Below are 120,252 nucleotides of genomic sequence, written 5' to 3'. Positions count from 1 at the left end.
AATAATGATGAGGGTAGGGGCTGAGGATCAGGAATTGGGGCAAAACATCGGTCTCTTTAGCTGCTTCCTGCTGGCAGGGAGCATTGCATGGGCAGGATCCTCAGGCTCCTTTGTCCTGGTGGGGGCCCTCATAGCAGTCCTCTGGATAGTTTTGGAGCGGTTGATATTCCTGGAGGTACAACTGGTTAAACTTTTGATTAGCAATGGCAGACATGTAGTATGATACAAGGGAGGAAGCTTAAGAGTAGGAGAGCAAGAAACAGGCATTAGGATGGGCATTGGCCAGGAGAACCACTGTGAAATGTTCCCTAAACAATTTCAAGAGTCCTCCATTTCCCTTTTCCATTTTTCTAACTGTTCCTTGAGAAGTGCCACCATTGGGGGATCCCATTGAGCTTGACAGCAGTGGGTGTCATGAGAATTACCAGATGAGGGCTGGTCCACTGAAGTCCCAATGGAGAGGGTAGAAGATCCTTTAAGGAGAACAAGATCTCCTGGTTTAACAGAAATTGTTATAGGGTGGGGCAGGATCTGGTCTGCATGCTGTCTGAGAAGTTCCCTGAGAAGGTTAAGGTAAGGCAGGTAGTCAGCCAGAGGAGCAGAGTCTGTTGGAGGCAAGTTTTCTAAGAGAAAGGGGTGGCCATACATTATTTAAGACCCAAATAGGAATAGGAGGAGCATAAAAAGGTGTCTGCTAAGGGACTGCATATCTAGGGAATCTAAATTCTTCAAAATCCTATAACTCCCAAGCTTGCTGTAAGCTGTCTTATGGTATGGGGGGAGGAAAATGGAAGATTGGGTTGATGCACTTATGACTCAGGGAGTGAGTCTGTCCCTCCCTGTGGGAGACAGGGGCTGTCAGGATTTAAATGTAACACTCTTTGATAAAAGAGAGATTTAGCTCATTTTATATGAATTGACACTTTTAACTTTGTAAATGTTTGTACCATATTTAGATAAAGTATAGCTACAACACTGTTACAAGGTGGTCATTTAAGATACATAAGTAAATATGTAAATGAACTCTGATTTAGTAGTACTTAAAGCTTGACAAGATCAGCAGAAAACACAAATAATTTCTTTGATAAAATCTCTGTAACGGTTTTTTTGTAGATGTTAGAGCAGAACAATATTAAGATAAACTTGTTATTTTATAATTTGATTTTAGTTTGCCATGACCCTAAAAATCTTTTAAGCAACTCTTATACTCAAATTTAACTTTATTACCCATTGAAGCTTTTTATTATACACTTTTAAAACTTATTCAGACCTTTATATAACATACTAAACCCTTTGATGGCTTGTCTTTATCCCTCCTATTTGAAACACTCTTTAGGACAAATCCTTTTTCACAAAATCCTTTCTCATTCAAAAACATTTCTTTTTCCTTTAACTTCTCAAAAAATACATTTACTACCTACCTATATCCTTTTTAGTTGTTTACTTTGTAACTTGTATTTTAAAATTAACTTTTATAAGAATTTTGAATTTATTATATGGACTGGAGTAACTAATTAGTAGCCCTTGTTTTTCAAGGAATTTAATGATAGGCATAAGACCTTATTATTCCTCAGAGGGGCTTGAGGGGATATTGTTTTGGGTGTGGAAACTGTGAGGAATTTGAGTTTTATTTGAATAGGGAGGCCATCCAGTCTCACCCTACACTCATCTCATCAGTCCACACTGTGGAACCTATTTGTTCCTGAAGGAAGGGGCAGCAGAAATAGCTGCCTGGGGGGAGGAGAATTTGAGTTTTTAGTTTAGATAGTAAATCTTGTCCCAGCAGGGACATTGGAGTTTTAGGTACTATGAGGAAAGAGTGACAGAAGAGGAGGTCTCCCCAAGAGCAGGCCAGAGGCTGGGTAAACTAGCACTCTAGGGGCTAGCCAGATTTGCCCCAAACGATAACTTTTGTCATTGGACCAGGGACCTGGAGAGAAAGGTAAAACAGAGAAATGAGCTCCACTGTCTAGCTGGAAAATGATCCTTTGTTTTTCTGCCATCACTGGCTACTCCGAAGCTCCTCAACATCGATGCCAAGAAGTGGAGCATGGACAGGGGGCCAGGACCCATCAATCCATAGGAGGTAGCACCTCACCTTCCATCTGGAGACGGGCACTTAGACCTCCAGTGGTTACCTTTGCAGAGAGGGCAGGGTCCTGGTTGGGGGGGCGGGGCTTTTCTCCCAGGCTGTCCCCCCTTAAGCATTCTCTGCAGAAGTGCCCCTCCTGTCCACCATGGTAGCAAGTTCAGGATGCAGGCCCCAGTCGAGTGGGGACAGCAATGAGGTCATGTCTCTTATCTTTCTGTTAGTAATGTCCCAATTATAATATACAGACATGGCTAGTTGTATTAGTTGATCCAATGACTTTTCTCCTTCAGCCATAGACTGAGGTTTCTACAAATAGCAGTGGCTGACTGTTAGAAATTTATCTTTGAGAAGAACCTCTCTCACCTGTGACTCTGGGTCCACCCTGGTATGCTCTCTGATAGCATCTTTAAGATGTTGTAGAACAGTAAGGGGATTTTCTTTAGGACTGGCTGTAAAGTAAAGTTATTTTACATTGACACCTGACACTCTGGAGAGCAGGTCTCTGAACTGTTCTGGGCCTCAGTTTCCTCATGTGAAGAATGAAGGATCTGGTCTAGGTTAAACTACTTTCTTTCACTATGAGATGGCTGAAGTGTCATTAATGCCACTTATCCTCCTCACCATTTTTTTTTTTTTTTTTTTTGGTTTACTAATGTTAGGAAATTGAACCCAGGGCTTTGTACATGCTGGGCAGACATTTTTTCACTGAGCTACATTCTCATCCCTGAATATCTTATGTCTTTGGCTGTATTGGATTTGAATTTAGGGTTTTATGTCTGTAAAGTGGCACTCTATTGCTTGAGCCATATCACCAGCCCCTTTTGGTGTGGATCTGTTAAGGGAACTGTCTGTGCCCCTGTAAGTAGGCACATTTATTCACTCATTTTTAGGTGCTACTAGTATTGGGGCTCATTGTAAATGGTAATCATTTCCAACCTGAGCGGCCTGGGCCAGAACCCATTGCTTTTCTAATGAGAAAAGAATCTGGTCTAGTAGAAGCATAATATCCTTTCATGTCAATTGAAAGGTTTGGATCACAGAGATAAAGGCTTGAATGTATTTGTCTGGGCATCAGTACAGCTGTTTAGATGTTTTTAAATATCCCTTAGATCTGATAACTGGAAGGGGACATAAGACTTCCCCTCTTCCTACCATTGCCTGTTGAACCTCAGTTTACTTTTTTTACTTTTATAGAAAAGTTCTAATTGGAGTATGGTATTATAATTTAAGGAACCCTGTGAAGGCCACTTCTCTTGGTCACCCAAGGCATATTGAGGCCAGACCTCAGTACAAAGCTTTTAACATCTACAAGCCAGAAGACTGGAAGGTGCAGATCCCATCTAGAAAGAACAAAACATTAGGATTCTGTCTTTTAGCTAACAGCAGGCAGCCTCTTTAATAAAGGCTACTTTTTTAACAAAGGAATAAATCTTCTGTACAGTTAGAGAAGGGCATTCAGAGGGCACCCCAGGCCAATAACAGTACCATACTGTCCATTTTGAGATTTTGGAGACTGTAACCTTGAGCTAACAATTGGCTTACAAGGGCTGGGTCTGATGCCCCAAGGTGTGAGGTAGGGCTAGGAGCAGGGCTTGTGCAAGGTGCCACTCCCTCCACACACACCCGGGACAAGTAAGCCTATCTGCCTAGGCCTGATCCTGCGGCCTGTCGCCCCTCCCCCCTTCCTATGTACTCTGCTCGTTTACTCTAGGGGAAGTGGCGGCAGACTGCAGCCATCGCCACGTGTGGCTGGCAGCCCAGGATGTGCTGGGTCCTCTCTATGGATTTTCTTAGCTATAGCAGGTGTTTTTGCTGTGTCCAGGAGCCAGGATCCCTGTGCATAAGCATGCCTGTCTGCTTTCCCTCCTCCCCTTGTGGGGGCAGAGTTAGGGTGTGAGTGTGGCAGCCGAAGTTTTTTGTAAGCGCTTTTTGTAAAGCAGCTGATTTAAAGTTACTTTAGACTGAGAGGCCTGGCAAACTAGTTGGAATAACTTAAGTCATAAGGTACCAAGGTACCATGTTCATGGGAGGCAGGGTCCCAGTAAGCCCAGGGAGGGGAAGGCAGACAGAGACAAAGGACATGTGGTGAGACCATGGAGGAAGCAGTAAAAGTGAGCTGACATCTTAGGTTGGGGGTTGAAGGCAGAGCCTGGAGGCATGACACACACCTGAGGGATTAGCCATCACCTGTGCCTCTAGGTCACTCCCACTGACTGGTACTGGAACACTTTCAGCAAAACCAAACCTTCACTCTCCGGTCACTGTCTCAGGAAAAAGGGACATTAGTAGCATGAGGCATACCAGAATAAATCCTGGGCTTGGTCTCAGCCCACAGGGAGGGAGCATGAGCTCCCCAAAGCCAAAATCGCCCTGAGGCCAGAGTTGGCAAGGAGTGGCTGATTAAACACCATGATGGAAAAGTCCTTCAGGAAGACAGGAAGAGACAGGCAGCCTGAGCAGCACAAGAAGTCTGCTTACATGGGGAAGGAGGAGGTTCAGGAAAGGATTTGGTTGATTCAGAAACTGGTTTAGAGACTAATAGAATCTGCACAGGGGAACAGAAAGTATAGAGGGAGGGTTTGGTGCAGAGATAGGGAAAGGATTAGACATAGGACAGTTCCTTCCATTTACCAGCACACTCACAGAGATTGTATAAATCCCTTAAAATATTGGGGTTGTAAGTGCCATTAAGTGACCATTTGGAGGCATTGTCTAATGGGTATTGGGGCCAGGCCTGATTACAGAGAAAAATGAGCTTTCGTGGCTTAAGATCAGGCATTAGGCAGAGGGGCCCAAGGTTGGCCAGGAGACATCCCACTGGGAAGTCTGAAGGAATTTGGGATGGTCCAACTCCCATGGTGAGGTCTGACCTGAGGAGAGATACGGTGGGCATCCAGGAGATATCAGGTCCTCAGAAGAGAGAGAGATGTGGAGCACCCAGAGGGAACATCTTCACCATGGGGGGGGCCCACAGTCCCTAGTGGGGAACCCAGTTCCCAGGGACAAGAGAGAGTGAGCTGAGACCTAGTACTAGGGTTTTGAGGGAATGAGAGAGAGAGAGCACAGCTCTGCGTGCAAGAAGGACACACCAAGGGAGAGAGGACCTTGAGGGAAGATTGGCCGGTGGTGGATAGCAGTTGAAGGCACACTGGGGCAGAAGAACTTCCCTGTGAGCTAATGAGGGAGTGGTATTTTTTAGGATCAGGGGTCCCGGTAAAGCAGCTCAGATCCTGGAGGAAGGGAATGGGAGTTGATAGAGAGAGAGGGATGGGATGGGGGAGGCCAGGAGAGCAAGGTCAGTGCCAGGAGCACAACCTGATCCGAGTCATGGTACCAAATGTTAGGAAAAACACCGCTCACAAAGAAAGCCCACGAGAAGAGTCTCACGTCCATAGAGCAAAGTTTAATGGCAGGCCCAAACTGCCAGACTGGCCAGGGAAAAGATGGCATAGCAGCAAATCTGGGCCAAGTGTGGCTTTTATACAAGAGGAAGGTTAAGGAAGTTAGTGCACGTGCAGTAGTCTCTGGTAGGGGTGGGGCTGTCTTAGAGAGCGGAAATTTCTGTTAAGGATGGGGCTGTCCTTGGGAGTTTCTCAAGTGAGGGTTGAGGATAAATGGCCGCAGATTTATAAATGGCGACATTATTGTTCTATCACCTATAACCAAGTTCCTACACTGAGATTAGCATTTTTTTCTCTTGTAAGCGGCTTAAGCCATTTTCTCTTCCTAGTTTAAAATTTTTCAATCATGTATCCTAAGAAGAGCCATGAAGATTGTTTTTACACACTCATAAACCACCAATTATCTTTCCTTACCACTGATCACTTTTCCCCAAACTTCAGATGCCCTGATTTTTCATCCTATAAATACTCCCAAACTCTATCCATGGGGTAACATATTTGAGTCCAGGGGCTTCCCTTCCTCATGGTTGCTTGTCATGGGATGAAGGGTGTGGATAGTCCCTCAACTTAGTTTTAACCTAGTCACAGGAACTTGAGATCCACACTTGAAAAGAATTTCAAGGCATCTTACAACAAGAAGAGTCTCACAAGGTGGAGATTTTAGAAAGAATTTATTTTAGCATAACAAGATAAAGTAGGAAGAAAAGGGAGAAACATTTCCTGCTTCCCACAAGGAAATGGGAGTAAAAACTCAAAATGGTGTTTTTTATCTGGGATCTTTATACTTTCCTGCTTGGGTCATGTCTAAACACCCTACTCATTAAGACAATGGTTTTGTGTAGCCAAGATGTGTGTTGTTTATTTTCTCAAATGTGGAGATGTGATCTAGGTCTACCCAAAACACAGGGACAAAATCAGTGAGTTTTAGAACTTCCCTTTCCAGACATACCTTCCAATTTTATGTCTCTACCTATTGAGAAGAGTTGTAGTTTAACATCTCAAAGGGGAAGGCAGATGTGGATAGCCCTTTGATGTCTCCCTATTACCTAACATCCAAGAGGAAGTGGTGTGCGGGGAGCTAACTGCTGGTTTTCAGTTTTTACTTCCTGGTTCTAATGTTTGAGTTCGGCTCTTTTAAAATTTGTCAATTTTAATTTCTGTTTCATCTATCCTGCTTCCTAGCTACCTCATTAATTAAACTCTCTTTTGCAAAACTCCAACCTAGTTTTTTATTTTGTGGTACTGGGATTTGACTCAGGGATTTGACTTCATGCTTGCTAGGCAGGCACTTACCTCTTGAGCCACTGTGCCAGCCCTTTTTGTGTTAGTTATTTTTGAGATAGGGTCTCAAGAACTATTTGCCCACGTTGGCTTACAGCTGCAATTCTCCTGATTTTTACCTCCTGAGTACCTAGAATTACAGGAGTAATTCCTTGCAGTGGAAAATGGTGTTACTATGCCTTTTTTCCTCCAAAGGGTACTGATAAGAATCATCAGTATGATGAATCAATTCTGCATGACTCAAGCAGAATGCTTGCCTAGCGAGTATAAGGCCATGGGTTCAAATCCTAAAGTTGCAGGAGGGCTCAGACAGAGAGACGGGTCACCAAAGTTCTTGGGAAGCAAGTTTATTAAGCAGGCCAGCCAGCAATTCAGTGGATTCGCATCCAAAGGCTGAACCCCAAGAACAAAGGGGGCCTTCCTTATATACTATTTAGAGCAGGTTACAGAAATGTGGGGTACAGCTTGTTCCATGCATGGTCACGTGGTATTTCATTGGCTATTTTAACCTCTGGGGCAAGGTGACCCTTCTCTGGTCTCACCCCAGGTGCTACATGACATTCCTCAAATCGTTTTTTGTTTGTTTCACGGTTGCACTCTATTTCTCATTACCTCTCTCATCTCCTTTCCTGCCACACTAGAACCATCAAAAAGGGTGGGGGGGGGCATTTATCAAAGTGTTTTTGTAATAGCCCTTTTTCTGTTTCTGGTAGACTCATGCAGTCTTTGACTAGAAGATTTTGGCCCTTGTGGTCTGGTGAGGAATCCAAGCAGAACACATGGATGTAGTGAGGGAAATAACAGAGTTTTATAGGAAAGGGAGAATGGGATTACAGGTGGAGTTTCTGCCTGGTGGAAGGGAGCACTGCATGCAGGAAATAAAGGAAGAATTTTTATTTTGTGTCATTTTTATATCATCCTTCATTTGGAGGTGGGAAGGACACTTGCATCACTTCCTGTCTTCAATGGGCCTGGGGAAGGATCTGGGCTGGCTCATGCATATTGTGCTAATTCTCAGGTACTCTAAGTCCATGTGGGAGGAAATTTCCACTCTGATTTAACAAAGGATTTGCAATTGACATGGAGGTATCTGGGCTCAGAAGAGATGTGTCTGGGAGGGTTAAGCAAAGTGTTCTAAGTTAGGATATAATGGTTTTTAAAAGAACTTTCCCTAACATCTAGTCTGCCTCAATAGCATTTTAATATTAAAATATTAGTCTATAAGAATAGACTTGGATATATATGAAGTAGAACTGTATTCATCCATCACATTTCTTTCTCATACTTGTGATATAATCATGACAAAAAAAGAGCAGGACTTTGTTTTGAAACATTTCCTCAAGGTGGTCTCCTGTGTGGATGAGTAGAAAAGTCTGATAAACCTTACCCAGCTAAGCTGAAACTAGCAGGTAAGAGCAGAAAGATGTTTTTTTTTTCTCTTTCTGGATTTTGCAACATTAGCACATATGATAGGGCCTGAATGAGGTCATTCTAATCGTCTGGCTTCTTCTAAGCTATCACATCCCACTGGGAAGCAAGGATTATATTCTGTCTCTTTTTACAACTGTGGTTGCAAGATATCTGTTCTTGCAAGCAAGACTACTCTAACTGGGGAGAGTGCTGACACTTTGTTCTGGGTTTTATTATTGTTATTTAAGCTTTCATTAACACTTATAATCAGTCTAGAAAATATGTAGAAAGGATGTGAAAAGGTGTTCTATGTTTATTTTACACTGCATTGGATTCTTAAAAAATGAAATCACATTTACATTATAGGCACAACTACAGACATCACAAATACAAGGCTTCTCCTAAATGTATCAGTTCTCTTTGACCATTCATAGAAGTCTAAGTGTGGCCACCAGGTTGATCTTGATGTTCCTAAAATGCTCATCTTGCATTCATAAGCCCCAAATAGTTGTTAAGGTTCTGAGAGCAATGTCTACTCTCTATTTGACAGCATGCTTGTTTAGGCTTTCCCCAGGACCTGGGAGCAGTTAAATCCTATTAATGGGAAGCTAGGATTAAATACAGTCACTCACCCTTGACCCGCTAGTATTGAAAAAACACAGCCTTTCCAGACCTGCCCCATACCTCCGTGTATCCCACACTTCTGTGTTCACAGCCTGCCGCAGATCGCTCCTTTCTCACTAGGTACAGATCTTGCTTCCTGCCTTTCCCTGCACCCAGAATAAGTCTTCCTAGAAGCTTTAAATTCTTTTTGTTCTGTCTTTGGTATTCTGCTATTGTACTACAATGTTTTTACATGCGAATCCATTTGTATTCATAGAGCTTTGGGTTTGTGCTTCTGGAATTTTAGGATTCATCTTTATCAACTATGAAAACTTCTCAGCCATCTTTTTGTTTTTCTTTATTCTCTCCTGGAATTCCTATTGGATAACCATTAGAGCTTTTCATTTTATCACTCATGATTCTTAATCCCTCTTATTTTCTCTTTATCTTTCTGTGCTGGTTTCTGGGTAAATTCTTGAAAGATGGTTATGGTTGAGTGCACAAACATCAGAGCTGCAGCCTCTGTTTCCTTGTGGAGAGAACATTGTGACATTCCCTTTTTGAGGCTCTTATGAAGCTTTTAGAGTAGTGTCTGACCTACAGGAAGCACTGCATACAGTTATAGATTATAATTCAGGTTACCAATTCCCTCTTCTGCTGTTTAAGAGGAGGGAATCTGATGTTTAATTTATTTTTTCACTTGAAACAGATTTGCACTATTGTAGCCTAGGCTGGCCTTGAACTTGTTACCCTCCTTCCTCAGCCTCTCAAATGCTGGAATTACAGATATGCACCAACATGCCTGGCTTAGTTTTATTTCTAAGAAAAATTTCTAGAAGGTCTGTTGATTCTTTTCCAAATTTGTCCTTTCCAGTCTTGATAGTTTCTTGGGCTTTAATTACTTCTCTTAATTCTTTGCAATATGCTGATTTTATATTCTTTTTCTTATTGTTCTGTTAAAAATTATTCTGTCTAAAAATTTTAGAGTAAAAGTCAAAGTATATATAATGATTTACAAGACACTATCAACTCTAATAGAACTTTTGCAACAGGGAAATATTCTCTTAGCTGCCCAACATGGTAGCCACTAGGCACATGTTGCTGTTAGACACTCAAATGTAGCTGCAGTGACAAGGGAATACTTTTCCCATTTTATTTCATCTTAATTTATTTAAATGTAAATATTCACATGTGTCTGGTAGCCAGTGTATTGGACAGGAGTAGTCTGAGATCCACTCCTCTCAAAAAGCCTTCACCTTCCTGACCTCCTCATTTCCCACTACCCCCACCTACTCACTTGCTCCAGCCACATGGGCCTCTGGCTGTTACTGAACATGTCTAGGACATGCCCACCTTGAAACCTTTGTCCTTGCTGTTCTCTCTGCCTGGAAACCTCTTCCCCTAAGAGCTGCTTGGCCTATTCTTTGGCCTCTTTCAAGTCTTCAAATACAACCTCCATGAAGTCGCAAACTTCTCCCCAATACATCCGTCTCCCTTCCTGCTTTATTCCTCTTAACTTTTATCACTGCCTAATAGTGTGTGTGTGTGTTTTCTTTTTTGTTTATTTCCTAATCTCTGCAGGACCTGCAACAGTGTTCAATATGTAGCTGTTAAAGGATTGGTTAGTTCTTAGAGCCAGAGTCTGTTTTATTATTTCATTGAGACTTTATCAGGATTTTTTTTTTTTTTGGTGGGACTGGGGTGTGAAGTCAAGGCCTCATGCTTGCAAAGCAGGTGCTCTACCACTTGAGCCACAGCTCTAGTCCATTTTGGTCTGGTTATTTTGGAGACGGTGTTTTGCTAACTGTTTCCCTGGGCTGGCCTCAAACCTCCATTCTCCCAGTCTCACTCTCCTAAATACTTAGTAATACAGGCATGAGCACTGGCACCCTGCTGGTTTTCTTCTTTTGTATTTAATTTGGTGGTGGTATGGGGTGGGGAGGATACTGGGGATTGAACTCAGGGTCTTGTTTGCATGCTAGACAAATACTCTTTTACTTGAGTGAGCCCTCTCCTCACCCCTCAATCCTTTTGCTTTTAGTTTACTTTCAGATAAGGTCTTATGCTTATATTGTCCTTTCATATGTCAGGTAGGTATACCAGGTATGCTTGACTGATACAGGACACTCAGTTAAGTTTGAATTTTTTGTGTGTGTATATTCCAAGCAATATTTGGAAGCTATTTATACTAAATATCATGTCCTGCATTTTTATTTGCTACATCTGGCAGCTCTAACAACATGAGCATTGGCAGCCTGCTTCTAATTTTTAATTTTTGGATTGGCAGTTATTAGACTATTCCTGTGAGGCACAAGCCCAGGGTTTTGATGTCTTAGGAGAGACTTCCTTTTCATCCAGGGCTCATTCATCCTTTGCTGTCTTATTAGATGGATTTTTTAGGTTCACTCTTTCACTGTTCCAACTCCCTGTCAGGCTCAGCCCAAGACCCTGCATCCTGTCTCTTCACAGAGATTAAATTCTCAACTCCTGCCTTCTGCTGAATAAAGACCACGCCACATGTAGAAAGGAAAGATTTATTAATCAAGACCTCAGGGCTGTCACTCTCGGGTTCAGAGTGAAGTGGCTTGGCTGAATTGGGTAGTGGGCTTTATAGGAGGGGCCAAGCCATGGGGGAGGGAGAGAGTCTCTGGTCTCTGATTATCTGTGATCACCAGATGGAACAGGTTGACATGCCTGGCTAGTTGAGTAACTGGAAGTTCCCGAGATATTTTGCAAGCTGAGAAACAATCAGGCAGGGAGAAACAAGAGGTCATAAATCAGGGGGTCTGGTTTCGGTGCTAGCCTCCCACCCACCCCAAGAATGCCAGGGACCTAACATTCCAGCCTTTTGTTGGTATTATGGGCACCAATCGATCTAGCTGCTTTGTGCTGAGTGAGGGCATAGTTAAAGGGGGTTCGGTTGGAATTTGTAAATTTGTGAGGTCCCCAGGAATGGAGGCTGATGGTTTTTCTCAGGCTTTATTTGCAGACAAGGCCAGTTGTTGGTAAGTTCACCTATGGCAAAAAATTGAGAGTCAGATGAGGACTGAAAACTTATGTAGGAGAGGAAGAGGGAGAGAGTTTGAGGGACAGGTGTAGCCACATAGGGCCCAGCGGTACACAAGAGTATTCATCCTTTGCTGATTTGGAAGAGTCTGAGGTTGGTGGGCAATGTTTTATCCTTGAAAGGTGTTGCCACTGGGGGATCCCATTGAGCTTGACAGTGGTGGGCATTATGAGGATGACCAGGTGGGGGCTGGTCCACCGAGGTCCCAGTGGAGAGGGTCGAAGATCCTTGAGGAGAACAATATCCCCCGGTTTAATAGAAGTTGTTATGGAGCCCTCTGTGGGGTGGGGTAGGATCTGGTCTGCATGCTGTCTGAGAAGTTCCATGAGAAGGTTAAGGTAAGGTAGATAGTCAGCCAAAGGAGCAGGGTTTGTTGGAGGCAAGTTTCCTAAGAGAAATGGGTAGCCATACAGTATTTCAAAGGGGCTCAAAAAGGAAGAGCTATGGGGGGTGGCTCTGATGCAGGCCAAAGCTAAGGGCAAGAGCTGAGTCCAGGGTAAGTGGAGCTCAATGGAGAGCTTTTTCAGATGGTTTTTATTATTCCATTTGTTCTCTCTACTTTTCCTGATGATTGAGGGTGGTAAGGGATATATAGGTTCCAGGCCACTCCCAGGGTAGAGACAATTTGGATCACCTTTGAGATGAAGGCTGGACCATTATCAGATTGTAAAGCCTGAGGCAATCCATAGTGGGGGGTAATGTCATTGATTAAATGGGTAGATTCTATGTATGCTGACTTGCCTGTAGTAGGAAAAGCCTCAACCCATCCACAAAAGGTGTCAACCAAGGTTAATAAATATTTAAGTTTTTTATGAGCTGGCATATGGGTAAAATCAATCTGCTAATCTTCCCCTGGTATGGAGCCCCGGAGCTGGTGAGCAGAGAAGGAAGGGGGTGTCTCAGGCCACTCTGGGGGAAACCTGGGCACAGGTGGGGCACTCTTGGGTAACTTTCTTATGAGAGAAGGGAAGGATGGAAGAGTAAAGGGTGAAGAGAGTGGAGAAGGGGCTTAGCACCAATATGACGGGTTCTGTGAATGGCCCTTAGAACCCCCTGTGCTTATGTGTTGGGGAGAACATGTTTTCCATTTAAAAGGAACCATCCTTGTGAACCTGGTGTGACTCTTAGATTTACAAGTCTATTTTGCTCTTCTGATGTATAAGTAGGGTTTATCTTAGGAGTGGTTATAAAAAGTGCCATGGGGGGAGTCTGAGCGCTAGCCATTTTTGCCTCTCTGTCAGCAAAGGCATTGCCCTGGGCAGTCTCTGTGGTTTCTGGTTAGTGTCCCTTGCAATGGGTTACTACTACTTTTGTGGGAAGATAAGAGGCCTTTAGCAGTTTAAGAATTAGAGACCCATTAGTGATGGGTGTGCCCTTTGTGGTGAAAAGCCCCTTTCCTCCCCGAGAGCGGCATGATGGTGTATAATGTGGTGAGCATATTTAGAGTCAGTAAAGATGTTGGCTGTCTTACCCTCAGCTAAGGTGAGGGCTCTAGTTAGAGCAATCTGTTCTACATTTTGAGAGGTGGTACCCCATGGGAAAGGAGTGGATTCAATAACCTCCGTGAGGGACACTATGGCATAGCCTGCTCATCTCCTGCCTATGGAATCCAGTGAGGAACAGCCATCTATAAACCAAGAAATGTCTGGGTTGGGCAGAGGTGAGCTTGACAGGTGGGGTTGACAGTAAGTTAGGGTCTCTATGGATTCCAGGCAAGAGTGTTCCGGGGTGTGACATTAGGAAGTAGGGTGGCAGGATTAAGGGGAGGGCAGGCCTGTAAAGTAACATCAGGGTTTTCTATAAAAGTGGGGTCGAAGAGTTGTAGTCTTGAGGGAGACAGGTTGGAAAGGCAGCAGTGAGACAAGAAGTCAGCCAGCCAGTGGGGGGACAGGACAGTGGTGGGCTTCCCAAAAGTGAGTTTGGAGGATTCCTGAGTTAATAGGGCTACCGCAGCCAAGGCATGCAGGCAAGGCTGCCAGCCCTTGACAACAGGGTCAAGCTGTTTGGATAAGTAGGCTACAGGGGCAAAGGTGGGACCCTTCATCTGTCCTAACACTCCCTCGTCCCTCAGTGACATATAGCTTGAAAGGTTCATCTAAGTTTGGAAGAGAGAGAGCAGGGGCCTGAAGGAGGGCCTGTTGAAGTTTAAGAAAGGGAGTTTTAATGGGTTTGGCTGGGTCAAGGGGTTCAGTTAGAGGGCCCCTTGCAGCCTCATAGAGAGGCTGGGCCAAGAGAGCAAAGTTGGGAATCCATGTCTTGAGGTCACCAGCCAGTCCCAGGAAGGAAAGTCCTTCCTTTAGTAGAGGGGACCATCGATGACCTGGTGTGGGCCTTCTGGTCTACTGTTATCTGTCTGGAGGTCGGTGTTAGAAGGACCCCCAGGTATTTAACCTGTGGTAGGGACAGTTGAGCCTTGGAAGGTGAAACTTGATAGCCGTTCTGTGCTAGAAAGTTGAATAGTAAGGCAGTGTGGTCCTGAGAGCAGGTAAGGGTGGGGCTATGGAGAAGGAGATCATCAACATATTGGAGCAGAGTACTGGGTTGAAGGTCACGTGAGGATAAGTCCGATGCCAGAGCCTGTCCAAAGAAGTGGGGGTTATCCTTCTCTGCTCACCAGCTCTGGGGTTCCATACCAGGGGAAGATTGGCAGATTGATTTTACCCATATGCCAGCTCATAAAAATCCCAGTACCACAAAATAAAAAAAATATAAAGTCTGAGGCAATCCATAGTGGGGGATAATGTCATTGATTAAGTGGGTAGATACTATGTCTGCTGACTTGCCTGTAGTAGGAAAAGCCTCAACCCATCCAGAAAAGGTGTCAAGCCCTAGGGAAGGACTGTCCAGGTGAGCTGTTGTGCTAGTCCTGAGGCTGGGTGCTCCCACGTGTATGCAAAGAGATTGTGACAATCAGGGTGAAGGAGGATAGTAAAGAAAGCATCCTTAAGATCAGGGACAGAAAAATAGGAGGTGTCTGAAGGCATACGAGATAATAGTGTATACGGATTGGGTACCACAGGATGGGTGGGAAGCACAGCCCAGTTAACAACTCTCAGGTCCTGAACCAGTCTGTATGAGCCATCAGATTTTAGGACAGGTAGAATGGGGGTGTCAATGGGGACTGGGTAGGTTTAAGAATCTTCTTGGCTAGGAGTTTGTCAATGAGGGGCTTTAGTTCCCACCTATGTTTTAGGGAGATAGGATATTGTGGTCTGTTTGGGTGAGATTTAGGGTCTTTAAGATATATTTTAATTGGTGAGTTGTGGGAAGCAACAGAAGGGGAGGAGATATCCCAGACTATTGGGTTTACTATATCAGGAGGCAGAGGGAGAGAGTTTGGAGCTGATGAGGGAGGGCAATTAGTAAGTACCATTAGGAAAAGGACATGGGACTGGTCTTGAGCAGTGAGTGGGGGTGTAAAGGAGAAGGTGAAATGAAGTTGGAAGAGGATATCCCTTCCCAACGGTGGAGTGAGGCAAGAGGGCAGGGTAAGGAATGAGTGTATAAAGGGGACACCTGATGAGTAGCAAGAAAGTAGCTGGTGGAGGACACCATCTACTCCCATCACAGAGATCTGTGAGGGGTAAAGTTTACCCAGAAAGTTGGGTAGCACCAAATTACTTGCCCCTGTCTCCAGCAGGAATGAGATTGACCTACCTGCTATTTGGACCGTTATCCTGGGCGCCTCCAAGGTGATCTTGAAGGGGGCCAAGATCCCAGGGCTGCATCAGTCTTCTGCCACCAGGCCCAAGAGGTCTGTGAGGCCTTCACTCTGTTGAGAGTGGGAATGGGAGACTGACCTACCTTGTAGAGACAAAGAGGGGCAGTCGTCCTTCCAGTGTCCATTTTGGCCACATCGTGGACAGGGTCCTGGTGGCGGGCGAGGTGAAGGGCAGGTTTTGCCCAGTGTCCCATCCGGTTGTGCTTGAAACAGGCCCTGGAGATGTGAGTTGTTGTCCAGCCTGTCTTGAAGTTGGAGGAGGTGGCTTAGGGCAGCCGCCAGGAGCTGGGCCTTTTGCTGGTTTCAGGCCTCATCTCGGCTATTAAATACCCTAAATGCCATTTTCACAAGATCTCCCTGGGGGGTTTGAGGGCCGTCCTCTGCCTGTTTAAGTTTTCTTCGAATATCAGGGAAGGATTGGGAAATAAAATGAGAGTTGAGAATAATTATTCCATCCTTGGAAGATGGGTCTAGCTTAGTATAGTGGGTTAAAGCTTCAGTAAGGTGCTCTAAGAAGTCAGTGGGGTTTTCAGTTGGATGTCGGATAATTTCTTAGTTTGTCAAAATTGACTGCCCTATAGGAAGCAGTCTGTAGCCCTGCAAGGAGGCAGGTGAGCATATAATTTTGGGTGGCTAGCATGGTGGGGTCCTGATAGTCCCATTGTGGGTTGTTACATGGCACAGCCGAAGATCCCACTGGGAGAGTGAGATCTGTGTGGCATATGCCTGGGCTGCCAACTAAACTCTTTCCTTTTCATCTGGAGTTAAAGTGGAGGAAAGAATAACATATATATCATGCCAAGCCATATCATATGCTTGGGTTAGGTATTTAAATTCTTTAATATAGCAGGCTGAGTCATTAGAGAAGGAGCCAAGCTTCTTTTCAATTTGGGAAAGGTCAGTCATGGAAAAAGGCACATGAACTCTGATAATGCTGTCAGCTCCTGCCACTTCCTGGAGTGGGTAGAGATGGGCTGGGCATGCTTGGGAGGAGGTATGGGATACAGGTGGGGAGGAGAAGGGTGAGGGTGTAGCAGGGGCTGAGGGCAAAGCTGGCAGTGTTGGTTCCTGAGGAGTCGATGGCTCAGGGTCAATAGTGACTACTGTAGAAGAATAGGGTAGCGGATGTTCGAGAGAGCCAGCAGGGGTGGAAGAAAGGGATGCAGTCATGGGAGGATGGGGTAGGAAAAGAGATTGAACTAGAGGACCGGTGGGAGGAGTTGGGAGGTGGGCAGATGGAGCCTGTGAGGTCACAAGTAAGAGAATAGTCTTCAGGAGAGGGGTTAGGAGGAGTTTTGGATTTTGAGGGGGGTTTGTTGCTTGCAAGGAGGATTTGAACAGCATTACAAGATTGGAGCAGAGAGGGTCGAGAGCAGAGAGAAAGAAAAGCTTGGACATATGGAATCTCGGACCACCTGCCACTGCGATGGCAGAAATTGTCAAGATCAAGAAGTGTGTGAAGATCAAAAGTACCATTTTCAGGCCATTGTGAATGATTGTCTAGCTTGTACTGAGGTCAAATGGTGTTGCAGAAATAGATCAGTCGCTTAGGTTTTATATCGTCTTGGAGACCAAGGTTCCCGAGGGAGAAGAGAAGGCTTCCCAGGGGCGTGGATGTGTCTAATTTAGAGTGTGTGGTCCCCATAATGTAGGAGGAGAAAGAGAGAGAGAGAGAGAGAGAGAGAGAGAGAGTGAGGCAGGCACCTTGGTGAGTTTACTCTTCAGGCCAATATAGATCTAGGTCAAGATCTAGCCTCCCATATGTGACTCAGGCAAGGAGAGCAGAATCGTCTGGTTGCCGTTTGCTCAAAGTAGGCTGGAGGGGCTGTAGAGCTCTCTCCCTAGGCAGAGGAAAGGGAAACAGGGAGAGAGAGATAGAGAGAGAGGAGAGAGAGAGAGAGAGAGAGAGAGAGAGAGAGAGAGAGAGAGAGAGAGAGAGAGAGGAGAGTTTGAGTGTCACCCGAACAGTTTCCTAAGGGCGGGCGTCCCCAAGCCTGGGTTGCCGTCCAACGAAAAATGTCCCAACCGGTTAGCCAGGCGTCCCCGTGCTAAGCGGTGGGCACCCCAGCGGGTGGAGAGAGGCGAACCTGGCGTAGTGCTACGACTTCCAGACCAGGCAGAGCAGGTAGTCCCTGCAGGAGGGTGACACCGAGGAGTAGGTCAGATGGAGAGCAGTGGATGGAAAAGCCAGCAAGGCAGTAAGGTCGGAAATCCACAGTCCGGAGGCGCGTGGGGTCAATTCAGCAGTCTGGGTTCGGGAGAGGGCAGGACACGAAAGCCAAGGGAGCAGCCCTGGCCCGAGCATGATAACCTCTCCCAGGTTTTGGCACCAGATGTAAGGTTCTGCCGAATAAAGACCATGCCATGTGTGGAAAAGAAAGGTTTATTAGTCCAGACCACAGGGCTGTCACTCTCCGGTTCAGAGTGAAGTGGCTTGGCTGAATTGGGTAGTGGGCTTTATAGGAGTGGCCAAGCCATGGGGGAGGGAGAGAGTCTCTGGTCTCTGATTATCTGCCATCACCAGATGGAACAGGTCAACATGGCTGGCTAGTTAAGTAACTGGAAGTTCCTGAGTTGTTTTGCAAGCTGAGAAACAATCAGGCAGGGAGAAACAAGTGGTCATAAATCAGGAGGTCTTTTTTCGGTGTTAGCCTCCCGTCTGCCTCAAGAATGCCAGGGACCTAACACTGCCCACCCTAGGATAGCTGAAGTGTTAGCTCAGGTGCCTATCACTCTGATTTTTGGTTTCTTCTTTGATTCTAATACTTTATTTCTTGTGAAATTAGGTGAATCCTTAAACAATTCTGATTTTGTCTAACATTTCTTAGAATTTACAAGCGGACAGGTTTTCATTTTATCTAGTCCACTATCTCACTGGAATAATGCCTCTCCAACAGGCAAAAGATAGTATTATTTATTGCAAGTAGCATAGATTGAAGCCTGAAAAATCATATAGAATTTGGGATTCAATCTTTATAACCATACAACTTCAAGCACATTAGTGGTAAATCTATTTCTTCATTCCCAGAGTGTAAATAAAAATAAAAGGACTATTATGGAAAATAATTTATATTATAGTGTCTTGCATGTAGTACATCAATAAATAGTTTCTGTGAATTCTGAACTATCATCCAAAACCATTTCTCATCAGGGTTTTTTTTTCTCAAGTAGGGGCTGTGGTAGGGGGGCAATGAACATCTTTGTCCTAGTTCCTCCTCCATTATTACTCATTCACTAATTCAAAGCTCTCTCCCTTTTCTTTTTCTCACTTAGCCCTACCAACTTTTTCTTCTTGCTGTGGCACTTAATAACTTCCATGTAGTTTCTTCATTCATAAGGATGTATATGTGGCTCAAGGTCCTCTCCATTCTTTCTTTGTAATCATGATAGAGAATTTAGTGTCCATCATGGTTACTTGTGTAGTTTCTTGACTTCTACTCTAGTGACTGCCACCCCATTTAAGCCATACCAGCCAGGTGTAGTGGTATATGTCTATAATCTCAGCACTGGGGAGACAGAGGCAGGAGGATTTTGAGTTCCTGCCCAGTTTTAGGAGCTCTTGCATTCTACAGTCACTCAATTACAGTACAACTACTTCTCATGAACATGTAAACCCATCACGATCAAACCTTGTACCACTTAAGAAAAAGAAAAATAATTAAAATGAAATAATTAAAGAGGACTTTGAAAAGCCTACAATCTCATCTTTAGCTCTCTTTCCTTCTTTGTGGCTTATTAAAGTAGAATTAAGGGAGAGATTTGAGCCTGACTGATACTTACCAGCTGAATGATCCTAAAAAATGGCTTCTACAGTCTTCAATTTATCCACAGAATAAGATTACTATGATCTTCAAAAAGCCTTGGAGCCCTATTGGTTAAATTAGTATCACTTTTGGAATCTGCTGCCCCCTGCTGGCACTTCACCAAATTGCAAATTCTATTTTTCCAAAACATAGAACCAAGCTCCGGTGTGTTTTACATTTATCTAACTTTCCTTGTTATAGACTGTTAATCTACTTTTCTACTTAGAAGCTAGAGCTCTTGCTTTTGCTAAAAAATACACTCTCAACTTGAATAGTTAAGCCTTTGCTGTTCAAATATTCCTTGATTTCTTTGAAACTTTACAAGCTCTGATGATAGATTTAAAAATTTTTTTGTAGTTCCATCAATTTTTGCTTTATGTACCTTGAGGCTATTTTAAACAGGTGTATACGAGAGTAAATTATTTTTCTTGGAGTGGTAGTACATGCCTGTAATCTTAGCTACTGGGGAGGTGGAGGAAGGAGCTACAGTGAAGTTAGCAAGACAAAAAACAAAGCAGCTGGGGGCATGGCCCAAGTAGTAAGTGCTTGCTTAGCGAGCACAAAGCTCCAGTACTAATGTGTGTGTATATCTATATACACACACATTAGCTTTGTAGTAAATGAATAGTAAGTTATCTCTACCTTTAATGATTTTTGTCCTAAAGCCTATTTTCTTATGTTAATATATCAACTTCTCTTTGAAAATGTACCCATTTTATCTTTTTTTCCCCTTTCTTCCAAATTTTCTGTTTCTTTGTATGTTCCTGGTAAACATTATCTTACTGGACTTCTTCCAGTTTGAACCAATTTTTTTCTCAATTCAAATTCTTTTTATTTTTTTGTGGTAGTGAGGTTTGAATTAGGACTTTGCACCTGCTACCATTTGAGCCACTCTGCCAATCCTTCTTTTTTTAATGAGCATAATCCTTGATCAAGCACTGTAAAAATTAAATCATAGGATTACTCCATTAGCTCTTGCCAGAATATGTTAGCTAATTCTAACATTTTTCATCTATCCTCTTTTTTTTTCATTATCGTGCCTGGTATGATAATAGGCTTTAGTCCTAAATTTGAGGCCAGAAGAGGTATGCCTTGGGGTTTGAGAGGGTGGTTGGTAGTGCTTTCTGTAACACCTTGTTTCATAGAAGGGTACTAGGTCTTATTAGGAAGGGTGGGCTACTTCTGCAACATCAAGGGATCCAGTAGTGACAGCAGTCAGCATCCTCAAGGGCATCCATACCAATGAACCCATGACATGTTTCAAGGTTCTAGATTTTCCCCACTAGGGCCCTGGCTTTTCCAAAATAGAAAGGCCCTGGTGGAACATCCAGTCTCTAAAACTCTGCCACTTTAACAACTAGATGTTTAGCCCAAAGTTCAGCTGATTTAATACTTCTATAGCAGGAGGTCAGGCTCCCTTGAAATCCCCTCCCACTGAGGACCTCTGGCTCTCATATTGAGGCATTAACAAGTTGGTCACAGCCCTCAGTCATTTTCTTTCTGTAGGTCATGAATATAACCTAGCAGTAACCAGCCAACTCTGCTTTTCTTCTAGACAATGTTCTCTCCACTTTTTAAAAAAAAAATTTTTTTTTTAAAGCAACACTAGGGTTTAAATTTAGGGCCTCACACTTCCTAGGCAGATGCTCTACCAGTTGAGCCACTTCGCCAGGTCAGCCTCACATGTCAAAGAATGCCTGCATCACCAAACCTCCAAGAGAATTATCCTTCATGGGGACATTTTTCTAAGTTACTCCCTGTGTCTGAGGTCTCCTAGACCTCAAGTTGACTGATTTCCTAGAAGGACCACAGGACTAAGCACAGTACCATACTCCTAAGACGATTTATTTCAGAGAAGAACACAAAGCAAAATCATGTGCAAAAAGGCACATGTGCAAAGTCCAGAGGAAACCAGGCACAAGAGTCTTCCTTCAAAGGAGTCAAACAGCATTGCTTAGTTCCTCCAGCAATGATGTGTAACAATAAAGTGTTGTTCATCAGGGAAGCTTACCTGATTGAGCCTAAGGGTCAGTATGTACCTTTTATCTTGGCATATACTAAAATTCCAGATGCCCAGAAGAAAAGCAAGTGTCCAACATATATCCTAGTGTTTGTATAAACATTTTGGGCAAGTAAACCATTCTTATCAGCTACAGAATGGTGGGCATATATATTCCTGAAATCCAAGTTGGTATATACCAACCTTACAAGCAGCCCTATCAAGAACAAGTTGTTGCCTGCTATGTTATCGTTTTTCTGAATACCATTTGTGAAATATTTAACAACTGAATCATGATCTTGCCCAGTACTATGGGTACTCCACTTACCAGCCCAGATGTCATCCTCTTTACCATTCTGATGGGAGATGAGTCAGCTTTTTTTTCTTTGGTGTGTGTAGTGGGGAGAGGCCAACCTGCTCTTAATCCCCAATTTACTCTCCCATTTCCTCAAATCTCTCTCTAGGTTAACTTGTATTAGTCAAGGTTCTCCTGGAGGCAGATATGAACACCAAAAAAGGGATCCACTACTGTACAATATTTATTAGGGGAAATGCTGATGAGTAAAAACAGGGAGCTTGGAGGCAACAAACCACAAGGCAGGTATGATTACAAGTAAAGGAAGAGGAAGAAAGGTTTTGTGAAAGCAACTTAGGCTATGATGCAGTCCAAAGGGAGTTTGGCAAGACCATCAGGGAGTCCTCCAGACAATGTCCTAAGTTCTAGGATCCTAGTCCTGATCAGTCACTGGCTGGTAGCATCCTAAAGAAGCGAAGACTCAGTGAGAACACAGGGACAATTTCAGAGAGTGTCAGTTAGGCCTTCAGACAGCTATGCTTCCCCTGCTGGAGAAAGAGATGCATTTTCATGGCTGCCACATGGTGGTTACAGCTCTCAAAATACACCTGAAAAAAAGATTTATTAGCAAACAAAATATTTAGCACCAAGAGCACATGGTAATTTCCAATACTTTTTAAGTTCTCTTTTTAAAGTTAATTATAAAACCCCTAAAACAGAACACTGATTTAGTAATGAAAACAAAAGTCATTATTTATGTCTCACAAAATGAACCATTTCTTATGAGGATGCATTTTTTTCCTAACTGGTAGCTCAAACCCACACAGAGAAAGCATATAAACATTAGAACTAAATCAATGTTATTCAAAAATAATGCAAAAGGCAAATATTTCTAAATGTTTATAAAGACACTGTCTAAAATGTATTTATATTTTCTAGAAATTACATACAATTTGAAAACTTCTAAATTATATATACTTAGATATTAAGAATAATATCCTCTTAAACACTAATAGGATTGGTTTTGTAATTTATTTTTTTCTTCTACTTCTGGGGTTTGAACTTGGCCTCATGTTTGCTAGTCAGATACTCTACCACTTGAGCCATTCCGCCAGCTCTGGTTTTTAAAATTTTGTTAATGTCATCCTTACAAATAACATCAGTTGCCAATATTTGTAACACAAAACTGACCAAGGAGATCAGGGATTTTGCCATCTGCTAAGTTTTAACAGGAAACTGATTCCATAGTAGTTCTTTTTAAACAACATTAAAAAAAATTAATTCAGGTTAAAGAGTTTTTAAGATTAAAAGGTTAATTTCACTTTTTACCCCTTCCCCATACTGTTCTACCACAGTAACTAGATTCAGCCTCTGCATGGAGTTCATGTCATGTTGGTACAAAAAAAACAGAAGCTACTTGAAATAAACCTTAATATTTAATGTGAAAGAAACATAAAACGTTTATTTTCTTAAAATGAGATCAGTACCATTTTATTGTAGAAGATGCTGTGTTTATTTACAGGCTAATAAAAAATGTTAAACTTAAGTAGATATAATACATTTGTCATAAATTCCAGACAGTTGGAGCCAAACCTAAGTGGAAGGCTGGTTGGGCTGTAACAGTAGATTACATAATGAGGATGTTAAATAATGTGCAACCTACATGTGAACCAATATATTTTTGTTTGGAAGTATGAAAACAAAAAAGGTCCATTGTGGGGAGAAAACCAGCACCATCAGCAAGTTGTGCTAACTTTTTGTAACTTTTTAGTTGTAATTACCAATACCCACAAGACTTTTCATCTTTTCTAAGTCTGTTTCAACAATGGTCCCACAACCCAAATGTTGCATTTCCATCATATTTGTAACTGTAGAAGTGTAAATATATATACAACCATTCTCACTCTATTGAACAATTTTCCTCAACTATTATTGTGTGTGCATGTATTTTTCTTTCACTTTTTCATTGTAACAGCTTTGCAACAGTTCCCTTCTTATCTGTTTGGCTTTGTTCTAAAAGCTTCAGTACTATTTGGGCTTTTTCCACCACAAATGTGAAACTACAAAAAATAGTTCGTGCATTGGGAACAAGTCTACATTCCTACTTCATTCCCAAAGATCATATATTCTAAAATGAACTTTTAACTAGGTATTTTCTGATACCTCCTAGGAAGTTCACAGAAGCATCTAAGCAACAGTTCTCTTATTATGCTTGCAAACCATGAAGGAGGAGGAATGTGAAGGAAACTGACCTGTCAATTTTACACTACCTGGAAAACTATTCATTCTATTTACCAGCCCTTGATAGGAATCTGTATTATAACCATTTCATACAATCCTTCAAATCACAAAAGTGCCAATTTATGGTTCTAAAAGCACCCTTTTTGTCAATATATTATGCAGGTCTTGACATATCAAAGAATTAGTTTACATTTCCCAAGGATTCAATCATAGTACATAAAGCAAATTCTCAGAGTAAAAAAAAAAAAAAAGCCATGGTCATTCCCTCCAGGCTATATTTTAAGGAAACAAAAATAACATGGTTTAATGTCACAGCAAAAAAGTTTTCAGATCTGCTACAATGGATTTCTTTTTTTTTTTTTTAACTAAATGAGTATACTGCCCCAAATCCAGTTTGCAGACCTCATGTCATGCATGGGGTATGTGTTTGGCATGGAAGGAATGCATGAGGGAAAAAAAAATCTTTCTTTTAAGAGGCTTAGCCTGTCAGGAGCAAACACTAATATGTAACTTGCTTATTCATTTATGCAGTTAGACACTAACTTTTGCTCAGAGGCAATGCTATGCTACAAAGTATTTTAATATCAGCAACAATATACACTATGAAGTGCACTTCTAGTTACGAATTAACAGACTGATATACATAGGAATAAAACCACCAATAAACCATAAATGAGCAACAGTTAAAACATTAAATTCATAAATAGCAAAATCACAAAATAAAGTATATACATTTTATAGATTCAACATTAACAAATATATAGTGCATTTGGGAAAAAATAGGAATATGAGAAGTGAATATACTGATAATATTCTAAAAGCCTTGTAGGCTTTCTCCCACTTAATATTCCCTTAAATGTATAGCCTTTAAAACACTGACATTAGCAAAAATGATCGCCTCTTTAAATACAATGTTTTGATTTTGCCCAGTAGGGTACGATGGCCTACAGAACCCTAAAAAAGCAAGGAGGCACTCTGTGCTTAATTCTGGGACAAGACAACTAGCAAATTTAGAGCTTACATATGAAAAACACTTCAGTCAAAAACATATACTGATATAAAACCAAACCCAAACAATTACTGTATCAAAACATCTTCACTTTATCTTGTCAACTTTAGTCCCCAGCTTTTTAGATGATTGGCAAATCAGGTATTTAGAGAAAACTGCTGCATGAATACAATGTATTTCATGACATAGCAATAAATTTGAGCCTTTTCTGCTAGGACTTATCACAACAAGGAAAACTTTATGAACAACTCAAAATGTATAAAACTGTCTTTTGTGGATTCCAGAAAATAAACATTTCAGACAAAACAATTAATAGCACAATGCTCAAACAACATGCACACAGATCAACATAATTGAGAACAGTACACTCATCTGCACTTCTTTTGAAAATCTAAAGCAAAATGTCCAGTAACTTTTCAGAAGCCATTTCTACTGCAGCATTAATTGATAAAGGATTGCTTAAACAAAACTGTTTTGTACTGCACTGAATAAAGCTGGAAAGAGAACTCATAGCAAATGATCATGAAGAACTGATTTAGGTTGTTGTGCATCAAGATGCACAATTTTTTAAAACTAAAACCATTTAGTTAAACAAAAGCCAAACTACATTTCTGCGATTTACTGAGTTAAGTCTGTCTTTTGAAACTCCACAGCTAACATTATGGAATATATAATATGAATTCATTTACTCTCTTGTATTTAAAGGCTATTTCTTATAAAATTCCAGTTAGCACTGTCCTTTTATTAAATATTAAAAGAACCAAATAAAACAGTAGCACTTCATTCGGTACTTAAGAGTCTAGTAATATCCCTTTGGAAAACACATGCTTTGGTGCTTACAATTCCAGGAAAATCAAAATTGCTTTACATGCAACAGTTAATTGTGATATCCCACAGAAAACAGGGTTTTTTATGCACTTAGAATTGTTCACATGAAGCCCTGAGGTACCCGCCTTTCTTTAGGCAACAAACAGCCTCCCTTGATCTTGTATAGTCTTTGTCACCATATTCCCTAGTGCCCAAATTCAAAATAGTCTGATTAACGATCTTGTCTGAAGAGTCAATTTAATAAGATTTCTTATGATACAGATTGTGCAGATCATCTAACTTTGAAGCACTGTCATCTAGTGGAGTTTCACTTGACGTTCCCATGTCTCCATTTTCATGTGCTTCAGTTACTGCCTTCTTATTATATCCTAAAAGAAAGGAAAAGAAAATACTTTCTGGTCAAAAAATACACCTAGTTTTATCATTTTATTGAGCAAAAAACCCAAAGGAATTCTGTAACTAGCAGTACTGAGCCAGAATAACAGGGTTTTACTAAACAAATTAATAATTATTGTTTTGAGATAGGTAGGGTCTTGCTATGTAGCTCAGCTGGCCTCCAACTGTCAATCTTAAATTCCAGGATTATAGGCATGCAACACCACACCCAGCAAATTACTAATTCCTAACAAGTGAATTTTTCCTTCTTATAGTAGATATCAAGCACTGTATATATTTTAAAGTATTATCTATTGAACCTATCTAAAACTGTATAACATTTTCTATCAAGTTATCTATGAAACTTAGGGTTGACTGAATCATAAAATTCTGTCAACTATATTTACACATAATACCTATTGAATTATGAATATTTTATTTTACCTTTTTGCTTTCATTTTATGTAATTTCAATTCATTGCTAAAAATCTAGTTTGTTGTAAGATAATGTATAGCTAAAAATTAAAACTAATTTTGGTTAATCTATGAGATGTTAGACTTTTAAATCAAATCAATAAAATTTGACTACATCCCTTATTATGTGAGCTAAGAAGTAAGGACATGTGCTAAATAATAACTACTAGATCAACTTTTTGTGATTTGGGTCAGTTAATTGTGATATAGCACATGGCATACATTTTTGGTGGAGTCACTTTTTTTTTTATACTATCTAGTGTAGTCTGGAGTTTATTTTTTGGGTGGAGCTACAATTTGAACTCAGGGCCTCACACCTGCAGAGCAGGTGCTCTACCACTTGAGTCTCAGTTCCAATCCATTTTGCTCTGGTTATTTTGGAGATGGAATCTCACAAGGTATTTCCCTGGGCTGGCCTCAAACCACAATCCTCACAATCCTCCCAATCTCAGCCTCCCAAGTAGGTAGGATTACAGGTGTAAGCCCCTGGCACTTGGCTACTGGTGTCACATTTTAAGTACATGTACTTTGCAAAGGGACAGAGAAGCCTTCTAGCTTCATCTGCAGACAAAACAAAACAAAAAACAAAGAACAAAGAACAAAAAAACAAAACAAAGAAAGGAACAAGCCTAGCCCTGACAGAAGATAGCAGAAAGGGTGAAAGACAGACCTTGGGGAGAGTAGCTCAACATAATGCCACAAAAAGTTCTGACATAATGCCACAAAAGTTTTACTTAAGATGCATGGAGAGAAAATAATTGCTATTGGTGAATTTTGTACACAATAACACACAGGATTACCAAATGGCCAAGAGTTCACTATATAACTCTATGCCATGAGTTCTCCAACTGCTTGGTCTCAGGATGCCTTTACACTCTAAAAAGCACTAAGGTCTCCAAACAGCTTCTGTCTGTGTGGATTATAGTGACTGTTTCCCATATTAGCAATTAAAACTGAGAAATCTAAGATTATTGTGTTAAAAATGACAATCTAGTAAAGGTTAACATAAACAACATATTTGTTTAATGAAAACTCTTACTTTCCAAACAAAAAGAATTTTTAATCAGAAGACTAGCATTGCTTTCCAATTTTTAAGTCTCCTTAGTATCTGGCTTTTAGGAGACAGCTGAAGTCTCATCTGTACTTTTGGTCAATGCTTTATTAAGTGCATGCAAGAGTCAGCCTCACATAGATATATAGTTGGGAAAGGGAAGAATATTTTAATAGCCCTTCCAACACACTGTCAATGTTCTTTGATATTATACCAAAACCTGGCAATGTGGAATTTGAGACCTTATCAATGTTATATTAAAACCCATTTGCAAACTGGAAGTGTGGCTCAAGTGGCAGAGCACCTATCTAGCAAGCGTGAAGCCTGAGACTAAATCCCAGTACCATCAAAAAAAGAAAATGTATAATAAAATAAAATCCACTTGCCTATCTTGCATTTTGAATGCTTACTCATGCACAATTTTGTAACATCATACACCAGTCATCTGAAAAAAGTCTTTCCAGACTATGTAGCAATTCAAAACTTGACACAATCAATGTATCAAAAAATTACATTCATTAATATCACCATAAATTTCATTAAGAAAGTTCTTAAATGCTGGGAAGCTGCCCAGCTTACAGTGACTGATGCATGTTTTACAAAATTCTAATTTTTACTTGAAACTCACATTTGATTACAGGCCACAAATATTGTGAGCTGTCTTCGGTGAAGTGAGGGACTAACTGTTCATTTTTTAAATAATGCCTGAGAAACAGTCTGAATAACCATGATTTGTCGTTCTTTCAGGTAAAATATGTCTTCCATGAAAACAGCTACTCTGATAATAATCAGTTGAGTACTTTTCCTTGAGACAAGCAACTTTGTTCAGTATCCTGGATAAGTGCTTTATGTATATGTGCTTCTTACCACAAGGAATACTAAGAAGCAATACACTCCAGAGCTGGGCATGGTGGTGCATTGTGGAGGCTGACGCAGGAGGATTGGGAGTTCAAGGCCAGTCTGAGCTGCAGAGTGAGACCCTGTCTTAAAAAAACAACAAAATATAACAAAAATACAATGTACTCAGACAGCTAGCATTAGGGCTTAGGCAAGGAATGTTTAAAAGAAAAAGCAGTCTGGCATGGTGATGCATGGCTGTATTTCCAGCTACTTGGGAGGCAGAGGCAGGATGACTCCAAGTTCAAGGTCAGCCTGGATTCAAAGGTAGTGAGACCTCATCTCAAGGACAAAATGGCAGGCAGGAGGTATGGCTTAAGTGGTAGAGTACTCAAGGCCCTAAATTCAAACCACAGTTTGGGCTGAAGGGGAAGGCTGGGGGCATCACTCAAGGCTCAAGAAGTAGAGGGCTTGCCTCGCATGAGCGAAGCCTTGGGTTCAATCTCCAATAATACAAACAAATAAAAAAAGCAATACATTCAAGGATCAATAGTTTTTATAGTTCATCCCCCAACTGCAAATTTAATTTAAAAATAACGTTCTGTTTCACCAAAGACATGCTTAAATAAAACTAGCATTTTCTGTATTTTTTTTTTTCTTTTTACCATGAGTGGAATGCAAGGAAGAAAACAATGATCACTATCACTGTTGGGTGAAACTACTTTGACTGGTGGTAAGGAACGGGCATTTTACCCCAATTGCTTTTGTACCATCAGTGCAAATACCAAAAGATAAATGATGTCATAGCATTATGAAAAGCTCTGACTTATGGACCCCACCTCACAAGGTTTCAGGGACTCACAGACATTATGGACCATAATTTCAGAACCACTGCTCTATCTAAAAGAAAATGCTAGAATTTTTCATTAATGTGTGTACATGGTAACAATGGAACTATACCAAAGATCCTCAGGATCACATATCCTGATTCAAGTAATAATCATAAGACATCAGTTTAACCACTTATTCACACACACCCTATAAAACATTGTACAATCCATTGCAACGAGAGAAGAATGTATTAAGGCAGGCTACGTTAAGATTTATCTACTCTAGAAGGTGTTGTTGGTCTTTCAGAGTCTAGAAGGTCTGAATTTTATTTTTCAAGTATCTTAGTCCAAGATAAATGTAGGAAACATATGTATAAATAAAATTTCAGCATAGTATAAGCAAGGGAAAGCTACTCATTCTTTTAATTTTCTCATCATTAAAACAGTGTTACTATCTGGCACTGGTGGCTGCTCATGCTTGTAATCCTAGCTACTTTGGAGGCTAAGATCAGGAGGATGATGGTTCAAGGCCAGTCTGAGCAAACAGTTCATGAGACTCTTATCTCCAAAATAACCAGAGCAAAATGGACTGGGGATGTGGCACAAGAGATAAAGCACCTCCTTTGCAAGTGCAAAGCTGAGTTCAAACATGAGTCCCACCAAAAAAAAAAAAAAAAGCATTACTGAAGAATACCTGAGGCTTATGCATTTTAAAAATTTATTAATATATTCATAATAACTTTAGAGTGATTTTTTTACCTTGTAACACTTTGATTTCCCCACTTGCATCTTTGCAACTAGCACCAGGATTACCACTTCCTTCTAATTCATCAAGGTACAAACGGTAACGATGTCCACTCTCATCTTCATACTCTACATTTTCATCATCAGAATCTACTTCAGGAGCCACATAAACTACTTCAAATTCAATTTCTCCTCTCTAAAACAAGGAATGAAAATAAGGAAGTCAAGTTGCTGTAATTATAATCAAAACAGGGTTTCAAAAATGTTTGGGGACAGGCTCAGGGATAACGAGAATACAGACACTGTTCTTTTCCAGACAACATTTTTTTTTGATGGTACTGGTGTTTGAACTCAGGGCTTCACACTTGTGAGGTAAATGCTCTATCTCTTGAATCATACCTCCAGCCCAAAATTCTATAATCTTAAGAGAAGAAAGTGAAGAAGAGGCTATGATGTCCAGACCAACTCCATGAATCTTCTCTATAAGGAATTTCCTTTTGGTTTTACAGTAGTTCTTTCTACCAATCACGACACTTTGCAACCGGATCTAAAATCAGGATGCTTAACTATCAAATTTAAGAATTTTAGAAAATGCATTCAGTTTTTAAGTCATTTTTGCTATTTTGCACTTCACAGTGCAATTTAGCAAATCCATCCACCAAGTGAGGTAACAGTATCACACAAAATTCTTACTAGTTCAAGAAACCTCTACATAATGATTTATTGTTTCTTACTAAAGAACTTTTGTACCTTTTCTTAATTTTCACTGAATACCAGTCATAATTCTAATCAAAGTGTTCAGTCTAGTAATAATAGTAATTATTATCTTTATTGTGCAAAATTATGGCCTTCAATCCTTAGAATAATCCTATTGTAGTCTGTTTTGTATGAATGAGAAACCCCAGTGAGTACCGGAGAAAGCAGGTAACTTTCCCAATCTGATGAATGAGTACACAGAAAAATATAAATTTTACTCTGAAGTCTTTGTTCTTTCTCCTATGCTAGACTAAATGTATAATATTTTTACTTCTATCCTTTAATAACAACTTTACTTTCAAGTACAAAGTTTTTTATGTTAAAAAATATCAAGCTAATTTGTTGCCCTAAATGCAGAGAAACTTATGCAGATACTTTAAAGCGAAAGAGGCCAATAGGAGAAGGGAACCAGGAACTAGAGAAAAGGTTAGCTTGAGAAGAATTAATTTAGAAGGTAACACACATGCACAGGAAAGCAATTCAAGTCAACTCTCTGTATAGCTATCCTTATCTCAACTAGCAAAAACCCTTGGTCCTTCCTATTATTGCTTATACTCTCTCTTCAACAAAATTAGAGATAAGGGTAAAATAGTTTCTGCCTGGTAGCAAGGGGGTGGGAGGGAGAGGGAGGGGGCTGGGGGGTAAGGGTGGGGGCAGGGGGAAAGGGGGAGAAATGACCCAAACATTATATGCACATATGAATAAAAGAAAAAAAATATCAAGCTAAAATTGTCATTGAGTAAGAGACTACAATCACTATATACAAGTATGGGGTTTGCAACTCTCTGAAAATTAAGGCCTGCCTTTTCTCCAAAGAAAACATGCCATTTTTGACTGCCAACCACTAAGTTAGTTTCTTTGCTGCTCTTCTTTTCCAGCAGTTTAAGATTATACCTGAGAATTTTAATATGTGCTTAAAAATTTCCTAAGACTTATAACTGCTTGTCTGTAGCTCCTTTACCATAGCTGCAATTTTTCCCACTCTTGTGCTATTGGATAATAGTCATATTGGATTGAGAAAACACTAACTAAAGAGATTACAGTAGTATTCTTCTTAAATCTGTCTTATCAAAATGTTTTTAAAAAAAACATCTTGGGAGAGAGATAGATAATACAGTGGTTTTTAGTGAAATTCTGGATAATAAATAGAATTAGACCTGTGGGTAGTCACAGAATTTAATATAAGGATGACCTTTCTAAAACTCAGCAATGTACAATAATGAAATGGACTGCTTTATGATCAGACAATCTTCCCTTTAACACAACTGTTTAAGTAGTGATGTTGTAGAGAAGATTTATGCATCATTAAGAGATGAGCTAATGAGATATAAATTCACATTCAACTAAGATTCATTTCTATACCAGCATTTTGCATTGATGATCCCAGAAACATCTTGCTGTACTACCAACATCTCATTCCCTCATCCCTAGTTTCAAAGGAGGAAAAAAGTTTTTAAGTTCACTGAATAACAAATATGACTCTTTGACATAAGTTTCAATTCTATAGAATTGTAGGCATGTGCCACAATGCCTGCTGTGCACATACATTTCTTAGCAAAGAACATTCCTGCCCTGTTGGAATTCTCTTGGGAGAGACATAGCAATAATAAACTATTATTTAAAAAATCCAGTTCTATAATTTATTTGCATTGTAACCATGAACAAATCCTTTAATCTCTAAGAACTAGAGTTTATTAATTTTAAATAAGAAAGTTGGGCTAGGTGAGTTGTAAGGATCCTTTTCAGTTGAATTTTCTACGACTAAAACCAATCCATTTATAGTATTGTTCATTCTACAATACCTCCTATGAATGATGTTGCTTTTTAAGTGCCATATTCTGTTCTGAGTATTAGCACACTCCTTCAGCTTTATTTCAATCCTTATTGCATAGATGCAAAGACTGTGGCTCAGAGGACTTAAGCAATTTATTCAAAGTTATGTAGCCATGGAAAAGAGTAAACAAAGTGGTCCTTTTTCAGTAAATCTGGCCAAATGTCATCAATAATTCTAAATCAAAGGAAAAAAGTGTACCAAAACACTTTACTATTTGAAAAACTTCAGAGGGAAGTATTCATTAAGAACCAATTGGTAGATACAGTTTTAATTACAATGAAGGCAATTTACCTGCTGGGAAAGTATGGTGACAGCTTCTTTATGCTTTGTGTCCCTTAGATTAACTCCATTGACTGCCAAAATAGCATCCCCAACATGTAGCCCTCCACATCTATCAGCAGGTTGCCCTGGATGAATCTCAGAGATGAGGATTGGAACACCATGTTCTTTCCCACCCTGACAAGAAAAAGGCAGTAAATTAGTTTATGCTTTACAAACTGCAGTCTATCTTAGAGATAAAACATTTTCTTTAAAAAATATCTTTCAATAAATATCACACATATTTCAATAAACATCTATATAAAGTCTCTATAATCATTGGGTGAGATTTTATTTGTTACTTAGGTAATGGTAAAAAACTATCATGAAGATCAAAGAGTTACCCTTGGGTAGAATGATTAACAACATGTGCTTTTCTAAAAACACTACAGAGCCAAAAACACCAAAATGCCTCCCTCCAAAAGCCCCCCAAATCACTTACAAATATACTTATACACACACACATAAATTACAATAGCTTCAACTTAAAATTTATATACTTGAACGTCATAGCACTAGTTTATTAAATCTAAATTGCTATGTATGGTAAGATCAACTATTTTATTTACCACACAAAATAATTTTTAAGATTGCAAGATGAATCTCAACTTCAGAGATGTTAAGATGTGAAAGAACATGCAAAGTGAACTGAAGAAATACAGTAATTGCTACTCATTGCTTCCTAATTTGTATGCATGTGTATTATTTCTTATAGTAAAATTTATGCACTTTGTGGACAGTGGATCAAAAAGGGTAGATATTTAGGAGTGGGGCATTGCTCAAGTGGTAGAGTGCTTACCTAACAAGCACAAGGCCCTGAGTTCAATACCCAGTACTGCCAAAAAACAAACAAAACAAAGATGTCTCTCTGGAGGTGGGTGTATAACACCATGGTACAGCACTCACTTAGCATGTTTGAGGCCCTGGGTTCAACCCCCAACACCAAAACCAAAAAGAAACATTGCTGTATTAAGCACTACCAGAAAACAACTGAACTTACAAACGCCTGCAAAGCTACCTTATTCAGTAAAGCACTAACACTAAAACAAAATGACTCCCACTATATAATAGATTACTCTCAGGAATACTGTAAAAGATAACTGTCTGTAAAGGTATCAGATTAACAAAGATTAAGTGAAATCTCACAGCTAAGAATGACACATACAAGGGAAGAACAATACCATCTAGAGCTATTTAACAAAAAAGGAAACAGCCATACCTATTCCCAAAGGCTCCTAAAATCATCACAATACATAGTACAGAATTTTAAGTTAAGTCATGATGGAAAAAACTTTACTTGTTAAAGAAACGCTGAACAGTTGTTAGGAAGATTTAATACAATTATGTACAAAAAAATGTTTACACAAGTGTTGCCCAAGTGTTGGATAAACTTATATGACTTATAAAATATATCTAGAATATTTTTTCCCAAATGATGCCCAATAAAAGAGCATGGCTGTACTAGATAAATGTACAAAAGAAAACTAGAAGCACTACTTCTTACTGTAATTGAAATGCCAAGGCCTTCATGATCTTCCTTAAGGAGGAGAACTTTTCTAATTGGACCAACTCCTTGGCTTTTTTTTAAGGAGTCTTGATCCTTATTGGGGGAAAAAAGAAAAAAAAATTAGTCTTATTTAAATAACATACCAAATAGAATACAATTCAGGCTACATAACTTGCTTTAAGAAATCTTTATTGGAGTCTTTGCTCCCATTTTCTGCATGAGGGTAGGAAATGTTTCTCTTTTTCTCCACTCCCCCCCACCTATACTTTATCATGTTATACTAAAATAAATCCTTGCTAAAACTTAAAACAAAAAAAAGAAATTTTTATTAATTTCTTGTTATAGACATATAGCACAGCACTAAGAAAGTAATTAATAGATAAAATGGAAAAATGAAAATGTTATTCTGTTAATATGGTGAAATTTGTAGATTTTCTCATCTTTTGTCAATTTTTTAAAATTGTACATACATTTTTTAAAATTGTAGGTTATTATGAAAGATATTATCAAGAATTAATGAACAAGTATCTTTAAGAAATAAAGCAGGTGACTATCTTCACTGGAAAATATCTTAAAAGATTTACATCAATTTCAAGTGATTTATAGAACTGAAAAACAAATTTCCAGTTTGAGCCTTAATTACTTTTTCATTCCCTGTTGCACTAGAGCCTACCTCTTAAGTAAAAGACCTTGCTCCATTAATCATTCTTTCTCTGGTATTTTTTTTGTTTTGTTTTTGTTGTTTTTCGGTTCCAAGGATCTAACCCAGGCCCTTTTGCATGCTAGGAAAGTGCTCTACCACTGAGTCATAACCCTAGTCCTCTCTGGCATCTTTATTCTTTCATTCTCTACTAAACTCTTTTCTCACTCAGCAGATACTCAAGCTGTAAGAATTTTCCAGCTTTAAGATATTTTGTGCAATACAAAACAAAACCCTTCAACCCTCCAGTATCTTCTTAAGCATCTAATTTCCTCCCTCCTTCTTTAACCTCTACCTGAAGTTCATATTCATTGTATTTACTTCCTTGCTTCCCACAATCAGTACTCTGATCACAATAATTAAAGTTCTACCCCTAATCTGCTCCACTGGTATATTGCTACATCCAATTAACACTTTTTAGTCACAATCTTACTGGAACCCTGTAGAAAGTTGACACTGGTCACCATCCTGTATTGAACACTGCTCTTTTCCTCAGTTTCTATTACACTACTTTCCTAGATGGTTTATATCTGACAACTCAATGTCAGGCTTCTTCCTTTGATGATTGATTTTCTTCCTTCGCACCGTAAGATTACATCCTTGCCTCTTATGCTTTTTACTTTGTACATACTTTCCATGGTAACTTGTTCAATTCCATGGTTTTAATTATAATAGATGAATAGCTTCCCTAATATTTCCTCAACTCAAGACTTCTCTCAAGAATTCCAATCATATATCCAACTGGATGGACTTCTTAGATGTCAGTGGTACCTCAAATTCTACTAATTCCATCTTTCTCCCCAAAAGACTTCCTTTTCCTCTATTTTCTTGATCAATGAAAGGCAGATCACACTTGGATGGCCAAACCAAAGACCCAGATTCTTCCTTCTCACTCAGCTACTTAACAAGTAGTTGTCAAGGACTTCTCAAATGACACTTCCCCTGCTTTCCTCACTTTCTCCTTGGATTACCATAATGTCTTTCTGACTGAGTGAACGGGCACATTTCCACAGTATTATGCGCCTATTTTATTTAAAAGTCCCATGACCATCAGATTAAAGCTAAGACTCCTTTATTTGAAAGTAGTTTTGACAGCTGGCAACTGCCTAAGATTTCAGCCTCATATTTAGTTGCTTTCATGAAATCTATCTGGGTGAACTTTGATAACCCAGATGTGTCTGACACTAACTACTGTCTTCCTCCTAATTGCTCCACCTTCCAAATGTACTGGACCTAGAAGTTAATGGGGACCACCAGTGTCCTAGACAAGACAATGACATAAGTGTGCACTGAAATTCCCATTCCTCTTCCACCAATTCTACGTACACACATTTTTCTTACAATATTTTTTGTGGAGGCAACAAATTGTTTTATTGTTTAAGTCCATACTTTATCTGGAACTAAGATATGTGAGCCACTGGGTAAGAGGTAGAAAGGCTGCATATAGTAAGCATCTGTTGTAAAACTAGTTAATAAAGATTCATCCAGATAGAAAGGAATGCTCCTGAAAGTGGGGGCTATAGAAGCACACAACTGGGCAAAGATAACAAATTCTATCTTAATCCAAGACCAAACAAGTATAAATAAATATTAGTTTGGAATATACATATGGATTTAGTTACCAAAAATTCTCCAAAAGTTACCAATTTGTCAAAATGACCACACACTCTCAGCTAAGCTTAACATAAATTTAAGCATGTCCAATCATGATTCAGGAACATTTTGAAATATGAACTAGCAGTATGTTTTTGCTAGCAATGGCTCACTATCTGCAGAAATATCACTCTCAGGGCATCAGCAAGTCTGTGAAAAACTACCAAAACTGAATTACTGAAACTTTAAATATGTATCTGTTTAAAATGAGGTGAATTTCATTTTTACTATTTAAATATTACTAGAAGAAAAGAAACAATAGAAATTAAGTAGTAATTAAAGCAAGAAGAAGAGGGTGAGCAGGGAAGCAGCAGCAAAGGAACATACGTGGCCTGGGGGTGCTTGCATGGGTCGCTTCAAGTCATTCCGTCCTCTACAGGCTCTGATAACAGTTTTGTGACGATGCAAATGTATTTCAGCTTCTAACTGGTTCCAAAGCTTATCATGAGCAGGTCCTTTCATATCTCGTCCTAGTAACTGTATTTGTTGAACCCTTCATGGTGGGAAGAGAGTTAAGTTTTTTACTAAGCTGATTATAAAGAGAATTCAGAAGAATTACTGAACATAAGTAGCTTTTTTGCATAAATCTCAATTGTAATAAACTAAATAATTGTAATAAAACTAATATTCAGGAGCTGCCTGATGTCTTTCAGATTTATTAAGATCTGAAAAGGATAGATATCTTCAAGTGAAAAAACATTAAAATATTTTTTGGGGGGGCAGCACTAGGGTTCGAACTCATGGCCTGAACTATGATCCTCCTGATCTTAGCCTCCCAAGTAGCTAGGATTACAGGCTTAAGTCACCATACCTGACTGAATTTTTTTTTTTTAGAAATGAATGAGAACTCCTTTAGTGATGCGCTTAATTCAAATATATCTAAAAAACATTTTCAAGATTATAATGTCAACATATTTTACATCTTGTATAAATTGAGGTAACTGAATAAACTCAGACACGACACTATTAAATATTAGCTTTTGGATGCCATTGTACCAAAAACGTTTCTTCTACTGACAGTTGCTTTTTATAAAATGACTATTTTAAATGTGATAATCTTACTAGAAAATTTGTACTACAACATGATATAACTTTTTTCTTTGCTTCACATCAGCTCTCAATGTAACATTAAAACAATGACCATAAAATAATAAATGACCGTTAAATAATAAATCACCAAAGTTTGTGAACAACTGACTTAACAAAATTAATGCCAGCAGAACTCATTTTTTGTCACTTTTGTTAATTTAATTCCAACATGTTTTTTGAGGGGCAAGAAATCAGAAAGGTGCATGAGGCCCTGAGCTCAATCCCTAGTACCACAAAAAAAAAAAAAAAAAAAACAGAAAGAATTGCTCATTACGAGAACATCATCTATTAGAGTGTCAAGGCAGGAAATTACTGTTCTGCAGAGGTGTTAGCTTTTCACAATAAGTTACTATCAGTGTGTGGGTGTGTGTGGGTGTATGTGTGTGTGTGTGTGTGTATGTACAAACCACACTTATTTGGTATGGATAAATATGCAATATATAATGCTGTCAATAACAATTCAACAAGAATAAGCTATAACCAATTGTAAAATAGTTCTGAGGGCAAAAATTAATGGTTCATTTACAAGAGGTTAAGAATCAATCTCATCAAATATCTAATCTATCACCTATGAATACAAGCATACTCATTTTTTACAGACCTTCCCGCCAGTTCCTTATCCAAGTACTTGGCAGCCAGTCTTGCCCCATAAACTTCCGCCTGGAGAACAGCTATATGTCTACGAAGGGCCTCATTCTCTTTTCTCAACAATTTCACTTCAGCTTCAAGTTGAGCTTCTTTCACTTTTTCTTTTTTGTTTGCCTCAAGCTCTCTTTCCTATTGCAATTTGTTAATAAATATAATTTAACAAAATTCCTTTATGACTCTTTACCAGCTCATATTTCTTATTTCTTAAACTATACATAAGCACACAGTGTATTATACCAACAATAAGAGCATATGATAAAAAGTGCCACTTCATTTTTATAAAATGGAACATTAGGGTTTGAATCTGGCTCTTTGTTTTTGAGACAGGGTCTCACTACGTAGCCCAAGCTTGCCTCAGGCTCACTATGTAGCCCATTGTAGTCCAGAACTTGCAATTCCCCTACTACATCCTCCTGAGTGCTGGGATTACAGGCAGGTATCACCATGCAGCTGGATCTGGTTCTATTTAAATTAGAACCACATCTAGACAAGGTAATCGCATGCCATGATGCACCTTGACATTGAGAACAGTAAAAGAAGTAGTCTTCTGTAAATAGGTAATTGAATCTATTACTTACTTTTAAAAAATAAAGACTTAGGAAACTAGATTGATATCAATCTGATACCTATTTCCAAACAATTAACTTCAATGTAATCATCCATTCCATAAAGCAAGTCAAAATCATTCAGTTACACAGAGATTCATGTTAAAGCTAATTTATCTTAGAGGGCAACAAAAAACTTATAATGCCTAAATTAGGTGAATCAATCTAATTAAAAAAACTTTTTACAGTCATGGAAAACTGCTGGGAACAAATGAACTAAAACACTTATATAATTAAAAATTTCTGTAGATAAGTGTATCTACAGTGTAGATTATCTTTAAACTTTGGAATCTGACTCATCTGTTTGTATGATAAAGTGAGTGCAGAGCTGTTTTCTGGGGGAAAACATGGCCTCCCTTGGCCTCTATGCAGTAAAATGGTCACCCATTTTCAGTTCTCAGAAGAAACATAGAATGCCATCTTATGCTCCACTTGATAGTGAATCTGTAAGTATCAGGCAGAGGATATAGTCCCTTCAAGATCTTTGCCATCAAGTTTTTATCACAGGATCATATGTGAGAAGTAATGTTCAATTTATCTTACAAGTATAAAGTACAGTATATACACACAAACACACACACACACATATATATGTATATATACATACGTACATACATACACACACCTATAGATCAAGGGTTCTAAGTGTAAATACTTTCAGGACCCAAATACAAAACAGATTGGTAGCTTCAAGTCAAAGTAGAGCACAAAATGGAAGGTACAAAGTCCTGCCCAGAGACAGGGAAATTCCAAATCAAATATGCACACAAGGTGTGTGGTCAAACAAAACCCTTCTGAGAGTTCAGAACAATATGGGCTTGGATAGGTATTCAAACTGTTAATTTTGGATTAGAAAAACCACTCAAGCATTTCAAACTCGCATTTATTCTAAGTAGAACAGTAGAACATCTTTACAGAATCTACAAATCCTATAAAAACATAATTATATTTGCTCATGAGATGTGGAAGACATTGTTCACTACAATACTATGTCTCCTTTATGAGGGCTTTCCTTAGCACTGGGAAAACGTTCCCTTGAGGAAATGGCAAAAGATACTGTTCTATTATATGGGCACTGAATAAGCAATTATTTCCCTTTTATTCTAGATACTGAGAAGCTAACTAACAAATTTAAGCAAATCTGTAAGCAATTTATACATTTTGGTACTAATTTAATTGTTTTGGTCTACTGTTTTGAACATCAAAAAATGATATATTTGAATACAAGGCACTGTGTACCATAATCTTAAAAACTGTACATATATTTAATAAGTATATATACTTTAAGTTCACATCACACACAGAGAGACTAAAACTAATGAAAATGCTACCAAGTGCCATATGTATTAATCATTGTTTTGATTAAAAATATTTGTTATATAATAGGGCTTGGGCGGTATTGCTTAATTGTAGAGCACTTGCCTAGCAATCCCAAGGCCCTAGGTTTGATCTCCAGCACCACAAAGAAAAAAATTACTTAAAAAATACTTTTATATAAGTAACAAATGAAAGAAGATTAGCAGGCTTTCTTTTTAGCTTCTGTGAAAAAAGGTAACCCTAGAACATGACTTCCAGATATTGTTTTTAAAGGACTTGGAAAACTGATCACCTAGAATCCTCCTTTTATAACAACTTTAGAAGTATTAACCCCTTACCCCAACCAACCCTCTATAAGGCAGAGTCTCCTTATGTAGCCCAGGCTGGCTTTAAACTCCTACTCCTCTTGCCTTGGCCTCCACAGTGCTAGGATTACAGGCCTGCTCATGCCAGACTTCTCAATTTACTTCAGAATTTATTTCCTAAAAGGGCAGGTATAGTACCCATCCCCCCAAAAACCCAATTTCAACAGCATGAACAAAAATCCTACAACATTCCTAAGGTTGGTGCCATTTCAGAAAAAGCATTTCTAGAAGACCACCACATCTTTGGTGTAGAGTCTAAATAAACTTTACTTTAGTGGGCTCATTCATACTATAGTAATGAAATCTCAGACGCATATTAAGCCACCACTTTTTTAATGCTTCAGACCTCTTATGGAGTCTGACAAACTCTCAGGCCTGAAATTAACAGATATAAACAAGAATAGGAGTAAGGAAATTGAAGATAATTACTTCTAGATTCAAAGATAACTTTTGTTTGTTTTTTTAGTTAAACTTTTTGTTATTAGGTGGCAAATGAGACTTATTTCATATTTTTAGATATTCAAAAGAAGAAAAGTTGTAAGACAAATTGGAACCTTCCTAGGGTGGAGTAGTAGGGGAAAAAAACTAAGAATTTATATATTGCTACCTTCAAAAATAATTTTTGTAAAGAATTTTCAAAACCTAGTTGTTTTAAAGGTTACAAAATTATTCTCAAGCCTGTTGCAAAGTTCTAACACATGCAGTGGATGAAGAAGTAACCCATATGCATGTTCTTTTTTGGAGGAATAAATTCAAATAGAAATTTGAGGGAGTTAAAAACTAGGCCAGCTTGATATACTGCCAATACTTTCATGTGGGTGAACCAAATGCCTTTCTAAAGTAGAGGTCTGAGGAAGTTTTAAGGTTCAAAGTTGTCAAAAACTAATAAGAGTCTGAAAATAATGGCTATATAACACAAACCAAGTAACAACATGCAGCGAGAAAAGCACAGTGGGCCATTCACTGAGCTTTTCAGGTATTTGAACACTGATAAACTACCAACATTGCCATCACTTTCAGATATAAAGAGTGACAAATATATTACACAAATATTACAATATTTATTATGCAAATATAAAACAGAAGAACACTTCAGCAGCACGACATATTAGAGCAAAACACAAATGACATGCTTACCAGCTCCTCCACAGAGGGGACAGACTTAAGATATAAGAGAAAAGTTTTATAATTAGAAAACCATCAAACAAATGAATTTATCTAGTGTTATAATCATTATAAGGAAAATTTCCATGTTGAGTATCATTTGGGTAAAGTTCACTAAAACAAATATATTTTCAACTCTATAAATAATAGTAACTGTAGTATTAGATTCTAAAACTTTTATCAAATTAGTTAACACAATGGTTTCAGTATCCTTTCCTCTACAGTATTCTGTTTCAAATTAAATGTTAAAACATCAGGTAAATTATTTTCTAATGAAAATGTAGATTGTTTCTCCATGTTAATATCAAATATCTCAAAGAAGCAGTTATGATCTGACTTCTATTTCAGTTAAATAAAATACTACTTAGATTCATAGACGTTCAGAATTTAAGAGGACTTAAGGAGAATATAAATATTTACTCAAATACATTCTAATATCAGTACTAGAAATCAAACAAAATTAATTAAAACTAAGTAAACCATCAACACTATTTCATGTCCTGCTTCTTCAAAGCTATATATCTTATTTATTGATCCATATAGTTAACAAAATGTATGGCACATAGTATACAATCAATACATGATGTTAAATTGAAGTGAGACCTAAAAAATGTGCTTTTCTACTTAAAACACCTTATATTAATTAAGAAACTGATGGCTAATTATGGTATTCATATTATGAAACAATATATGGACGTTGCAAAGTGTTCAATGAAGAGAAAATGCTTATAATCTACCAAGACCGAAGGAAACTTGCTCGTACTCAATTTCACTTCCCTTCCCCTTCTTTTTTTTGGTGGGACTGGAGTTTGAACTCAGGACTCTGAGCTTGCAAAGCAGGTATTCTACCACTTGAGCCATACCTCCAGCCCCTTCCCCTTTTTCTTAACAGAACTCTAGTTTTACTGGAGGTGGTGATATGACCAACTAGGAGACTGACATGCAACTACAGACAGGCAATGAAATGATGGCAGAAATTATTAAGGAGGACAAAGTTCTTCAAGAAGGTTAACACAGCTGAGAAGAATGATTTTGTCTTCCCCTAGGTTGCTCCTTCTTCTGCCGGGAATACAAAGAAATTCTGAGGATGGCAACCATGAGCTAAAAATGGCAGAGCACAACAATATTTGTGCTCTATGGATCAACTGGATCCATAGTATCTGTGGAGTTGCCTTTATCGCTCTGGAATGCCTGCCTCAGGGTTCTCTGAGAAAAATAAATACTCTTTAAGAACAATCCCACTGTTACTTGGGTTCTGTTATATGCAACTGAATTTAATCCTAACTGATACAGTAGAACAAAAACTGTGTAGGTTATAGTCACAAATGCCTTAAACATATTTATACAAATACTTATAAATAGAAAAAATTTTCTTCTATCGGGTGGTTATTAATACCACTGATGATCTCTTGGTAATGAGACTGTGGATGAACATGATGACTTTATATTTTCTTAATTTCCCACAATGAGAACATTTAATGTTTTATAATTAAAAATTCATAAAAATTGTCCTCCGCACTCTCCAAAATTCATGCAAGTACATGTAAACTACTTACCAACTTTGCCTTAATGGTACCAGAGTCAACACTTTGACCAGTTTTAGCATGAAGCTGAAGCTGAATAGAGTGCAACTGTAAAAGCTGATCATGCACTTCTTTCTCCAATACAACTTTCTCTGCTTGGGTCTCTGTCAGTTCAGATCTCAGATCCACCAACTGGGCCTTATAAAGCAATAGAAAACATTAAGCATTTTTAATTTCCTTTATTTTGCTTCTAATAATTATTCAAGAATGACAGAGGCTATCTTTGAGATACATACAAAAGTACTAGAAGACTGTAATTTTTCTTTCTTTTTTTTTTTGCAGTGCTGGGGTTTGAACTCAGGGACTACACCTTAAGCCATTCCACTAGCCCTGCTTTGTGTTTGGTTTTTTTCGAGATAGGGTCTCATGAACTATTTGCCCAGGCTGGCATCAAACTGCAATCCTCCTGATCTCTGCCTGAGTAGCTAAGATTACAGGTGTGAGCCACTACTGCCCAGTTTAGAAGACTATTAATTGAATGAGATACCCATCTAAGCTGATGTGAAATATAAGTGAGATATCTGAGTGGTAAGAGAATTCTTCTATGAACAGTATCTTCCAATAACATGGAATGCTACTTCCATTTTACTTTGCTTACTTCAAGTAAGCAAAAAATAAAGTGTTTCACCTTTATGTTCAAAGCTTATGAAAAACACAACTAAGGATGGTTCATCATCCTGTACAGACAATATGTATTATGGTGGTACACACATTAATAGCACATTAGAGGAAAGGCCAATAAACAATGTTCTGTCTTCAAACCAGAGACTATTAGACTAAACCAGCCTACTCACCATCTAGTAAAGTTATTTTAAGAACTAAAGAATCAACTACTGAGACCTGAAGTGAGTTTAAGGATCTGAATTAATTGTGGTTTTCAGTTACAAGTTAGCAGAACAACTCATCAGGACCACTTACCCACTGGAATGGAAGTTTTTTATTTTTGCACAGTTGGCAACACACTGATTTACCGTTGTACACAGGAGTGACTCTTGGGTTTGGTCTTCCCAACTAACCAGTATTAAAGATCAAGACAACACCTTTGTTTCCTATTCAACTTAATATAATTTTATTGAGAACTGAAGGGCCATGAACTATGCTGGTATAAAAAAATTGTAGATTAACACTTTAAAAGTTATACATGACAATTACTTATGTCCTTGAGAAGCTTTCACATCAATTGGAATGATAAATACACATGTGCCAACCAAACAGAAATGTAGCAAATTATAGATATATAACTGGCCCAGTAACAAGGAATTCTAAGCAAAGGATGGCCTCAAGAACAGTAAGGAAAAGATTCATACTCAAAGTAAGAGTAGAAGGGATTTTAAGGAAAATGAAAACATGGACAAAATAGAAGCAATGACAAAATCTAAAGATTAGAAGAAGACTAGCAAAGACACAGGTGGAGAAACACCAGGAGCGTATTAGGCAAATTCTGAGTATGGGGACCAAAAGAATGGAATAGGTCTCTATATCTCACCCGCATCAACAAGTGCCTAGAACATAAAAGATGCTCAGTAAGAACCTGTGAAGATGAAATGGATTCTAATACTAGCTGTGACTCTGAATTAAAATATTCTATCTCCAATCAAGTTTCCTCAGTTTTAAAACAAGAATAATATTCGTAACTTCAATTATTCTCATATAATTACTATTTTATATGAAAGCACTTATAGGATATGAAAATGATACTACAGAGATAAGACTATTTGGATGGATGGCATGCTGACAGACTGGGTAAGATCAGATAGGAAAGCTGAGGCTGGATACAATGAATGGCATTACATAATAAACCAGAACCAACATTTAATCTGTAATTAAAATTACTACATGTTCTTTCAAAGACATTTTTATTTTTATTTCTAATAATGCCTGTATTGAGATATAATTCAATACTATAAAATCCACTCTTTTAAAGTCTACATGTAAGTGGTTTTTAGTATATTCATACAGTTGTACAACCACTGTCACTACATAATTTTGAAACATTTTCTCAATGACATTTTAACAACATATTTGCAGGTAAGAAGGTAAAGGATACTGCAGCCACACCCTACTGTAGCTGTCTAAATGACATGCTAGCACGGTAACTTTGTAAATAGAAATAAAAGCTTTTACAATGCATGCTGAAAACATTGTTAGGAACATAGTGTTGCTTAGCACAGTGGACATCTAGTGGAAAATCAGGTCAAAACTAAAATATTTCAAGTTTAGAGAAAAGTAAAGCCACTGATGGAAACATAATAGGATAGCAGCTTATTTAGACAGGAGGAAGACAGAGGATGAGTTTTAAGTTTCAGACATGCTGATCTCTGTGTAAACCATAATATGATCTAGAAGAACTATACCACCAGAATGTTAGAAATAACAATTAAAAACAAACAAACAAAACAAGTAAAAAGTTGGGACTTGAGTTGGAAGTAGGAGCACAGATGTGAACTAACAGCCTAAGACTAAGTTGTAGGAAGAAGAGAATGTCAAGGACTGCTGCTTGGGAAATAACCAGTCAGAGACGGCCTAAGACATGGAGGAAAAAAGGGGTTAAACCAAGAACCAAACCAAGATATGATATAATAAAAATACTGTGGTACTATATGCTTCTTCTATTCATGTACAAACTTACATCACAGAAGTACATAAATAACATATTAGTGAAAATAAATATACCCATATAACTGCCACCCAGATTAAAAAAAAAAAAAACAAAACCAGGGAAATACTAATATCTCAGGATCCTCTTGTGAACTCCCTTCCACTATCCCCACATTCACCCCCAAAGGAGACCATCAGTGCAATACCCTGACTTCCAATATCAACTACAGTTTTGCCTGTTTTTGAATGTTATACAAATGGAGTCATATAGTGTATATTCATTATGTCTGGCTTTTAATTTCACAAGTATGTTCATAAAATTCATTTATGCTGTACTTCATTTTCATTTTTATGTGGTATTCAATAAATAAATACATCATAATTTATCAATCTCATTCTATTTTTTGATGGACAACTCTGCTGTTCCTACGTTTTGTTTTATTTTTTGGTGGTACTGGGGTTTGAACCCAGGGTCTCACACTTGCTAGGCAGGTGCTCTACCATGTAAGTCACTCTGCAGGCCCTGTTTCCAGTTTTTAACCATTAAAATGGTATGCTACAACATGTCTTTGATACATATTGAATACACTTCTCTTGACTATAATGTATCTAGGAGGGAAACTGCTGGGTTACAGAGTGCCTTGGGAATGGTTCTGAGACCCCTGAAGATACCAAAATTCACAAATGCTCCAGTCTTTAATATCAAATGGCTTAACATTTACATTTAACCTAAACTCATCTCCCTGGACACTTTAAGTTATCTCTAGATTACTTGTAGTTATAATCCAATGAGAATGTTATGGAAACAGTTGTTATATTGTATTGTTTAGGGAATAAAGACCAGGAAAAAAGTATGAGTTTGAGACAAATCATTTTCTGAATATTTTTAATTCATGGTTGATGGAATGTACAGCTATAGAACCCACAGATATAGAGGGCAATTATATGTTAATCCTCAGCAGAAAACCTTGAAAAGTGTTTTAAATGATTTTAAAACTGACATGTCCACCATGTATGAGAATTCTAACAGCTTCACATCCTTGCCTTAACTTGATTGCTAGTCTTTTTAATGTTAGCCATTTTGGTAGGGATGTAATGGCATTCTCTTGTAGTTTTTTTTTTTTTTTTTTTGGAGTGCTTGGGCTTGAACTCAGGGCCTTTACCTTGAGCCACTTCACCAGTACTTTTTTTGTGATGGATCTTTTCAAGACAGGGTCTCATGAACTATTTGCCCACGCTGGCTTCAAACCACGATCTTCCTGATCTGCCTCCTGAGTAGCTAGGATTACAGTCCTGAGCCTGCTCTTGTAGTTTTAATTAATCCTTCCTGATTACTAAGAAAGTCATTCTCCTTAAACAGTTACTGATGATTTGAGTACTGTCGATTGTGAAGTGCCTGTTAAAGTTTCTGGCCTATCTTTCAGAGTTACTGGTTTGTAGGATGTTTCTCTCTCTGCACATATGCATGCATACACACAGAACTGGGCATGAGTTACCTGTATTTTCTCCCATTTCCTTCTTTCCTTCCTCCTTCCCTCCTTACTCTCTCTCCCTTCCACCTTCCCAGTTATAACTGCTGTTTTGAAATCTACCTCCTATATATCCTATCTTGAATACAAACTTTCTTTTCTTTTCAAACTTCAAGTTTCTACCCTCTTAATTGGGATTCTATCTTGGCGCCACTTCTTTAAAACTTACTAGACTCTTACTTTCTCAAAAGCAGCTTTCCTTGGAAATTTCTAAAACTCTCAGATTACACCACAGTCATTTTGAATCTTCCTATGGCCTCTTAGCGTGACCCCAGGGTCTGAGTGTGAGTCTGGAAGCAGTTTTGCTAGCTGTTCTCAGATCAAATTGTGCAAGTTTCCAGTCAAGGTAATGTCCTCTCCCTTTGGGAAGTGTTGATGACCTCCTTGTTTCTGGACTTCCTTTTCTATTCCTTCTGTCACATGAGATCTGTGCAGGTTCCACTATCCCCACCAACCTGTATTCTGGGGTGTGTGACGCTACCTCCTTATCTACTTTGGCTGAAGAGCCTGTCAATTTGTTTTCTTTGTGATTCCAGTTTTTCTGTTTTTACAAAACTTTTTAAAGTTAAAAGTTTATGAACTTGTCTTCATCATGATTTTTCTCAGATCAGAATTCCTCAGCTCACATTTTCATTTTAACAGGAAAGCTATCATATTTGAGCTTAGTGCTATGCAACAGAAATGTAATATAAGCCACGTTAAAATTTAAATTTTTCTAATAGCCACGTTAAAAAAGTAAAAGGACAGCTAGAAGTGTGGCTCAAGTGGTAAAGCGCCTGCCTGGCAAGTGCAAAGTCCTCAGTTCAAACCCCAGTACCGCTGCTAAAAAAAAGCAAAACAAGTAAAAAGAAACAGGTGAAATAAATTTCTGTAAGAGTTCATTTAGCTCAACATATTTAACTAAATATTGAATCAATATAACACTGAGATACTACATTTTTTATACAGAGTCTTCTAAATTCATTATCTGTACAGCACATCTTGATAAGGACCAGGTCATATTTCAGGTACACACAACAGACACACAGACACATCAGGCTAGTAACTCTTACACAGTGAAGCAGGAGTAAGTTCCATTAAGATTTAAGTGCTAAAAAATACTAATAACTGAATCATTATATACAATGAACAGATGAGATAATAAAGCAGAACTTCATTTCCATTATTGTCAACAAGAGTCTATAAGTAACAGGATTTTGCTTTTCACTTTTCAGTACTGGGGACTGAAACCAGGGTTTTCATATGTTAGACAAGCACTCTAATACTGGGCTATATCCCTACCCCTAAGTAATAATTTTTATACAATACCTTTCACAAACGCTCCTAACTGAAAGAAGTTATAAGAGGAAAAACATTAACCTACTTGCACAATGTCTTATAGACTTTCATTGATTAAACAAATTACCCACCAAAGAAAAAATCATAAACACTTAAAGCACACCCTAAAGACTGCTCCTTTTAAATATCAGTAAGCCTAGTCTAGAAAGTTCTTTCTAGTAAAACAAACTACAACAAAAACCTACAGGACTTTCTGGTCTGTGAAACAAAATAATTACAAAAAAATAAATATTTGCATAATATGTGCACTTTAAACACTAAGTAGTTCCTGGTAAAATCAACATATCCAGAAATAGTTTAATATGTGGTCCATTTAATCTATAATAATTCTCACTTCTTTTTCTGTTACATTGACTTTCACTGTGCATTTTTCTTAATGTTTCTTTGTAGCGTTGTCTAATATATTCCTTTATTCCTTATATTTTCTATAAATTGGAAGTTAAATCTAAACTTTATAGGTAAGAACATAGGTACGTTATATGTTTCATCAACAAGCATACATTGTCTGGTGGTCCTACTATATTTTATATTTTAAACTACAAATAACATGATTCAGTAATTCATGAGGAAAACTTCAGCAGTTAAGAAAGAGGCATAAATGATATCTAAAGTGGTGGGTAAACATGCAAATCAGATCTAATTATATTCTAAAAGGACAAGAAAAATAGGGCAGTGTGCAGACCTCTTCAAAGTGGTCTGGATGAAGCAATTCCTTCAGAGACTGCTCAACTTAAAAAATAAAAGAATTCTTTAAAAAGAAGATGTAGGTATTAAAATATGAAGTCCAATTTTATTTTTTGGAACAGGATTATTTCAATTTTACCAATATTTAAGTAACTCTTTTCTTATCTAAGACATAAACATTTTAGCTAAAAAATTAGTCACTGACAAATTTTATGTCAAAATTAGAAAATTCTACATGTTATTTAATGTAATACCAAAGAATTTTAGAAATTTTAGAATTTTATAATGAAAGGAATCTTAAAACATGAAGATTATGATAATGGAATTTAACATTTAGAAATGAAACCTAGTTTTTGAAAAAATAAACAAGATCGACAGACCCCTGGCAAACCTGACTAAAATGAGGAGAGAAAAAACCAAAATTAGTAGAATCAGGAATGCTAAAGGGGAGATAACAACAAACACCATGGAAGTCCAGGAACTCATCAGAGACTACTTTGAGAACCTATATTCAAATAAATACTAAAATCTTAAAGAAATGGACAGATTTCTAGATAAATATGATCATCCAAAACTGAACCAAGAGGAAATTAATCACCTGAATAGATCTAGAACACAAAATGAAATTGAAGCAGCAATCAAGAGTCTCCCCAAAAAGAAAAGTCTAGGACCTCATGGATTCTCTGCTGAATTCTGTCAGACCTTTAAAGAACCGATACCAACCCTCCTTAAACTGTTCCACGAAATAGAAAGGGAAGGAAAATTGCCTAACACATTTTATGAAGCCAGTATTACACTTATCCCAAAACCAGGCAAAGACACCTCCAAAAAGGAGAACTATAGGCCAATCTACTCAATGAACACTGATGCAAAAATCACCAACAAAATAATGACAAACAGAATTCAACAACACATCAAAAAGATCATTCACCACGACCAAGGAGGCTTCATCCCAGGGATGCAGGGGTGGTTCAACATACGAAAATCAATAAACGTAATAAACCACATTAACAGAAGCAAAGACAAAAACCACTTGATCATCTCAATAGATGCAGAAAAACCCTTTGATAAGATCCAACATCATTTTATGATAAAAGCTCTAAGAAAACTAGGAATAGAAGGAAAGTACCTCAACATTATAAAAGCTATGTATGATAAACCTACAGCCAGCATTATACGTAACGGAGAAAAACTGAAACCAATCCTTCTAAAATCAGGAACAAGACAAGGATGCCCACTATCTCCACTCCTATTCAACATAGTACTGGAATTCCTAGCCAGAGCAATTAGGCAAGAAGAAGGAATAAAAGGAATACAAATAGGTAAAGAAACTGTCAAAATATCCCTATTTGCAGATGACACAATCCTATACCTTAAAGACCCAAAAAACTCTACTCAGAAGCTTCTAGACACCATCAATAGCTATAGCAAGGTAGCAGGATATAAAATCAACACAGAAAAATCATTAACATTTCTATACACTAATAATGAACAAACTGAGAAAGAATATACAAAAACAATTCCATTTACAATAGACTCAAAAAAAATCAAATACCTAGGTGTAAACCTAACAAAAGATGTCAATGACCTCTACAAGGAAAACTATAAACTTCTGAAGAGGTTGAGGAAGACTATAGAAAATGGAGAGATCTCCCATGCTCATGGATTGGTAGAATCAACATAGTAAAAATGTCTATACTCCCAAAAGTAATCTACATGTTTAATGCAATTCCCATCAAAATTCCAATGACATTCATTAAAGAGATTGAAAAATCTACCGTTAAATTTATATGGAAACACAAGAGGCCACGAATAGCCAAGGCAATACTCAGTCAAAAGAACAATGCAGGAGGTATCACAATACCTGACTTCAAACTATATTACAAAGCAATAACAACAAAAACAGCATGGTACTGGCACAAAAACAGACATGAAGACCAGTGGAACAGAATAGAGGACCCAGATATGAAGCCACACAACTATAACCAACTTGTCTTTGACAAAGGAGCTAAAAATGTACGATGGAGAAATAGCAGCCTCTTCAACAAAAACTGCTGGGAAAACTGGTTAGCAGTCTGCAAAAAACTGAAACTAGATCCATGTATATTACCCTATACCAAGATTAACTCAAAATGGATCAAGGATCTTAATATCAGACCACAAACTCTAAAGTTGATACAGGAAAGAGTAGGAACTACTCTGGAGTTAATAGGTATAGGTAAGAACTTTCTCAATGAAACCCCAGCAGCACAGCAACTAAGAGATAGCATAGATAAATGGGACCTCATAAAGCTAAAAAGCTTCTGTTCATCAAAAGAAATGGTCTCTAAACTGAAGAGAACACCCACAGAGTGGGAGAAAATATTTGCCAACTATACATTAGACAAAAGACTGATAACCAGAATATATAGGGAACTTAAAAAACTAAATTCTCCCAAAACTAATGAACCAATAAAGAAATGGGCACGTGAACTAAACAGAACTTTCTCAAAAGAAGAAATTCAAATGGCCAAAAAACACAGGAAAAAATGCTCACCATCCCTAGCAATAAAGGAAATGCAAATTAAAACCACACTAAGATTCCACCTCACCCCAGTTAGAATAGCCATCATTAGCAACACCAACAACAACAGGTGTCGGCGAGGATGTGGGGAAAAAGGAACCCTCTTACACTGTTGGTGGGAATGTAGACTAGTACAACCACTCTGGAAAAAAATTTGGAGGCTACTTAAAAAGCTGGATATCGATCTACCATTTGATCCAGCAATACCACTCTTGGGGATATACCCAAAAGACTGTGACACAGGTTACCCCAGAGGCACCTGCACACCCATGTTTATTGCGGCACTATTCACAATAGCCAAGTTATGGAAACAGCCAAGATGCCCCACCACTGACGAATGGATTAAGAAAATGTGGTATCTATACACAATGGAATTTTATGCAGCCATGAAGAAGAACGAAATGTTATCATTTGCTGGTAAATGGATGGAATTGGAGAACATCATTCTGAGTGAGGTTAGCCTGGCCCAAAAGACCAAAAATCGTATGTTCTCCCTCATATGTGGACATTAGATCAAGGGCAAACACAACAAGGGGATTGGACTTTGAGCACATGATAAAAGAGCACACAAGGGAGGGGTGAGGATAGGTAAGACACCTAAAACATTAGCTAGCATTTGTTGCTCTTAACACAGAGAAACTAAAGCAGATACCTTAAAAGCAACTGAGACTAATAGGAAAAGGGGACCAGGAACTAGAGAAAAGGTGAGATCAAAAAGAATTAACCTAGATGGTAACACACCCGCACAGGAAATTAATGTGAGTCAACTCCCTTATCCTTATCTGCTCCTTACCCTTCCTGCTCCTTATCTCAACCAGCAAAACCCTTGTTCCTTCCTATTATTGCTTATACTCTCTCTACTACAAAATTAGAAATAAGGGCAAAATAGTTTCTGCTGGGTATTGAGGAGGTTGGGGGGGAGAGGGAGGGGTCGGAGTGGGTGGTAAGGGAGGGGGTGGGGGCTGGGGGGAGAAATGACCCAAGCCTTGTATGCACATATGAATAAAAAAAAAAAAAAAGAAATGAAACCTAGGCCCATCAAGGCTGCTTACTTTCTAGGACTACCCAGTTGATCAGTGGCAAAACAGCACTTGAATACAATTGTTCTAACTCCCACAGCTGGGGAGTGTAAGTATTATGAAGCAAGTAGCCATAAGGAATGATTTGTTTCTATAGCTACGGTACATATGTTTAACTTAATGACAATATTCATACTACTACAAACTTCACACTACAAAGTAAGTATGAATCTACCATATGGCAGGCATACATCCTTCACATGTTATCTTTAATTCTTATCATATTCCTCAACTTAAAAAAAAAAGGTTAAGGAAACTGGAAGTCAGAATTTAATCAGATCACTCATCTAAACAACAGACTTGAAAACAGTATGACCATTAAAAAAAAAAAAGGCCTAAGCATCTTTCACCTCATTGTCTTATCTATGCCACACTTTTAACCACTGAAGAGAAAGTTAAAGACTGCTTTCAGTCCTTAGCCTTATTTTAAAGAAAAAGCACAGTTTAAGATATTAAATACAGATTTTATTTGATAGACAGTATTTTCAATACATGTTTATGAATGTTCATTTACAAAAAAAAATAAAATAAAACTGATCATCAAGACATTTTCCCCTAGAATTCATTTAAGATCCTGGCCTTCACAGTAAGGTTTTTTTTCTTTTTCTTTTTCTTTTTGGCACTACTGGAGTTTGAACTCAGGGCTTCATGCTTGCTCTGCAAGTGCTCTACTACTTGAGCCACAACCAGGCCAAAGCACAGGTAAGATTTTCTAAGGCAGTAATTCTCAAAATTGATCCCTGAATCACCAGTATCAGCTGGAATTGGAGTCAGGAGACATGGAAATTCAAGGCCAATGTGATGAAGCTTCTCCCACTACTTCCAACCTGCCTCATGTTTTTTTTTTTCTAGTAGTTGCACAGTTCATATATTTTAAATCTTTAATCCATTGAGTTGATTTCTGTATATGGTGAGAGATAGAGTCTAATTTCATTCATTCGCATATGGACACCATATTTTCCCAGCACTATTTGTTGAAGAGGCTGTCCTTTCTCCATTTTGTGTGTTTGCCACCTTTGTCAAAAATCAGTTTGCTGTAAATAACCTCTCCCCACCATATAACCACAATATACTATTAACATTTTTATTTCAGTGGTGGTACTAGGACTTGAACTCAGGGCCTCATATTTGCTAGATAGGCACTCTACCACTTGAGCCACTGCACCAGCCCCTTTTTGTGTTGGTTATTTTTGAGATAGGGTCTCACGAACTATTTACCTATGTTGGCTTTGAATTGTGATCCTCCTGAACTCTTGCCTCCTGAGTAGCTAGGATTATAGGTGTGAGCCACCAGTGCCTGGCTAAAAACTTAAAAAAAAAAAAAGAGAAAGAAAAAATCAGCTCACTATAGATGTATGCATTTATTTCTAGGCTTTCTATTCTGCACCATTGGTCTATGTGTCTATTTTTATAGCAGTACCATGCATGTTGGTTATGGAAGCTTCGCAGTATATTGTGAAGTTAAGTAGTGTGATGTTTTCAGCTTTGTTCTTTTTGTTTTCAAAACTGCTGTGCTAAGCTGGGCACTGGTGGCTCACATCTGTAATCCTAACTACTTGGGAGGCTAAAATTGGGAGGATCTCAGCTCCAGGCCAGCGCTGGGCAAACTTAAATAGTTCGTGAGATCCCATCTCTAAAAAAACCAGAGCAATGTGAACTAGAAGTGTGGCTCAAGTGGTAGAGTGCCTGTTTTACAAGTGTGAAGCCCAAGGTTCAAATCCCAGTCCCACCAAAAAAAAAAAGACTGCTTTGCTATTTAGAGTCTTCTGTGGTTCTATATAAATTTTAGGAGTTTCTATTTTTTGTGAATACTCTTATTGGCATATTGGTAGGAAATGCACTGAATTTATAGACAGCTTTGGGTAGTGTGGACATTTTAGTAATATTAATTCTTCCATTTTAAGGACAAGTAATATTTGTCCATTTTCTAGGCCTTCTTCAATTTCTTTTTATCAATGTTTTATAGTTTTGGAAAATCTCAAAGATTGCAGATATAGGCAAATGGGATTAAACTAAAAAGCTTCTGCACAGCAAAGGAAACAACTAAGCAAAAAGACAACCTAAGAATGGAGGAATGTATTTGACAACTATACATCTGGTTGGGAGTTAACACTAAAACACCTAAGGAACCCACACAACAGCAACACAGAACCAAATAACTTAAATAAAAAGAAGACCTGAATAGACAGCTCTCAAAGTCAATATACAAATGGCCAATATGAAAAAATACGTAACATCAGTGATCATCAGAGGAATAATATCACCTCATTCTAGGTAGAATAGCAACTACAAAAAAAAAAAAAGGTAGTCATTGGCAAGGATGTGGAGAAAAAGAATCCAAATCAATACAGTCATTTGTAGAAAATAAAGTTTCCTCAAAAACCTAAAAGTATAATTACCAGCAATCCTACAACTAGGTATATATCCAAAAGAAACTAAATAAGTACATTGAAGAGCTATCTGCACTCCTGTTTATTGTAGCACTATTCACAATAGCCAAGATAAAGAATCAACCTAGATGCCCATTGATGGAAGAGAAAGAAAATGTGGTATAGATGCACAATGGAATACAATTCAACCATAAAAAAGAATGATGTCATGTGAAGCAACATGAATGAACCTCGAGGGCATTATTTTAAGTGAAATAAACCTGGTACAGAAAGAAAAATATTGTGTGAGCTTACTCATATGTGGCATGTAAAAAAGTCATTTTCAGCCAATTGTTGGGGGCTCACATCTGTAATCAGGAGAGGCACAGATCAGCTTTGATGTATGAAGTCAGCAGGGAAAAACAGTCTGTAAGATCTCAAAAACAAAAAAACCTCAAACCAACCACCCCCCCCCCCCGGAAAAAAAGGAAAGGGATGGTGGAATAGCTCAAGTGGCAGAGTGCCTGTCTAGAAAGGATGAGGCTGAGTTAAAACCCCAGTACTGTCCCCCTCTCCTCCTGCCAAAAAAAGTAATTTTCATAGAAGTAGAGAGCACAGTAGTGGTTATCAGAGGTGGGGTCTGGGTAGGGTGTATGAAGAAAGATAAGTTAATGGGTGCAAAGTTACAGTTACATAAAAGGAACAAATTCTAGGTATAATGCACAAAGTAAATATGAAGTATTACCAGAAATAGGAAAGAGCAATAATCATTTTACCTAAATAACATTATTGGATTATCATCAACATTCACTTAATGAGGTTATTACGATTTTACTTCTCAACATATAGCATCCAAACTTTTCTATCAAGACAATTCCTTTTAATATAATACTAAATTTCTGGATTTAACTCTGTAGCACCAAAACTACAGTCACTATTTTATTCAGTTTCCTATTATTCTATTTTGTCTAGACTTAAATCCTCTACCAATACAATCTTCTAAAAATACACAACAGCTGCACTTTTTTCTTTCCAAACAAAAATAAGATTTTATTTCTAAAGTGTCTTACAAATAAAAATGCTAATTACTTTGTCTTCATCACCCCTTTAAAAACCTAGTATTTTGGGGAAGGGTCAAACTAAAACTAGAAATTGTCATGATCCTTGGGTAACCTCGAGCTCCACTCCCTGGAACAAAGGGAGGTGAAATGGTTTCTGGGAACAGGGAGTGTTTCTGATTGATCATACTGAACGGAATGTGAGTCAATATGTTAAGGCGTCTAGTGTTTTTCAAGTTCCTGACAGGTAAACCTGATAAGTAAACGTCTGGTGTTTTTCCAGTTCCCAATAAATAATCTTACCCCACCACCAGGATGTGGGCAATGTCAGGAAAATGTGACCCCAGGGGCATGAGGAATTCCTATGTGACAATGATTGATGCTTTAAAGAGTATAAGACCTGCTTAAACTTTGCATTCAGGGTCCTTGTTGAAACCCGCTGCGTTGGGCGGATACTCGGACCCTAGCTAGCTAGAAATAAACCTCCCTTTGTAGCTTGCATTGTCTCAAGTGTCCTTTGTCCTCTCAGAGGGTGGCCGGTCTCGGACCCCAACATCTGGAGGCCCCAGCGAGATAGGCCCCTCCCTGAGAGGAACAAACGGCCTCTGACACTGAGGTTTGTTTGGGAAAGACTGCGGAAGTAGGATTGGCCACCTCCATTTGGAGGGACCTGGGGTCCCCATCTGAATTTGGTTGGGAATTCTCGTTGAGTGGAGGGAAAGGGTTACAGCCCTGGAGGCTTCACTATTGGAAGTTGTGGGAGACATCCCCAACAGTCAGGAGCTGCACCGATGTCCTCACTGGATGCCATTTGGGTGGTCTTTGGGTAAGGATCCTGAATCTGGTGTGAATGGAAGTGTGCCTGTGAGAGTAGTCTGGTTGACCAGCCGGTACTTGTGTATGTTGGAGAGTCCTGTGCGAATTTGTTTGTCTGCTGGAATTGTCTCTTGTTCTTTGCTGTCTCCTTTGTCCATCTCTTCTGATCATCATGGGACAGGCTCAGGTAACTCCTAAGATCCTTCTTCTGAGTCATTTTTCAGAAATCCGTGCTAAGGGACACAATTATGGCGTGGAAATTAAGAAAGGTAAGTTTGATGCCCTTTGCTCAGTGGAATGGCCAACCTTTAATGTAGGCTGGCCTCCTCAGGGTAACTTCTCTTGGACACAATTAAGAAGGTCCACGATGTCATTAATAAACCTGGTCTTCATGGCCACCCTGATAAATATCCCTACGTCCTTATGTGTCAAACTTTAGTAGAGGACCCGCCTTCCTGGCTGTGGCCGTTTATCCATGAGGCACCTACAGACCAGCCCACAATACTGGCCGTGTTGGGGAACGCCCCCACTCCTGTTAATTCCCCTAAGAAGCCTATTCTGCAGGAAGAACCGACTTCCCATCCGTCCTTGATAGACTTAGATTTTGAGGCAAGTCCCCCGCCATATGCCGCTGCCGTGCCACTCCAGCCAGAGGCAGCTGCCCCCTCTGAACCTCCCCATTCATCAGCCTCCCCGTCTGCACCCCCCACTCCGGTCTCCGGACCAGCGAGGGGACTCAGGCCCCGTAGGCAGCGAGAAGAAATTCCGGAAGAGGAGCCGTCCTCCACTTCCACTGCCCCCGCATCCTTCTGGTGTGGGCTCTGGGCGGTGCTAGTCCTGATGGGGGACGTGCCTATCAGTATTGGCCTTTTTCAAGTAGTGACCTGTACAACTGGAAAGCCCAGAACCCTCCTTTTTCTGAGGACCCTAGAGGCCTGACCGATTTGTTTGAGTCCATTTTGCATACTCATAGTCCTACATGGGATGACTGTCAGCAGCTCCTTAAAACTCTATTCACCACCGAGGAACAGGAGTGGATTCGCACTGAAGCCAGAAAAAATGTCCTCAGCGACAACGGACAACCGACTACCCTGCCAAACCTGATTGATAGCCGTTTTCCCTTAAGCAGACCCGATTGGGACTATGGGAACGCAGAAGGTAGGGAGCGTCTCCAGGTCTACCGCCAGACTCTTATGGCAGGCCTCCGGGCGGCAGCTTGCCACCCTACCAATCTGGCTAAGGTAAAGACGATAGTGCAGGGGGAGAATGAAGGCCCAGCCACATTCCTTGAGTGCCTTTACGATGCATACAGACAGTATACCTCCCTAGATCCACTAGCAGAGGTGAATCAGTCAGCCGTGATAATGTCCTTCATAAATCAGGCTGCCCCCGATATTAGGAAGAAACTATATAAGCAGGAAGGACTTGGGGAAATGGCTATCTGGGATCTGATGAAAGTAGCCAAAAGAGTTTTTAACACCCAAGAAACCCCGGATGAGCGAGAGGATAGAATCAGGAAAGAAAATCAGGAACTACAAGAAAGGATTCGGAGGGAGGACAGGGAACACCAGAGTAAGGAAAACAAAAAACAGCAGAAGGAAATGGCTAAGATATTGCTGGCAGGGGTCCAAGGTTTGGCTGGACCGGGCTCTGGACGGACTGGCCCCCCCACATCCCCGAAGAGATCAACCCCGGTTAGGCCAGGGACAGTGTGCCTATTGTAAGGAATATGGACACTGGAAGAGAGAATGTCCCAAGCTCCAGGGTCGCCCGAGGCCAAATAGCAGGCCCAACAATGACACCCGGGTCTTGTTAACTGAAATGGACAATGAGTAGAGGGGATGGGACTCGGATCCCCTCCCCAAGTCTTGGGTAACCATATATATGGAGGGGAAGCCCGTGAAATGCATGGTAGACACAGGGGCTCAATATTCAGTTCTGAATAAACCTACTGAGCCACTGTCTCAGAAAATTAGTCTCGTGCAGGGAGCCACTGGGTCCAAGGCATATCAATGGACTAGCAAGCGTCAGGTGGATTTGGGCCGACATCAGGTGACCCTTTCCTTTCTGGTCATTCCTAAGTGCCCTGCCCCCTTCTGGGATGCAATCTGCTAACTAAGGTGAGGGCTCACATTCACTTTGAGCCAGATGGTATCAAAGTGATGGATGGACGAGGACAGCCCAAGTCTTGACTGTGTCTCTCGAGAATGAACATTGCTTGTTCTCCTTGCGGGACCCTCCCCTGAAACCTATTGAATGGTCCCGGGAAATAGCTTATTGGATTCAAGCCTACCCCCAGGCTTGGGCAGAAATAGCAGGTGTGGGACTGGCAGAACATCGAGCCCCAGTAATAGTAGAAGTCAAGGCTTCAGCTCAGCCCATCCGAGTCTGTCAGCATCCCATGTCTTCCGAGGCACGGAGGGGGACTGACCCTCACATTAACCATCTCCTGGAAGCTGGAATATTACGGCCCTGCCATTCTGCTTAGAACACTCCACTCCTCCCTATTAAGAAACCCGGGGGAAAGGACTATAGGCCAGTCCAAGATTTAAGGGAAGTAAACAAGAGGATCGAGGACATCCACCCCACAGTCTCCAACCCCTATACCTTGCTGAGCCATTTGCCCCCCTCCCACGTTTGGTATACCACTCTGGACTTGAAAGATGCTTTTTTTAGCATAGCCCTGGCACCCAACAGTCAATACATTTTTGCCTTCAAATGGCATGATGAAAATACGGGAACCCCCTGACAGCTAACATGGACTAGACTCCCACAGGGTTTCAAAAACTCCCCTACTCTGTTCAATGAGGCTCTTAATCAGGATCTGGACTCATATCGCTGGAGCCACAGTTCCGTCACACTTTTGCAGTATGTAGATGACTTGCTTCTGGCAGCTGCATCTGAAGCTGAGTGCTGGCAAGCCACTGGAGACCTCCTCCAGGAGGTAGGGAAATTGGGCTATTGGGCAGTGCAAAGAAGTCTCAAATTTGTAGACAAACAGTCACCTACCTGGGGTATGAACTAAAAGAGGGAACCAGATAGTTAACGAATGCTATGAAAGAAACTATTCTCAGACTCCCCATCCCCATCTCAGCTCGAGAAGTTCGCGAGTTCCTGGGGATGGTGGGCTACTGCCGGCTGTGGATATTGGGGTATGCTGAACTGGCAAAACCCTTATATGAGGCAACTAAAGATAAGGCCCCGTGGGTCTGGGGGACAGATCAACAAAAGGCCTTTGAGGAGCTCAAGACCGCCCTCCTAAGAGCTCCAGCCCTGGCGCTGCCAGACCCTCTAAAGCCCTTCACCCTCTTTGTAGACAAAAGGAGGGGAATAGCGGAAGCGGTATTAACGCAGTACCTAGGGCCCTGGAAGCATTCAGTTGCTTATCTATCCAAAAGGTTAGATCCAGTTGCAGCAGGCTGGCCCCCATGCCTGCGGATCATAGCGGCAGTTGCCCTAATGGTAAAGGACGCAGATAAGCTCACTTTTGGGCAACATCTGAAGGTGGTAACCCCCCATGCAGTAGAGGGGGTCCTAAAGCACCCTCCAGGTAGATGGATGACCAACGCCCAACTGACTCATTACCAAGGGCTCTTGCTGGATGCCCCCCGCATCCTCTTCTCTGAACCAGTCTCTCTGAACCCCACCACCTTGAAGCCAAATCCGGACCTGGAAACCCCTCTACATGACAGGAGATCATAGATGAAATCACCCAAGTGCGCCCCGATCTCCAGGACTCAGCCTACCCAACAGCAAGCTGGTATGGTATACAGACAGGAGTAGCTTCATCTCGGATGGGGTGCGTAAGGTGGGCGCAGTGGTGGTGGACCAAGGTGGGAGCACAATTTGGAGTGCCCCACTGCCCCCAGGGACCTCAGCCCAGAAGGCCAAACTGATAGTGCTGACAGAGGCACTCGAGCGGGCTGAGGGAAAACGAGTGACTGTTTATACTGACAGCCGCTACGCTTTTGGCATCGTCCATGTACATGGCACCATCTACCAGGAAAGGGGTTTCATTACAGCGGAAGGAAAGGAGCTATGTAACCTCCCAGAGATCCAGAGACTACTGATTGCAGTGCAGAAGCCTCAGGCTGTGGCAGTAGTACATGTTCCTGGTCACCAGTCTTCCCAGACTCCGGAAGCTATGGGGAACCAGTGTGCGGACGAAGCGGCCCGAAACGCTGCTTTGGCCTCCACGACCCTAGCTCTGACTTTACCCATGCCCAAGCTTCCGCGCTTGCCACCGCGACCCGAGTACACCTCGGAAGACAGACAATGGATCCAAGGTCACCGATGCCCGGGGTCCAATCAGCAAGGCTGGTATCGTGATGACGAAGGGCGGCTGATCCTTCCTGAAAAGCTAGGACTATTTCTCCTCTCCAATCTACATCAAGTTAACCATTTAGGCAAGAAAAAACTACTCGCCCTTCTTGAGTCGGCCCGCCTCTGGTTCCCACACCAAACAGCCCAGACTCAAAGGATTGTGGGCCAATGTGCCGGGTGCCAGGCTATGAAACCCAGGAAAAAGGGACTTCTACATACAGGTACACGGGTACGGGGGAGGGTGCGGGGACGGAGCTGGGAAGTGGATTTTACTGAGGTGAAGCTGGGAAGGTATGGGTATAAGTATTTGTTGGTTCTGACAGACACTTTCTCAGGCTGGGTGGAGGCTTTTCCTACAAAATGAGAGACTGCCCAGGTTGTAGCTAAGGTTTTGCTGGAGGAAATCATACCCAGATATGGCATCCCCAAAACTCTAGGCTTTGATAACGGTCCGGCTTTCATCAGTAACGTCCTACAAGGGCTGGCCCGGGCAGTGGCGACTAATTGGAAACTGCATTGTGAGTATAACCCCCAGAGCTCAGGGCAGGTAGAAAGAATGAATTGGACCCTGAAGGAGACCTTATCTAAATTAGCCATTGAGACTGGCGGAGACTGGGTGGCCCTCCTACCCTATGCCATCTTCTGGGTTCGAAATTCACCATATGTGCATGGATTGACACCTTTTGAAATTCTATATGGGGCTCCGCCCCCCATTATTGTCCGAGCTCTACTGGACCAAGACCCCAGTATGGCCCCAAATTACTTGGCTAGCTTAAAGGCCCTACAGGAGGTCCAACGAGAGATCTGGCCCTTAGTGTGCTCCTTGTATGAGACAAAAGATGCATCAAACCCAGAACATGGCATCATCCCAGGGGATTGGGTATGGGTAAAGAGACACAGAGCCCACACTTTAGAAGAAAGATGGAAGGGCCCTTACATGGTCATTCTGGTTACCCCCACTGCTCTTAAGGTTGACAGCGTCAGGCCTTGGGTCCATCACTCCCATGTACATCAAGCCAGTCAGCAAGAACAGGAAGAGGTTAGAGAGTGGATCGCACAGCAACACCCCAATAATCCGTTAAAACTGAAGCTCATCCGGCCCAGGAGACGTACAGAGCAACTCTCCACGTGACTCTCAATGCCCCCCTGCAGTGACCTCCGGACCAGGGCAGACCCCAAGGCCCATTAGCCAGCAAGATGATAAAATTCCTCCTGTGCATTCTGAGCCTTCTGTGTCTATGCTAGGTGGGACCTGCCCAGAACCCTAATCCCCACCAGCCCTACCACCTCACCTGGATGGTCATAGATACATCCACAGGGGAGATTCTCACTCAGACCTCCAAGGTGACCCCTCCCAACGTCTGGTTCCCCAATTTAACTTTTGATCTGACAAAACTGGTGGCCTGAGCAGGGATTCTGAAGGGTAACTTTTACGTCTGTCCAGGACACCTAAAAGGTAAAAGTAATAGTAAACAGTGCAGGGGGGCATTGAATTATTTTTGTGCTTCCTGGTCCTGTGTGTCCACTGGCAACATCTGGTGGCCACCCCCTGAAAAAACAGACCTAATTACCGTGTCTAAGGGCTGTATAACAGAACAAAGAAGCCGCTGGAGGTCCTGCTATGACCTTGTAAAAATCAAATTTACAGAAAAAGGTAAAGCTGACACTCGATGGGTATCAGGCCTCATCTGGTGAATTTGCCACTATGACCCGATGAGGCCCAAGACCAGGGAGCCCTATTTACCATCCGGCTCACACAGCAACCAGCCCCTACTCGGGCGATAGGCCCCAATAAAGTACTTAAACCGCCCTATGTGGAGCCGCCTCCCCGACCTCGCACAACCCCGGTCCCTTCCCAACCTCACAAAAATGCTAGTATTACAACTCCAGGACTGCTAGGAACTGGCACTTCCCTGGGAAGGCCCAGCCCCACAACCGGGTCTATGGACCCCCTTTGGAATTTGGTAAATGCCGCATTCCTAACATTGAGCCACACCAGCCCTAATATGACTACCTCCTGCTGGCTGTGCTATGATGTGAGGCCCCCATTCTATGAGGCAATAGGACTAAATGCCACCTACAATGTCTCGACTAGTGAAAACCCCACTCAATGTTCCTGGGGAAACCGTAAGAGAGGTCTGACCATACAACAAGTGAGCAGCCAAGGAACCTGCTCAGGGAAGGTGCCGGCGGGAAAACAGGACCTATGTGCTGTTATAGATAACAACCCCACCTGGGGTGATGGTATTAAGTGGATAATTCCAAAAGACAATGGATGGTGGGTATGCTCACAGTCCGGGCTCACCCCTTGCCTATCGACTAATGTCTTTAACGGCTCTAAAGAATTCTGTGTCCTAGTGACTGTGCTGCCCCGCATCATCTATCATTCTGAGGAGAGCCTGTATTCACACTGGAATACAGGAACAGGTGAAAGAAAAAAGAGAGAGCCTATTTCTGCATTAACCATTGCTACCCTACTTAGCCTAGGAGTGGCTGGAGCAGGAACCGGCATAGCCTCCCTAGCTACTCAACACAGCGGGATGTCCTCGCTGCACGCGGCAATAGACGAGGACATAGAGAGAATAGAAGCCTCCATTAGTCACCTAGAAAAATCCCTTACCTCCCTATATGAGGTAGTACTTCAGAACAGATGGGGGCTAGACTTATTGTTCCTTCAGCAGAGGGGAATATGTGCTGCCTTAGGGGAGGAATGTTGTTTCTATGCTGATCATTCGGGAGTAGTTAGGGAGTCTATGTCTAAAGTGAGGGAAGGACTGGCAAAAAGGAAGCAGGAAAGAGAAGCCCAAGAAGGTTGGTTCGAAGCCTGGTTCAATAGGTCCCCCTGGTTTACTACCCTGGTCTCCACCCTAGTGGGCCCCTTGGTCATACTGCTGCTCATCTTAACCTTTGGTCCATGCATTCTGAATAAACCAGTGACCTTCATAAAAGTCGAATTAGTACAGTCCAACTCATGGTCCTGAGACAGCAATATGAAGGGCTACCTAGCCCCGGAAATGTTTACGCGTATCACCCAAATGAGCATGATTCCTCATTATGAACATCTAAAGCGGGGAATGTTGGGGTACTTTAACTTGCAGCCCACCTAGCCTAAAAATCAGCTCTAACTGGCATGACCCTTGGGTAACCTTGAGCCCCACTCCCTGGAACAAAGGGAGGTGAAATGGTTTCTGGGAACAGGGAGTGTTTCTGATTGATCATACTGAACGGAATGTGAGTCAATATGTTAAGGCGTCTAGTGTTTTTCAAGTTCCTGACAGGTAAACCTGATAAGTAAATGTTTGGTGTTTTTCCAGTTCCCAATAAATAATCTTACCCCACCACCAGGATGTGGGCAATGTCAGGAAAATGTGACCCCAGGGGCATGAGGAATTCCTATGTGACAATGATTGATGCTTTAAAGAGTATAAGACCTGCTTAAACTTTGCATTCAGGGTCCTTGTTGAAACCCCGCTGCGTTGGGCAGATACTCGGACCCTAGCTAGCTAGAAATAAACCTCCCTTTGTAGCTTGCATTGTCTCAAGTGTCCTTTGTCCTCTCAGAGGGTGGCCAGTCTCGGACCCCAACAAAATTACTAAATAACAAGCAGGGAAATTAGACTAATTTCAATATGTCATAAAAATTTTTAACGTAATTTTAAGAAGTCCAAGATAGATAGGGTTAGGGATGTAGCTCAATAGCTGTATTTGCCCAGTATACACAAGGCCCTGGGTTCAATCTCGATACTACAAAAAACGAGGTTCAAGATAAGCAGCTAAAGATATCTGATAAAAATGTCTTTATTTTGCACATGTATGAACTGAGACTAAAGACATTATGTGTGAGCTGACCGAAATTACAAATCGCATAGAATTAAAACTTAGACCTCCTGACATTCTTTGTAATTCTGGCAGTAATAGAAAAATTGGTGAGGAAGCAGTCCATGAGAGCCAAGTGAGATAATCTCCCCAAATCTCAGAACTAGGCTAAACTCTAAGCAACAGACTTTGAAACTCTACTCCCCACCACTTTACGTGCATATTGACAAACAGCAGAACTTGTATGCATACAGGGGCATGAGTGAGAAACACACAAGCAGGCAAGAAAACAGGCATAGATGCATACAAAAGCACACATTCCCCAAAATGGGAATTAACATAGTTGACTCCAAACAGCAATTTAACTGTATTGAACTACAGCTCAGAAAGCTGTTGCTAAAAATACATAATTATCTAAAATTGTTTCTGTAACTTGTTTTAAAGTGTACATATAATATTCAATCATTTCCCTAAAAAGAAAAATGTTTTTAAATGTCTGTACTCTGTTTATGTTTGAAAATGAAATTCAGAATGAAACGTATAGATTGGAGTTTAAATCTTTAGAATTATACCATTTAGTCCAGTAACTAAAATTTCTTATTTACAACTGCCCACTTTCCAAAACACTCTAAGCCCAGATAACCAATAAAACAAATATAAGAAATAAAAATCATATATAGAGGATATACTTATTACAACCTTATTGAGTGCTAAATTTAATAATGAGCTTCGTAGTAATAATAGAATATTTTCAGATTATCCAATTCTCCTCTCATAAAGGGAGCAATGCTATTTTATTTGGCAGAGTGTCTTTTCCACAAACTAAACTTTTTTTGTTTTGTTTTGGTGTTGGGGTCTGAACTCAGGGCCTTGAGCCACTCCACCAGCCCCTCACCCTCCTTTTTTTGATGGATATTTTTGAGACAGGGTCTCTCAAACTATTTGCCCTGGCTAACTTTGAACCATGATCCTCAGATCTCTGCTTCTTGAGTAGCTAGGATTATAGGAGTTAGCCACTAGCGCACAGCTAAGAACTAAACTTTAAAAAGAACCTATCATACAGATTCTTATATAAAGAATTCTAATCTATCTGACAGGCAACAGAAGCAGGACCATTCTCCATAAGGCCATTTCTCCTGTGACAAAAGTCAAGGCGACAATGTGATTAACAGGATCACTTCATTCCATTCCCTTTTTTTTTATTCATTCAAAATACAATTTAATTTAACCCACTCATTTTAGGAAGACTCTTTTATCTTCTTTTTTTTCCCTGTGCTTGAAGTGGTCAGTGTACAGAAAGTCAATGAATCCTATTCTAAAACACAAGCCTAACATTAAAGAGAAAACACATTCAAAGTTCAAATTTGAAAACACTGGCTGGACACTGGTAGCTCACGCCTGTAATCCTAGCTACTAAGGAGGCAGAGATCAGGAGGACTGCAACTCAAGGCCAGCCCAGGAAAACAGTTGGAGAGAACCTATCTTGAAAATACCTAACACAAAAATGGGCTGGTGGAGTGGTTCAAGTGGTAGAATGCCTGCCTAGCAAGCATGACGCCCTGAGTTCAAATCCCAGTACCACCAAAAAAATGGCCATCTCTCAAGACAGATAGGAAATAATGCCCTCAGTACTTCAAATTGTCTGATCATTTTATTTATACAAGTTCTGTAAAAAAAAAAAAAAGTCTACCAAGTCACTTCAGGTTTTTCTATCCATTTATAAGGACCACTAATTTCATCTGTCATTATTTCTCTTCAAACTGTTCTGCAGTCTAGACAAGCAACATATTTTATTTATGTCTCCCACATCATCACATTTACATCTAATCAAGTATTCACTAAGCTCCAACTATAAGACAAACACTGGGCTGAGTTTTAAGGACCCACATTGGTGAACGAAACAAATGTAGGCCTTGCTCTGGCAAAGCTTATAGTGGCCTGGAGCAAGGAGAAGCCCACAAAGAAAATGAGCTACATAAAAAACAGTAGACCTGTGATATCCCCTGTACATGGTTCCAAGGAGACTGCCATTATGGAAAAAACATGAATGACCATGATGCAGAGTTCAGTGTCCTAAAATTGCACTCAGTAGTTGTCCCAACAAGTTAAACACAACTGACAATGATGCCACACAAACCAAGAACTCCACCATATCAACTGAGCTATAAAGCATGTGTGGGAATTAAAAATTATTGTTTTTGAACTATCTTTAGATTTTAATTTATTTATTATTAATTTTTCACATGTAATAAATCTGCAAATAAGTCAGGCTTACTGCATACACAATGGAGTATTATTCAGTCATAAGGAAAAAGGAAATTATGTCATCTGAAGAAAAATGGAACTGTTGATTACATTAAGTAAAACAAGCTAGATTGAGAAAGACACATCACATGTTCTCTCTCATACGCAGAATCTAAACCTATTAAAAAAATGACAGAAGTATAAAAGAGGGACTGTTTGGGGGTGGGAACCAGCGGAAGGGCAAAAGGAGAGAATAAGGGGGAATAAATATGATTTAGGAATTTTACACTCGCGTATGGAATCAGAATAATAAAATCTGCTAAAATTGTTTAAAAGGGGAAGAGTAATAGAATATTTGAGAGGGTAAATTTGATCAAAGTATATTTTATGTATGTATGGAAGTATCACAATGAAACCCCTTTGTACAATTAATATAAGCAAATGAAAATAAATGAATTCACTTGATGCAGTGGCCAACACCTGTAATCTCAGCTACTTGGGAGATGGCGATCAGGAGGATTATAGTTTGAGCTCAGACAAAAAGTTTGCAAGATCCTATCTCAGCTATTCCTCTCATCCCAGTTAAGTGGGAAACGTAAGTAGCAAGATCATGTTCTAGGCTTAGCCAGGCAAAAAAGTGACTCTATTTCAAAAATAATCAAAGCAAAAAGGGCTGGGAGTATGGCTCAAGTGGTACAGATCCTGCCTAGCAAGCATGAGGCCCTGAATTCAAATCCCATAATTACAATTATGTTTAATTTTTAAAGATTTAAGCAAAACATGAAATGTTATTCTTTTACTAATTTCATTTTGGTTTTGGAAAAGTTATTTAAAATTTAAAATTATATAAGTATGTAAAGCCGTAAGTAGTAGCACATGTCTGTAATCCCAACACTAGGGATTACAGTAGGAGGTAGGAGCACGGTGAGTTGGACTACATATAAAAAAAACAAAAATAATAATAAAATATATGTATTATACATGTAATATAATAAGCTTACTGATGCTATTTTTAATGATGCCAGAAATATTTAATTTTCTCAGTTTTAATGTCTAAAATAGCAATTATTGGTACATATAGCACACATTAAAAAAAAAAAAAAGCCCTCTGGGGTCCCCCAAATTTTAAGATTGTAAAGGAGTCCTGAAAAAAAGTTTGATAATCTTACCTTAGAGCTTCTGAAGGAGGCCCATATGCTGGATCACAAAGAATAAGAAAGAATGTTAAGACACATCACTGGAGGGATATCCAGTTTATCGGTAATAAGTATGAAATTTACTCAAAGTACAACTGAGTAATTTTAAGCAGAATGACATTATCACATTTATGTTATTTAAAAGGCACCTGTGTGTAATATGAAAGACAACATGAATGAACTAGGGTTGGTGGATTACAATTTGAGACTAGTAGATAAATCTAAAACATACCTTTGAAAGTTAAAGTACTTTCCTCAGAATCTCAAAATGGACTTTCAAACAATGTAAAATGTTTCCATTTAAATGTCAAAGAACTCAGATGCTCTATGATGAAAATTAGAAGTGGGGTGGGGGAGAAGAGTCAAACAATATTTTAGGAATGTCACAGTACATTAAATCAATACTTAATACTCTTTTATATGATGTTTTAAATCCCACTTTCAATTTTTTTTTCCTTTTTTCATGGTGTGGTTCAAACCCATGGCTTTGTGCATGCCAGGCAAGACTCTATGACTGAGCTACATTCCCCAACCCTTGGTTTTGTTTTGTATTTCTGCAGTACTCAAGACTGAACCCAAGACCTTATGCATGCTAGACAATCACTCTATCACTTGAGTTATAACCCTAGTTTTTTTGAGAGGGAGTCTTGCTATGTTAGCTCAGGCTGGCCTTGAACTATGTAACCCAGTCTAGTCTTGGACTTGCAATTCTCCTGCCTTTGACTCCCAAGTGCTGGGATTATAGGAGGCATTCCTATAATCACCATTCCTGACTCAACTTTTTTTTTTTTTAATGGAAAGCCATGAAATATTAGCACATAAATCATATGCTTGAAAATTACATGCCAGGGGCATAAACAAACCTGCAGATTCAGCCATTCAATGATATAGTAGGCATTGTCTTAAATACCATGGATATAGAGACAACAAAACAGATACTATCACAGCTCTCATGAAGTTCATACTACACAGTAGCTGATGATAATCTTTGAAGATTCATGGCAAAACACTAGATGTATTTCAAATAATTCATTCATGTAAATAAACATTTCCTGAGCACACTGTGCACCAGATCTGGAACAAAACATTGAATAAGACATAGAGAGCAGTGACAAGTGAGTGAGGAAAATTTTCACAAAGATGGTGATATAAGTGGAGTCTTATGAGTGAGTGTTTGACACTGTAGAAAGAAGGGACACAAGGCATTATCATGAAAACCTGTGCCAAATTAGAAGTGTAGTGAAAAAACAAGGTCTATCTAGAGAACTGCAAACAGAACAATTTTCCTGAGGCAAAAGCAATTAAGAATGGATGATGAGCAGTAAACCATTATCATGCTGAGGAGTTTGAATTTTAGCCAATAAGTAACAGAAAGAACAAAAGAATCAAATTATCTTTTTAGATATAAACCACTAAAATTGAATCATTGTAGAATGAATAGGGAACAAAAAGATAAATTGGAGGTAGTTAAGAAAAAAATGAGATTATGTTAGGAATATGCAAAAAAGAATCAGGAGCTTAACTATGTACAATATCCTAAACTTATGTAATTATCTTTCCCAACAGATCAGTTGCTTCTCTTGGATTCCTTATTTCAGTGAGTGGCCCACTGTTGTTTAGGTACATTGAGTGTACAACTGTGCACCAGAATCTGGGGATAAAACAATGAATAAGACATGAATTCTGCCCTTGAAAGTTCAAAAATGGCATTAGAGATAAAAATACATTTTTAATTATGATGCAAAGTACGGTAGGCACTACTGTAAAGGCATCTGTTATGTACCACTTCAAAAAAAGGAGCTCCTTAGAGTTTCTAAGAGCTGTCGTAACAAATTACTGCAAATCTGGTGCCTTAAAATAAGTTTACTGTCTTAATTCTGGACACCAGAAGTCTGAACTCAAAGTGTTAGGAGCATTGGCTCCTTCTCTCTAGAAGAAACTGTCCTATACCTCTCGCCTAGCTTGGCTGTTGACAATTCCCAGCATTCTCTGGCTTGTAGAAACATCAGTCCAATTATTTCCATTTTCACATAGCCTTCTTCTCTGTGTCTCTATGTGTCATTTTCCATTTCTTATAAGGACAATTACAGTAGATTGGTCCAGTATGGTCTTGCCTCCACTCTTAACTATGTAAGACCCTATTTCTAATAAGGCCATGTTCTGAGGTTTTAGGTGGACATAAATTTTGGAGGAGACACTTATTCAACCCAATAGGCATTAACCAATACATTTCCCAAAAATAAATGTGATGTCGTCCTTAACCCTTTTTCTCTCTTATGCTATGTGTTTGCATAATGATCAACTCCTATCATTTCTACTTAATTAACCTTCTTTCTTTTCTTCATCTTCACTACCGTTTTCATTCTAATAATATTCTTGTTCATATATGAAATTCCTTTGCTACAACAGTGGATGAACCCAAGTTTTACTCTGCCTATACTTAAGTAGGTATTGCTGGAAGATGTCATACCACAGAGCAGACTGGCTGCACCAAGAATTTATGATAACTAACTACAAGTAGGTTTCAACATTGCCTGGCAGTCTGTCTATTTCTCTGGATAACTGGAATTCCCAATCTCCTGAAGTGCTTACTCTCACTCACTTTCAGCATTTGACCTGGGCTCCTATTTTAAATGGGGGTGGGGGATGGGAAATCACACAAAACTCCCCCAAACTCCCCCACTGTTCTCATCATCTCTCACTTCCCTCTAAGTGTAACAGTTGTCCTTCTTTCAATGTAAGGCCATTCTTTCTACCTGTACTTTGTCTCTCATTTCTACTTAGAATCTTTCTAATATTAATTATCCCTCTTATTTTCTATAATATTCAGCTTTTCCCTCAAACTAGATGTTTTACTGACTATAAACATGTTCAAGTTTTGTTTTTGTTTTTTTTTTTCATTTAAAAGCAAAATAAAAGAATACTTCCCTGGAACCCCACACTCTTCCTTTAAATTTATCTATCCAGCCACACTCACTCTTTCTGCCTCCTGAGTCCCCCACCAAACATAAATGTTTGTTCAGAGATTGATTTTGCTATTCTGTAGTCTTAGGTTCCTTACTTAATCCCTATAATATGGGAATAACCATAAACCTATCTCACATGGCTGTTACAAGTATTAGATGAAAAACAGATGTTAAAAAAAAAAAACTTAGGCTAGAGCCTGACAGCCTGACCCACAGTAATTGACGAATAAGGTTAGCGATACCATTATTGCTAACAGTATCTCATATATATCTATCCAGACTACTAGCTTCACAAGACTGATCTAATGGAGTCACTGTGAATTCCCTCATCCTTCTACTCCAATCTATCCCCAGACTTTGTTGATTTTCCCCCCTCTCAAGTCTCTCTTGTTTTGAACACTTTCCTCCATTTCTCCAGTATCTTACCCCACATTATAATCATCTCACATGGATAATAAGAACATTTACCATTGTTATGACAAAGTCCTGAATCTATGGCATAGGCTATAATACCAGGCCCATAGAAACCAGTTCAAACATATCTTGCATCTTATTTTTTCGCCTTCTCTCAAAACACTGATCAAGCACCAGGTGTGGTGGCTCGAGTCTGTAATCCTAGCTATTGGGAAGGCAGAGATCACAACACTCTCAGTTTGAGGCCAGCCTGAGCAAAAAGTCCAGGAGACTCCATCTCAACAAATGGCTGGGCATGGTGGCACACACCTGTCATCCCAACCATGCTGGGAAGCACAAATAGGAGAGAAGTTGAGGCTAGCCTGGGAATAAAGCAAGACACTGTCTCAATAACAACACAAAAAAGGGCTGGTGGAGTGGCTCAGGTGGTAGAGTGTCTGCCTAGCAAGGAGTACAGCAAAAACAACCAACCAACCACTTACCAACTCCCTGGTAGATCTTCAAATGCATTATGCTCTTGCCTACCACTGGTGCTTTCTACTTCCTCGTCCCTCTACTGTAATATAGAATGATATTACTATTTCTTTTAGCGCAATTAATTCCTCCTCATCCTTTATGTCTTAAGTCAACTTTAATTTTCAGGGACCTTTCCTTCCTTGACACTCTAGAATAAACTCTTATTACTCTATGTACCTTTTACAGCACTATCAAAGTTATAATTTTCATTTAAAACATTATTCCCCCAACAAACTCCCCTGAGCTCCAAGGTATATAATCCAAATTACTTAATGAATCCAAGCTTCATAATAGCAATGACTACATCCCTTTTGGTATCTACCCATTCTACCCCCAGTCCCCAATACAACATCTGGCACATAATCAGTATTCAATTCATATATACTAGATCAATCGTATGTTTTGACTTCAATGTTCCAAAAATGCTTATTTAAAAACATTATAGATTTAAAGCAGCATGAAGGAAAATGTATCATCAGTTCCTTTATCAATGTGGCTCCCAACCAAAGTTAAACGTTTCTATACTGACAGTTCTGCAGTTAATCACTTTAAAGAGATACTAATTCAGCAACTGTGGAGGGGAAGAAGGTTATAATAGAATTGTATTGGTTTGTTGTTATTTTAAAGGAGTGAGCATTCATTGGTATTCTAAGACATAGAGGTAAAGCTGGGCACCTGTGGCTCATGCTTATAATCCTAGCTTACTCAGGAAGCAGAGATCCCTTCACAAAAAAGGACTAGTGGAGTGACTTACAGTGTAGGCCCTGAGTTCAAATCCCAGTACCACAAAAAAAAAAATAAAGATACAGAGATGAATTTATCTAAAGTATTGGTTCATGGCCTTTGTTCTACTCCAACACATCTTCTATAGCTATCACTACTATTGTTACTACTACTTTCCTAATCAGTGCCTGTGACTATAGATTGGCCATCACCAAGTGGCTCACCACAGCAGAAATTCTCTAGCAAGTGGAAATTTAAGAGACAGATGTGAGTAAATTGAAATGGTACCATGTCAAAATAGTCTGATATTCTCTGCCTGTATAGACATGTCTCATCCCAAACATAACTTATGCAAAAAGCAGTCACATGGATGTCATTCACATTTAATTTAAAACTATAATCCATGTTTTTTTTTTTTTTTTTTTTGTGGTATTGGATTTGAACTTAGGACTTCACCTTGCTAGGCAGGTGCTTGAGAGCGATGTACTTGAGCCCTTTTTGCTCTGATTATTTTGGAAATTGGGTCTCACTTTTGCCCAGGCTTGCTTCACTCCTTCTATTTTAAGCTTCCCGCCATCACTGGGATGACAAGTGCATGTCACCACATCCAGTTTTTTTTTCATTGAGAAGTTATATGGCAAACTGGAACCTCCATCTTCCCAATGACAGGCATGTGCCACAGGTGTCTGGCTCCATGATTAATTTTTTACAGCAAAAGTAATCTAGTAATTTTTCTAATTACTAGATTAACATGAAGTACCGTATTACCTAAAAACACATGGATGGGAAGAAATGGTAATCTGGAAGGCTATCCAAGACCAATTTAAATATATTACAAATTACCCACACTGGAGGTATCTGTGTCTTAATAATATAAAAATATTTTTATTATAGAAATCTTTTTTTAAGATTTCAAGATCTCAGAAGATTGATAACAGTTATGGAGCAACAACTGAAATTCTGCAGATGGTATACCAGCAATTTTACTTGGAAAGGCACTGCAGACAAGTCTTCCCACAGCAATACACACTGATTCTGATTCGGTGAAAACTAGAGAAGACATTATACATGTAAAGATTCTGAAAAACATGTTCATATTATGATATGCTAGCCATTTCTTATTTTGAGAAATAATGGTATTTCCTAAGTGAGATTATAGGGTCAGAATACATAATTATAATTTCTGAAAATAAGAACATGCATAATTTATTGCATTCATAATCTATTATTTAGATGACTACTCATCTAAAATATGTAAAGACAAAAAAAATTGAGCACCATCTCTTACAGAATGAGCCTTTCTTTGAAATTAGATTTTATATCAGACATCAAAATCATCACTGTTCAGTTTTTTAAGTCATTTAAAAAACAAATTAGAAGCTGTTTCATTTAAAAAAAAACTATCTCAAGTAGATACTTAAAGCTGTAAATGATATGAAAGTTCTCATGTGGTAAAAGCTACTCTTGATCTCTGTTTTTTAAAGCTAAAGTAGTATTCTAAAAACCATCAAATGCAATTTCAGTACCTGAAAAATCAGCTATCTTCTAAAAATTACCAGTAATCAAGAAATCAAGACATTTTCACTTACCTACTCTAAGTGATTATCAGCACTTTCATCTGAACCATTTTAAAAAGGATGGCATAAATTAATACTACTCTCAGTGGAGAAGAGCCATGAAATCCTGGATATGTAAATCTATGCTAATCAAAGATTAATTTACTACTTTTCATGGTTAACTAATGGGAAAGAGAAAGAACACTGACTCTAAGCAAGGACAGGAAGGATAGCTGACATACAAATTAATTTGGATACAATGGACACTCTCATTATCAATAGTAGCAATGATGACTTCTTAGGAAAGATAAGGCTCAAAGAGCTTCCTACATCACTAATTATTCCATTTTTACCTTCTTTAAAATGAAATGCTCATTTTCTTATTTAACTGCTTGCTTAGAAAGTGCTCTTTATGTAATAATGTTAATCTATCAAGATTTTAAATATGCCCTAATTTATTTTTCCACACGATGTGGTAGGTTTTTAAATATTTATTTTGAAATCATCACCACTGCACCCCCACCCAGGATTAGAGACTAAAGCAAATGATGGTCCTTTGCACACTCCCCAAAATAAAGCCAGAATGAGAAATACAGGAAAGTACAAACACATAAATCCCAATGTTGGAAGTTATTTAAATTACAGGGCGCTCTGGAGACATATGCCTGAAATTTAAGGACCAATTGTGGATGTAAACCGAGAAAGACAACGATACTGTTGTATATATTCCACCACAATTTCCTAAGAGCTTTGATCAGATTCCCCTAAATAGTTCATGCATGTTTCTCTGTGTGCTGCCACAGATGTTGATTTGAGATAGCTAAAATGAAAAAAAAAAAAAATCAGCGCTGCCATCTCTGCGAAAATACACCATTCTGGTTTCTCACCGTGAAAGTAGCATCTGCGAAACTCACGTGTCAGAAGGCGGGATAAGGTATTCTCCTGACAGCAAACCTTCCTTAGATTTGTTAATGCAACCCCTTACAAGGGAGGCTAGTGCCACCAGCTCCAGCCCCCTCCTCGGTGAGATGATGGGAAGGTGGATGACAGAACCCCGGGAGACCCACACGTCGCTCTCCATCCTTTTTCTCCCCCACCCTCACCTGCTTCCTTTCTTCACACACATACAGACGCGCTCTCCCATCATATTCCCAAGCTCTGGGGTCCCAGCGGGCAGTTTTCTAGGGTCTTTCCCCTAGTGCGTTAAATAGGATCTAACGCTCTCCGGCAGCCTCGGGTTCAATGCCACCGCTGCCAGTCCCCAAGACTCACCTCCAGCTTGTGGTTGATTTGGGACACAGTCTGGGCTTTGTGGCAAAGCTGCGCAAAGCAGGAGCTTAGGCTGGTCATTTTCTGTCGTCCCTCATAAGTGATGTCCGCCTGGTCAGGATCGATCTCGCCTAGTAGCAGATCCACATCCACGAAGGCCTTGTCGAATTCCTTCTCCAGCACCTCCAGCCACCGGAACATGGATACCCCGCCGGGGGAGACCCCCACAGCGCAGGAGGCGCCCCCGGGGCCCCCTCCGGCTCCTGCCGGGCATGGGCCGCCCGCTGACATGGCGCCGTCTAAGGCCTCCCCCAGACTGCAGCGGACCCTCGCCACCCACCCCGCGTGAGGGGAACTGCTGGGACTGCCGGGACCCCCGCGCGCGCACACACACGGTCCGTCAGTCCCCCCCTCCCCTCGCGCCACCAACGCCGGCAATGCAGCCCCAGACAGACAGGAGCAGCAAGGCTGAGGCGACGGCGACCGCAGACGGAAGACCGCGGCAATCCCACCTCCCGGCCGGCCTCTGCTGCGCATGCGTAGCGAAGAGATGGGCGGACGCGGCCCTCGGGGAGGAAATGGGCGGGACCCGGATGCGACCTTGGCCTATGAAAGGCCTCCGCTTGGGAACAGCCTGTCGGCGGCCATATTGAAATCTGGCAAGTCCTTGCTCGAATCCCTGAGAAACGGAGGCTCGTGGTGCCTGATTCCAAGTTGGAAAGGCCCGAGGAGGACAAGGATGTCCACGTCGCAGAAGAGAACGGCTTACGCCAGTTTGATTTCACACTGGGCGGGAGCCTTTCCAAAGTCGTTCGGGGAAGTTGCCGCAGTCGCTTCCAAGGGCAGGGATGGGAGCGCAGAGAGCGGTGTGAGCGTGCGCAATAGCCACGTTTTACCTTTTCCATTCCAGTTCCTGCTTTTGGGTGGGGTGGCTGGATATACTGGCTGTTCTTGTAAACTAGACCCTAAAATCCGGGGCCCGTCGGAGCTATTGACCAGGTTTTGCTGAGTTAATAGAATACCTACCCTCTTGTCATTAACAGTCGGACAGGCCTGGGTTCAAGTTTTACAGCCTGTCACATGCTAGTCTCCCTACATTAGTCTTGTATTGTTTGACCTGGAAGCCTAGTCTCCAAAATTTACTACTCAGCAGTAAGATAGAATGCTTAGTGTCAGTGCTTGGCACATGTTCACTTTACTACATTCTAGGTCATACATTACACCTCAAATGATGTGATTATTTAGAAAACTAGTAATCGTCCCTGCATGTGACATTTCTGAAAAACGAAATTATATGTTTCATATATTCATAAATATATTGAATGCAGGCCACAGTTGGGGTACTGAGGACAAAAACTAATGAGATAGGAGGACACTAACTCAAGCTGAGCTCATAGCCTACTAAGGCTAACTCTCACAACTACAGCCTTTTAATTTGATATGCATTTGGAAGCATTCAGCACTGCTCTGTTTACATTCCACCTACCCCCTCTAAACCCCTCTTTCTAGTCCAAAAATAGTCCTGGAAAAGGAAAGAGAGACCAGTCTGATTAGAGTGGGCTGGGAGGAACTGTCTCTTCTGCGTTGCCTAAGGAAGAATTTGGGGATTGAGTACAGAATATTCTGTGATTAGTTCTTGGTTCAGACCCTTCTAATTAATCACCAACAAAAACCTTCACTGTGTGCCCCTCAACAACGAACACAAGGTCAATAAGAAGAAGAAGTCACAGATTTCGAACACAATGTCAATAAGTCACAGATTTAGTTTGCACTCTGCGTGCTTCAGCAAGCTGGTTAGCACCAAACAGTAAACTCCTTTGGCTTCAGCAAACTTAGATAAGCAAAACTACCCATAAAATCCTTACCTTGAACTTAAATAGGGACCTTCACACAGGTCTTGGTACATAACAATATGACAGTACCATTGCCTTTCAAGATTAACTGCATTTTTATCTGTAATACTTACAAGAACATTGCTACAACTAGCAAACTCCCAACCACTTTTTCTACAATTAATATGGTTAGCAATACATTTGCAGGAACTGGGAATAAATTAAAAATTAGTGGGGAAGGGGAGTGGGGGATACATAGACCCACAGTAATAGTAACTTTCAGTTATTAAGTACTTACTCTGTGCTAGGCATTGTGCTATTTGCTTTATTTCTTTGATCCTCACAAAATCCTGGAAGGATGTTATAGTAACTTTTTAAAAATAGATGAATCATAGAGATCTTAAGTATCTTGGTAAGGCCACACAGCTAAAGAGCTACTGAGCTAGGATTTCAATCTAGGTGTCTTTTTCTCCAAACTCTTTGCTGTTAACAATGAGATTCAGAAAAATGAGGGAATCCATTTCTTCTTGTATAAGTTTCCAGTGTAATAAATTGCCAAGTCAATTCTGAAACTTTTTTCCAAAAAAAATTCTTCCCAGTTATAAGCCATATACAAATTATTAATGTATAAGAAATATTAAGAAAAAGCAAGTGTAGTATTCGTTTTCTATTACTTAAAACTCTTTAGTTTATATGGGCCATACTTGAATATAACATTTCTTTTTTAAAAATATCAATTGTGTAATCTATCCCGTGGGTGCTGTTGAGCTATATTTTAAGTGTTTATGTGTCCAATGCTCTGATGGTTGGTGAATACCCCTATTTTCAGAATTATAGAACCCAGCTCCATTTCTGTTAGAACCTTTAAAGATCCAACAAGTCATACCATCTGTGACTCACAAGTTTCATATATTGTCGCTTCTCAATGCCATACTATGTAGCAGCTGCTACATCCTATTTGCTTGCCATTTTAGTGACCATTTAAAATGCTCATAAGGTGCCCTAATACAATCTTTAGCTTGCCTTGATTGGAGTTTTGCAATTCTGCAAGTCAAAGCAGAACATGGAAATGGAGAGGGCTTTGATGTTCAAGTGCTGCCATCTGTTGTCTGTGTACTATATCTACATTTATTGCCTTTACAGCTCTGGGATTTGAAATGTTATTGTCTTCTTGGTACTTGTGGGATTAAAAATCTTGATACTTGTATTTGTAGTTTGATTAGCAGAAACTTCTTATGTGATTTAAAAAAACCTGATAGAAGTAAAATATGATTACTGAGTTTTGCCACTAAGAAAAAAGAGGGCTTGATGTTTAAGTGCTGCCATCTGTTGTTCATGTACTGTATCTACACTTATTGCCTTTACCAGCTCTGGGATTTGGAACATTATTGTGTCTTTTCTGTAGTTGTGGGGTTAAAAGTCTTATACTTCTATTTGCAGTTGGACTAGCAGAAACTTCACGAATCATTCTTATGTGATTTAAAACAATCTGATATAATAAAACCTTATTTTATCGCTACTGAGTTTTGCCACTAAGAACAAAGAGAGTGGAGGGTGAGGAAGCTAGGGAAAGAGGAAAAACGCTAAAGGTTTCCGTAGTAGGTATTGGTGATTAGCTATGTGGTTAGTTCAGAAACTTCTAGAGCATCATTGACTACAACGACGCTGTAAAGGACACACTGGACAGGAGAGGGAGCTATCACTTGTTGAACTCTACTGTGTTCCAGGCCCTGTACTAAGCTTCCCTTGTTTCAGTTAACCCTACCAGGAAAAGAAAAAAGAGGTTAAGTAAGTGCTAGTGGTGGTTATAAATAGTTGTATGATGAATGAATAAAGTCAAAGGAAAATCCACTGACATTTGAAAATGTCAATGTAGGAAAATTTTGGAACAAAGTACTCGTGCTAATTATATTAACTATAATTATTACTTGTGTTTTTAAACAATTTGAAATTTTCAGATAGTCATGCTAAAGAAATAAGTTTGGGCATCTCAAACTGATTTATTCAGTTTCATTCTCCTATTTTTTTCTTTTAATTTAAGTGGGACAACTGTCTAATTGTTCTCAAAGCTTGAGAATTTCAGTGAAGTGATTTAGAGTGAACTCAGACACCTCCTTTTCCAAGAAGCCTTCCTTCTTATGTGAAGCTCTGAGTCCATCTTCATTAATTTTCTGCAAATACATGCTATAACATTTGCCATATTCTTTTAGAAACCCTTAGACTGTGAACTTCTTGCTTATCTGTAATTTACTTATCTTTGAACCCCAGGTGCTAACATGAGACTTGGACAGGTGCTAACATGAGACTTGGAATATGAGAAGAAAGCTATAACTTTTTTTGGGATAATTTCAATCATTAAGATACTACAGTATTTTACCTAGGAAATTCTAAAAACAATCACTTTTCAAGACATACCCTTGGGGCTGGGGGTATTGCTCAAGTGGTAGAACACTAAGCTCTGAGTTCAAACCCCAGTACTGCCAAAAAAAAAGAACATATCTTTGATACATGCTAGAAAGCATTGCTAAATAAACTTTTATATTGTTTCAGGGTTAGGGATATCTATAAAATACATATTTGTCTTTAAAAGTCAAGGAATATTTATGCTAACTTACAAAGAAAGTTTATTTAACAATGACCTGGCTTATTTGACTAATAAATACAGTAAAACTTAAGCTTCAAGAATTATTTTGCCTATTTCATAGCTAAACTTTACTAGATACTACATTTTGTTTGATATACCCAAACCTAAAAACAAAACATTTTTACATACTGACTACTATATTTGTATTGCCTTCCAACACTAAGAACTAATTCTAAGTGCTTCTCCACTGTTACCTGATCTAGTTTTTCATTTACCCTTTCCCACAGCTCCCATTATCTATAAACACCATTTATCAACAGTGGTATCAGAGTTTACTAGTCATTGATTCTTCCTCTTTCATCTACCATCAAGTTACTATTTATGTCTTGATTGTTAGACTTCACAGATCAAACATAGGCTCTCCTCTATCAGCCTCTGCCATTTATGTTCCTTATAGATTAGTTCTACAAGAGTCCCCCAAACAAGTGCATTCTCAATACCCTTCAACATTACCTTTCTTTGCATTTTGATTTTTAAAAATATAAGAATACTTTAAATTATTTAATTAGAATTATAACTCATTCAAAATTCATTTGGCCTTTGTGGTTATGGTGAGCAGAGGGAGTAAGGGCAAAAAGATTTCGATAGTGAAATTTTGTCACTGCAAATGTAGTACTATAGGTATTTGAGCTCTTTTCCTCTGTTTAGGAAACTCCCAACCTTATGTGACTTGGTGGGAGTTAAAGTTCTCCCTCCATGATGAACTAAAATGTCAAATAATTACTTTTCTATCTTCATAACAGCTAGAGCACAGGCATATGAACTACTTCAAGCTAACTACAATCATCTGCCTGAAATTTTAACGTAGACAGAGTGAGCAGACTTCAGGGGAATACTACTTGGTATGAAACAGGGAAGAGAGTAGAGATAGAGTCATCCAGTTTAAGTAGCATCTTAACCATGGCATCAGATTTCTGGTTAGTGGTAGCCCGTGAGTCAGTGTTCTGCAGTGGCACTAGCAATGGTGTTCTCACTTGATCAAGGAGTGATTTTGTTTGTGATTCTGGCCACATAGCTTTCTTTTATTATTGCCAATTTTCAAATCTGGTTCTCTAGACTTTCCCACAATCCTGTGTGCTACCCACTTTCCTTTAATCAGCCTATTGAAACTAATAACCCAAACTGATACAACTATCATTATTTCAAATTCTATTTTTTGCTCACAGATTTGACAAACCTTAGTTCATCTTTTCTTTCTTTTTATTATTTATTATTTACTTAGAGTTTAGCTGGCTTCAAACTCATGATCCTCCTGTCTCACACCTTCATTGTACAGGAGGGGAAAAAAATGAGGCTTAGAGTAGAACTTTTTTTTTGGTGATACTGGAGTTTGAACTCAGGGCCTTGCACTTTCTAGGCAGGCACTCTCCCTACCACTTGAGTCACTCCCTCGCCCCAGAAGAACTTATTTTTCTATTTTACCTTAAACTTTCACTCTTTATTCAACATGCTCTAGAATAAACAAATTAAAAAGTCATGTACATAATTTTATTTTTATTTTTATTTTATCTGAGAGAAAGAGGATTTCATGTTTGAAAAGTCTTCTTCGCTGACCAATTTTATACTTGGAATCATGAGCTGGTGCTTCTAGATCCAGGTCAGGAACAGTTTGGATTAGTCCATTTCCTTTCTGGAATTTAGTTTGCGGTGGACAGTGGGAAAAGGGGTGTTGACTAAATTATCTGTAAGGCTCCTTCGTATGTTAACATCCTATGAAACTAACAAAAACTCATCAGCATGCTCTAAGCAAAGTTAAATCCTCCTTTTATTGTAAGAGCAATACTTAAAAATAGATTTCTACAGATTTCTTCAGCCTGGTATAATATGCCTTCCATGGTAATGGTTCCTCAAATACTACATTAAGATATTAGGTAACTTCAGGGTTTAGCCCAATTATTCCTTGCCCTTTGCTTTTAATAAATCAAGGAAGGTCAATACTAGTTTCATAGAAGTATACAACTTGTATTTAATGCAGGATTTCTTTCTTTTTTTTTTTTTTTGTGGAACTGGGGTTTGAACTCAGGGTTTTGTGCTTGCAAATCAAGTACTCTACCATTTGAGCCACACCTCCTGTCTATTTTGCTCTAGTTATTTTGGAGATGTGGTCTTTTGAACTATCTGCCTGGGCATGCCTTGAACCACAATGCTCCTGATCTCAGCCTCCCAGGTAGATAGGATTACATGTGTGAGCCACCAATACCTGGCTCATTGCAGAGTTTCTTAACAATTGACTGCAACAATTCTTTGTTATGGTTCCTATCCTGTTCATTTTAGGGTGTTTAGCAACATTCCTGGCCATTAATCACTAGAGACCAGTAACACTTTCCCTTTCTTCCACATTTTTAGGACAATCAAAAATGCTTAGCTGGATGTTAATGGCTCATACCTGTAATCCTAGCTACTTGGTAGGCTGAGATCAGGAGGACTGAGGTTTGAGGCCAGCCCAGGGAAACAGTTCATGAGCCCCCATCCCTAAAATAACCAGAACAAAATAGACTGGAGGTGTGGCTCAAAAGTGGAAGAGTGCCTGCTTTGCAAGCAAAAATCCCTGAACTCAAGCCCAGTCCCACTCAAAAAAAAAAGAGGTGTTTATAAGGAGAAAGAGAGAATAAAGATAAAGAAAGCAAGTCAGGGAGGGAAAAGCCTGATTTGAGAACCTGATCCAAGAACTTTATCTAATCCAAATTCAAAGCACATTCCTTGAAGTTGCTATCTTTCTTGTGTTGAAAACCTAAACCTAGATTCTGGGCATTATTATTATTATTATTATTACTACTACTACTACTATTATTATTGTTATTATTTTGGCAGTACTGGGTTTGAACTAGGACTTCATGCTTCCTAGGTAGATGCCTTACCTCCTGAGGCACTCTGTTAGTCCTTTTTTTTGTGTTGGATATTTTCAAGATAGGGTCTTGTGAACACAGGCTGGTCTCAAATGGCCATCCTCATGATCATGCTTCCAGAGTAGGTAGGATTACAGGTGTGAGCCAGCCTTCTGGGCCCTATTTTTTTACTTGCATGTATATACATTGTTTTGGTGACCATCCACCCCCACCCCCCACCCTCTGGGCAAAATCTCTTCCGCCTCTTGTTCTCCAATTTTGTTGAAAAAACATGTGAGTTTAAAAAAAAAAATAGTGTTTTTATTAGTTTGAGATGAAGATAGCTATACAGGGAGTTTCCTTATGTTGTTTCCATGTGTATGTGTATTACAACCCCAGTTGGTTCATCTCTACCAGACTTCTTCACTGCTTCATAGTCCCCTTCCCATAGTGGCCTCTGCCAGTTTAATATTACTTTATTCATTCCTATACAGTGAGCACATCAACCACATTCAGGTTTTTGGTTTCCTTCCCTTTCTCTATCTTTCTCGTGCGCAGGCTCCCCTTAGTGTGTGACCCATGTCCAGTAATATTTCTGCATTTGTTTTAAGTCTATAATCCACATATGAAGGACAACATGAGATTTTTGGCCTTCTGAGCCTGGCTAACTTCACTTAAGATGATGTTCTCCAGTTCCATCCATTTTCCTGCAGATGACAAATTTCATTCTTCTTTGTGGCTGAATAAAATTCCATTGTGCATAAATACCACATTTTCTTCATTCATTCATCAGTAATGGGGCATCTAGGCTGTTTTCATAGCTTGGCTATTGTGAATAGTGCTGCAGTAAAAATGGGTGTGCAGGTGCCTTTGTAATGACCTTAGTCACATGCCTTCAGGTATATCCGTAGGAATGGTATTGCTGGATCATATGGCAGATCTGTTTCATTTTTAAAGAAGCCTCCATATTGTTTTCCATAGTGGTTGTACTAGCTTACATTCCCACCAGCAGTATGTGAGGGTTCCTTCCCCTCACTGCATCCTCTCCAACATTTGTTGTTCTTGGTGTTCTTGATGTAGCAATTCTAACAGGAGTGAGGTAGAATCTTAGTGTGGTTTTGATTTGCATTTCCTTTATGTCTGGGCCCTATTTTTAACAATTGCTGGGTAAGTCACTGATTTTTTCATTTTTGAGAAAGACACCATATTCCTTTACTTCACCACATCCAAAGAAGTCAAGTAAAAATAATCAGATAAGGTGTTACTAAATCTTGTGCAGAAAAGAAATGCATGCCTTGTACTTAATTTTATGGACCATAAGAGCTAGAAACCAAAACTTTACACCTATGGTCCTGTGAAAATTCCAAAAGTCAGAAGTAAGGTAGAAGCAGGCAAAAACTACTTTGCCCTTATCTCTGGTTTTATTGAAGATAGAGTATAAGCAATAATAGGAAGGAACAAGGGTTTTTGCTAGTTGAGATAAGGATAGCTATCTAGGGAGTTGACTCGCATTGCTTTCCTGTACATGTGTGTTACCTTCTAAATTAATTCTTCTTGAACTAACCTTTTCTCTAGTTCCTGGTCCCCTTCTCCTATTGGCCTCAGTTGCTTTAAGGTATCTGCATTAGTTTCTCTGCATTGAGGGCAACAAATGCTATCTAGTTTTTTAGGTGTCTTACCTATCCTCATACCTTTCTTGTATGCTCTTGCTTTATCATGTGATCAAAGTCCAATCCCTTTGTTGTGTTTGCCCTTGATCTAATGTCCGCATTTGAGAAAGAACATATGATTTTTGGTCTTTTGGGCCAGGCTAACCTCACTCAGAATAATGTTTTATATTTCAAAACACTCTTAAACTTTTTTGAGATCAAAGTTATTAACACCTACAATGGTAAAATTGAAAAACAACCTAAAAAATACAAGTTAGAAAGTAGTTAACCTATAGATCATAACTCTTGATGGAGAATTGTTTTGACACTTAAGTTTATGGAAACTATGAAATAATAGAGAAAATATTAGTGAGAAGGGCAGAACATAATTATATATGAGTATGTTTACAACTTGATAAATAAATCTACTCACAGTATAAAATATAACAAATAATACCAAAATTGAGGTAATAATACAGAACTACAGAGAAGAAAAAATAGAATGCATTGTAATCTCAAGGCTCAAAGAAAAGGGAATCCCCTTGCCACCCACAAATGACAGAAAATGGAAATTACTGATATGTTGTATAACCAAAAATTGCTGTCATTGATGGCAGAGGAGAGGATAGGATTTTACAGGTATTGTTCAAGTAACAATATAAATTTACCTTTTTAGAAACACAAAAAAGTGTTCAATGAGTATTTCTGTCCTTTTTTTTTTCTATGCTTGGGCACAGAAAAGAAACTAGAAATGTAATGTTTGACTTTGGAATAAGACTAACGGTGATTTTTTTCCTCCTTGGTGTTTTTCCCAAATAGTCTTTTATTGAGCATTACTCTGATATTTGAAAGTTCTTAAAATTAAGAAATAATTCTATTTCTAGGCAAAAACAATAAATAAAGTTTGTTGAAAGGGCAGAACATTGGCAGGAAAGAAATTTATCATTTTTTTGTCTCTGATAGTTAAAGAAAAAACAGAGGCAAAACCATCAGAAAAGAGGAGTCGAAAGTTGTTTTGGGAAAAGCACATAGGAACCCTTACTCTGGAAATAAAATGATTGATTATTAGACCAAAGAAATGGGCTTCAAATGACCACTGTTGCAAAGAGCAGTAAGGGTGAAGAGGGGATTAGAGGAGCTTTTCCATGTAAAGGGATTGCTTTGGAGCAATCTGCTTAGGCTCAGCAGCAAGAGGGCATTTAGTTCTTCCACTTGTGGGGTTTTCTGTATAATCTTTTGCCACATAACAAAGAAGGCTCTGGACCTCTTTCCTTCTACACTTGGAGAACACTGGACAAATTTCTCTGAAGAAACTAGAGGCCCATACCATTACACATAGATAAAGATAATAGATCCATATTGATGTTTCGTTCTTAATGGAATCAACATTTTTGAGTGGATAAGATATTTTCCAAAACATGATATTTGGGTGGATCAAGTGGCAGAGGAATGAAACACCTTATCTGTGGCGCTAAACATCTCTCCATTGTATCCCATTGTTTCATGTAGCCATAAAATGTTACTGAAACAATAATAACAAATTGAAAACCTGCCTATTTTCCCTTACTAGTTAATGTGAGAAGAAAACACCTGCCAGTTTCAGTCCTCCAAAAATGGTTTTAATATAGGGTCACAGAAAATTCAAAGGTTTTATGGCCCACTATAAAACAGCTCTTTGTCTTTTCCCACTAATTCCCTAGTGTCACATTTAACAAAACAAGGAAACTACAGATAATAGAGGTGTTTGCAGATTAGCCTTCCAAGTCATAAATAACATTGGGTTTTGCTCACCTACAAATATTAAGGCAGCTTATCAATGTTTAAGCCCTTTCTTCTTTGTAATGGTTGCTAACATTTTAACCCAGACAAATTGAGAATTTTTTCTTTCCTGTCTTCTTACATTGACAGAGTACACATTCATAAGATTCTATTATCAGATTTCATGGTATAAAGAGTGAGACATCACCTAAGCACTTGCCTGCTACCTGAGAATTAGTGTTTTGGAAGATGCATCTGCTTTATGCTTTCCTTGTTTTGCTCTCTCTTAGCCATGGCTTCAGTCCTAACTGTGCTAGAAGATGTAGCTGTGATTCTGTTCAGTCTGTGCAATGCTACAGACTAACAGAGGTGCCATCAGGTATTCCTTCCACCACCAAGAAACTCTACATTAGCCACAGCAAAATTCAGCACCTCCAGGTAACTATGTCATTCTATATTCCTGTTTGCTGCGGGGGGTTTTTTGTTTATTTGTTTTATTTGTGTGTGTGTGTGTGTGTGTGTGTGTGTGTGTCAGGTTGGTAGAGAGTGTGGGATTGTTAAACTTGACTTGTATAATTATAATTTAAAAGTGTTTGTTCTCAAGATAGGGTAGTTTCACTACCTGCTTGCTGTGTACTACTAAGATATTACATGTCTCTGGATATTTCTTTTTTGTGAAGTAGCCAGAAAAGTCAGAATCTGCAACTAATGATACTTTATTTCAATGTTTACTTAACAATTTATTTTTAGTTTTAAAATTTTGGCGGTACTGGGGTTTGAACTCAGGGCTTCATGCTTGCTAGGCAGATTCTCTATCACTTGAGCCACTCCACCAGCCCAACAATTTAAAAACTATGTTGTTGCAAAGTAAAAGTAAACAATGGGCTCTTTCTTAACAAAAAGAGCACATTGCCACTTTATGTTCTCAGGATTGAGAATAAGTCCTTTCAAGGAAAAGTTTTATTTTATGTCATAGATGGCAGATGATAAAACATCACAAGACTATCAAGATGAACCAGTATATTAGAATATTTAATACGAAACCTCCATACTAGCTAGGTATCAGTGTCTTCGAGGAAACCTATACAAAGGAAATTGTTTTTGTTGTGTCAAGTTACCTGCAGTTCTGTTTCCATGTGTTTTTTTTTTATTGTTTTATTATTCATATGGGCATACAAGGCTTGGGTCATTTCTCCCCACTGCCCCTCTATGTGTTTTGAATGAAGACTTTTATTTTTATGCTCATCTATCCAGAGGACAATGGAAAGAGTACAATAGATTTGTCTGACTTATACTACAGAAAGTAACTTTTATTTTTAATCTCTGTTTCAAAAGGTATCAAAAGACTAGGGTTCCCATCTTAGTTTTCTCACTAACTAGAGATATGACCATCTTAGATAAGCTGTTTAAAAAAACTCTAGTCTTTTTTACTTTTATGAAATGAGAAGGCTAGATTACATAAATGATTGCAGGCCTCTTCCAATTAGAAAGTTCTATGACTCTCTGATTTTTCCCTTTACTATTTGCTGCTTTTCCCTCATAGGTCCAAACCCCAAGATAAGGAAATTTCTCTCTGAGCTACTTGCAGAGAGGCAGCTGGTGAAGGTAACTTCCCTTCAAATAGAGACACCTGCTCCCTTCATTTGCTTAAGAAATTTTTAAGTAGGTGTCAGAGTTTAATATATGTGGTGTGGTAATTCTAGCCAAGCTTAATAAGCACAATTATCTTCATCTGTTTATTTTTCCCTTCTAACTCAGTAGTGCCTAATGCCAGGGAGCAAATGTGACCATGTAGATTTTTTTTTAGAATTTAAACAAGACACCTAGTTAAAGGATAAAATGCTTAAATATTTTCTCTGAGACTTGAGCTGTCTACTAAGTCTGGAAATGATCCTACTCTTCTTCATAGTTAATAAGATGAAATTATACCTCTCATCAAATTCAGTTATCAAATGAGTCAGTTTGTCATTAGTTTAGGTTCATTGAGCTTTGTATTACCTCTTCCCTCACTTCAACCTAGTTAACTGTCTCTTGGAAAGACAGTTCATATCAGAAAAATTGATGAAAGTCAGGATTGTTTTGTGAAGGAAATAAAAAGCTTTGGGAAATATTTCTCTTTTAAAATTTCTCAGGTTTTACGTGACCATATTCACTTGTATTTGGTGAATACAATGTATATTCTATTTACTTGGTTTGAACTCACAAATCAGGTGTCTACATTTAAAGAAAAGAAATACTTTAAAGTTGATCCTCAGTTTGACAGTAATAAAAATGACAAATGTCATTTTTATAAATGACACACTTATGTAAATGTGTTTGGCTTCTTTCACTTAGCATAATGTCCTTACGGTTCATCCGTGTTGTGATTTGTGTCAGAATTTCCTTCCTTATTAAGGTTGAATGGATTCCATAGTATGTATATAATACATGTTATTTATTCATTCTTCGGCTGTTGGACATTTGGATCATTTCTTTTTTTTGCCTATTATGAAAGATGCTGCTATGAATATTTGTGTTTCAATATACCAGTTTTTGTGTGGACCTAGTTTCTGATTTCTCTTGCATTGTACCCAGGAGTAGAATATCTAGGTCATGTGGTAACCCTATTAACATTTTAAGAAACTGTCAGACTACTTTCCAAAGTTGCTGCACTATTTTGCATTCCTATGACAGTTTCAATTTCTCCACACCTACACCTATACCTACTAGTAATCATTGCTTTTTAATCATAGCCATCCCAGTGTGTCCAAGGTGATAGCTCACTGCAGTTTTCATTTGCATTTTCCCAATAGCTAATGATGTTGAACATCATTGTATTTGTTTGCTGGTCATTTACATACTGTCTTTGAAGAAATGTCTATGCAAATTCTTTGTCCATCTTTTAATTGGGTTACTTGTTTTTTTAATTATTGACTTTTAAGCATTCTTTAGACATTCCAGATATTCTCCCACTCTTTAGGTTTTCATTTTCTTGTTGGTGTTCTTTTATACACAAAAGTTTTTGATTGAGTCAAATCTATCTTTGTGTGTGTGTGTGTGTGTGTGTGTGCATATGTGTGTGTCAATTGTGCTTTTAGCATTAGCTAATCCAAGGTCATAAAAATTTATATCCATATTTTCTTCTAAGAGTTTCGTAGTTTTAGATCTTACATTTAGGCACAAAAGCCACTTTGAATTAGTTTTTATGTATGATATGAGAATGTAGTCAACCTCATTCTTTTGTGCCCTCCATCCTTTTCTAATGCTATTCACTAACTAATACTTTATGTTCAAGCTCTAATGAACTGCCTAACTGTTGAATGAAAGACATGAGCAGCTGATTACACGTAATACAAAATGGACACTACACTAGATGACCTAATTCATTCTTATTTTGAGACATGCAGGTTTAGTCCAGTTCTTTGTGTCCATATATGCAAAACATAACTAAATTTACCTCACTATTGTCATTCTGCTGTAAGCCAAAGTGATATAGTCTCTTCAAAGGCAGAGGACAAATGTGAGTGTATGCTGGCAGTCAATTAAAATAATTCTACTTTACATCTTTTTGTGAAAGAGAAGCTAAGCTACATTTAGTTTCTCCTGGGTAAGAAATATATAAACAGGGTTTACCACTGAGCAATGAGATTATGAGTTATTTTTATTTCCCTTCCCTATTTTTCCATAGTTTTAAGATTGCTTATAAAGAGCAAATGTTGTTTCAATAATCACAAAAGAGTTCCAACATTGTCTTATAAATTCACTCCTCGTTTGCTTCACGCAGGTATGAAGTCATCTCTTTGTGGGTGTGTTGTACACTGGACATATAAAGAACCCAAGAAAGGTGTTGGCCCTCTATTGCTTGGAGCAGAGCCTGCCCTGGCTTTTTTTTTTTTTTAAGTAACATTGAATAAGTTGCCAGCAGTTCCAAGGTTAGTTGTAGGATAAAAGCATTCTTTCCACATCTCCTGGGCATAGCCTTGATAGGACATTAAAACGGGAATTTAGTTCTGGCACATTCTTTTTTCCATTGTCAGCTCTGCAAATCTACCCAAAAAGTTGAAACTCAGTGGGTATCTTCCTCACTATTTATGGCACTAGAATTCTACATTTTTCAGTGAAATGGATGTTATATCAGTAAGGTTAAAATTGTTTGCACTGGTATGAGCTAAACCTGGGTCAGTAGCCCAATATTTATCTTATCTTGCTAGCAGGATATACTTGGGCAGGTGATCTTGTTACCAAAAAGGAGACTAGCGCAAAGCTAGCCTTGATTTCACTATCTTAAGTCTTAGTTTCCCTGTCTAGAACAGCAATAATCATGCTTCTGCCTAGAACTTTGTAAAGAGTAGATACAGTAAATATTTCAGAAATGGGAGCCATTTAAATTAACCACTAATGTCTTAACTGACAAAAAGAAAACAAATGCCTTCTATGTTTAATAAAACAGGTAGCTACTAGATTCAGTTAAGAATATGAAGTTTGTTTGTATTGGGTCTACAGTGCATATATGAGAAGGGGAGATCACTAATGGGAGAGGGAAGGTTAAAGAAGGATGAAGGTGAATATAATTGATATATTTCCTATACGAGAATGAATATAGAATTTTTAAACCTGTTGAAATCACCAAAAGAAGGAGACTAAGGTAGAAAGGACAAAATAGAGGGGATGATCCAATTCAGGTTATAATATATATATATATACATGGAAATGTTACAGTGAAGCTCCCTGTTTAGCCATCTTAGACAAACAAAAGTGTCTTCTTTAAAAAATAGAGAATAGGAAGGTAAAACAGGTCCTGTCTGGGGGTTTGTACCAATGGGAAGGGGGGGGGATATAAGGAAAGGGTGTAGGAGGGTGAATATGGTGGATATATTATAGACGCATGTATGAAAATGGAAAAATGAGACCTGTTGAAACGATTCCAGGAATGGGGGGATGGGGAATAAAGGAGAATGATGGAGGTGAATTCAACTATGATATATTGTAAGAACTTTTATAAATGTTACAATGTACCCTCAGTACAACAGTAAAAAATGAAAGAACAAAAGAATATGAAGTATGCTTATGATTTAGGCCAGTCTGTATACTTCACAACTAGAAAAGAAAGCAGATTGAAAATTTGAAATCACACTTTATCTATTCCCAAAATAGGTTGCCTATTCACACGTATATCATCTCTGAGACTTACTATATAGTCAGCAATCTTTCAGGGCTGGTGATAACTCAGATATAAGTAAAAGTACTAGTTACACCAAGTTCTTCTTTTGAGAGTTCAAACATCCAAGAAGTGAATCGATGTCTGAAGTCACTCCTGACTTTATATGAAAGATTAATCTAGAAAAGGGCATTTCAGAATGCAGCATGGATTAAGTATTTCTGAGTCTTAGGCAGATCATTTAAATTTTTTTTCAGCCTGAAATTTGCCACTGAACTGGAAGATTTGGACTAATCTCTAAAATCTCTGTTTTTCTAAAACTATACGATTTGTGCCTGGATCTTGAGTCCTTTATGAAAAACATTAATTATAGGCCAAATGCAATACAAAATTGTGTAGAGGAGGAAGAAAGTCTAGAGTCCTACAGCACTTGTTGAGGGGAGAGGTTTTTTTTTTTTTTGTCTTTTCTTTTTTGGTGCTGGGAGATCGAACCCAGGGCCTCACGCATGCTAGGCAAGCGCTGTACCACCGAGCTACATCCCAGCCCCTACAGCACTTGTTGAAATTCTCAACTATTTCACATTTTCGTTTCCTTATCTAGAAGCAAGAGTTGATGATAGCAAACGTGCAGCGTTATCAGGAAGTTGATGATAGCACATAAAAAAAGCACTTGGCTGTTGTAGATACTCAATAAATACACAAATAAAATTCTAGCATTATTTGGACTAGGAAATTAATACAACTGATTATTCATTAAGAAAATAACAAATATATATATATATAACCCAAGGCAGCTTCCAAAACTATTGTTTTTAAAACATCCATTTATAGGAATTTAAAAATTTTAATTCTATTAGAAGAATTCTTCTAATAGAATAACATATTAGAAAATGCTTTAAAATATACCATAATTCACATCATGTGCCCTTCCACAATATAAATACCTATGATAAATATGTGATGAAAACTAACGCACTTTGAATGTGTTTGTCATGCATTGGTATTAAAAATGGCTCCACTGCATAATTAAATATTTAAAAACTGTAGATAGTAAGAGACATTACATTGCACACTGAAAATTCCAGCTTAATTGAATTCTACAGCAGGTTGAAAATTTTATGAAGATTTACCAATCTGAAGATGAACTAATTCTTTCTGTCTAAACATAACCTTATACCTAGAACCAAACACAATGATTATATATATCATCAAGGAAAAGATGTGCATGTCAAGTAGGAGGTCAGTAGACAAGGAGAGATAGGGAAAGTTGCAAAACAAATAAATGAGACTTGGCAATTACCTAAATTATAGGAGAGAAAACACATTAGGTCTGAAAAATACGGATAGATGAATTCTTTGCTCTACAGAGATTGCTCAATTTCTGGATATTAAAAATTAGCAACAAAAGAATGGTTTAGTGTGTGAATCATTGTGCAATTTGTAAGCATTTCTGCCTACAAATGAATTTGCTCCATCAGAAAATATGCAGTAACAGTTAGCCAATATTCTGTGTCTTGGAATAGTGTGTGCAAGTGCTCAGAATATTTTCAATATCATACACATTGATGTTAGGAATTATAATGAAAATAGCCAGGATCCAACCTTCAACACTTTTCCAAGATACATATCTTGGAAATATATATATATATATATATACACACACACACACACACACACACACACATATAATATATATATAAATAAATATATTTTTTATATTTATATATCCTAATGTGGGACGAGTGTTTGAACTCAGGGGTTTGCACTTGCAGTGCAGGTCTCTACCACTTGAGCCATGCCTCCAGTCCATTTTGCTCTGGTTGTTTTGGAGATGGGGGGTCTCACAAAACATTTGTCTAGGCTGGCCTACATCCATGCTTCAGCCTCCCAAGAAGCTAGAATTATAGGCATGAGCCACCAACACCAGGCAAAAGAGCAATAATTTTCCATAGAGCATGAAAGGAAATCAGAATTTGTCACTAATATTGTAATGATAATGTATATGATTTTTTTCCACAACTTAATTTATTGCTTTTTCCCCCTTTCTTGTCCACACCTTTTTTTTTTTTTTGTAGCTATCTAACTTCACCAGACTGTTGGCGCTAGAAGAGTTTATTCTGCTGGCCTGTGGAACGGAGTTTGTAGAAAATGATACCTTCAAAATACTGAGTACCTTGAAGACCTTAGAACTCCTGAAAAATAAGTTAAGACGAGTCCCCGGTGCTCTCCCAGCCAGTCTTGAAGTGTTAAAACTAAATGATAATTCAATATATGCCCTGCAGGGATCAGATTTTGAAGGATTGAAGAATTTAAAAGTCCTTGAACTTAAAAACAACCTGATCTCTTCCCTGTCTCCCAGCATGCTCTCTTCCCTGGTCAGTTTGCAAAATTTGATGGTGGATGGTAACAATATAGATTCTGTAGCTGGCCCCTTGATCCTTCCCTATCTGAAACACATGAGCATGGAGAATAACAAACTACATTTTATACCAGGTAGCTTCTTTACTTCTCTACAGTCTTTGCAGTTCCTCAGTTTCAGTGATAACTTTCTTTCTAAAATCCCTGTTAATCTACCCAAATCCTTGCTATCATTAAAGATGGAGAGAAACCAACTCAAAGAGTTTAGATTTCAAGATGTGAAACACTTAGAGAATCTTTCCCATCTTTACCTGTCAGAGAACTTCCTCTCTTCCATTGATGGGGCACAACTTCTTGTCAATTTAACTACTCTTGAGGTATCCCAAAATCATCTTCAAATGTTGCCCCACAAACTACCAGCAAGGCTGCAAAAACTTGACTGTAGCAATAATCTTATTCAGAGAGTTACAGCACAAGACTTCCAGGACCTTAGAGATTTGAAACATCTGTTTCTGGACAACAACATTGTCAGCTTATTCGAAGCTGGAGCCCTTCAGAGGTGTTCTCAGCTGTCCAACCTGGCCCTGGAGCAGAATCTGCTATTGTCGATACCTTTAAGGTAAGTGAGTGCTATCATTTATTGCAGCTACTATAAACATTTTCCAAAGATTGGGACTTATCAGCATGCTGTTTAAGCAACAATATTAATAAAAAGTTTAGGGATAGAAGTTTTAAACAAAGCTTTAGAATATCCAGTCCTCGGAATGAATCCTGCCCTAACTTATGTTGCTTATGAAGCAAGACACACACAGGTGGTATCTGTACTGACAAACACAATATGAAATATTATAAAATTGTATCTTGATTTCTAAATATGTAGTGTGGATAACCAACAGGTAATCTGGACATGAGTGCCCACTAGCAAAGGAAGGATACCAAGAAAAATTGATTGGGAATGTATAGTAAGATATTAAAAAGCACCGAAGTTGTAGTTATGGGGAAAAATCATAACTTAACAATGCAATTCTGTATTTATTTTGATTTTGTTTTATTTTTATTTATTTTGTATATTTATGTTATATTATTTTGTATTTATTGTTATTCTCTGTGCTAGGACCTTTAAAGGGCTTAAGCTGATTCTGCTTATTTCTGTCTGTGAGTGGGAAAGTCCATCTGTGTTGGTTTTACCTTCTGTTTTTGGTTATCTCTTCAGCTGTCTCTTTCTCTTTTCTTTTCCTCTTTCCTTCTTCCTCTCCCCTTCTTTTCCCTCTCCCTCCTTCTAATTTCTCTCTCCATCTCTTTTCTTTCCTTCCCTTCCTTTCTCTCCCACTCTCCTTCTCCCCTCCACAACACACAAAACACACACACACACTCACTCACTCACACTGACAATTGCTCTTTCCAAATGTCATTCCTTCTATACTGAACTTACTTCACCTGTTCACCCATCCACTCAAAATCTGTAACTAATGTACATGTTTACATTCATTGATCTTATTTATTTAGACTTTACTTCATGTTTTACATTTTAAAGTAATAAAGAAAAACAGTAAAATGAAGCACAATTCTGTTTTTAAAAGATACTGTATTTGTTGTATGTATCTATTATTCTTTATCCTTTGAGAGCACTTTATTGGAAACAAAGACTTCTTGCCCTGTCTTTTAGTAGTATCGACTTTTTTTTTTTTGTCTAGTACTGGGGTTTGAACTCAGGGCTTCATGGTTGCGAGGCCAGTGCTTTACCACTTGAACCACACCTCCAGCCACTTTTGCTTTGGTGAATTTGGAGATAGGGCCTTGCTTGGGATCCTCCTTGCTGTTGCTGAGATAACAGGTTTGCACTATTATGTGTAACTTTTCCTGTTGAGATTGGTACTCAAGAATATTTTGCCCAGGTTGGCCTCAAACCATGATCCTTCCAATCTCAGCTTCCCTAATAGCTAGGATTATGGACATGAACCACCACACCTGGCTTCAAATTTCTTATAATTAATATACCAACTTCTATAGAATTCTGCGGCACTCAATTTACCTAATTTGATTGTTAGTTATAGTAATTTTTTATCAATGAGAAAGAGAAAATTATCTTTGCTGTGTACAGATGTTCATTTTTTTTCTAGTTAGAAATGGAATTTAAACTTTTTCCAATATGCTATCTATATACAAGTTAAAACATCAAAAAGTGAGTTTTCCAACTGAACTGAGTGTTTTAAAAATACATATTGAAGTTTGCTTGAAAGTAATCAATTTCTTTTTAATGCATAAGCATGTACATACAGTTTAATTCAACAGTGATATTTCAAACTTTAGCAGATACTCTTTCTCCCCACCTTTTCCCAATAATTATACCAGGTGCTTGACACACATAAATTTAATAAGAGAGAAAAGTTCCTGTTCTGTACAGCTTAAATTCTACCAGGATAAAGACTGGTAGAGCACCTGCCTAACAAGTACAAGGCCCAGAGTTCAAACCTCAGTACTACTTAAAAAAAAACGACTGGCAATAAACATAATACATAAGTAAGGTATACTATTTAGATTATGTTAGGTGTTATAGTTAACAACAAAAAAAGGGCATGGATACCAGGTTCAGACATACAGAAGATGGGGCTCCCAGTTGCAATTTAAAATAGGGTAAGCACAACAACTCTTATGAAAAGTTAGCTTTGAGCAAAGACTTGAAGGAGGTGAGGGATTTAGTGATAAATCTGTTTGGGAGGAAGAGTGTTCTAAAGAAAAGAACAGCCAGCACAAATCAAGAACATGCTTACACCATTTCAATGCTTGTTAAATAAATTACTGCAAACATCTGAAGCCTTTTCTTTCTCTCTCTGTCTCTCTTGACCTGGGATGTGAACTCAGGGCCTTATGCATTCTGCCACTTTAAGGTTATTTTTCAGGCAGTGTCCCACATTTTTTCCTGGGTCTGGCCTCAGACCTCGATCCTTCTTCCTGTGGCCTCTCATGTAGCTGGGACTACAAAGGCATGCCACTACACCTGGCTTATTTGTTGAGATGAAGTCTTGCTAACTTTCTGCCCAGGCTAGCCTCCAACCATGATCCTCCTGATCTCTGCCTCCCAAGTAGCTAGATTACAGGTGTGAGTCACAGTGCCTGGATCAAACCTTATTTTCTATTCTAGAATATCCCTACTTCAAGAAAAAGAATTGTGAATAAAAGAAAAACTCATAAAATAGGTTAAGGAGTGGCTATATCACTTAAGGATGTGACAGAGCCTGTGACAGCCATGGGAAAAATTATATAGTCACTAGACTTTTCTACTTGAATGACTTTTAGAAAGTACTTGATTAAGTAATTCTGCTAAGTTTGGTGAGTGAAAAAACTGCTCGCTTATTTGCTCTTACCAGACTATTTGTGTTTTTGTAAGTGACAGCAAAAGGCACAATACTTTTACCCATTTCCATTAGTGTGTAATGGAATTGCAATTATGAGCGAGATGTAGTTCTCCAATCTGGCTTCGCATTAAAATTATCTAGAGAAGTAGAAAAAAGCATACTGAAGCCAAGGCCTCTCTTCAAACCAACTAAGTCAGATGTCTCAAGGTTAGGGCCCAATCATCAGTGTTTTACAAAGCTCATTAGATGAATTTAATGTGCAGCCTGGATCGAGAAGTACTATGACTTGAGTGTGGACTTTCCTAATGAGCCTAAAGTCAAGCAGCACAACTATGTGTTCTGTCAAAGAGCTGTGATAGCAAAAGTCTTGTGATTTTTAAGTACCCCTAATAACTCCTGCCACAGCTTTTTTTGCATTGGAAAGTGAGAATGACCCAGGAAAGTTTCTCTGTGATTTTCCACCCATAAAGAATAAAAACACAATAATATCCATTCCTTACAATTGAATTTAAAAACTTTTATTTATGAGCTTTTAAAAAGGACATCTTTTCCTTTTTATTTCCATGTTTCTTATTCTTTCACAAAATCTATACTATGAAATTCAGTTTTCTATAAACAACCTGCTCCCATCACAAATGGAATTTCCCCAAGTTCCTTCTTTTGTTTGCCAGTCTCCATTCTATAATTCATCAAGAAAGTAATAGTGTATGATTTGTGGCGCCTACTACATTTGCCTCAACATGCTAACATTTAGTAAGTGCTTGTTAAAAACAGCAATGACTTAGGTACATTCATTATTCCTTGTTACTTCATATAGTGGTCCTCTACAGGTAGGTATATTGTTTTAGTTATTCTGTAGATTAGGACATTAAGGCTTAGAAGTAATCAGAAAACCTAGTCAAATTCACATCCTGAATAAATAGTGGAACCAGGATTTAAGCACAACAGTCTAGCTCTAGACAGGGAAATGATCCTGTCACCACATGATCCTGCTTCTGATTTCATCTACTGTTAGCAATTTACTATACTATTTAGAATGCCCAAAATCTAGGCCTCATTTTCTGCTGCTTCATATTTCACCAATCTCCACTTAATGAACAAACAGGAGTTATATTATCTCTTCTTTATTGTCTCTTTGGACATTTCAAATCCAGAATAGCTTTCTACAACTTAATACAAGTTAACATTTTATCTCACTTGTATGCAAGTACCATCTACTGGCAAAACCCAAAGAAAATATGATAGTATTTCTACAATCATGTTTCAAATCAGAGTTACTTTTTAATAAAAATGGGATATACAAAGGCAAACTATATTAAATTATAATAAAGCAATAAGTGACTAAGGTTACTAAACCAAGAGAAGTAGTAATTTCTCTTATGATGTAAATTTGGTTATAATTTCCATAAATATAAAAAAGGAAGAAAAAGGTAGGTTTAAGAACAAGCACAAGTTTTGGATCATATAGCCCAGAACTGCGTTTATTTGTTTAAAAGAAAACTTGGCTTGTTCAATTTTACTATGTAACATTTGTTATGTGACTTCTGTATACTGAACATTCTGAAGAGAAATAACACCTAAAACTACATACTGGTAAACAGAATACCCCAAGTTAAAATACAAGTCTTAGTTAAGTAGGGATTTTTTGACTCTTCAGCTTAGTCTACTGTGTCTTTCTCCAGTTGGGCTGTGTTGTCCTCTGCAATGAGAGTGGCGTCTTGCTTACCATTACAACTAATACCTATGAATAGTCCATTTTTCTCAGGGGAAGAAACAAGATGAAACTATACTGTAAGAGATTTTCTGTATACCTTTTTGGAGAGTCACCTTCTATAAGCTGGTGTACACACCAAATTATATTCTTTGGACATTAATTCCAAGTTGAATTTAATGCTTAAACTGTTAACATGAGTGAAATGGGTTTTCCTGGTAAATCAATGTATTTTGTTTGATAAATTTTATTCCTTCTAACAAGAAGACACTTTCAGTAATTAAGGCTTTAAAATATAGCTATGTGCCTCACAACAATATTTCTGGCAACAGTGTACCACGTATTGTGGTCTCCTAAATTTATACTGTCTAATAATAACATAGCTGCCTTAGTTTGTGTAAGTATACTCTATAATGTATGTATGATAATGAAATTTCCTAATGCATATCTCAGAATGTATGACTGTAGTAAAAAATCATACTTATGTATATTTAGGTACTGCATAATTCAGGATATGAACACAAATATAAAATGACCAGTTTAGCTTAAAAAGTAGATCAAAATTTAGGCTAAATGCCTAAATATAAACCACTAACTTTTTGGAATAAAATTCATGTAAGAATTATACTATAATAAGCAAAAGTTACCATTGTCATGAAGTATAACTAAGGTTGTTTTCTCTCCTCAGTATTTCAATAATATAGCTGGGACTACCATAATATAATTCAATGACTATTTAAAATGCATAAAGGTATATCTAGTGTGTTCCCATTGTATGAGAGTAACATTCAGATGATAGTTCAACTTAAAAAGCCTTTGTTTTTTCCTATAAAACTTTCCAAATTCTCATACTTCATAAAAAGAAAAGTACAAAATCATCATGTAACAGAAAGATTTTGGGGTTTAGCACTATGATTCTTTTGTATTTTCTACCAATAGGCATTAGCATGACATTTTCCAAATTTATGACCATAGTACTGAAAAACTTTGTTTTTCTCCTGAAAACTGAGTATGCCAAAAGATCAAAAAGTATCTATAATTGTTCATATAAGCACATAATCTGTTTTTCAGTATTTAGGATCGTTCAATTATGTATTCTGTTTTTTGCACTTAATACTATATTTTTCATTTCCCTTTTCTCTTTTTCTGTTTTTCCAAAGTACTACTACAAACCCATGGATCTTTATTTAGTCCATGTGATAATAACCATTTACACCTAGTCCCTTTTGATGTTAAAACTGTATGATATTTGGCAGTAAGAGTCCTTTCAAGCTGACTCTTGTGTTTGAGAGATATGACCCCATTAATTTTTTAAAGTTGTGGTGAAATACACATAATATAAAGCCTACCATCTTAATCATTTTAATAGTACAGTTTTGTATCATTAAAAATATTCACATTGTTGTGCAACCAATCTCCAGAACATTTTCATCTAATAAACTCTATATCTAATAGACAACAACTCCCTATTTTCTCTCCCTCCATATCCTGGCAGCCACCACTCTACTATCTGACTTTCTGTTTCCATGAATTAAGCCTATTCTAGATATTTGATATAAATGGAATCATACAGCACTAATTTTTTTGTTCCTGGTGCCTTTCATAAAGGTTCATCTATGTTATAGCATGTATCAGAAAATTTTCTTCCTTTCTAAGACTGAATAATATTCCATATTGTGGTGTGTGTGTGTGTGTGTGTGTGTGTGTGTGTGTGTGTGTATCACATTTTGTTTATGTATTTGTCAGTGGACCCTTGGGTTGTTTCCACATTTTTACCATTGTGAAGAATGCTGCTATAAACATGGTCATACAAAAATTTCCTCAGGATCCTGATTTTAATTCTTTAAAATCAGAAGTGGAAGTACGGAATTGTATGGTAATTCTATTTTTATTTTTTTGAGGAACCACCATGCTGTTCTACTTTAAATTCCTACCAGAATGTACAAGTCTTCCAGTTTCTCCACATCGTTGCCAATTCTTGTATTTCATGTTCATTGATAGCCATTCTGATGGGTGTTCCACTAATCTTTGAACATTTCACTGTATTCTGGCTCAGAAGTTCTAGGCCTTACTCACCCCAGAGATAGAACCAGCCATTTCTCCAAGAAGTTCTGGTTCTTTTGAGTGGATATTGGAATTCCAAAACTAATATCTGTGTGCTTGGTGTGTCATGTTATTGGGGTGGCATTGCTAAAAGAATGCCATATGACTTCCAGGTCCCTTTAGTACACAGAGCTAGTACTGGGGATTGGTGGTTCTGGGAATTGAACTTAGGGCCTTCCGCTTGCTAGGTAAGCTCTCTACCACTTTAGCCGTGCTCCTAGTCCTCAGAAAATATATTTTTTAAAATTATAGATTCACAGTGACATTTCCAATTCTTATTTAACAACAGAAAAGTTTTTTCTTTTATATTTGTATCTTCTTTTACAATGAAAGTCTTATTTCCTAATAGGATGAATGTATTTACTTCTTGTTTTGTTACACAATATTCATTAAAAACTTTCAAAATTTCATACTAACACTAGGATTAATAATAAATATACCAAGAAAAAACTGGGTATGCTTTTGTCCTTAGAGTTTAAGGCTTAAATATATCCACTAAAGATGTTCCATCAAAGCATTTTTTCTGTATGGCTGTTATCAACATAAGCATTTGGTTAATCAATTAGATTTATTTGTTTCTGCTTGTGTTCATTGTTAGAGATGATTTTGTTTTCCTTTTTGTAAAATATTGACATAATTCAAAAGCTAAAATTATATGGACTCAACCACTTGCTCTAAGTAGTCATTTTCATTCACTTTGGAGTTATTATTCTTTTCTCCCCAAGGTAAGCAAATATGTATATATAATTCTTATTTCTTCTTTTTACACAAAACTAGCATACTATATATACTATTCTGCTTCATGCTGTTTTCAACTTAATAATTTGTAGAAATGATTTTATGGTAATTCTTAGACCAGCCTCTTTCTTCCTTAGGCTACATAGTAGTTCTTTACTGATGGACTGGGTCATATCCAATCTTTTTCAATTATAAGTAATATCATAGTAAATGCCACATATATTGTTTTTTATTAGTATAGTCAGAACTTCAAGGATATATGTCTAGAAGTGGGATTGCTAGGTTAAAAGAGTAAATGCAGATGTTACTTTAGTAGGTTTTCTTTTTCCTGTGCTTGGGGATTGAACCCAGGGCCTTGTGCATGCTAGGCAAGTGCACTACCAGTAAGTTACACCCCCAACCTTATTAGACTTTGCTTAATTCTCCTCTACAGGGGCTATGCTGCTTTAAAGCCCATCAGTAATGTATGAGATCACCTGTCATTCCACAGCTTTGCCCACAGAATATATTGCTGTGGTTTAGGAGTTTTGCAAGTCTGATAGGGAAGAAATGGCACTGCTTTATGGTTTTAATTTTCATTTCTGTGTTCTGAGTAAGGCTGAAAATTTAAGGACCCTTGATTTTCGTTTTATGTGAACTTCCAATAATTTTTGTTCATTTTCTGTTTTATTTTGAGAATCACTTTTCAATCTTTATATACAAGGAAATTAGTTGTTTGTGCTATAAGGTACAGGTATTTACCTGCAGTGTATTTGTTTTTTGACTTTGCATATGTCCTTTGCCATACACAATTTCTTTTTAAGTTCTTTAATTTGTTAATCTCTTATAGTTTCTGGATTTTGGAGTCATAATTAGAAAAGATTCTTCATAGAAATAGTATTTTTAAAGTTATTTGGAAATATGATTTTTATAATCACATAGTAGCTTATTGTCTCATAATTTCCAAATCATTGGACATTATCCTTTATTGTTTTTTGCTGTTATAAATGAGATCAAATATGTACAAACATATTTGTAAATAAATCAATTTACTTTTCATATTATTCTCTAAGTCAAATGGCATGACATTATTTAAATTTATTACATATTACCAAAGCAGTTACAAAATGGTAACAGTTCTTACTATAGCCTCAGCAGCAATAAATTTTAAAAGCAGATAATTTCTAATTTGATACATTAAAGCGCTGTATTATTTTTTCATTTTCCTTCTATTTTTATTCCTGAAGAACATATTTTTATTTGACATTTTAATTTCTTTTATAAATTATTGATTTATGGCCTTTGCCAACTTAAGAATTGGGAACATAGTGTTTTTATTATCAATTTGTTTATTGATCTCATTGGACAATAAACAAATTGGACAAAATATTAACATTTTATGAATAGGAATTAGAAAAATCAGAGGAGTAGAAAGTAAAACCTATCAGAAATAGTTAAAGACCTATAGGCTAAGACAGACTTTTGCTTATAATTAATTGTCCAACATACTTTCTAGTTTAAGAAGGGACAGACTATATAGAAAAGGTGGGACTGCTGTTTCAGTTGTCTTGGTGGTTGTGGATAATGATCATGGCCTCTGCTCACATCCTGTTTCCACACTTTGCAGGCTCCCCAAGACCTTAGCCAGGCTGGACCTAAAGGGCAATGCCATTCAGGATATTGCTGAGAGGGAGCTCAAAGATCTCAAGCAGCTTCAAGTTCTAAACTTGAGAAACAACAAGATCTCTGCTTTAGACCTCAAAGCCTTGGAGGGCCTGCCTCGCCTCAGGCACCTGTACCTGGATGGAAATCCATGGAATTGCACCTGCAGTCTCCTGAGAGCCAGGGAGATCTTTAAGGCCAAGGGTACAGATGTGAGGGGAGGACAATGCGCAGCCCCAGCTGAACGACAAGGGGAGAGCTGGATGTCTTCCAGGAAGATCATGAGGCAGTGTGAGCATCACTTACACCAGACAGAGAAAAGCAAAGAGGCCAAAAAGAAATCAAAACCTGAAGACTTCTCCAGCAAAATCAGCATGGATGATGATGATTATGATTATGAAATAGATTAAGGATGAGCTTTGTTTACAGTTTAAAAAATGATTTTGATGATTAATCTCTTAGGTAGAAATATACTGTACATTTAGATATGTTAGACTCTTGTAAGTGGCTTTTGTTTTTTTTTTTTTAGAGAAGGAAATGAAGGTTAAGATAAGTTGAGGTGTGTGTGGGGGGAAGTGGGCAGAACAATGGTAAGACAAATGGTTTTCCATTTGAATTTGTTTATGTTTTATCCTGAAACCTAGGCAATAATGTCAAATAAAAGCACTATATGGCTAACTTTTTGCAAATGGAGTTTTTATTTTGTTAAATAAGAAGTGGTGACTTGGTGACTTTTATATATGAAGCTGGTGCTAAAGGCCTATACTGCAGGCTTTTGGCTGCAAGCAATGAAAACAGACTTTGACTTAAGCATGAAAGAACTCGCTGGGCAGATTTAGGGTAGCTCACAGAATCAAAGGAAAAGATGAAGAGCCTGGCAAGGACAGTGTTACTCAGCTATCTCTCAGTGTGACAAAAATACTTGAAATAATTTACAAGGAGAAAAAGTTTATTTTGGTTCCTGGTTTCAGTCCATGGTTGCTTGGCCCTATTACTTGACCTAGCTTGACTCACATATTTGTTGGCTAGAGGACAGCAGGTCTTCCTTGATAGTCTTACAAAGACCAAAAGGAAACCAGAAAGGGAAATGTCAACTGGTACCTTATTACCACAGAAGTCCCTTCAACAGCCTTCCTGAAAAGAGCTGTGCTTTTAGTTACATTCGATTTCCCTGGGTTAACCACAATCTCGACAGTACCTTCCTTTTGATTAACTGCATGTTCTTGAGAGTTGCTTGTCTGGGGACAGAAGTATGATGGTCAAATAATGTTTTTCTATCAATCCATTTATGAATACAATCTACTAGTGATTAAATTTGTAACTCTATCCAAAATTAGCTTCTGTTCTCATTAGCAAGATATATTTACTGCAATTTTTAGCAGAGTTTTCCATCAGGATACCCGTCATGCCAGAGAAAGTAAATAGTAGATTGTGTAGAGGAACCTAGATGCCACCAGAAGACAGAACTTTCTCCAGAGTGTCATTTTAACTTAAAGTTTTATAAAAATGCTGTATTACTTGCTTTCTGTCCACATTTTGTCTTTTGAAATATTATAAAATTGATACTCCTTGGAAAGGAGCCTTATTAATATTATGTTTCCCCATACTCTTTAGCACATTTTCCCCCCCACACACCAAAAGCACAGAAGTACAGAAATTAGGGAACTTTTTCATAATGTTTTTTGTTATTGTGTGGGACTTCAGTTCTTTCTTTAATGAGTTAGACCTATAGTTCTCACTAGGAAAGACAAATGTTGGGTGATATATAATAATTTATACACACTGCCATGGCATAGATGTTTATAATCAGATTTCCCAAGCTATGAGCACCTTGAAAAAGAATCTAGCCTTTTACCAATGATGGAGCTCATTATGGGGTGAAATGACTGTCAGGTTTACATTTACAGGAAGAGGCAGAGCTAGAACTTGATTGCCCTGGGTGTTTTGTTTTTGATTTTAGTGCTTTAGGAATGGAACATAAGGCCTCAGTGTTTGATAAGTGCGTGGTCTACCCTAAGCTACATCCTGAGCCTCTGCACCTGTTTTTTTTTTTTTAAACTCTGGCTCACTATAGCATTCACAGCTATGTAAGATACACTTAGTACATTTTGCTCACAAAATCTAGAATAGTAATACGTTCAATAAAGCATCTTTATTCATCTGGTTGGAAAGACATAACAAAATACCACATTCTGGGTGGCTTAAGCAACAGATACTCATTTTCTCATGGGTCTGGAGGATAGAAATCCGAGACTGAGCTGCTGCTAGTGTTATTTCTGTTGAGGGCTCTCTTCCTGGCTTATGGATTTATGTCCTCACACAGCATCTTTTCTGTGTACACATAGAAAGATTTCTAATGTCTCTCTTCTTATAAGTATACAGTCCTATAAGATTAGGACCCCACTCTTATGACTTAATTTAACCTTAATTACCTCCCTAAAGACCCTGTCTCCAAATCCTATCACATCAAGGATTAGGGCTTCAACATATGAATTGGATAGGAAGATAATTCAGCCTATAAAAGTATCTATGTGTCTACCTACTTATCTAAATTTAAGTTTCTGGTTCTTGATTAAATTTATTGATTAATTTATGAAAAACAAGAAAATGGGAAAAGAAGAAAAGGGTAAAAATTTAAAGTTCAATTATGTATTTTATGTTTTTAAAAGTCCAATTATTTATTTTATGCTTTTAAAAATTAAAGTAATTACTTATTAATCTTGGAAAGCAGCTAGAGTTCTGGATTGGGGCCCCAACAGGTGGATAGGTTGTCAGTGGAGTTGAAAATGGAAGTCCTCTTGGCACAATTGATGCCTGAGAGAAAGGATTCCTTGCAGATTAATGGAAAGGGAGATACACTTCCAGAGACTAGTTTTTTCTGTGTTAACTTTCATTACATCTGTTTTCTCATCTATGGTGATCATACTTAAACTTATAGGGGAGGAAAATATTTTCCTAATACCTTCGTGATTTTTGAGTCTACCCCTTTTTCCAAATGGAGATACTGCTTAACACCCCAAATGCCAATCACATGGTCATGCATGTAAATGGAGCACCCTAGGATTTTACAGTGGACAGTGTGTGTTCATACTTAAGGCCCTGTTCTTCCCACCCTGGAATCCTGACATCTCAGATTATGCCTGTCTAGACTTTGAAGAGTCATAACTGAGCCCCTTCCTGGTCCTACAACTTCTACTGACTACTCATTGGTAATACAAATCCTGGTTGAAGGTTTTACATTGCTGTCCTGTAAATCCTGTAAGGACTGCTTGTTCTCAGATGGACTAGTCTTCCACCCAGGCCTGTGGGGAATGTCATCTTGTTGTGGAGCCTCAGGAGGAATAACTGAAATGAATGCTGTGAAAAGAAAGTCCTTGCTCGCACACGTGTGGTCTCACATGAAAGTACTGCCACAGCAGTACTTTAAGATCATTAAAGATATTTCTTAATTTTTCCTCAGAATTGCTCAAAATTTACAAACTGAAGGATTTCCCCATAAACTTTATAAATTACCGTTCTGTGGCCTATATAACACAAGAAATACTGTATACTTGTCTTCCCCTGATGTGTAGACTTTCTGCTAATGCCTTTACAAAGGGATTCATGAGTCACATGATCTGCTTTGTCCACCTATGAGTCTCCTTCCTTACTTCTGAGGAGGAGGTTCAAGGATGTCTTGGCTTTAGAAGGGAAAGATATTTCAAGTAGATACTCAGAAAAACTCTCATTCCTTAAGGATGCTTTTTCTCTGTGGCAGTTTACTATGTCCTCTCATCAAATAATGCTCTGGTATTGAGGCTGTAGTCCAGAATTCTGGTGTCTTCATTATGAATCAAACATTGGTATGTGTGTGTTGGGGAGGCAGGGCACTAACAATGTTTAACTCTTTAAAGCCTTTTACAGTCAGGATGTATGGATTTCACCAGCACTGATATACATGTATAAGTATACACACACACACACACACACACACACACACACATGTACACATATATTTTTAAAACTCTATTTTGTCAGGGGTCATAGTTTAATTATGTCACATGTCATTTAGTTAATTGGATAATTTATTCTTTTCTACATTTGCTTAACCACATATGCACACGAAGAAATAATTACTATCTTTATTAGCCACCCAGAAACTCAATGTTTTTCCATCATATACTCATATAATTGTGTGGTGAATGTTAAAAATTGGTTTCTTGCCAGCTTATCAGTCCAGAAGCCTAGGTAATGGTGTAAGTTCCCCAAAGCACCGTTTTGTAAGAATAAACTTCATGGGATTGGTGTCATCCCAGTAATAATAATGGATTATCTTTTTTTTTTTTGGCACTTTTCTTATTTTTTTTTTTATATTTGGTCCTGGGGATTGAACCCAGGGTGTTGTTCGTGATGAGCACATGCTTTACCGCTGAGTTACAGTTACACTCGCAGCCCACCATATTTTTAAAAGATAAGAACTGGAGACATGGCTCAAGCTGTAGAGCACCTGCTTTGCAACAGCACAGCCCTGAGTTCAAACCCCAATCTCTCACACACACACAAAAGATAGAAAAGCAAATAAACAAACAATAACCAGAAAAACACCTTACTCCCCAAACATCACCAACCTAGTTTGTGGCTAGGACAGAGCTGAGCGTATCATTTACCCTCCTAAGGGGGATGTCACCTGAACTACTACCTTTGGTGGTTCTCAAGAGGGAAAGGTAAGATCAAAATTTACTGAACACTCAGGCGGGGTGTGTGGTTCAGGTCTGTAATCCTAGCACTGCAGAGGCCAGTGCAGCAAGATCATGAGTTTGTGGCACCCTAAGCCACACAGAGAGACTCTGACTCCCCTGCTCCCTGCAAATTGCTGAAAGCTGGAAGTTTATTTAAGGCAAATTTTTCAATGAAGAGAATTTGATTAGGATTGAGTAGGAACCACAGTACAACAATTTACAATGAATAAAAATAGGAAGGTGAGGATTTTGAGAAGAGGAATTCAAAGTCTTTTTTCTTTTTCTTTTTCTTTTTTTTTATTGGGATGGGGTTTGAACTCAGGGCTTTGTGCTTTCAAAGCAGGTGCTCTAGCACTTGAGCCACATGTCCAGTCCATTTTGTTCTGGTTATTTTGAAGATGGGTCTCTCGAAATATTTTCCTGGACTGGCCTCAAACCCCAATCCTCCTGATCTCAGACTCCCAAAGTACAGGTATGAGTCACCACACTGGTGGTACTGGAGTTTGAACTCAGGACCTGGCACTTGCTACATAGGTGTTCTACTGCTTGAGCCACATCCAGAGACAAATTTGCAATTCTTTTTTTTTTCATTTTTCTTTTATTATTCATATGTGCATACAAGGCTTGGTTCATTTCTCCCCCCTGCCCCCACGCCCTCCCTTACCACCCACTTCGCTCCCTCCCTCTCCCCCGCCAATACCCAGCAGAAACTATTTTGCCCTTATTTCTAATTTTGTTGTAGAGAGAGTATAAGCAATAATAGGAAGGAACAAGGGTTTTTGCTGGTTGAGATAAGGATAGCTATACAGGGCATTGACTCACATTGATTTCCTGTGCGTGGGTGTTACCTTCTAGGTTAATTCTTTTTGATCTAACCTTTTCTCTAGTTCCTGTTCCCCTTTTCCTATTGGCCTCAGTTGCTTTAAGGTATCTGCTTTAGTTTCTCTGCGTTAAGGGCAACAAATGCTAGCTAGTTTTGTAGGTGTCTTACCTACCCTCACCCCTCCCTTGTGTGCTCTCGCTTTTATCATGTGCTCATAGTCCAATCCCATTGTTGTGTTTGCCCTTGATCTAATGTCCACATATGAGGGAGAACATACGATTTTTGGTCTTTTGGGCCAGGCTAACCTCACTCAGAATGATGTTCTCCAATTCCATCCATTTACCAGCGAATGATAACATTTCGTTCTTCTTCATGGCTGCATAAAATTCCATTGTGTATAGATACCACATTTTCTTAATCCATTCGTCAGTGCTGGGGCATCTTGGCTGTTTCCATAACTTGGCTATTGTGAATAGTGCCGCAATAAACATGGGTGTGCAGGTGCCTCTGGGGTAACAGTCTTTTGGGTATATCCCCAAGAGTGGTATTGCTGGATCAAATGGTAGATCAATGTCCAGCTTTTTAAGTAGCCTCCAAATTTTTTTCCAGAGTGGTTGTCCTAGTCTACATTCCCACCAACAGTGTATGAGGGTTCCTTTTTCCCCGCATCCTCGCCAACACCTGTTGTTGGTGGTGTTGCTAATGATGGCTATTCTAACAGGGGTGAGGTGGAATCTTAGCGTGGTTTTAATTTGCATTTCCTTTATTGCTAGAGATGGTGAGCATTTTTTCATGTGTTTTCTGGCCATTTGAATTTCTTCTTTTGAGAAAGTTCTGTTTAGTTCACGTGCCCATTTCTTTATTGGTTCATTAGTTTTGGGAGAATTTAGTTTTTTAAGTTCCCTGTATATTCTGGTTATCAGTCCTTTGTCTGATGTATAGTTGGAAAATATTTTCTCCCACTCTGTGGGTGTTCTCTTCAGTTTAGAGACCATTTCTTTTGATGAACAGAAGCTTTTTAGTTTTATGAGGTCCCATTTATCTATGCTATCTCTTAGTTGCTGTGCTGCTGGGGTTTCATTGAGAAAGTTCTTACCTATACCTACTAACTCCAGAGTATTTCCTACTCTTTCTTGTATCAACTTAAGAGTTTGGGGTCTGATATTAAGATCCTTGATCCATTTTGAGTTAATCTTGGTATAGGGTGATATACATGGATCTAGTTTCAGTTTTTTGCAGACTGCTAACCAGTTTTCCCAGCAGTCTTTGTTGAAGAGGCTGCTATTTCTCCATCGTATATTTTTAGCTCCTTTGTCAAAGATAAGTTGCTTATAGTTGTGTGGCTTCACATCTGGATCCTCTATTCTGTTCCACTGGTCTTCATGTCTGTTTTTGTGCCAGTACCATGCTGTTTTTATTCTTGTTGCTTTGTAATATAGTTTGAAGTCAGGTATTGTGATACCTCCTGCATTGTTCTTTTGACTGAGTATTGCCTTGGCTATTCGTGGCCTCTTGTGTTTCCATATAAATTTCACAGTAGATTTTTCAATCTCTTTAATGAATGTCATTGGAATTTTGATGGGAATTGCATTAAACATGTAGATTACTTTGGGGAGTATCGACATTTTTACTATGTTGATTCTACCAATCCATGAGCATGGGAGATCTCTCCACTTTCTATAGTCTTCCTCAATCTCTTTCTTCAGAAGTGTATAGTTTTCCTTGTAGAGGTCTTTCACATCTTTTGTTAGGTTTACACCTAGGTATTTGATTTTTTTTGAGGCTATTGTAAATGGAATTGTTTTCATACATTCTTTTTCAGTTTGTCATTGTTAGTGTATAGAAATGCTAATGATTTTTCTCTGTTGATTTTATATCCTGCTACCTTGCTATAGCTATTGATGATGTCTAGAAGCTTCTGAGTAGAGTTTTTTGGGTCTTTAAGGTATAGGATCATGTCGTCTGCAAATAGGGATATTTTGACAGTTTCTTTACCTATTTGTATTCCTTTTATTCCTTCTTCTTGTCTAATTGCTCTGGCTAGGAATTCCAGTACTATGTTGAATAGGAGTGGAGATAGTGGGCATCCTTGTCTGGTTCCTGATTTTAGAGGAAATGGTTTCAGTTTTTCTCCATTAAGTATAATGCTGGCTGTAGGTTTGTCATATATAGCTTTTATAATGTTGAGGTACTTTCCTTCTATTCCTAGTTTTCTTAGAGCTTTTATCATGAAATGATGTTGGATCTTATCAAAGGCTTTTTCTGCATCTATTGAGATGATCAAGTGGTTTTCGTCTTTGCTTCTGTTAATGTGGTTTATTACGTTTATTGATTTTCGTATGTTGCACCACCCCTGCATCCCTGGGATGAAGCCTACTTGGTCGTGGTGAATAATCTTTTTGATGTGTTGTTGAATTCGGTTTGCCATTATTTTGTTGAGGATTTTTGCATCAACGTTCATTAAGGAGATTGGCCTATAGTTCTCCTTTTTGGAGGTGTCTTTGCCTGGTTTTGGGATAAGTGTAATACTGGCTTCATAAAATGTGTTAGGCAATTTTCCTTCCCTTTCTATTTCGTGGAACAGTTTAAGGAGGGTTGGTATCAGTTCTTCTTTAAAGGTCTGATAGAATTCAGCAGAGAATCCATCAGGTCCTGGACTTTTCTTTTTGGGGAGACTCTTGATTGCTGCTTCAATTTCATTTTGTGTTATAGGTCTATTCAGGTGATTAATTTCCTCTTGGTTCAGTTTTGGATGATCATATGTATCTAGAAATCTGTCCATTTCTTTTAGATTTTCAAATTTATTTGAATATAGGTTCTCAAAGTAGTCTCTGATGATTTCCTGGACTTCCATGGTGTTTGTTGTTATCTCCCCTTTTGCATTCCTAATTCTACTAATTTGGGTTTTTTCTCTCCTCATTTTAGTCAGGTTTGCCAGGGGTCTATCGATCTTGTTTATTTTTTCAAAGAACCAACTTTTTGTTTCATTAATTCTTTGTATGGTTTTTTTGGTTTCTATTTCGTTGATTTCAGCTCTTATTTTTATTATTTCTCTCCTTCTATTTGTTTTGGGATTTGCTTGTTCTTGTTTTTCTAGGAGTTTGAGATGTATCATTAGGTCATTGATTTGGGATCTTTCAATCTTTTTAATATATGCACTCATGGCTATAAACTTTCCTCTCAAGACTGCCTTAGCTGTGTCCCATAGGTTCCGGTAGGTTGTGTTTTCATTTTCATTGACTTCCAGGAACTTTTTAATTTCCTCTTTTATTGCATCGATGATCCATTCTTCATTAAGTAATGAGTTATTTAGTTTCCAGCTGTTTGCATGTTTTTTGTCTTTACTTTTGTTGTTGAGTTCTACTTTTACTGCATTGTGGTCAGATAGTATGCACGGTATTATTTCTATTTTCTTATATTTGCTGAGGCTTGATTTGTGCCCTAGGATATGATCTATTTTGGAGAAGGTTCCATGGGCTGCTGAGAAGAATGTATATTGTGTAGAGGTTGGATGAAATGTTCTGTAGACATCTACTAGGTCCACTTGATCTATTGCATATTTTAGATCTTGGATTTCTTTATGGAGTTTTTGTTTGGATGACCTATCTATTGATGATAATGGAGTGTTAAAGTCTCCCACAACCACTGTGTTGGCGTTTATATATGCTTTTAGGTCTTTCAGGGTATGTTTGATGAAATTGGGTGCGTTGACATTGGGTGCGTACAGATTGATGATTATTATTTCCTTTTGGTCTATTTCCCCTTTTATTAGTATGGAATGTCCTTCTTTATCTCGTTTGATCAATGTAGGTTTGAAGTCTACTTTGTCAGAGATAAGTATTGCTACTCCTGCTTGTTTTCGGGGGCCATTGGCTTGGTAAATCTTCTTCCAGCCTTTCATCCTAAGCATATGCTTATTTCTGTCGGTGAGATGAGTCTCCTGTAAGCAACAAATTGTTGGATCTTCTTTTTTTAATCCATTTTGTCAAATGGTGTCTTTTGATGGGTGAATTAAGTCCATTAACATTAAGCGTTAGTACTGATAGGTATGTGGTGATTCCTGCCATTTAGTTGTCTTAGTTGTTTGAAGGTTTGATTGTGTGTACCTAACTTGATGTTACTCTCTACTGTCTTGCTTTTTCTTATCCTGTGGTTTGGTGCTGCCTGCCTTTTCAGTAATGGATTATCTTAACAGTTTGATCCAGAGATACTGCACCATCTTTGTGCCCTAGGAGTGCCTTTACTCTAGATGGTATTTGTTTTGGGCAGGGAAGAGCTTATATGATAGTTTTCTCTATCTTTTTTCTTTCTGAGGCAAGATGTTGTTTTAATATCCTCTATAGGCTTCCATAAAACACTGTTCTTAGGAACCCAATATAGAGGATTTGATTTAATATCCATTAGTCTGCTTTTAAAATAGTTACTGACCAATTGCCTTTAGTGGAGAGTTGTTCTTAACTTAATCTATCTTGGAATCAGAAAAATACTTTATAGTCATTCATCCCCAGCTATTTTCTCTCCCCACCCACACAGTCCATTTCAACCTCCCCAATTCTGGATTGGATCACTGTTATTATGGTACACTGTTATTATGCTTATGGTACATTACTTATTTAGGACTTATTAACCACTATTTTTCTTTTTTCCAGAATTAATATAGTTTTAAATTTAGAGCATTGATATAAAAAAGTTTGTCAGGATTTGTATAGTTCTAAATTGTTTAGCTTAATTTTATATTTTTCTTAATTTTAAGCATTATTTGCGAATAAATTTATCTGATCAATAACCAAGTGCAAAAAACTCCTGGAACAAGTCTATTAATGCAAAGACAAATCCAAGGAAGGGACTAAGATATTTAAAAAAGTAAACCAAATTCTCAAGCAGAATTCAACTTTAGGATTTATATTCTTACATAAAAATGCTTCTGACCTAGTAGTTTCTGAAAGAAATGGATTTTTTTCCCTTAAAATGCTAATGTAGCCAGGGATGGTGGCATACAATTATAATCCCAGCATTTGGGAGGCTGAGGCAAGAAGATTGAAGTTGGAAGCCGGCCTCAGCTACAAAGCAAGACCCTGTCTCAAAAAACAAACAACAAGCAAATGTGAAGCCCTGAGTTGAAACAGCAGGACCGCCAAAAAACAAAAACAAAAACAAAAAACAAACCCAAAGTGACCCAAAAACAAATAAACCAACAAACTTGGTACATAGTTTAGTTCCTTATTTCTGGGTATTCTGGAACAATTTAGTTCTGGTGTATGACAACTGGCCCCAAGTTGCTGTGACACTAAAGAAGAGGAAGGATTGCATAGTGCAGTTTATTAGGGGGACTTTATGGTCCTGGGTAGGATGATCCTAAAAGTTGGGCAGAAGGAAGGCACATATATTGGTTAGGACAAAAGTTACTTCATCTTAGTTAAAACATACCTGGTTTATCTTAAGCTAGTATCATAGTCAGGCACATTCCATAAGCCAGTGTCTGGAAGTAAAACTCCCCATACCATTCTAATGGCACTGTCCAGCTGTAGTTTGCTGGGAAACTATGCAGGAAAAACTGACTAGGATTACTCTGGGGCAATCATAGTATTAGGACTTTATTGGCTTCAGTCATATCAAACTGAATCCATACCCTAGAAATTCTGGGAATATTAGACTTACATAAGTACTTTTTCCACTTTCACTAACCAATTAAAATAAAGCTCCTTTTCCTTAGGAGACTTCAAACTCTAAACGAGGTATTGAAAACTTTTCACACAAAGAACCAAATAATATGTATTTTTTGACTGTGGGCCTTTAATTCTCTGTTAGAACCACTGAACTCTGCCACAAACTCTTTTCATAAATGAATGGATATGGCTGGCACTTTGAGTCTATGAACAAGAAAATTGACAAATTGTGATATATTTATGCAATGGAATATGAATAATAGAGGGAGGTGAGATACTGAAATGCCCAAAAACATGTATGAACCTCAATGACAATGTGTTGGTCAGGTAGGAAAGCAAGACACCAATGTGTTTACAAAGCATGATTCCACTTATGTTCTTGAAACAACAGGCAAACAGGTAAAGTTAATATGTGGGGATAAAATAAGAACAGAGTTGACTTCTGTAGTGAAGATGGGCAGAAGACAATTTTCTGGGGTTTGAACTCCAGTTTAGGTTGTTAGACAAATTCTCAAACATTTTTTTAAAAGTTTTACTGGGGTTTGAACTCAGGACTTTGCACTTGCAAAGCAGATGTTCCACCGCTTGAGCCACACCTCCAGTCCATTTTGCTCTAGTTTTTTGGAGATGGGGGTCTCATAAACTATTTCTCTGGGTTAGCATTAAACCAGGATCCTCATGATCTCAGCCTCCCAAATAGCTAGGATTACAGTTGTGAGCCACTGGTGCTTGGTTTGTGCTCTACCAGTGGAGCCACATTTTCACTAATATTTTATATCTTAATTAGGATGTACACATTTGTTAAAGTTTAATATTTGTGCATTTATTGTGCAATTCTATTCAGATAATATAATTTTATTCACCTCAATAAAAATACAAAATCAACAACAACACCAGAAATCTGGAACTTTGAGAAGATCATGTTATTAGCAGGATAAAAGATTATTAATAAGCCTCTGGCCAGGTTAACTAAGGGGAAAAAAAAAGAGGAGCTGTAAATCATTAATTTCAGAAATGAAAGAGAGGACATCACTATAGATCCCATGGATATTAAAGGGATAATAATGGAATACTATAAACAACTCTAGGCCCACGAATTTAATAACTTATGTGAAATGGACCAATTCCTTGAAAAATACATCTGCCAAAACTAACACCAGAAATAATAAACCATTTGGACTGGTTTATTTCTATTAAATAAATTGAATCATAATTAATAACTTTACAAAGTAGCACCAGGCCACAATGGGTATAATGGTGAATTCTGCCTTTTATTGTGTGTGTGGTACTGCTTGCTAGACAGGCACTCTACCACTTGAGGCCTTCCTCTAGCCCAAATTCTACCAAATATCTTAGAAAAACATCAATTTTCTAAAATCTTATCTGAAGACTGAAGCAGAGAGAACACTTCCTAATTCATTCTACGAGGCCAGTATTTCCCTCATACTAAAACCAAATAGGACATTACAAGAAAAGAAAACTATAGACCAAGATCGCTCATGGACACAGTGTAAAGTCCTTAACAAAATATTAACAAATGATATCCAATAATGTATAAAAAGAATTATGGACCATGACCAAGTGGAATTTATTGAAAGTCTGCAAAACTGGCTTAACATTCAAAATGTAATCCATCATATCAACAGATTAAAGAAGAAAAAACATATGATCATTTTAGCAGATAGTGAAAAAATATTAAGACAAAACACATTCATTCATGAGTAAAAGCTTTACAAACAGAATAAAAGGAAGCTTGCTAAAGAACATCCATTTCAAATTCTTGTGGTTAGCATTAATCTTCTTGGACTGTGACTCAATAGAAACCAGACTGTGTTGTCTGAGTCAACATTTTCCTCCATATTGTCATTCTCAATTGCTTCAAGATCTGGCAGTTGAATTTAAACCACACTTCTTTATTTTTGTTGAGAGGATTTTAGCTTTTAATGGGGAAAATGATCCATTTTAAGGGCTATTTTTACTACTGCAAAACAAGGTTGCACTGTATAAATACATACAATATGATAATGTTCTAAGAAAGTATATTGGACTTTTCCTGAGCACTCACTATAGACCAGACAATGCACTAAGTACGCTATGTATACCATTACTTTTGTTCTTACAATGATCAAATGTTGATAACCATGAATTGTGAACATCATTAGCCATGAACCTGTGCAGCTCCATCTACACCTTACAGGTGGTGATGCCTGGAAGAGAGTAAGAAGACAAGCAGATTAAATCAGGTCTGTTGAGTTAGAATCCCACTCTTTATTATGTTCAATTGCCTGTAAATTGTTCTTTTCTGTAAAATCAAAGTGGATCCACCTTGGTTCAGACGTTGGTTGTGAGAATTAAGATTAAAATAACATAAGCATTTTGTAACTGAAAACTATAAAATATGTCCTCATAATGTTAAGAACTTAATATCTTTCTGAGGCTGAATAAACCTCTACATTTTTCTGTCCCTGCATGAATTTGGGTGATAAAAGATTGGATATGTCTAAGAAGTCCAAAGTTTATATTCTGAACCCCAAATTTCCTGAAAATGCATCTTGGCTGTGCTTTTACTATTGCTTGAGTCTAGTAACACCAACACACCCACATACGCCCCCAAAGATACATAAAGTATGCTTATTGTAGATAAGCAGGAAGGGATAACAGAAGCCTAGGATTCATAATATTCCTCCCAAGGCTCAAGAAAGCTGCCCAGTGAAGATGGAGTCTAATTTTATGTGTCATACTTCCACTGCAGACAAGGGACGCCAGGAAGCAGTCTATGTTGGGTTTTATACTCTGGGGCAACTTGATTTGCTAGGCTAATGTGTTGAAGGACATATTGATTCTATGTAGGATTAGAACAGAGCATGGGCTATTTAGTCCAGTACCTCCATATCTCAGGATGCTACATTCCCAGCACATCCACAGTTATGCTTAAGAGCTACAAGAAAGTAGGGAGAACTGTGTTGGTCTAAGGCCACACAGAGAATTTTCCTGCATTAAGACACCTCTGCCGCAGTCCAGCTGCAGCGGGGACTCCAGCTCTGGCCTTGGGTGCTCAATCGGTGAATAACAACATGAACTCAGGGTTGTGCGGGCAGCAATGGCGTAGTTTATTTTCTGAAGAGAGTATTTAAGCAGCGCAGAAAAGCAGGAAGGAGCACATGGCAGTCCCCAGGTTTCCCTTGATCTCTGTACTAGGATTGGCTGTCACGCTGCTATGGCTAGGAGCCCAAGTGTTCTTGGGACTGGATCTTCCCGGTCCCACGCAGAGAACAGGGGAGTTCAGCAACCGTCCTCTTGGACTGTTGCAATCTCTCTTAGGGCTGTTGCACAAAAGCTACGGTGACTCTACTCTTTTCCAAGAGGCTTTGGGGGTCCTGAGGGTTTCCCACACACCTCCATCTCTAGCCTACTGAAGGTTTTCTTTTTTCAGAAGAAAAGTGGGTCTCCACTGCCCCAGCCCTCTTTAGGAAGCTGAATATCCTTAGACTTGTTAACAGTGCCTTTGGCTACTTTAAGAGGAAAAGAAACAAACAATTGGTGACAGATGCTAGGATCTACACTTTAGAGGGGATTGTCAGATGTAGAGGTGGCCAGAATCCTTTTATTTAAGCTTGCAATTTGAAGTACAAAAGATACAGCAGTAGGTGCCTGCAAATCTGAGAGCTGGCCATTGGGACATGTGACTGATGGCTCTAATCCTGTCAGAGTGACAAACATGGGCCAAAGAAGCCAGCACACCAGAGAAATGTGGCAAGGTGTCAGCTGGGAGTGTGGGGATGTGGCGTCTGCAGAAAAGGTCGTCAGATCTCAATGGGTGTCTAGGGAGCTTCCTTAGCAGAGCATACTGGAGCTACAAAAACAGCAAGTGTTGGTCAGTGAGGAAAAAGATGGTAGACTTTCCTGGTCATGGCCTTGCCCCTTGCCCTCTTCCTTGATGACCATCAGAGGAGTTGTGCATAGCAGACAGGGAAGACAGAAGTGTGTGAAAGGTGTGTCCAACTGGCACTGTCTTAGGCTGAGCTGCCAAAGGGAAGAAAGGACATGAGATGAGTTTAAAATAAATTGAAGTGAATCTTACAAACTGAAATGAGATTAGTTAAAAAAACTGACTATGAAGAAAAAAATTAAGGCATGTACACAAGAATTTAACAGATGTTTCCCAATGGGAAAGGGGCTTATACAGAACAAAGATTAGGTAGATTACACAATACAGTTATATATATCCCTGTGTTTATATATTTATATGAATAATAACACATATCACACACACATATCTATGCTATAAATAGATGATAAATAGATATGTCGTGTAGGATAAGCCTTGAGGTACAGGATGGGATTTGGAGAATACCTAGCTGGAAAACAGGAATTGAGAAGGGAAGAACTTAAGCAAAAGGGGCAAAAATAGTACAGAACTGTTGTGGGGAAGTTCAGAGCTGGCCTAAAGGGCCACTTTGGACATCAGATCGGCTAGAACATTAGTGTAAAAGGTATGTCAAGGCAGGATGGCAGTTTACATGAAATAGTGGAGGTGACCAAGATTGGGCATCATGTCCATTTTCCAATCCTCTGGCTCAAAACTGGTCAATAATCATTTGATGAATTAGTAAATAAAAGAATAGCGTCTGGATCAC

General features: G+C 38.5%; 2 protein-coding genes across 4 annotated transcripts; one reads left to right on the top strand and one right to left on the bottom strand.

Moving 5' to 3' along the window:
* Positions 1 to 24,214: 24,214 nt before the first annotated feature.
* Gopc (golgi associated PDZ and coiled-coil motif containing) lies at positions 24,215 to 77,181 on the bottom strand. 2 transcript variants are annotated; one of them, XM_020175391.2, is made up of 9 exons: positions 76,660 to 77,181; positions 43,573 to 43,737; positions 41,990 to 42,013; positions 38,519 to 38,694; positions 37,156 to 37,321; positions 34,473 to 34,568; positions 32,942 to 33,106; positions 30,076 to 30,256; positions 24,215 to 26,118 (listed from the first exon to the last, which is right to left on the bottom strand). In XM_020175391.2, the coding sequence occupies exons 1-9, from the start codon at positions 76,945 to 76,947 to the stop codon at positions 25,988 to 25,990; spliced, it is 1,392 nt and encodes a 463-aa protein (XP_020030980.1). In that variant the 5' UTR covers positions 76,948 to 77,181; the 3' UTR covers positions 24,215 to 25,987. The 2 variants fall into 2 exon arrangements, with proteins under 2 accessions (XP_020030980.1, XP_020030981.1); XM_020175392.2 differs by lacking the exon at positions 41,990 to 42,013 and having other exon boundaries at positions 76,660 to 77,180.
* A 186-nt stretch (positions 77,182 to 77,367) lies between these two features.
* Positions 77,368 to 105,122, top strand: LOC109693830 (nephrocan-like). Of its 2 annotated transcripts, XM_074075720.1 has the most exons (4): positions 77,368 to 77,524; positions 87,655 to 87,802; positions 94,577 to 95,478; positions 104,374 to 105,122. In XM_074075720.1, exons 1-4 carry the CDS (start codon positions 77,505 to 77,507, stop codon positions 104,816 to 104,818), a joined length of 1,515 nt encoding a protein of 504 aa, XP_073931821.1. In that variant the 5' UTR covers positions 77,368 to 77,504; the 3' UTR covers positions 104,819 to 105,122. The 2 variants fall into 2 exon arrangements, with proteins under 2 accessions (XP_073931821.1, XP_020030983.1); XM_020175394.2 differs by lacking the exon at positions 77,368 to 77,524 and having other exon boundaries at positions 87,463 to 87,802.
* Positions 105,123 to 120,252: the final 15,130 nt, after the last annotated feature.

Source organism: Castor canadensis, chromosome 1 (assembly GCF_047511655.1).
Source record: "Castor canadensis chromosome 1, mCasCan1.hap1v2, whole genome shotgun sequence".
Lineage (NCBI taxonomy): Eukaryota > Metazoa > Chordata > Mammalia > Rodentia > Castoridae > Castor > Castor canadensis.
Note: the sequence above shows the minus strand (reverse complement) of the source record. Positions and strands in the feature narration are given on the sequence as shown.

Excerpts from the sequence above, each read along its gene's own strand:
- Gopc (XM_020175391.2), bottom strand. The coding sequence starts at position 76,947 with ATGTCAGCGGGCGGCCCATGCCCGGCAGGAGCCGGAGGGGGCCCCGGG. Across the intron at positions 43,738-76,659 it reads AAATCAACCACAAGCTGGAG|GCCCAGTTGGTGGATCTGAG; the intron begins GTGAGTCTTGGG and ends TTGCTTTATAAG. Across the intron at positions 42,014-43,572 it reads GTACCATTAAGGCAAAGTTG|TCTGTCCCCTCTGTGGAGGA; the intron begins GTAAGTAGTTTA and ends TTATATCTTAAG.
- LOC109693830 (XM_020175394.2), top strand. The coding sequence starts at position 87,614 with ATGCATCTGCTTTATGCTTTCCTTGTTTTGCTCTCTCTTAGCCATGGC. Across the intron at positions 87,803-94,576 it reads GCAAAATTCAGCACCTCCAG|CTATCTAACTTCACCAGACT; the intron begins GTAACTATGTCA and ends TTTTTTTTGTAG. Across the intron at positions 95,479-104,373 it reads CTATTGTCGATACCTTTAAG|GCTCCCCAAGACCTTAGCCA; the intron begins GTAAGTGAGTGC and ends CACACTTTGCAG.